Source organism: Rhinoraja longicauda, chromosome 13, assembly GCF_053455715.1.
Source record: "Rhinoraja longicauda isolate Sanriku21f chromosome 13, sRhiLon1.1, whole genome shotgun sequence".
Taxonomy (NCBI): Eukaryota; Metazoa; Chordata; class Chondrichthyes; order Rajiformes; family Arhynchobatidae; genus Rhinoraja; species Rhinoraja longicauda.
The window spans coordinates 2,918,616-3,034,288 of record NC_135965.1 but is presented as its reverse complement, the minus strand read 5'-3'; the positions used below and the strand labels follow the sequence as shown (position 1 = coordinate 3,034,288).

At 42.3% G+C, this 115,673-nt stretch overlaps 1 protein-coding gene across 3 annotated transcripts; it reads right to left on the bottom strand.

Moving 5' to 3' along the window:
- Nucleotides 1–408: 408 nt before the first annotated feature.
- Nucleotides 409–72,141, bottom strand: dcun1d1 (DCN1, defective in cullin neddylation 1, domain containing 1 (S. cerevisiae)). 3 transcript variants are annotated; one of them, XM_078410206.1, is made up of 7 exons: nucleotides 71,968–72,141; nucleotides 59,790–60,006; nucleotides 23,490–23,658; nucleotides 13,036–13,166; nucleotides 9,264–9,346; nucleotides 6,035–6,131; nucleotides 409–5,204 (listed from the first exon to the last, which is right to left on the bottom strand). In XM_078410206.1, the coding sequence occupies exons 1-7, from the start codon at nucleotides 71,968–71,970 to the stop codon at nucleotides 5,125–5,127; spliced, it is 780 nt and encodes a 259-aa protein (XP_078266332.1). In that variant the 5' UTR covers nucleotides 71,971–72,141; the 3' UTR covers nucleotides 409–5,124. The 3 variants fall into 3 exon arrangements, 2 of the variants coding, with proteins under 2 accessions (XP_078266332.1, XP_078266331.1); XM_078410205.1 differs by lacking the exon at nucleotides 71,968–72,141 and adding an exon at nucleotides 61,293–61,545; XR_013547992.1 differs by lacking the exons at nucleotides 409–5,204; nucleotides 71,968–72,141 and adding exons at nucleotides 11,719–11,858; nucleotides 61,293–61,559 and having other exon boundaries at nucleotides 6,093–6,131.
- Between the last annotated feature and the right edge of the window lie 43,532 nt (nucleotides 72,142–115,673).

Below are 115,673 nucleotides of genomic sequence, written 5' to 3'. Positions count from 1 at the left end.
TTTTTCACACAAACAATGGTGCGTGCCTGGAATGTGTTGCCAGAGCCCATGTTGGTGGTGGATATGATAGTGGTGTTTAAGAGTCTTTTAGATAGGCACATGGATATGCAGGGAATTGCAGGGATGTGTAGTAGACATAGACAGAGGAGATTAGTTTTACTTGGTTTTACATTCTGCAGAGACATTTCGCCGAAGGGCCTGTTTCTGTGCTGTAGCGTTCTATGTCCCATGTAGGTGACTCTCAGGCAAGGTAATTGGCCACACGTGCTTATTGGGGGGCATTTAGGTCAACGATTTCCATCTTCTGATCAACAGCATTTATGATACAATATTTCCAGAATGTTTCTAGATTCAGAGTAAACAGGCAACTGGATACTTATAAATTGATTTTTGTTTAAAACCCTTTTATTGGCATTTCTCAGTGGACCCTGTAGATTTTCATCTTGTTTAATTTACAATACATTTGCCCATAATGAGATAATTTTACATAATTTACATGACATCCATGACAAGCTCTTCCTAAACACGCCTCTCAATACGCTAAAATATGCTACCTACAAGTGTACAGAATTGCAATACGTACAAAGCACTATTTATTAGGCCTGAATTACAATACTGTTTGCCTGCCCCATAACCAAGGATGGAGATTTCACAGTTAACAATTGTTCAACTGGAACAAGTGTTTCATTCTCTATATTCCTTAAAATACTACAAAAGGAACAGATGAATCATTATCAGGCCTTAACATATTCAAGGATGTGGCCAAACAGGACAAAAATACACCAAACCATGTTGGTTCGTTCAATGCCAAGCAACGAAAGACAAATCGTTTTGGCACACTACATAAACACTGCAGTTGATTCTGTAATGGGTCAACAGGTACACGTTTTTCTTTAAATAAGATTGCCACTTATATTATTGGTGCACCTGTAGAGAGATAGTTTAATCATCCATTGACAGAATTAATGCAAAGATGTTTTGATTTTTTTTATATATGTCCTGTCTCTTCATCTCAAACAATACATTAAACTAATAACCAAATCAGTAGGAACATTAATTCCGTCATCCAATCAGAAACAGTTCTACGGTAGTTTAAAGTCGTCTTTAATACTACAATGTGCATATCAGTAACTTAAATGAAGCGCTATTTCAATTTACAGAAAGGAAGGCGTGATGTTTTTGGAAGATAAATCCAAAGTTTGTAGTACAAATTTTCTGCCAGTTAACAGTTTTGGTGCAATCTTAAATCACTACAAATAGCTCAGTGCAATAGTTACTTACACCATGTCTGTTTATGAATGCAGAAATAGTACTTGTGTACATGTTCAAACTGCCAGCTTAATGGATAACTGGGGGAACACAGCATATTAGAATGGAGTGGTGCGATACATGCTCTCACGCACTCTAACATTGTTCATATTGCGCAGAGTTGCTAAAGAATTTGTAGATGAGGAAGGATAAAACGGTTAAGCTATGTTAATCTGTTAATGGTAAGTATAACAACCTGAAGATCTAGGAGATCCACTGCCGACTGACTCTCTGCTGGGTATTGATGTTGCTTGTGAGAATGAAATAAAAGGTCAACCAAATAAAAAACTTATGACTTCCTAAGACTAGCAACTAATTTTAAAAAGTACAGTTATGCCGCAGTAATTTAAAAGGGTTCCATTCTATCGTTTCAAGGATCAAATTCAAATATGTTTATGTTTTTCTTAGAACACACCAAAAAGGCATAAGTGCATTTTCTCCATCAAACAAGGCCTGGCATGCAAGAATGCAATTATGTATGTACAAGTACCTTCTTCATTTATTTGAAAGATATTCCCAAAGATCTTGCACACAATTATTCCCACATGGCAAGCGAGAACCTTTAAACTACAAAAACGTTTCCATATTGAATTTGTAGCTGGAGAATCATTTAAAAAGGCATAACAAAGAAACGATCAGCCATGCATATGATTAGCATTTTTTTAGGGCAACCAGCTCTTCCTGAAAGCAGAACTAAATCCTGTTTAAAATTGCACAATTAGTTACTCACCGACATTTCACCAAGCTACGTGCTCAGCTCCATGCACTCTGCTTTGCTTTCAACTTTGGACCAAAATTAAAAGTAAAATTGATATTGCTCCCTCGTCAGTTTGGTATTTCTGAAGGACGCAACTTAACTCACCACCCGTCCCGGCTAATTTATATGTAAAAAATGCTCACAATCTATAAAAGGGAATTATTTGCATGTACTGCTAAATTAAATCCTCAACATAATCTTGACTATTAACTGCCATTGTGATGAAGACAGCCATCACTGCGATTATAATTTTATGAAGTCTCACAACCAAAACACTAATAATAGAATGTGGCCATTATTTATGATACTAGGACAATTTCCAGTCTTCTGCATATGCAAAACATTTGAGCGTTATTTGAATACTTATTTTATGTAAATCAATTATACCAGTAAAGTGAATTTCTCTAAAACTGAAAGCAGGCAAGTAGACTCCAATGGTGAGTAAGGAATCAAATCTACTACTTTAAATAGTGATTTATCTTTAATATCTTGATTTAAAAGACTATATTGGCATCAGAAGTACCTAAATTCGAGCCATAACCACAAAAAAAATCAATGCTTAACATTCAAAATGTACTTAGCTTACATTGTTTTTACAACCTCCTTTTAACTGCTTAGCCATTTTATGAATCATCTGATCTCGTGTGCAAATGACAGTGAAGTTCTAACTTCCTCCATAGTTTATACAGTACTAAAGTACAGCATGTACATCATGTACATCATGTACATTATAAACAGCAAATTAGAGAAACCTGCACAATAAATCTGCTTTTTCTATATTTCATGTCCATATTTTGATCAGGGTTGGTTCCATCGGTGTACTTAGTGTCACTACAATAAAAACAGTAGAACTGCACTTTAAAATGTACCATGCAACTTCAAAAGAAAATTATTGAAAATATAATTTTAAAATTAAAATGAAATGGAGTTTCTAAAGTGACCAGCTTTCAATAATCACTTACATGCCATTGCATTATGCTTCAGTGAAAGAAAAGTAAATGAGTGTGTGGAAATAACAATTCTCTGGTCTATCAGTACTGAGGTAAAGTAATGTTAAAGAAGCAGTTCAGTTTCAAAACACATCCCCAGAGATTTACTAAATGGACCATTAAGTTTTGTAACATACTGCTCAAATAAAAGCTGCATTCCAGGATTTGAAACAAAATGGACACAATAAATCCCACTATTTAAGCCTGTTTAGTCATCAAAACTGATAGATAAATCTAACGGATCAATAAAATGTTGATGGCAAACACTTAATTGGGAAGCAACACATTTGCATTGACTGTAATGTCATAAATGTAAGAAAGCCATGTAATATGAGGTATGTGAAAACTGAATTTATATCAACTGCATCAGATGGCAGTTCAACATCAGAAAACCTATAAATTAAAGGTTATTAAATAATTTTATAACTCTATTGAATTTGGCACAGGACATGTTTCTTTTCCTTTAAAGACCCTATTATGAAATTCAGATGAACGATATTTTATTAAAATATCGTGATAATAACTTCTGCAACTTGAAGCTTTTAATGTAGAGCCATTTACGAAAACCAAATTTTGATAACTACACAAATGGTCAATCCATATTTTAAGCACATGTGAAAAGATAATAAAAAGGCTCATCTTAGACCTGCATTGAATGTAGAAATTAGTTTTCCTTCATGATCCTCTATTTTACGGCTTAGTCGCGTGCAAGGAGGAAACAATTAACCTGGCAACCTGTGAACTTAAAGAAACTACTGGTAAAACAAGCTTAGCATGCAAGCATCAAAACCCATCTCACACAACTGATTTTAAATTCGCCTCTCTCCCTCTCTGAACAGTTGTCAAGTTAAATTGAACATGTTAAAAATTAATTTTGCATTCAAATGAAATGAGCTGGGATGCAGGATCAAAACAGGTGTAAAATAATTGTCTTTAATACATTCTTTAAAGTAGAGATCATTTTCAACTTGACCAAAAAAGTAAATGGCTCCAAACACCAACGAAAAGACGGAGGTATTTCTAGTCGCTTTTCCATTAATTTTATTGAATATAAAAAATAAGGTCAACCAGTCTTTTCTTTTAGACATTGTAATGGCCTGCCCAAGCTGGAAAGAGCAGAGCAATTTTTGTTTTTCTCAGTCAACAGCTTAGTCTTTTAATCATAACCTAATTCAGCATTCTTAGTTTGAGCATTTTGCAGCAGGAAAGGAAACCGGAAATACCTTTCAGGGCACTGTACAGGGCAAACATCTGAAGGCAAGATTCGAGATTGAAAATCCAGTATCAGAATGGTAACAATATTGTTTCTGGGATTAAACCCAACCTAAAGGTTTATGCAATGTGTCAAATGGAAGCAGTGAAGGGGGATGGAAGAGGAACTTTTTGATAAAAATAAGGAAAAACAAACAGTAATTACCACAGATCTCAGTTGTACAACTGCACCATTCTAAAGCCATGTTCATTATGGAGCAGGACCCAATTTGGTGCATAGGCATAGTAATGATCCAGTCTTCATAGAAAAATAAGACTTTATGACAAAGTATTCTGTCATAGAACACAAAATGGCTAAAAGATTAGCTAAAGCAAGTTTCTGTGATGGTCTAACTGCCTGTTTACATAATTTAAAAAGTACTAAGATCGAATCGATTCCATTTGAAATACAGATTTCCTGTGTCCATGAATGCTGTTCAGCTCCAACTGAAGGCAGCAATGTGCTTGATGTCACATAGCACAGTAAAATGATCCTTTCAGAAAAGTCCTCCAAACGGATACAAGATGAACGGTACAGGATCCCAAAGAGTATACAGACGGAACTCACACTCAGTGTTGATGAATTTACATAGAGGTCCTGACTAAGACAGAAGCCCAAACCACCATTAAATGAATACGATATGATTGAAGAAAAGTCCTTTTTGGTGTTAACAATCCTCCAGCTAGAATGAAAGGATTGATCTTCACTTCAATCCGTTGATCTGCATTTTATTAACTAATTGTGAAATGACTGTGCATTATTTGCTGTATTTTTCATTCTGTACACATCATGTACATTCTGCAACAAGGTTCCCAATGCTACACAGTTGTACTTCTGGTCCCAGTGATTTGTGGTCGTGCAAATTCCACAAAGTCATCAATAAGCACTGGCCATGCTCCTGAAATACATTTTAAAAAAATTACACGTAATTATTTTGTATACTTTGAAATAAACTTTTTAAAACTTAATTTAATATCGTTACTTAACAGAAACATCTACCAAAATACATATTCTAAGTATAATGATTTGTGCATTGATCAGGAGATAGGAGAATGCATCGAGAAAGTGGTGGTTTTACCAGTCTCTAAAAAAAGCACTCTCAATCAGATTCTGCACGAGTTAAATTCAGGGTACAACTTAACGCATTGCGCCCCAGTTAAACAGCCCTCCATCACTGCATAAAACAACAGTCTTGTTTTCCCAAGTTACTTTTCATCTCAAGATAAATGCAGGGCACTTTCAGGCGGCTCCGTTCAAAATTTGGTAGGAAAATATTCAGATAAACCAGTTTGGTTTCTCTTAAATGGAAGAGCAACAATCCCATTGAATCCAGTATGGCCTTGAAGGATTAAACTCATACAGAAAATGGATACATATTCAACTTGGTATCCAATGTAATGTAAAAGAATTCATTCATATGATGCACTTCTAAAATTCGACAACTTTATTAATAACATAAATTAAATTGAGCTTAAATTTGTGTCCTACAACTTGCTTGAACATCTATCCAGGATATTTAAATTCTGAGAATTCATCTTAATATGGGAAACGTCCACTCAAGCAATTCAGTGCAGAAATCACAAACCATGAAAATAATTTTTACTGGATTGAGTATCCCCTTAGCCCTGAACAGCTGACCTCCCCCCCCCCCCCCCCACCCACGCGAGTCGAAAGCACGAAGTTCAAAACATCTCTAGGAAATATTATGTGTGTTCTATATTAGCATACCTTCTTCATCATAATTGGACATGTCATCAGCAATCATACAGCTGAAATCTAACAGAAGGTTCCAGGTGTCTTTAGGTATTGACCTTTTATGATGTTCCTGCAGGCAAATAAAACATTTAAGATATAAGAAAAAGTGACTTAATGTAATGACAAACACAATCAGCTTAAAAGTACAAAAATAAAAAAGTCTGCAATTTATCAAACTAATGCAATCCAAATATCTCAAAATAAATAATAAAAGCATGGAGTATTTATAAATCCACCCAAAGTCAATGGATGCTCGGTGGTCGATGGGATACGATAGGAAAGAGGGCTTTAATTTTTAAAGTTTATTATGTGAGAAAGCTATCGCCCATTATTCAATCCAAAATCCAAAGATCCAAGATCAAGCATTGTAATTAAAATTTATAATGACATTTAAATCAGACTATATTTGATTTTGCAGTGATCTGCAATATATGATATTGCCATAGAGGGAGTACAGAGAAGGTTCACCAGATTGATTCCTGGGATGGCAGGACTTTCATATGAAGAAAGACTGGATGACTCGGCTTGTACTCGCTGGAATTTATAAGATTGAGGGGGAATCTTATAGAAAATTCTTAAGGGGTTGGACAGGCTAGATGCAGGAAGATTGTTCCCGATGTTGGGGAAGTCCAGAACAAGGGGTCACAGTTTAAGGATAAGGGGGAAGTCTTTTAGGACCGAGATGAGAAAGTTTTTTTTCACACAGTGGTGAATCTGTGGAATTCTCTGCCACAGAAGGTAGTTGAGGCCAGTTCATTGGCTATATTTAAGAGGGAGTTAGATGTGGCCCTTGTGGCTAAAGGGATCAGGGGGTATGGAGAGAAGGCAGGTACAGGATACCGAGTTGGATGATCAGCCATGATCATATTGAATGGCGGTGCAGGCTTGAAGGGCCGAATGGCCTACTCCTGCACCTATTTTCTATGTTTCTATGATTCTATCCAAAAAGTGTATTTGAAAAAGTTAATTCAATGAAAATAAACGAGTCAGCAATGAAGGCTACTTCACTAACTGGAATAAACAGTTCCCAGAGATATCTAGATATATCTATGGTGGGAAGCGACCTTTTCCAACATCTGCTGCTGTCAGACAAGTTCAAGAGATCCCTGAACTCAGTCAAGAAATCGGAAAGCTATTTGTAATTGAAGTCTGGAATATCATACATATACATACAGTGGCTGAAATAAACAATGATTAAAGATAAGTTTAAACCCATTTGAAAATAAGTAAAATCCAATATAGGTACAAAAATGTAACTATTGGCACCAGATTGCTTTAGTGGTTAATGCACCATTAAAAGTCACTTTAATCTCCTCTACGTGCATGGTTTTCCTGATATTAGAGTATTTAAACTGAATTTGCAGCAATGAATTTAGTTTGATTCTGCCGAGGAAACCCCACACAAGCCAATCTGTAAAGATATACTAAATCACTGACAGGATCGCAGGACTTTTTAGCTGTAAAACGTTACCTGTGAAAATCCTAAGACTGGTAGGATAATGCATCAGGGACATGGAGAAAATGCAGTGAACAGTGAATTTTCTGTTACAAAATGCAGACCACCATTTCTGCGACTATAAATATGATAGATACGAGTAAAGTTTCTCCATTTGCTAACCATTAACTCAATTATGTACATTTTTCAAAATGTTTGCTTAAAAACAGAATCATAATCGCATTGCAGGAAACCCAATCTCCACCAGGAAATCAGAACTTAACGTATGGTCAAGTCTTGAACAAGTCAAACTGCGTATACTAGAAGATAGACACAAAATGCTGGAGTAACTCAGCAGGACAGGTAGCATCTCTGGAGAGAAGGAATGGATGACGTTCTAGAATAAACTTTGAATAGATAAAAGGAGGCAAAAATAACTGGACAGCTCTTGAAAGGAAAACTAGTGCCGTGCACAAAGACAGAGTTTAATCAACTTAATGACAAGCAATTTTCTATTTAATTGATGTGAAGATATGGAAGTTGCGTCAGAGGACAGAATAATTGTAAAAATCTATACCCCCGAGAAAAGGGTAAAAAATAAATGGAATAAAACTGTCCTTACATGATGACATGCAATTTTCATCAAATGCAAGATATAAAGGAACTGCAACAGGATGGATATAGATGCGTTTAAGAATGCTAGCATTAATATAAAAATTGAGTGTGATAAATGTATAAATATTTGAGGAAGTTAAAAGTATACTAATTCGAAAAAGGTGAAAAATTCCATATGCAGTTCCTTACTACACATCCAAAACACAAAAACGTATTATCAGGTTCAATTGGTACGAAGGAACTGCAGATGCTGGTTTACTCTGAAGATGGACACAAAATGCTGGAGTAACTCAGCAGGACAGGCAGCATCTCTGGAGAGAAGGAGTGGGTGACGTTTTAGGTTGAGACCCTTCGTCAAACTAAGCGACAAATGTGTAGGGAAGAACAGCAGATGCTGGCTCACAAGATAGACACAAAAATGCTGGAGTAACTCAGCAGGTTAGGAAGCATCTCTGGGGAAAAGGAATAGGTGATGTTTTGGGTCGAGACCCTTCTTCAGACTCTACTGGTTGATGGGTAGGCAGGGGTTAAGAAATATAAATCGTAACTTTGGAAAAAGAACAATTGTAAGGAGAGAAGCAGAGCGATTTGAAAGCACCAAGATCCATAGGAAATTCACGAGCAAAGGGTGAGGATAGGCACTGGGCAGATTTAGGACATATAGAACAAAGAACCGCAGATGCAGGTTTACACAAAAAGACAGAGTGCTGGAATAACTCAAGCAATAGCTCCAGAGAATGTGGATATGTGATGTTTCAGGTCAGGTTCCTTCATCTGCCTGACCCGCTCAGTTACTCCAGCACTTTGTATCCTTTTAGGGCATTGAATAGCCTATTGAATCGATGGTGAAAACAAAATCTATAAATGCTTTCTAAGAGAAGTGAATAAATATTTTAAAAAGGAAGAATTTGAACACAATGCGCAAGGCAATTGTCAAGGGTAGATGGCTCTTAGACAGGCAGGAGAAGCATTAATGAGCCAAATGGCCTCTGGTATCTTGATTGTGGACTGTTGTGGTCTGGTATCTTGATTGTAATTGGTTGCATTGCATTTAACTACATTTAACTTCTTTAGTGTTTGCCCATAAGAAAAAGTAACTTTCAAAAACAAACAAATCTGAACCAGGTTAGAAGCATCAATTCTTACACTTACCAATAAAAACTTATTCCATAGATCTAAGAATTTGAATCGGCCAGCAAGTACTAAATTCCAGTAAGCAATTGCCATTTCTAAATCTGGAAAATAAAATATTAAGTATATCTTCAGTAGTTACTGGAAAATGTAAATACTCAGTGAAAATTGAAAGTAATACAGAGTTGTAGCATTTTTTTAAGATTTTTCTCCACTTTAGTATGTTTGTTGTACTTATAGTTTAATCAGAGGTGATTAAAACTATCTCAACATCTGATCAGCTGAAAATGCCTGCAGACATTAGTAAGTTTTAAACTAATTAAGGTGGTGAACTCCCAACAGGTATTTCTGACATTATAGTTGATTAAACCTATATATCTGGAGAAAAATTGTACGCAACGTAATGCCCCATTGATCTCAATGTTATAAAGGGAGATGTTTGTTTGTTTTTTTTTAAATGTTTTTTGCTTCAGTTAAAATTAAAACAATTCAGTGTAGATAACACTTTAATAGCTATACTACCCAAACTAAGCAGGCAAGGGTGAGTGAATATATACAAACCAAGTTTCAAAATACAAGTCATCATATAATTAAATGGAAATGGCAAAATATAATACACATTGACAATTAAACTGTACATTCGCAGGGCGAGGGAAAACAGTTCCAATTATAGTAAATGCAGAGACTTTAGATGCAATGTGTACCTGAAAATTCAATCAGTACTCAATCTCACTATTATGTGTTGCTTCATTAACAATTAAGAGAACCGATTTTGCTTTCCAAGTCATAACTGTACACTGTATATATATAATTTTTTGAGATGGAGGGGCCATAATGCAAGTGTTTTCAATCTTTTTCACTAATTGGTGGCTTCAAGCATTGACAGTTCAATTAAATGCAGGCACTTACAATTTATAAACCCTGCTAACTTTTCTACAACATATCTAAATCTTAAACTTAATAGGACATTTCAGGTAATCATTTTTATTTGTCCCAAGCACCAAATTGCAAATTGTTTTGCACTGAACCATTATGTAACCAGTCTAACTTAATTCTTCAATCATTTAAAACTATATATATAGTTTACCTTCACACTTTTCTGAAATATTGCAAGTTACCATTAATCAATTTGTTAACTAAAACTTTAACCATGTCATCATACTTTGGTAATAATAGGAAATACACCTTAAAATGAATTTAGATCTTGGGCTTCATGTAATATTCAGTCCTTCATAAAATACCAGCCACATTGTAAGTAGAATGTTTTGGCATCTCCAAGGATAGATTTCTTTTTCACTTTAAAATCATTGGAACCCGATCCTAATTTGGACAATGGATTTCCACAATTTACAAAAATTGAGGAAAGGATAGCCTAATAATTTACTTTAGTCACCTGAGAGGAGATTATGAAAGCACCATGAAAACATCTGCAGTTACTATCCTGCCCTTTTACTCAAAGGACACCTTTTCCCGTGCCATTTCGCCCAGTTGAATTTCATTAAAAAATGATTGCATTCTTTCAGTCTGGATGCATCAGAATATTAACATAGCACATTAGAGGTGGGTTTACAAAATCATGTTACGTAACCACTAGTATTATTGCTAATGTTAACTGATGCTTATTATAGAAGCATGCGATTTTACTGTGAAAATGATGGAGCATTTCAATTATGGAAACACCAGCCTCAAGATTCTACGGTGAAATTAAATTTCAGTTCTACTGGTGGTGAACCTTTCATCACGAGGTAAACAAAGACATATGCTACATTCACCACCCCAACAGAACAAAATTTGGGCATTGGCATATCAGTCATCTAACTATACAATCATAATATTACTTTTTTTGTGCTTCCGAAGTTATGTTCAGAATTTGAAATTAAAAGCAAGTGCAAGCCAACAAAATACTTAACACGGAGCATGGTAAATTGTGGTGTCAAAGCACATTGCTTCAGCAACCACTGAATGATGATTTCTGGTCCTATATAGACCAATCAATTCCTAATTGTCATGTATCAAGGACCTTTTACAAATTCAGACTACAGCAACATTTCAACTTTCCAATGGTGTCTCAAAAGCAATTTTTGATTTTATAAATCCAGAAATGATTTTAAAAATTGACCCTTACAGAAATCTTTGATGAATGATATGCAGACATTTAACAATACATTGGCATTTGGCAACGTCCAATGTTAATTGTGCAGCTGATGGAAGAACCAATGCATGAATCAAATCTAAAGACCTTTGCAATGCTCCTATACTCATCTGAACAGTTCTGGCACAAACAATCTCAACAAATTTCTAACCTGCCTTTTCTCCTTATCCAACATTTTCTCTTCCCTCTCAATTTTGTATGCAAAGATGACAAGGATTAGAATAAAAATCTGCAATTAATTTAATGTCACATGGCAATTCTGTAGAGCCATGAATTATAATCACTATTTTCAAACATTTGCTAAAGTTAAGCTATGATTTATACCTTTGAAAAATTAGTTCTGCCCCTCTTGAATTCTGCTGCATGTGAAGGTCCTGCAGGTCTGCCTCCACACTCCTCCCTATTCCTCGTTATCTGGCAGCCTAGGTCTTGTTCCCAAGCTTCCTTTAGATTTTCTGTGTTGTCTGCAGACATGGAGATAAATAGGGCGCAGATATATTTGGGGAGGTTTTGCAGAGTGCGGGCAATTAGTTCAGATGGGTCGATTTGCACTGGCGTTGAGTATCACATGACATCAGAAGTTGTGAAATAACTGAATAAGATATTGGAATATCACATTTGTGCTGTCTATTTCCAAACGTGCCTTATGACAGTTTCTGCGTTGACTCCATTACTACTTGTGAGTGCTTACCATTATGTCAGCATGGATAAAGGATAAAATGGTACTTCATTAAAAATGCTGTTGAAGTAACTCAAGGTATTTACAGTTTTTTGACAGCCTTCTTTTAGAAACCAGAAGTGAGTTCACCAGGGATTTCTATCCTAATCAATTTACTAGAAAGGTCATCTCCTAAATGTGTGTCCAAGACTAAAATCTGTATATTACTTCCTGCCTGCCAAACTGCTGTAATACTCAGTTAGGCAGTACCTGGTATTTCAATATGAATGCATATTTTTCAAGAACTATTTTCAAAGAACAAAGTCCTGCATAAAAATGATTGCGGGGGGGGGGGGGAGGTGGGGGCAGAAATGATTGTCGCAATGATTTGTATATAAATCCATGCTGCTTTAAACGTTGATCTTTACTCCTTAAAATGTACTGTAATCTTTGTAAAATTACATAAAAATCACATCTAAAGTGGCAACTAAACTGTTGTCAGTGTTTTGGAGAAATTTAAGCTTACATACAAGCATATATTACTTGTTCTACCATGGAACAAAATACCACAAAATTTGATTTTTAAAAATAACTGCTTGACCAAATTGTAAACCGTGCCCCAGACAATGGAAGAGAAACAAACGAAACAGGATCTTATCTCAATTTACCTTCCGATTCTGCTATGTAGGGTAATCATAATTACCAAAACACTGGTACCAATTTATGTGATTGCCACATGTAATCATGAGTGGTTAGATCACAGTACATCATGTTGTGTTAGTATCATGTTCCTGGTCATGGTCATTAAGCAGGCTCTGCTTAAATACAATACAGGTGAATGAATTATGTGACTCCAACATTGCATCAGGAATTGTGTATTCTTTTGCACAGCACTACGCGTTGTCTTTGCATTCTATCCCCAACAGGCTGCATTATGGAGAGTATTTTGTGGAAGGTCAGCAGTTCTTTTAGATTGCACTTACCTAAGCCCTTCTGGCCTGGGTTCTTTGCAAAGTTGAACGTGAACTGGTAAAAATCCTTGAACTTTGCTTGATCTTTTAATTCTAATTCCAATTTAGGCAGCAGAATCTTCAGTTTTTCTATGCTGTCACACCTTTATCAATAAGAGAAACTTCTCTTCAACATAATATATCATAACATTCAATGTTCTCCTTTCTCACTATCATATTAAAATTCTTCCATTCCCCCTTCATCACAGAAACTTAATATCTCATTAGGCTACGATAAAGACCTAATTGAATATATACTTTTAATTCATTAATGTAACATGAATAAAAAAACTCAAGAACTGTCAAAACATTTAGGCTTTTCATGTGTTAAAAGAACAAATAGCACCACTTATCCAAAATGTCACCATATTTGGGTGAAAGATGCATACAATTGAAATTCAAATTCGAGAGTAATGCAAGGTCCCAGGAACCTTTGTTCAGACTGTCAGAGTCCACTTTAACATTCCAATTGAATTATTGATTTCCCTTAGATAGACACAAAAAGCTGGAGTAACTCAGCGGGACAGGCAGCATCTCTGGAGAAAAGGAATGGATGACGTTTTGGGTCGAGACCCTTCTTTTGATTTTGTGTTTCCTGAAGTGACCGAGGTTTAAATTTAAACAATTTAAATTCCTTCCACCACTAAAGACAAAAAATGAGGCAGAGAGAGAAAAGACACCAGATAAAAGAGAAAGTAAAGTGCTACTCTGTTCTTTATCCTTAATTTAAAATGGTGCCTAATGTATCTGTTATGTATGCAGGCTTTAATAAAACAAATCTAGCATTTATCTATGTATATAGTCAGATATCTACAAATTATAGTTAATAATCTATCACCTGGATCAAAATCCATATTTTTGATTCAATCAATCAGAATTGTCTGCAAAACAATCTGAAGATCACATTTGGACCATACTTGCTTTTCCTGGTAGGTAATTCACTTGAAAAATTCTACAATACAGAAGTGAAGAACATAAACTGGTAAAATAGAAGATTTCGCAACATCTCAAACCTGCTCAACAATTCAATACAATCATGCCAGCTTCTCAGTCCTAAATGGCCATGCTTTTATCCTGAGACTACGTCTTTTTGTTTTAGATTTTCCACGAAGAGGATAGAGCCATTCACCCTCTATTCTGTTGTACATCAAGAATTTTGCACATCTTAATGAGATCACTTCTCGTACACACAGTTTACAGAACCAGGATTTTTGAGGGTGCTAATGGCACTGCACCTCCAAGGAACGCAAATTGAACAATGTTCCATCTAGTGTTTAAAGAGTTTACTTTATTGATGCTAAAGTCAATATATGAGAATATAACATTCATACACTTTAAGGAACCACAAAAGCTGTTTTCAATGTCCATTTTCAAATTGTGTTGGAAGGAACTGCAGATGCTGGTTTAAACCGAAGATAGACACAAAAAAAACTGGAGTAACTCAGCATGTCAGGCAGCATCTCTGGAGAGAAGGAATGGGTGATGTTTCGGGTCAAGACCCTTCTTCAGACTGGTTATGGATAAGGGAAACGAAAGATATAGACATTTTCACCCAACAACTGCTTGAACCTACCTGATCTCCCAGTTGCTAAACACTTTAATTCTCCTTCCCATTCCCAAACAGGTCTTTGTGTCCTAGGTCTCCTCCATTGTCAGAGTGAGGCTAAACGCAAATTGGAGGAACAGCATCTCATATTTCGCTGGGGCAGCTTACAGCCCAGTGGTATGAATATCAATTTCTCTAACTTCACATAACCCTAGCATTCCCTCTATCTCTATCCCACTCCCACCCGTCTCACCAGCTTCTCATTTTCACCTAACAAACAGCTAACAATGCTCTGTTTCCTTTATCATCGTTACATTTTTGCATATCTTTCATTCATTGTTCTTTATCTCTCTACATCTTCTATATCTCTCGTTTCTCTTATCCCTAACCAGTTTGAAAAAGGGTCTCGACCCGAAACATCACCCATTCCTTCTCTCCAGAGATGCTGCCTGTCCCGTTGAGTTACTTAGTTTTTGTGTCTATCTTCCATTTTCAAATTGTCAAGCATCAATCTCTCCATGAATCTTCCTTTGCTAAAGTTTCTACAAATCTTTACATGCATTCAGCAACAACAACAAAAATCAGTTATAAGTATCCATAATTTCTATTTTGTTAATGCAATAAACTTCCCCAGTGCAAACTGTTAGCTGGCGATCATTGCTGATTAACTGTCATTAAAACAAGACCAGCCCTGAGCATTTAAATTTTATTGGTGTTATTTCCATGGCCATATCAGTTAGAAACCACAGTCTCCAGTGTTACTCAACCTTTCCATTAGATAACGGATGGTTTGCACTTCATGCCCATTTTCCCACCTTCATTTAATTTCCCATCTTTAAATAACAAGAATCTCAGTCTTGAAAGTTCTACTTTTCCTTCCATCAATAGCTTTTAGAAAAAGTTTAAAGTTCTATTACCCTTTGTGCCTCCTTATTTTGCTTTTGAATGGCCTAGCTCTAACTTTAAGATACAACCGATTGCTCTGAATTACAAACCAGGGAAATTAGATTTTTAAACACTTTGATGAGATCATCTCTCAATCCTTTATATTGCTGGGAATATGGACAAATTTAAGACGTTTTTCCTTACACTTTTACACTCTTGGCTCCGATAACCATTCAGTAAATTTGCCATGACAAAACTAATATATCCTTCGAGGCAGAGTTCCCAAAACCCAGTGAAGTACTCAGATCGCATCTGATAAAGTTATTTGCAAATGAAAATGTCATACCTCTTGTATACCATTCCCCTTCAAATAAATAGCAATATTTGTTAATTTTTTTAAATATCCGTCTATAGATTCAAAATTTTCATCAAAACTGTCCAAATAGATTTGCTCCCCTACAAAGCCCTGTTTCTCGTAACTTAAGGAATAATCTTCATTTATCTTGGTAGTATCCAAAATGAGATGAATTTCTCCAGTTAAATTCTACTTAAAGTCAGTGCCAGACAGCTATACAGCATGCAAACAGTTCCTTTGGCCCACCTTGTCCAAGTTTGCATACTGGGCTGGTATGCAAAGGGATATGGGGAGAAGGCAGGCACAGGTTACTGATTGTGGATGATCAGCCATGATCACAATGAATGGCGGTGCTGGCTCGAAGGGCCAAATGGCCTCCTCCTGCACCTATTGTCTATGTTCCCATTTATCTGCATTTGGACTAAAGCCCTTCCTATTCATCTATCTGTCCAAATGTATTTGAAAAGTCAAAATTGCATCCTCTTCTACAGCTTCCTCTGGCAGCTCACTCCAAATACAGATGACTCTCGGAGAGAAATAGTTGTCTCTGAGGTCGCGTCTAAATCTCTCCTCTCTCACTTTAAGCCTGTGGCCTCTTGTTTTTGAGTTATTTATGCTGGGGAAAAAGACAGTGTGCTCTATGCTCATGTTCTTGTACACCTCGCGTAGGTCATCCCTCACCTCCTACTGTCCAAAGAAGAACTCCACCCTATCTAACCACTCTCGATAATTCCAGCTTGCAACTTCAGGTTACATCCTGGTGAATTGCTTTTGCGCCCTTTCCAAATTAATGGCATCCTTCTCATAGCTGGGAATCCAGATCTGCATGCCAACACCCCAAGTGTGGTCTTATCAATGACTTGCACAGCTGCATCGTAACGTTTGAACTTTTGTACTCAATACCCATCCCAATGAAGGTAAGTGTGCCAAGCATATTCTTGCCGTGCTGCCCACCTGACTCACCACCTTTAGGGAATCACGTAGCTGCACTCCCAGATATCTCTGGAGAGAAGGGTAGGGTGACGTTTTGGGTCGAGACCCTTCTTCAGACTGATATCTCTGTTCTGTTACCCCCCCCCAGAGCTCGACCATTTATTGTGCAAGTCCTGGCCTGGTTTGACAAACAAAATGTAACACCCCACGATTGTTAAGAGTTAAATTCCATTGTCCATTCCTTGGCTCATCTTCCCAATTGATCTAGATTGCAAAAAAACAACCCCCCTACTCCGCCCTCTAAGCCAATTCTGAATCGAGTTAGCCAGCTCACTTGGGATTCCATTTGATCTAATCTTTCAAACCAGCCTACCATGCAGGAATAAGAGTGCTGGAGTAATTCAGCAGGTCAGGCAGCATTTATGCAGGGAATGGGTAGGGCGCATTTCAGGTCTGGACGCTTCTTCAATCTTGACCTGAATCATTGGCTCCACAAATGCTGCCTGACCCCCTGAGTTATTTCAGCAATGTTTTGGTCAAGATACCAGCATCCGCAGTTCCCCATGTCTACCTTGTGGGCCCTTGTCAAAGGCCATGCTAAAGCCAATGCTCACAGGCCTGCCCTCGTCATTCCCCTTGGTGACCTCTTTAACAAAGATCGGATTTGCGAGACACTATTTCCCACACACAAAGCCATGCTGACTATCCTTGATCCGTCCGTGTCTATCCAAATGCTGGAATATCCTGCCCCCCCCCGAATCCCACCACTGACGTCACGCTCACCAGCCTGGATTTACCTACTTGGTTTTTTGCTGCCCGTCTTAAATAATGGCGCAATGTTAGCCACTCCCTATTCTTCTGGAATGAATTATTTACCATAATTTTGACCAAACTAATAATTTGAGTTTCCTTCCTTGCAATCTACTCTTCATTCAAGACACCAGAACAATAATACACAGTAACCTTTATGTTTCACTTCATCCCACAACAGAATGCTACCTCTTGTTAATTATGGAGGACAACATTTTATCAAAAATGACAGTAGGAACATGATCAGTTGGGCAAGTGGGCTGAGGAATGGTTAATGGAATTTAAGTGAAAGGTGTTACATTTCTGGTAGTCAATCCTAGGCAGGGCCTACACAGTGAATATAGGGCGCTGGAAAGTGGAGTTCCTTGAAAGTGGAGTCACAGATAAATATGCTGGCCGAGAAAGCTTTTGGCACTTTGCAGCTCATCAGTCAGAATATTCAGTATAGAAACCGAGATGTTATGTTACAGTTGTACAAGATGCTGGTGAGGCTGCATTTGGGATATTGTGTTCAGTTTTGGCCGCCCTAGCAAGGATGTTGTTAAGCTGGAAAAAGTGCAAAGATTTACGAGGATGTTGCCAGGGCTTAAGCACCTGAGCTATAAGGGTCAGAGAGGCTGGGCTGGCTAGGCCTTTATTCCTTCGAGGCTAGGCCTTTATTCCTTCGAGAACAGAAGGCTGAGGGGCAATCTTATAGAAGTGTATAAGCTCATGAGGGAAATAGAAGAGGTGAATGCACAGAGTCTTTTACGCAAAGTGGGAGAATCAAGAAGCAGGGAACATAGATCAGAGGGGAAAGATTTAATAGGAACCTGAGGGGCAACGTTTTTACACAGAGAGTGTTGGGTTTATGGAATGAGCTGCTAGAGGAGATAGTTGAGGCAGGTACTATTACAACATTTAAAAGATATTTGGACAGGTATAAGGATAGGAAAGGGTTAAAGGGGTGTGGGGCAAATGCGGGCAGGTGGGACGGATGTACACAGGGCATCTTGACAGCAAGAGAAAGTTGAGCTGAAGAGCCTGTTTCCGTGCTGTACGACTGTATATCAACTACAGTTTTCAGTAAACAAATGCCCAACTTTCACAACTACAAATTATTGAAAGGATTGCAAAACTCTTTTCTCTCATACGTGCCAACAAGTTGCACTTTCTCAGATCGGAGAAATCTTTGCATTAAAAAAAACTTTGATGAACACACATTGAATCGAAAACCTAGAACTTCTGTTCTCACCAGATTGATTTAAATTACACAGAACTACACAGAATTGTAAGCAAATGTTTTTATTATGAGATGCATAATGATCTGAACTTTCCTTAAATCTAAGGAAAGAAACAGCAGTAATTTGAATTGAATGTTAAAAGAAATTGAGCAAAATATATAAAACCGGTAGCTGATTGAATTTCACTATTTTTGTAAAAGAAAATAGTTGTCAATACTTCTGGGAATAAGGGGATTATTAAACGTATGACACCTTGACCAAAATCTCTATCAAAACCCCTTTCGCTGCAATTTGAGCACTGCAGGTATCATTAACTTGTTTGTTGGTCTACAAACGCACAATATCCTGCAAACTTCTCACCACCACCACATTCTATAGCGAGAGGAACAGACCAGGGTAGGCGCTATAACAAGGGAGGATATGGAGATTAATTTCAAAATGAATTTTGAGGAGACTGGAGCTGAGAAAAAGGATAGAAAATCTTTGGTTCCATCAGTATTGAAGCTAAACCAAATTAGATTTTTTTTTAGATTTAGAGATACAGCGCGGAAACAGGCCCTTCAGCCCACCGGGTCCACGCCGCCCAGCGATCCCCGCACACTAACACTATCCTACACACACTAGGGACAATTTTTACATTTGCCCAGCCAATTAACCTAAATACCTGTACATCTCTGGAGTGTGGGAGGAAACCGAAGATCTCGGAGAAAACCCACGCAGGTCACGGGGAGAACGTACAAACTCCGTACAGACGGCGCCCGTAGTCAGGATCGAACCTGAGTCTCCGGCGCTGCATTCGGTGTAAGGCAGCAACTACCGCTGCGCCACCGTGCCGCCACCGTGTGGTCATTAGGTTGCCTCACCAAGGCAAATACTGGTGGAAAACTATGGAGGATTATTCTGTAGTCATTTTTTGGAGATAAGAGGGAGGTAAGAATAGACTACAGTTAAGAAATCACCATGTGACTTTAACCGAGGACTATATAGAGTAATACTGAAGGAAGTAAAATGCTAGTATTAGATAATATTCTCTGAGCCTTTCTCAATCTGCCTTTTAAAATAACACAATGCAGTTCACTCTCATTTTAACGGACCCCTTTACAATGGGTTTCAGCTATAGCAGATGGACCTAACCTATCGATATATGCCGACACCAGCCTGGCGTGCAAAGTGATTCAGCGAACCATTCTTCACCAGCTGCCTGCACCGTGCGGCTGTTGTTGCTGCTCATGTTGTAGACCCTGGCTGCTTGCGATTTCTCCAGGCCGCTGTCACTGACACCACACCCTCAGTCATCATGGAGCTCCCTCCCCTCATCAGCTGCTGCTTTTTCCTATAAAACAACTGTCTGCTTGGCCTCTCCCAACCCCCTTCCCCCCCCCCCCTCCCTCACCCCACCTCTTTTGACCCAGTCGCCGATATACTCCACCTGGGAAGATGGCGGTGACTGCGGAGGAGAAAGCAGAGGAAGCAACGGCAGAGGAGGGAGCAGCAGAGTGGACAGAGCGATGGGAGGAGGTGGCAGCAGTGAAGGGGGTGGGAGGGGGTTGGCGAGGGGGGGGGGGGGGGTGGGGAGAAAGAGGCCAAGTGGACAAGGGAAAGGGAGAAGGGGGAGGCAGCGGCGGAGAGCAGACAAAGCGACAGCCGACAGGAAGAAGCAGTAGCTGGTAAGAGGGAAGGGCACCCCTCAGTGGCCAAACACGTCCTGTCAGTGGCAGCAGCCTGAAGAAAGCGCTGCCCAAGGGGGCTACAACGTGAGCCACAACTGGCGACAACGCTGCGCCGTAAGTGGCAGCCTTGCCAACACCTGTCTCGCCCCTTTCTTCTGTTGTTTTTAGTCTGTTTTAATTGCATGTTTTAGTTGTATCTTTAGTTTTGTATTATGTGGTGGGTTGGGGTGGGGTTTGGGAGAAACTTTTTTTATCTCTTCCCTCGACGGAAATGCGACTTTTTCCGTATTGTATCTCTGTCCGCACTGTGGCCTAACGTCGTGGAGCTGGCGGTCCCTTTGTTAGGGATCAACTTCAGGAGCTCCGACCACAGGAGCTTCAACCGCCCCAATCGCAGGAGCCTCGATCGCCCCATAGCAGGGGCTTCGATTGCCCTGACCGCGAATATTTCGATCGCCCCGACTGCGGGAGAAAAGGAGGAAGAAGGTAAAAGTTATTTGCCTTCCATCACAGGGGGGAATGTGAGGTCGTCGAAAAACAAGATGGCCGTGCTGCCTGCACTGGTGGGCACTCGTAGGGAGTGCCGTGAGTGCGGTGATCTCGGTGTTTGCGGGGACGTGGCTCCATGAGGATATCCCGAAGTCTGGTGCGAGTGTGGACAGCTTTCTGACTGTTCGGGCGGACAGGGACTGTAGAGAGTGACAGGGGTCGGTACAACTCTGGTCACATCACGGTGAAAAAGCGTGTGTGTGGCCCGGACATTGAACTGATGGCTGTGGATCTCCACTTATGCTGTGTGCCCCAGGGATCCTCACATGCCGCTGTGATAGCTGTTTATGTTTAAGCTTTATGTGGTTTTTGTATCTTGTTGCTTTTTTGGTATGACTGTATGGTAAATCAAATGTCACTGCGCCTCAATAAAGGACCACGGAACCATTGAACAACCGGACCGTGCAGAAGGGTGAAGAAGGGGTCGCTGCTGCAGGCCCGCAGCTCCTAGTTTGAAGGTGAAACTAGACCAAGTGGACCCGTTGGGCCCAAACCTCTCCTGCATTGGTGCAGCACCCTCTCCTCCCCCCCCTCCCCCTCCTCCCTCCCTCCCCTCCCTCCCCCCAACTCCCTCCTACCTTCCCCTCCCCCCCCACTCCATCCCCCTCAACAACCCTTATCCTCCCTCCTCCACCCCCTCCCTTCCTAGGAGATAGATTTAAACTTTAAAATGTGAATAACTTTTAAAATATAACACTGATTTCAATTAAACTACTTCCATTAGCACCAAAGGGACGACGGTCAGTAAGGTGGGCCTAAAATTGTCACGCTATCGGGTACCGTTTTGGCTGTAGTTGAGGAACAAACAAACAAACAAACGGGAGTTTTAGTGTATAGATGACACAAAGTGCTGGAGTAACTCAACAAACTGAATCAGTCTGAAGAAGGATCCTGACCTGAAACGTCACATATGTTCTCCAGAGATGCTGCCCGACTGGTTGGAGTTACTTCAGCACTTTGTGTCTTTTTGTGTATTAACCAGCATCTGCAGTTCTTTCTTTCTACCACATACAATGATAATACCTTGCTTGGTTATAGGGGACAATCTGCAATAACGGTCACCATTCTCCCACCATGGTCTGCTATAATGAGGGTTTACTGTATTCACAAAATAGCTATTAGGACAAAATCAGAGATACTGAATGAACACTAAGTTTTAAATGCACCCGCTCAGAAGGTTAATATCACAGCAACAGCTTTCGGTGATGTTAAAAATGTTTGTTTTGCATAGAAACAAATTCCACATAGTTGACCAAAACATTCATTAGAAGCAAAACAATTAAATGATTGTCTACAAGCTAATTTGATAATAACTGAGGTTCATGATTTAGGAATAGTTCTTTATTCCGTTTGCCATACACAAGCAAACAAATGTAAATGTGAATAATTTTATTACTGGAAATCAGCACTAAGATTTTTGCCAAATGGTTTGAACCATGGGTTCATTTTACACCAACATAATTTTTATTTTTTGTTGTATGGAAATGAAACCAATCTAACCCGAACTTATAAAAGTTTGCAAAAGCCCAAGGAATCAAACAAAATGTTTTAGAACACACTAATATTAATGAATAACTGTTCTATTTAGTTGTACATCCTGCTCCCAGTTTAATTATAAAAAACAGGATGTACACTATATATGGGAATGACATCTGACTTAAAAGATATAGTAGCTTTCCATTGAAGGAGGATACGAACTAGAGTCCTATCGAGATCATAAATAAAAACATTGTTTGTGTCAAAAGTCCAAACATAGACTCGCCGACCATTTCACCAAACACTGTGCTCAATCAGCTGAGGCTTGCTGGATCTCCCAGTTTAACTCTCCTTCCCATTCCCATACTGACCTTTTTGTCCTACGCCTCAATTGCTGAATATAGGCCACTGGCAAACCGGAATAAAACACCTCTCATATTGTGCTTGGGTAACTGACAACCCAACAAAATGAACAATGAATTAGGTAAGTAACCTACAAACACCCCCCACCTTCTGTCCTTACTCCTGTCTTTTCATCTCTGGCCTTTGTCCAGCCATCTGCCAATGATGATTATACAATTGGCAACCATCTACCTGTATCCACCCATCAGTAGCTTGCTTTCTCCTACTCCCATCTCCCTTGTAGCTTTCTCCCCCCACTACAATCAGTCTGAAGATGGGTCCCAACCCAAAACATTGCCCATTTGTTCTCCAGAGATGCTGCTTGTTCAGCTGAGTTACTCCAGCACTTTGTTTCTTTTGTAAACCAGCAACTGCAGTTCCTTGTCGTCTTGATGTTTCTGCGCTACTAAATACATACTGTAAAATTGATTTGAGAATAGGAAATTCAAAATCTTTTTGAAATTGCACTATAAAATTGTTATTAACCCCTATTTAAGTTCTGAATAAATCAATAGATAAATGAACTAAATTACCAATTATCAATGCTGATATTTATACAAATGTGTTATTTTACTTACCCCAAATCTGTCATACCATCTATGAATTCTTGTTTTGAGAATTCACACTGTGTGGCTGCTCGAAATTTCCATGCAATGACCAGTACACTGATGCTGGCTGGATCCAACCCTAAATCATCGCAGAACTGTTGAATGCCATCTATTCCTATTTTATTATCATCTTGCGGATCTGAAGGGAAATGAAAATACAATCTCACATTATGTTTATTTTTCCAGAAAGGATATCTAACTAACTTGACCCAGCCGATTGAGGACCCTGGTTTTAGTTGAGCACAATCTAGGCTCTCATTTCAGCGTACAAAAGTGGTGCTGCAGTTTTAGATCTCACTTCAGATAAGGTTAAATCTACCTGTCAAAAGATACCAATGCATTATTAAACGTAGACAGCCCCCCTGACACCTAGGATAACAGTCTTTCTAAACTAATGCCTTTAAAAAAAAGATGCATTTATATTATGTCTAAAAAGTTACTTTGTGAGAACACGTTTAAAAAGCAACGTCCTTTGCCGTGCAGCTTAAGGTAATAAAGGTTTGGCAAAAAAAAAAGTAGACTTTAACGATATTCTGTCAGGAATTGGAGCAAGGATGCAGAAAGCTTCAATGAGAGAATTCTCAGAGGCTCAGATCTGTACAGCAGAACACAAACCATCAATGGAAAAGCAATTAAAATCGGGATTGTGCATGGAACTAAAAATTGTCAAGGACAGGAATCTCAGGTCTTATTAATGAAGAAGGTTACTGCAATAAATAGCTAATCATCTTACTGGTACGCAAAACAGTTACAGCATTTGCAGAATATTAGTGAATGCATTTCAAAAAAATATTCCTTGTAACTTTAAAATGTTAGGCATACAATATTAGAGCAAGTTCTTTATTTCTGGTTGAGAGTTTTTTCACTAGAATCCATGAACTTTGATAAAATGATCACTAGATTAAAAAGAGAAGTGCATAATGATTATTCTAATTTTCACAACATACAATTATTTTCAATAGACAGTTGTCTTAATATATAGGAAGGCATATTTCACATTAAATTGAATTACATTGCCTGTTGTAAACTACTTTGAGAAACTACCTACCACAGCAATTAAATATAACAGACTTAATATATTAGTGATATTGTGCATAAAATTAATCTTATAGTATTCAAGTGCAATGTAGTAAAACTCAGGGAAACAATAATCCATTTTGTGAGATTGAAACCACTGTATTGATGCTCCAAAAAGTAAAGGGAGATCTTGACAGAATTTCTTATTTCAAATATTGTCCACACATTCCTGTATCTTTTTGAATCGTGTGAATATGATGGAGCCAAAACTGCTAAGATACTAGTCTCCATATCCAGCACATGTCAAGTAATAATGTATACATTGTCAGTTTGAACACATTGAAGTTGTTGTAGGAGCCATTTATGCTTAATTCAGTTATTGTCATTGTGTTATGGCTATGTTTTAATATTTCTAGTTTATGTCTTTTTTGCCTGCTTGTGGGTGTGACTTAATGCGTAATGGGGAGTGTCTAGAGGGGAGGAGGCTAGTGTGTCGACAGAGGTTGTGGGTCGGTTTAGACTCGGAGGATGGTGAGCATACAGTTCTTTACCACGCACTCGTACCATACGCTTGTACCATCTATATTTGTAAGAACCATACGGTAATAACTGCAAGAATTCTAAGATATTGTTTGAAGAAGAAACAGTTGATAAAGTACGGAAACTGATGAATTACTCTATGATTTGTGCTACTTTAATAAAACCAATGAATGAAGAAAAGAAGTTTGGAAGATTCGTTTGTCATATCAGGGTGCGACGTGTGCATAAGCCCAAGAAGTAATGGCTATCGAAGTGCGATTTCGAGATGGTATAGAAACTGCCATTACAGTTGTTTAATTGCTTTTACTGTGCAGCTATATACATCTGATTCCCTGTAGTACGTTTAACTATAATTCGGAATATATTCTCTCTTTCTTGCCATGTCTTCTGTGATAATCTATGTATTTCTATTGTTCAGTGTCACTTGCAATGCATGCATCTTTGCAAAAAATCTTCGACTTAAACATTTGAATATTATACTCATCAGTTCTTCACACTCTATGCCAGGGGTGGCCAAACCGCGGCTCGCGAGCTACATGCGGCTCTTTGACCTTTAATATGCGGCTTGTGGAAATATGTTGGCTGAGCTCCTTTTTTCATCACAGTTAATATAAAAGGTAAATAAGAAAAAATTTCAAGCTTTATAATTATTTACTGGGTATGAATTGAGACCCCATTGGAATAAAACGCAAGTTTAATGTTCATGGTTAGTAAAAATATTTAAGTTCATGTCTTGCGGCTCTTTTGTTCATGTCTTGCGGCTCTCAAAGATCTGAACTTTATCGTATGTGGCTCTTACATTAAGCAAGTTTGGCCACCCCTGCTCTATGCAATCCTTTCTAAACATTATAATAATAATAATATTAATTGTCGTTTCAACATTGATTCCAATTGCACAATGCATGCTTTCAACCACCATTTCCTATGAACGATATTCAAAACGCATAGAAAACTAAACCGAATAGAAAGCTGGTCTGAATCAACACTTGACAAGTTTCAATCTTAGACTGCATATCAAACTCTAAATGGTCCGTGGTTCTTCATCGTCATGTATGCACTGCACAGTGACATTCTTTTTGCATGGATTACACATGCACAAGTCGCCATATTTTGGCGACATTTACAAAAGAAATACTCCAAAGTCTGGTCCACATGTTAGACGTACTGGAGCTCCCCCCAATCCAGGCAAGCCCCAAGCTGCTGCAAGACTTCCTCCATGGCCCTGGACCGGCTCGGCATATTACAGAGGGAGGAGGCGTGTTTTTAATGGTGCTGTGTGGAGGAAGCGTCCATACAAAGCTTGCACATAATTAAAAAACTCCAAAACTCAGTAACATAAACTCTGTTATATAAACGTCTTGCAACAGGGATAATCAGAAATAATGGTAAAACTAAGTTTGATGCAAAACCAAACCGTTCATCCAGGCCATCAAGCCAACTTGTCAGATAATTACTTTCACTAAATATTTTGTAGTGCATATTGCTGAAAGTGTATTCTCACAATAGAGTATCTAAAACATAGATGAATGTAAAGGCCAAATGGCTATTTCATAGAAACATAGAAAACAGGTGCAGGAGTCAGCCCTTTGAGCCAGCACCACTATTCAATACGATCATGGCTGATCATCCAAAATCAGTACCCCATTCCTGCTTTTCCCCCATATTCCCTGATTCCTTTGGCCCGAAGAGCTAAATCTAATTCTCTCTTGAAAACATCCAGTGAATTGGCCTCCACTGCCTTCTGTGGCAGAAAATTCCACAGATTCACAAGTCTCTGGCTGAAAAAGTTTTTCCTTATCTCAGTCGTAAATGACCCACCCCTTATTCTTAAACTGTGACCCCTGTTTCTGGACTCCCCCAACATCGGGAACATTTTTTCTGCATTTAGCCTGTTCAATGCTTTAAGAATTTTATATGTTTCTGTTAGATCCCCTCTCATCCTACTAAATTCCAGTGAATACAAGCCCAGTCGACACATTCTTGATGAACCTACACTGCACTCCCTCAATAGCCATAATGTTCTTCCTCAAATTGGCAGGCCAAAACTGCACACAATACTCCAAGTGTGGTACCTCCAGGGCCCGGTACAACTGCAGTAGGACCTCCTTGCTCCTAGACTCAAATCCTCTCGCAATGAAGGCCGACATGCCATTAGCTTTCTTCACTGCCGGCTGTACAAGGTGACTGATGTACAAGGACGCCCAGGTCACGTTTCACCTCCCCTTTTCCTGATCTGGCACCATTCAGATAATATGACACAAAATGCTGCAGTAACTCAGTGGGACAGGCAGCATCTCTGGAGAGAAGGAATGGGTGACGTTTCGGGTCGAGACCCTTCTTCAGACTCGACCCAAAACGTCACCCATTCCTTCTCTCCAGTGATGCTGCCTGTGCCGCTGAGTTACTCTAGCATTTTGTCATACCTTCGATTTAAACCAGCATCTGTAGTTCTTTCCTACCATTCCGATAATAATCTGCCTTCCTGTTCTTGCCACCAAAGTGGATAACCTCACATTTATCCACATTATAGTGTGTCTGCCATGCATCTGCCCACTCACCCAACCTATCCAAATCACCCTGCAGCCTCATAGCATCTTCCTCGTGGCTCACACTGCCACCCAACTTTGTGTCATCCGAAAACTTGCAGATGTTACATTTATTTCCTTCGTCTAAATCGTTAATATATATTGTGATTAACTGGGGTCCCAGCACTGAGCCTTGCGGCAACCCACTGCTTTTACAGTGATGTGAAACAATGCAACAGGGATTACAGAAAAGGAAATTAGATACAGAAAAAGAAAAAAAATAATGCAAGATTAGTTTGAGAAAAAAGGAAAAGCAATTAAAACTCTAGAGCACCTGTAGATTCCAGAATCTGCGTTTGACCCTGTCAGACAGGTTGAGACATCCAAGTGTCATTGCAAAAAGTATAATGACGTTATTAAATATCAACCCTGACTTGGCGGCAAGTTTAATTTGTTCAAGTGTTAAATGTCAGTTTTTCAAGGTGGAAACGATAAAATATTTCACCAATAAAGTTAAACCATTTGTGCCTTTTTACCAAAGTCAAAAGGAAACATTGAGCTTTCAGGAAACCTTCCAAATTCAGACAGAAATACAACACATCTTTTAATGCACATGCAAAGGCTAATCCCAACATATAGAAACAAGTGAAAGTAAAGCACTGGTAAGTGACAAACAGGTTTGCATCAATGACCATATGTTGAAGATATCTGGTCATTATTAAATAGTTATTAATAAGCGATATCATATACAGGTCCACCACCGATTTTCCTGCAACTGATGATCCAGCATCTCCTTTAATCCAGAGAGCACATTTGAAACCCCCAATCCTCTTCCTGGAAGTACTCCTGGAAATCTGGTGCCAAGGCCAGGTGAGGCGGCCGATCGCAGAACTTCCACGACTGGTCTTCCGATCGGCGGGTTGAATTCGCCCCCTGGGGCTCTGGATCTCCGGCCCTGCCGGAGCTGGCGAATGTTCCCACAGCCGACTTCTGCAGCCGATCGGGCTTATTACACATGCAGGTGCGGCCATGTTTTGGCGCTATTATTCAAAGTCCGGTTGGCCCGCCCACACGATGTACTGGAGTAGTTCCCGCGTACCAACATCTCACCCGGCCATCTTTGTGTCCTGGGGACACCTGCTGCAGCCGACCATTAAGGCGCTGGAGGCATTACCCTGGTTCACCCTCCTACCGGCCCACTCTCCTCATATCCAACGTCTCCAGCTCCCTCACTGTTGTGCCTTTGAGCGAGTTACTGGCCCTGCTACCGAATTCCACTTGCTGCCTATCAGCCCAGGCCTGGACTGATAAGGCAGCAAGTAACAAGGTCCTGAAAATTACGGTATCCAACAAGGGAAAATCCAGTTATTGCCTCCTGACATTGTGGCATTACCATCACCGAATCCCCCACTATCAATATCCTGGGGATTCCCATTGACCAGAAACTGAACAGGTGCAGGCATTGCAAGAGCAAGCCAGAGGCCAAGAATTCACCTCTCAACTCACCAAAACCATCTACAAGCTCGTCAGGAGTGTAATGGAATACTCTCCATTTGCCTGGATGAGTGCAACATCTCTCAAGAATCTCAACAACATCCAGGGCATGGCTGCCCACTTGAAAGACACTCCATCTACAACCATTTACTCAGTCCAGCACCAACCCACAGTAATAGTTTGTACCATCTACAGGATTCACTGCAACAACTCAACATGACCCCTTAAATGCCAGTTCCCAAATCCACAACCTTTAATTGTTAGAAGGACAAGGGGAGCAAAAGCATGGGAAATACCATCACCTAGAAGATGACCTCCAACCAGAAAGGTCAGTGTGGGAATGGGAAGGGGAATTAAAGTGTTTGGCAACTGGGAGATCAGGTAGGTCCAAGTAGACGGAACATTTTCACACTGACCATTCCGTCCTAGGCATCCTCCATTGTCAAAGGGAAGCTAATGGCAAACTGGAGAAACAGCATCTCATATTTCGCTTGGGCAGCTTACACCCCAGTGGTATGACAACAGCCTGACCGCGGGAGAAGACAGCAGGGGAGGGGAAAGACATTCTGGCCTTCCATCACAGTGAGGAGGGGACTGGAGGAGACTCACTGTGATGGATGTTTCTTTTTTTTGTGTGTTGGTGGGGTTGTGTAATTTGCTTGTTTTATGGCTTCTATTATTGGACTGTCGGTGACTAAATTTAGTCCAAAAAACTTGTTTTTTGGATGACAAATAAAGATATCTTGAATCTTGAATATTGATTTCTCTAACTTCAAGTAACCCCTGCATTCCCCCTCTCTCCATCCCTCCCCATCCAAATCCAGCCTTGTTTCCTTTATCATCATTACTTTTTGCATGTTTCATTCATTTGTTCTACATCTCTCTACATCACTATCTATATCTCCCGTTTCCCTTTCCCCTGACTAGTCTGAAGGGTCTCAACCCGAAACGTCACCTATTCCTACTCTCGAGATGCTGCCTGTCCCACTGTTACTCCAGCATCGTGTCGAACTTCGATTTTAAACCAGCATCTACAGTTCATTCCTACACATTTCGTCTGCAGTTCTTTGTTTCTACATTGTTTTCCAAATTAGCTGGTATTTGCAAACTAGCCTTTTATAAATCATGTACTAGGATATCCAGATCCATGTATACATATATACATATGTATGCATATATATATATATATATATATATTATATATATTTAATTTTCCTGCCAGAATGAACAATTTCATACTTTGCTTGTTATACTCCAAATGCTAGTTCATTGTTCAATCGCTTATAAATAAGACCCATGAACAAATAAAGTAACTTCAATGAGTTGAGACTTTGGCAAATGAGATTGTTTAAGCACAGTGAGTGAAGCTCCCCCTCCTGTCCTCTTCAGCGGTAGTTTCATTATACTACATACATTTTGAGCAGAATTTGTTATGTGGTAGGTACTCACCTTTTCCGATTTGCTGTTTATGAACTTGCTCATAGAAGCTGTCTGATACAAATAGCACGGTTCTCTACAGAGGCACAATCTTGTACAATATAATGGCAACATATAAGCAGACCAGAACAAAGACATCCCAGGAAATGGCTGAAATATCCCCATGCCCCAGATTTATTCAAATGGCATACGTACCAAGGCAGCAAATGCTTCCGAATTACTCTGACATTTGGAAAAAATGGTTAAACTAAAAAACTTTATGAATCTTAAAAATTAAAATGCTAGAATTAAAATAATCTAACCACAGTACATTAAAGTTCAAATAATTTTCTTGCTTCATTGTGTGCTAATGAAAATGAATGCATTTGCAGTTCCTGGGCTTTATCTAAACAAGCACAGGCTCGGCTAGTGTACAAAACTGACAGGTACACGGATAGGACAGGTTTATAGATAATAGACAATAGGTGTAGGAGGTCGTCATTCGGCCCTTCGAGCCAGCACCGCCATTCAATGTGATCAAGGCTGATCATTCTCAATCAGTACCCCGTTCCTGCCTTCTCCCCATATCCCCTGACTCCGCTATCCTTAAGAGCTCTACCCAGCTTTCTCTTGAATGCATTCAGAGAATTGGCCTCCACTGCCTTCTGAGGCAGAGAATTCCACAGATTCGCAACTCTCTGACTGAAAAAGTTTTTCCTCATCTCAGTTCTAAATGGCCTACCCCTTATTCTTAAACTGTGGCCCCTTGTTCTGGACTCCCCCAACATTGGGAACATGTTTCCTGCCTCTAACGAGTCCAACCCCTTAATAATCTTATACGTTTCGATAAGATCTCCTCTCATCCTTCTAAATTCCAGTGTATACAACCCTAGTCGCTCCAGTCTTTCAACATATGAAAGTCCCGCCATTCCGGGAATTAACCTAGTAAACCTACGCTGCACGCCCTCAATAGCAAGAATATCCTTCCTCAAATTTGGAGACCAAAACTGCACACAGTATTCCAGGTGCGGTCTCACTAGGGCCCTGTACAACTGCAGAAGGACCTCTTTGCTCCTATACTCAACTCCTTATGAAGGCCAACATTCAATTGGCTTTCTTCACTGCCTGCTGTACCTGCATGCTTCCTTTCAGTGACTGATGCACTAGGACACCCAGATCTTGTTGTACGTCCCCTGTTCCTAACTTGACACCATTCAGATAATACTCTGCCTTCCTATTCTTACCACCAAAGTGGATAACCTCACACTTATCCACATTAAACTGCATCTGCCATGCATCCGCCCACTCACACAACATGTCCAAGTCACCCTGCAACCTCATAGCATCTTCCTCACATTTAACACTACCACCCAGCTTTGTATCATCTGCAAATTTGCTAATGGTACTTTTAATCCCTTCATCCAAGTCATTAATGTATATTGTAAATAGCTGCGGTCCCAGCACCGAGCCATGCGGTACCCCACTAGTTACTGCCTGCCATTCTGAAAGGGACCCATTTATCCCCACTCTTTGCTTTCTGTCTGTCAACCAATTTTCTATCCATGTCAGTACCCTACCTCCAATACCATGTGCTCTAATTTTGCCCACTAATCTCCAATGTGGAACCTTGTCAAAGGCTTTCTGAAAGTCAAGGTACACCACATCCACCGGCTCTCCCCTGTCAATTTTCCTGGTTGCATCCTCAAATAATTCCAGAAGATTAGTCAAGCATGATTTCCCCTTCGTAAATCCATGCTGACTCAGAACAACCCTGTTACTACTATCCAAATGCGCCGCAATTTTGTCTTTTATAATTGACTCCAGCATCTTCCCTACCACTGATGTCAGACTAACTGGTCTGTAATTTCCCGTTTTCTCTCTCCCTCCTTTCTTAAAAAGTGGGACAACATTAGCTACTCTCCAATCCACAGGAACTGATCCTGAATCTATAGAACATTGGAAAATGATCACCAATGCGTCCACAATTTCTAGCGCCACCTCCTTAAGTACTCTGGGATGCAGACCATCAGGCCCTGGGGATTTATGAGCCTTCAGTCCCATCAGTCTACCCAACACCATTTCCTGCCTAATGTGGATTTCCTTCAGTTCCTCCGTCACCCTAGGATCTCTGCCCACTAGAACATCTGGGAGATTGCTTGTATCTTCCTTAGTGAAGACAGATCCAAAGTACCGGTTCAACTCGTCTGCCATTTCCTTGTTTCCCATAATAAATTCCCCCGCTTGTCTTCAAGGGACCCACATTTGCCTTGACTATTTTTTTCCTCTTTACATACCTAAAAAAGCTTTTACTATCCTCCTTTATATTATTGGCTAGTTTACCCTCGTACCTCATCTTTTCTCCCCGTATTGCCTTCTTAGTCATCTTCTGTTGCTCTTTAAAAGAGTCCCAATCCTCTGGCTTCCCACTCTTCTTTGCTTTGTTGTACTTCTGCTCTTTTATTTTTATGCTGTCCTTGACTTCCCTTGTCAGCCACGGGTGTCTCTTACTCCCCTTGGAATCTTTCCTCCTCTTTGGGATAAATTGATCCTGCAACTTCTGCATTATTCCCAGGAATACCTGCCATTGCTGTTTCACCGTCTTCCCTGCGAGGGCCTCCTTCCAGTCAATTCTGGCCAGCTCCTGCCTCATGCCTCTGTAATCCCCTTTGCTATACTGTAATACTGACACTTCCGATTTACCCTTCTCCCTCTCAATTTGTAGAGTAAAACTTATCATATTGTGATCACTGCATCCTAATGGCTCTTTTACCTCGAGTCCCCTTTATCAGATCAGGTTTATTACACAACACTAAATCCAGAATTGCCTTCTCCCTAGTAGGCTCCTGTACAAGCTGTTCTAAGAATCCATCTCGGAGACACTCCACAAACTCTCTTTCCTGGGGTCCATTACCAACCTGATTTTCCCAGTCTACCTGCATGTTGAAATCTCCCATAACCACCGTAGCATTACATTTGCGACATGCCAATTTTAGCTCCTCGTTCAACTTGCACCCTATGTCGAGGCTACTGTTTGGGGGCCTGCAGATAACTCCCATTAGGGTCTTTTTACCCTTACAATTCCTCATTTCTACCCATACTGATTCTACATCTCCTGATTCTATGTCACCCCTTGCAAGTGAGTGAATATCATTCCTCACCAACAGAGCGACCCCACCCCCTCTGCCCACCTGTCTGTCTTTTCTATATGTTGTGTATCCCTGAATATTCAGTTCCCAGCCCTGGTCCTCTTGTAGCCATGTCTCAGTGATTCCCACAACATCATACTTGCCAATGTCTAACTGAGCCTCAAGCTCATCCACTTTATTTCTTATACTTCGCGCATTTAAATACAACACTTTTATTTCCGTATTCAGCTCCCCTCTCACATTGGTCACAATTGGCCCTGACCTTACTCTCTTATCCCTTCTAGAACTTCCCTCCCCATTCATTCGAGAGTCCTTTGCAATTTCTCCTGTATTTGCTTCCCCTTTAACTCCATGTCCATATTCCCAGTTTGTCAACCCCTCCCCCCCACTACTTAGTTTAAAGCCACACTTGTAGCACTAGCAAACCTACCCCTCTGCTTATCCCTCTGCTGTCCCTAAAGTTTAACTGCTTTGGACTGCTCTTTTGATGATGCTCTTATAGAAGAAGACATTGATACATTTGACCAATTAGCCATTCCTAAATTGATTATTCACCAGTCTAAATAATCTGTCGCTGTGAAGTCATTTTAAAGTTTCTTGGTAGTTTCCATTCAAATTTCTGTTACACTAACTTACTGATTCCCAACAATTAATTTTCAAACCAAAAGGATAGGAAGGACTCTCCTCGTGTCAGGATGTCAGGGTTCAGGTAATGCTCCAGAAACCCGAGCTCAAAATAGGTTGCTGCTGTTATGGTACTAAATGAGATGTTAAACTTCAACCTGCCAGTGTCTCAGATGGACATGAAAGGTCATGGCATAATTTTGATGGAACAGTTGACTGTCCTGCAAAATGTTCACCCCTGAACTAAAAGTCAATTTACCCAGCTATTTGGTGTTTTTTTCCGGTATGTAGATTGGCCATCTTGGTTCATGCCTTGTATCTGAATATAATTTAATTGTTTTAATTTGGTCTTAAAGTGTTTTTGGCTCTTCTGAGGACATGAATGGTACATAAATGCAAGTTTGTTTTTAATCACTGCCCACTTGCACCATCTTACCTGATGTCTGTGCTCTGGTCTGACAAAAGAATGACACTGACATCTACTGTAAGAATTGAAAGAAATAACATTTTTGTCATGAGGGCAATTCAGAAGCAGCCAACAACTGACTGACTGGAACTTTTTACATGCTTTTAAAAAAACAAATGCAAAAATGTGTGTTTTAACATAATTCAATTGTTATTCATACTTGTTATTCATAAACCCACTGACTCGGACAGCTATCTGGACTACACTTCTTCCCACCCTGTCTCCTGCAAAAGGTCTATCCCCTACTCCCAATTCCTCCGTCTACGCCGCATCTGCGCCCGGGGTGAGGTGTTTCACACTAGGGCATCAGAGATGTCCTCATTCTTCAGGAAACGGGGTTTTCCCTTCTTCCATTATAGATGAGGCTCTCACTAGGGTCTCTTGCTCCGCTCTTGCTCCCCCTCCCCCCACTCGTAACAAGGACAGAATCCCCCTCGTTCTCACCTTCCACCCCATCAACCAGCGAAGGGGGGAAACCGTTTCAGGGGGGAGCGAACGTGGACTACAGGAGACCCCGGTGGCTGTGCCTATTGCAAACAGGTACACCCTCTTGGGAGCTGTTGGGGCAGAAGACGCTTCCAGTCCGGGCAGCGGACAGGTCGGTGGCTCTAATCCAGGCAAGGAAACTCGACCGGGGAGACCGAAGTCTGGAAGAGCCATAGTAGTGGGTGACTCCATTGTCCGAGGTACGGACAGTAGATTCTGAGGCGACAGGCGGGACTCGAGGATGGTCTGTTGCCTCCCTGGTGCCAGGGTTCAAGGCGTCACGGGGCGGCTTCAGAACATCCTAGTGAGGGAAGGCGATCAACCGGAAGTAGTTGTGCATGTGGGCACTAACGACGTCGGGAGGAAGAGGAAGGAGATACTGCGGCGTGAGTTTAGAGAGTTAGGAAGAAGACTGAGAAGTAGGACGTCGAAGGTGGTTGTCTCTGGACTGCTACCTGTACCTCGTGCTAGTGAGGGCAGGAATAGAGAGATCGGGGATATGAATGTATGGCTGAGGGGCTGGTGCAGGGAGCAGGGGTTTAGATTTCTAGACAACTGGGATCTCTTCTGGGGTAGGGGTGACCTGTATAAAAGGGACGGGCTACACCTTAACAGCAGGGGGACCAACATTCTGGCAGGTAGGTAGGTTTGCTAGGTTTAATACTTTAAACGGGAGCAATTAGAGTGAGAAAACCTGTTGAGTACTGAAAATAAAGTGAGCATTAGAAATGCTCACCAGAGCAAGCGATGCCTATGAAGATAGATAAACTAAGGTAACATGCAGTTGGGTAACTTTACAGCTGAACTGGTCAGACAGGCGCCAGCTCTCAGACATCTCCTACTTATCCTTGGAACATGACCCCACAGATGAGCACCAGGCCATAATGTCTCAGACCTTTTCTGATTTTATCACTTCCGGCTGTCTGCCCTCCACAGCCACCAACCTTATGGCTCCCCAACCCCACAACCTCCACAAAATCCATAAACAGAACTGCCATGGCAGACCCATTGTTGTGGACTGCTCCTGTCCCACTGCAATCATTTCCACATACCTCAACTTCATCCCATCACCCCTGGTCCAATCCCTCTCTACCTATGTAGGCACGGTAGCGCAGCGGTAGAGTTGCTGCTTTACAGCGAATGCAGCGCCGGAGACTCAGGTTCGATCCTGACTACGGGTGCTGCACTGTAAGGAGTTTGTACGTTCTCCCCGTGACCTGCGTGGGTTTTCTCCGAGATCTTCGGTTTCCTCCCACACTCCAAAGACGTACAGGTATGTAGGTTAATTGGCTGGGTAAATGTAAAAATTGTCCCTAGTGGGTGTAGGATAGTGTTAATGTACGGGGATCGCTGGGCGGCACGGACTTGGAGGGCCGAAAAGGCCTGTTTCCGGCTGTATAGATATGATATGTCCAAGACACCTCACACATCCTCCGTCTCTTCAATTACTTCAGTTTTCCAGACCCCCACTCCCACATCTTTACTATTTAAAGAATCTGAACAAAGGTCTCAACCCAAAACATCACCCATTCCTTCTCTCCAGAGATGCTGACTGTCTTGCTGAGTTACTCCAGCATTTTGTGTCGATCTTCGGTGTAAACCAGCATCTGCAGTTCCTTCCTATACAGTTTTGATACACGAGAGAAATTATCTATCTGAAATTAAATTTGATACAAGGTTCTAAAAGTTCCAATGAATCAAAATGGGAGAAGAAATGCTGTTCTTTTATCTTCGTCTCTTCACACCATATAGGGATGCAGTCCATCCAAGTGAAACAGCAAATTACTTGTATTTTTTGCAGTCAAGAATATTATGTTCAGTGTGTACAAAAGAACTGCAGATGCTGGTTTAAATCGAAGGTAGGCACAAAAAGCTGGAGTAACTCAGCAGGGCAGGCAGCATCTCTGGAGAGAAGGAGTGGGTGACGTTTCGGGGCGAGACCCTTCTTCAGACTCACTTGCTCTCCTCCATACTTGAGAAATCAAATGCTGATTCAACGACTGCTTTTTGAGCACATCCCTTCAGTATGCAGGGGTAACATCAAGCTTCCAGTTAATTTAGTTTTGTTTATTATGGTCATATATAAAAAGATACTGTGAAAAGCTTTTGCTTGTGTGCTATCCAGTCAAAGACGTGACTATACATGATTACCATAAATGACCAGGTAAAGGATAAAGGGTACAACATTTAGTGCCAGTTAAAGTCAAATAAAAGGCCTCCCAAAAGTCTCCAATTAGGTAGATAGGTCAGAACTGCACTCTGGCTAATGCAAGAACCGTTCAATTTCCTAATAACAGCTGGGAAGAAACTATCCCTAAATCTTGACAAATGTGTTTTCAAACTTCTGTACCTCTTGCCTGATGGGAGATGGCAGATGAGGGAATGACTGGGGTGAGAGGGGAGAAGTTTAAGGATGTGCAGGGCAAGTTTTTGTTTACACAGAGGGTGACGAGTGGCTAGAGCGCACTGGTGGTTGAAGCAGATATGTTAGTGGCATTCAAAAGGCTTTTGGATAGGCATATGGATGTGCAGGAAATGGAGCAATAGAAATGGAGGGACGTGCAGGTAGAAAAGTGATAGTCTTGGCATCATGCTCGCACAGAGATGGTGGGCCGAAGGGCCTGTTCTTGTGCTGTACTGTTCAATGTTCTAACATGGAGAGATTAGGTTCCCACACTGCAGGAAAGATGCGATTGCTCTAGAGCAGGGATCTCCAAGCTATGGCCCGTGGGCCACATCCAGCCCGCCACGAGATTTTATCCGGCCCGCAGCAAGCTCTTAGGTGGCGGGGACTGGAGGCAGAAGCTGCCGGCAAAGGTTCACCGGAGAGCAGATCACCACCGACCCAGAGCCGGGACAAGGGGAGAGATCACAGCGCCCCCTCGCAAACAACAAGCCCAAGGAAATTTCCCTCCTCACCGCCACCGCCGCTCACCCCGGGGGGAGAGAGAGAGGAGGGGGGGGGAGTCAGGGTAAAGGGAGCAGCGGGTGAGAGCGGGAGCGCGGTGAGGGGAGAATGTAAGAGGGTCCAGTGAAGGAGCGCCGCCACTTGCGGGTGCTGCTCCCTCCCCCTCTCCCTCGGGAATAATTTTTTTAATTACTAATCAATGAATTAAAATGCAAGAACAGACATTTTTGAAGGGTTTTTTGTGATAAACTTTTCCTATCATCAGCAAGTAAATCTTTATATACTGAAAAACTTCTCACAACACCTGCTGAAACCAATGGCACAAAAGCAAAGATTAATTCATTTTTACAACATTTTAAAATGTTAAATTTTATAAAATAATTTAAATTTGGATTTCTGGGTAAAATTCTTGAACATTTTATACTATAATCATTATTTGGAAGAATTTGACATTCCACATTCAAGAATCTTTATTTGTTCTACAGTTGAGAAATTATTATTTTCTAATCTTGAAATTGCATCAACTACCGAACGATGTGCATAGATATCGTCCAGCTTTGTATTTAATCATCTTTTTCTATTAAGTTTTACATTTTAAAAAATTCTTTTGAACTTTCTGTTTCATAAATTTATCCGTGGCAAATTATTTTCCTTCATGAAGCAATCTAAAGTTTTAAATATGTCTTCACCTCTAGTTCTCATTGGAAGTTCTTGACAACAAAAGAATTGCTCAATAATTCTGTCATTATGAATGAAACGTATAAAAACCAGTAATTGTGCTAACCTACCTGTTGATTTGTCTAATTGCAATGTAAACATCATATTATCATCATGAAAAATATCCTTCATTTGCAGCTTAATGTCATCAGACATGTCTTTAATTCGTCTTCCAATCGTGTTATCTGCCAAAGGGATTTTATTAACTTCTATCTCAAATTTGGGCCCAAACATTGTTCGAACAATAGCACAGCAAAATTCCTTTATAGTGGTTTCGGCAATAGTGTGTGGCTCCTTGTTTTTGGCAATTATTTGAGCAACCAAGTAACTTGCCTCTTGAGCTTTCTCTGATGTCTTCATTCTCTTGGTGAATGTTGCAGACTGCTTCTTTATAGATTTTGAAAGCTCAATAAAGTATTCTACTGATTATTCTGACAAATGACTCTTTTGAGGTAAAATGACGCTTTAATTTGTTTGGTACCATACTTTCATTTGCAAGTATATCCCCACAAACAAAACACTGGGGACAAGGATTGTTTTCATTACCAGAAAATGGGAACCCCAGTTTCATATAATCTTTATTGTATAAACGAGGCTTGGAAATTTTTCCTGTACACTTCTTACCCACTAATGCAGACCGTTCAACAGTTGATTCTTGAGTAGTTTCCTCTATAGCCGCTACATTTTGTTCATTGTCAATGTCATCTTCACCAGCTTTTCTTTTCTTAATTAGAAACTTATCCATTTTATGGGTAATTCAAATGCAATTAATGAATAAAACTGCGAATTTATTATAAAGTTTTAAGAGTAACTAAACATAAAATTAACAGCGCCAGCATTCCATCAATGATAAAGTGAGAGAACAATCACGCTTTGCCCCACTTAGAACAGCCAGTCGAGACTGATGATACTTGCTAATGTCAAGTGTGATATAACTTTATAGTCAGATGTTTTCTTTAAGTTTCGGGGCAGGCGAAGACGCTGCCAAAGCTCCCGATGTCGGCCCCCACCCAGGGGCCTGCGAGCTTCCGATATCCACGCGGCCCGCGGCTGCAGGTGGTGAGTACAGTCCGGTCTGTGGGCTCTGCAAACCCGAGCCCAGGTGGTCCCAGCTGGAGGCCGCCAACTCCAGGTGTTTGGCCGATGGTAGGCCGCAGCGGGAATGGAGACACGGCCCAGAAGATAAAAGCTCGGGTCACGTTCCGAAGAGACAATTTTCCAGATCCCCCCCCACACATAACACACAACCACAAGAAACACTACATTACATCTAAACACTTCAATTAAGACAAAAAACAACACAAGAGACAAACGGTCTGCGACTTCACAGAGTTTCCCTTTACGTTCGTGACACACCTACTCACTACAGGCGACACACTAACGTGTCGCGACACAGTTTGGAAAGCTCTGGTATAGATTAATAAGAATAGAGTATAGAAAGGGTATAGAATTAGAGGAGATGAGGATTTTTTTCATTTAGATGGCAAGTAGTCTGAAATTCATTGTATGAAATGGAGAGGGACAAATACCTTCATTCCAATTAAAAAATACATAAATACATGAACTATGACCTTCAATATTTTGGATCTAATATGGAAGGTGAATATAGATAGTGTAGCTCCTTTTCCGACCGTCCTTAATACAATGTATTTCAGTAAAAGTTTTCTACGATTCTACGTTAGGGCTCAAAGGAGTCAGAGGAACGGATATATCAGAAAACTAAATTAGAGATATAACCACATTCAAAATAAAAGAATTTAGATAAACTAATCAAACTTTGGATAAATCGTCCACTCCAAGTGAAATCAAAATAGTGGTAGACCACATAGGCCCAAGATTTCTCTATCATTTAACATGATCATGACTGGTCGTGCCTCAAGTCCACTTTGACACCCAATCAACAAAATCTTCCATTTACGTTAATTTTCAAACATTCCAATTGATTTCAGCCTCGAACATACGCATTGAATTCCATTAGTTTACTTCATTAATCATTTTTCATCTCCTAAATGCCTAACTCTTCATCACGATTTCAAAATATAGTTTTGTTACAAAAGTGAATTTCCCCATATCCAGTTCAAATGGCTTATAACTGCACTTTTTTTTTAATGTGGGGATGCAATATGCAAGGCATGATACAACATATTTAGAGATGTATTAGCAATGGGTAGGAAGGAACTGCAGATGCTGCTTTACACCAGAGATAGACACAAAATACTGGAGTACCTCAGCGGGACAGGCAACGTCTCTGGAGAGAAGGAATGGGTGACGATTTGGGTCAAGACTCTTCTTCAGACTGAGAGTCAGGGGAGAGGGAAACTAGAGATATGGAAGGGTACAAAGTGAATTTACGATGTGAAAAGGACAGATCAAAAGTGTATTTGCCTGAGGAGTGGTGGATACCTGTCATAATACAAGTAGTTCTGCCATATTGCACTAAATGTGTTTCTAACATCTTCCGATTCCAAGCTCTGCAGCCAGAGAAAATAGGCCGTCAGTATCTATCTCGCAGTTTATCTTAGAAATGTACACAGCTCTATGAGATCACACCTCATTCTACTAAACTCTCGCAAGGAACGACCCACCATAACCATTCCCCAATCACAGGCATCACATTAGTAAATCATCATCGCAACGTCTCGGGGAAGCAGTCAAAATTACACGCAGTACATCATATACTCTAAACTTCATCTTCAATCTTTTCAACACTTACATATTTTGTTTCTAAATCCTTTAAATGTTTTTTTGACCTTTTTATTAATGTCTTAAATGCTTTCCTCCCTAATACAGCCAAGTTTATTTGTGTTCATTATGAAAAACCAGGCCAAGATCTAGCTCTGTCCAAATTTGATTGGAGTGTGGTATTGAGCATACCGACAGGTCGCATCACAACCAGCTTCAGCAACTTAAACGGTCAGGAATGAAGGAGCCTACAGAGAGTGGTACACATTGCCTGGTCCATTAGAGGTACTGAACTTCCCACCATCAATGGGATCTATGGGAGATATCAAAGACCCCTATTACACTATCATCAGGACAAGGGTACAGGAGACTGAAAACTGGCTCAAGACCAGCTTCTTCCCAGCAATCATCAGACTCTTGAACACTGCACAATGTTAACCACTACCTCATCAATTGTGATCTTCTATGCTCTACATCTTTTGTTGCACTACAGACTTGGAGTTTGCACTATGGACTTGGAGTTTGCACTATAATGGTTACCTCATATTATGAATATTAATTTATTATATTATTGATTATTATATATTTATGCGCATTATTAAGTTAATGGCTTAATACGCTGCAGCAAGCTAGAATTTCATTGTTCCGTTGCTGATACATTTGACAATTAAATACAGTTGACTCTCAACTTTGAAGATCCCAATTACCAATTCCTCACTATTTACAAAGATAGTTTTGTTACCCAAGTGATTTTCCCCCTATCCTGTTCAAATGGGTTTATAAATGCACATTTAAAAAAAAGTTGGGATGCAATAAGGAAGACATATTGGGTCTCGACCCGAAACGTCACCCATTCCTTCTCTCCTGAGATGCTGCCTGACCTGCTGAGTTACTCCAGCATTTTGTGAAATAAATACCTTCGATAAATACCTTTGATACTTAAAGGGTTGACGGTGGACATGCAATGGAAAGCATTTAAAGATTGCATGGATGAACTACAACAATTGTTCATCCCAGTTTGGCAAAAGAACAAACCAGGAAAGGTAGTGCATCCGTGGCTAACAAGGGAAATCATGGATAGTATTAAAACAAAAGATGAAGCATATAAATTAGCCAGAAAAAGTAGCATACCAGAGGGCTGGGAGAAATTCAGAGTCCAGCAGAGGAGGACAAAGGGCTTAATTAGGAAAGGGAAAATAGATTATGAGAGAAAACTGGCAGGGAACATAAAAACTGACTGCAAAAGCTTTCATAGATATGTGAAGAGAGAAAGGCTAGTTAAGACAAATGTAGGTCCCTTGCAGTTGGAAACAGGTGAATTGATCATAGGGAACAAGGAGATGGCAGACCAATTGAACAACTACTTTGGTTCTGTCTTCACTAAGGAAGACATAAACAATCTGCCGGAAATAGCAGGAGACCGGGGGTCTAATGAGATGGAGGAACTGAGGGAAATCCAGGTTAGTCGGGAAGTGGTGTTAGCTAATGTAACCCCACTTTTTAAAAAGGGAGGGAGAGAGAAAACGGGGAATTATAGACCAGTTAGCCTAACATCGGTAGTGGGGAAAATGCTAGAGTCAGTTATTAAAGATGTGATAGCATCACATTTGGAAAGTGGTAAAATCATCGGACAAAGTCAGCATGGATTTATGAAAGGCAAATCATGTCTGACAAATCTTATAGAATTTTTCGAGGATGTAACTAGTAGAGTGGATAAGGGAGAACCAGTCGATGCGTTATATCTGGACTTTCAGAAGGCCTTCGACAAGGTCCCACATAGGAGATTGGTGTACAAACTTAAAGCACACGGTATTGGGGGTTCAGTGTTGAGGTAGATAGAGAATTGGTTGGCGGACAGGAAGCAAAGAGTAGGAATAAACGGGTCCTTTTCAGAATGGCAGGCAGTGACTAGTGGGGTACTGCAAGGCTCAGTGCTGGGACCCCAGTTATTTACAATATATATTAATGATTTGGACGAGGGAATTGAATGCAACATCTCTAAGTTTGCGGATGACACGAAGCTGGGTGACAGTGTTAGCTGCGAGGAGGATGCTAGGAGGCTGCAGAGTGACTTGGATAGATTAGGCGAGTGGGCAAATGCATGGCAGATGCAATATAATGTGGATAAATGTGAGGTTATCCACTTTGGCGGCAAGAACAGGAAAGCAGAGTATTACCTGAATGGTGGCCAATTAGGAGAAGGGGAGATGCAACGTGACCTGGGTGTCGTGGTGCACCAGTCATTGAAAGCAAGCGTGCAGGTGCAGCAGGCAGTAAAGAAAGCGAATGGTATGTTGGCATTCATAGCAAGAGGATTTGAGTATAGGAGCAGGGAGGTTCTGCTGCAGTTGTACAGGGCCTTGGTGAGACCGCACCTGGAGTATTGTGCACAGTTTTGGTCTCCTAATCTGAGGAAATACATTCTAGCCTTAGAGGGAGTACAGAGAAGGTTCACCAGATTGATCCCTGGTATGGCAGGACTTTCATATGAAGAAAGACTGGATAGACTAGGCTTATACTCGCTGGAATTTAGAAGACTGAGGGGGGATCTTATAGAAACATATAAAATTCTTAAGGGGTTGGAGAGGCTAGATGCGGGAAGATTGTTGCCGATGTTGGGGAAATCCAGAACCAGGGGTCACAGCTTAAAGATAAGGGGGAAGTCTTTTAGGACCGAGATGAGAAAACATTTCTTCACACAGAGGTGGTGAATCTGTGGAATTCTCTGCCACAGAAGGTAGTTGAGGCCAGTTCATTGGCTATATTTAAGAGGGAGTTAGATGTGGCCCTTGTGGCTAAAGGGATCAGGGGGTATGGAGAGAAGGCAGGTACAGGTTACTGAGTTGGATGATCAGCCATGAATGGCGGTGCGGGCTCGAAGGGCCGAATGGCCTACTCCTGCACCTATTTTCTATGTTTCTATGATTTGTACCAGCATCTGCAGTTATTTTCTTACAAGACATATTTAGAGATTTATTAGGAAAGGGTGTTTGCCTGAGGAGTGGTGGATACCAGCCATGATACAGGTAGTCAAGGACAACATAAAAATAAAAGGGAAGAAGTATAACATAGCAAAGAAGAGTGGGAAGCCAGAGGATTGGGACTCTTTTAAAGAGCAACAGAAGATAACTAAAAGGGCAATACGGGGAGAAAAGATGAGGTACGAAGGTAAACTAGCCAATAATATAAAGGAGGATAGTAAAAGCTTTTTTAGGTATGTGAAGAGGAAAGAAATAGTCAAGGCAAATGTGGGTCCCTTGAAGACAGAAGCAGGGGAATTTATTATGGGGAACAAGGAAATGGCAGAAGAGTTGAACCGGTACTTTGGATCTGTCTTCACTGAGGAGGATACAAACAATCTCCCAGATGTTCTAGTGGCCAGGGATCCTAGGGTGACAGAGGAACTGGAGGAAATCCACATTAGGCAGGAAAAAGTTTTGGGTAGACTGATGGGACTCAAGGCTGATAAATCCCCAGGGCCTGATGGTCTGCATCCCAGGGTGCTTAAGGAGATGGCTCTAGAAATTGTGGACGCACTAGTAATTATTTTCCAATGTTCTATAGATTCCGGGTCAGTTCCTGTGGATTGGAGGGTAGCTAATGTTACCCCACTTTTCAAGAAAGGAGGGAGAGAGAAAACGGGAAATTATAGACCAGTTAGTCTGACATCAGTGGTGGGGAAGATGCTGGAGTCAATTATAAAAGACGAAATTGCGGAGCATTTGGATCGCAGTAACAGGATCGTTCCGAGTCAGCATGGATTTACGAAGGAGAAATCGTGCTTGACTAATCTACTGGAATTTATTGAGGATGTAACTAGGAAAATTGACAGGGGAGAGCCGGTGGATGTGGTGTACCTCGACTTTCAGAAAGCTTTCGACAAGGTCCCACATAGGAGATCGGTGGGCAAAATTAGAGCACATGGTATTGGAGGTAGGGTACTGACATGGATAGATAGTTGGTTGACAGACAGAAAGCAAAGAGTGGGGATAAATGGGTCCCTTTCAGAATGGCAGGCAGTGACTAGTGGGGTACTGCAAGGCTCGGTGTTGGGACCGCAGCTATTTACAATATACATCAATGACTTGGATGAAGGGATTAAAAGTACCATTAGCAAATTTGCCAATGATACAAAGCTAGGTGGCAGTGTGAACTGTGAGGAAGATGCTATGAGGTTGCAGGGTGACTTGGACAGGTTGTGTGAGTGGGCGGATGCATGGCAGATGCAGTTTAATGTGGATAAGTGTGAGGTTATCCACTTTGGTGGTAAGAATAGGAAGGCAGATTATTATTTGAATGGTGTCAAGTTAGGAAAAGGGGACGTACAACGTGATCTGGGTGTCTTAGTGCATCAGTCACTGAAAGGAAGCATGCAGGTACAGCAGGCAGTGAAGAAAGCCAATGGAATGTTGGCATTCCTAACAGCAAAGAGGTCCTTCTGCAGTTGTAAAGGGCCCTAGTGAGACTGCACCTGGAGTACTGTGTGCAGTTTTGGTCTCCAAATTTGAGGAAGGATATTCTTGCTATTGAGGACGTGCAGCGTAGGTTTACTAGGTTAATTCCCGGAATGGCGGGACTCTCATATGTTGAAAGACTGGAGCGACTAGGTTTGTATACACTGGAATTTAGAAGGATGAGAGGGGATCTTATCGAAACGTATAAGATTATTAAGGGGTTGGACATGTTAGAGGCAGGAAACATGTTCCCAATGTTGGGGGAGTCCAGAACCAGGGGCCACAGTTTAAGAATAAGGGGTAGGCCATTTAGAACAGAGATGAGGAAAAACTTTTTTAGTCAGAGAGTTGTGAATCTGTGGAATTCTCTGCCTCAGAGGGCAGTGGGGGCCAATTCTCTGAATACATTCAAGAGAGAGCTAGATAGAGCTCTTAAGGATAGCAGAGTCAGGGGGTATGGGGAGAAAGCAGGAACGGGGTACTGATTGAGAATGATCAGCCATGATCACATTGAATGGCGGTGCTGGCTCGAAAGGCCGAATGGCCTACTCCTGCACCTATTGTCTATTGTCTATTTCTGCTGTACTGCGATAAATGTGTTTCTCAGAAAGCCTGCATAATTTTTTTTAAATGCCTTATAAATATAAACGGGTCAATGGGGCAAAGGACTGGGGTTAGGGACTGGAGAGTTTCACACTTACAATTACTAAACTGCCCCCCCCCCCCCCCCCCCCCCCCACCAAACAGGAATGTCAAACAACAAACTCTCTTTTAATACCTATAACTTTTTTTTATTACAATACCAAAGCCTGTAGACCTTTGTGTACCAGCTTTTTCATGCATTAGTGTCAATAAAGTCAATTTCAAAGGCCACCCAGGATGAAACGGTAGACTGCATGCTGAAGAGACAATGGTGTCTGATTATTGCAGGGAGGTTACATGCAAACAGTTTTATTCCTTAAACTATCCCCTCTCCCAAGACTGTTTTTTTGAAAAAAACTGCTTGGCATTTTTGAAATGGCTCTCTTCTTCCTGATCTAAATGGCATTATAAGCAATTTACCCCACCTAATACAAATAGTCTTTCCCAATTCATCATGTAGATTATATCCAATTAGTGTAATGGGAACACACATTACAGAACTACCTCTACCTCCACTTAATCGAGATAGAATAGTCAGGAATTACAGTCCGCTGACATCTATAGCCCAAAATATAATTAATTCTTTACTTGGTGAACAGAGCATCTAGAAACCAAAATTAATGAACCAACAGCTTAGACTTCAAAAAGCATAGCATTTCTTGATCAACAACTCTGAATTCTTTAAAGACTGTAAATAGAAAAAGTAGACAGCGGGATTGCTATAGACATAATTGAGATTTCCAAAGAGCTTTCCATAGGTTGCTACATAATAGGTTAACAACTGCCAGAACATATGAAGAGAAAAAAGATAGCTCAAAGCCTTCTAGATAGACAGCTGACAGTAGTGGTAACTTTAGCAAGTGGAAAGCGAGGTTGCACAGGTTGCCCTGAAATCAGCTGTTGGCAGTATTAAAAATGTAAATTCTAGAATCAAAATCACTTTGAAAATTTTAGGACGACGTAAGAATGAATAATAAGTAATGCAAAAAGTAAACAGATTGTATCTGTATATAGTAAAATAATTTAATCACCGAGATGTTACGTACTGAAGTGCACATCATAATCAGCAATGAAGACATGCACACAGACAAGAGCGCACACACACACACATGCGCGCACAACAAAATGAGCCAAATCTCTTGAAAAATAAAAACAAAATGGGTAACAGAATTAGGCGGATCCGAGTGTATAACTTCACAAATCTATGTATCACATACAGTTTCTGTAATCACAGTACACCAGGGAGATATAGATTTGAGGGAATGAAATACACGCAAGGAAAGGAATGAAAAGGCTGGTGCTTTTGTAAAAGACTGAGGAACCTGTCGGATATCCTTGAAAACATGCAAGTTTGTATTAAATGTAGATGCACAGACATTTCCACTTCTGAGGGAAGAGCAGAGCTCTTAAAGGCCAGCAAGAAGACATTCATAAAAGGGTGCCGAAAACATGGTATTTGATAGCAAAGGGAGTGGTTGCAACAAATAGTATAGAACTACTCGCAAACAAGCTAGATAAGCTTGAAGCAGAGAGAGTAAGCTGATAAGAGTCAAATATCATATGATGGGAAGAGGCTTCAGTGGAGCATGAAAAGATGTCATGGGCTGATGAGGCCAAATGTCCCCAAAACATCCTGCAGATTTTTTTTTGTCATACTGGTATGGCATGGAAACCGGCCCTTTGGCCCAACTCATTCATGCTGACCAAAATGTCTTTTTCAGGTAGTCCCATTTGTCTGTATTTGGCCCATTCACTCCAAAACTTTTTCAGTCAGAGAGTTGTAAATCTAAGGAATTCTCTGCCTCAGAAGGCAGAGTAGGCCAATTCTCTGGATGCTTTCAAGAGAGAGCTAGATAGAGCTCTTAATGATAGCGGAGTCAGGGGGTATGGGGAGAAGGCAGGAACGGGGTACTAATTGTGAATGATCAGCCATGATCACATTGACTGGTGGTGCTGGCTCGAAGGGCCGAATGGCCTACTCCTGCACCTGTTGTCTATTGTCTAAAACTCGCCTATGCACACCTGTCCTAATGTATTTTAAATATTATAATAGTGCTGGCTCAACAGCTTGCTTCATACACCCACCACCCTCTATGTGAAAGATTCTCTTTAAATCTTACCTCTTCTGAAAGCCTGCACTTTACAAGGTGTGCGACTCCCAGAATTGTTCTTTCAGATAAGACAGGGGACTGCAAAAGCCTTGTCTCTAAGTCTACTACAAAGACATTTCGACAATTAGCTGGCTGCACTGCAATTTAACCTGCGGCTCTCATCCTGGATCGCTGTATTCAAGCGATCAATCACCCTATGTAGATAAAGAAGCCTGTTTATCAGCAGTGCGTTCTGCGTTGTTGTGTAAAAGTGTTAGTCCACTGTCTTTTACCTCTCATCATGTTCGGTCTTCAGTCCTTTAGTTACAGTTCCATAGTTTCTTTGTTTTGTTAGTTATGATGTAGATATTTTAATGCTTTGCTCTGATGCCGTATAAACCATTGTGCTTGAATAAAAGTTTCAAAACGCTATAGACACGGTAAATCATTGAGAATTCAGTGGATTCTACACCTCTCTGCCTTAAACCTCTGCTCTCTTGTTTTAGACTGCACAACCTTGAGAAAATGACGGCAACTATCCATCTTATCCATGCCCCTCATGAATGCATATAGCCCTATGAAGGACCATGCCCTGATCCTACCATCAAGCCAATTTTGTATCCAGCTGGCTGGCTCACTCACCCTGTATCCCATGTGTTCTAACCTTCCAGACAAACCTGCCTCATCAAAGGCCTTTCAAAAGTCCATGTAGACAATGTTCTCTGCCCTGTCCTCCTCAATGCCCTTGGTCATCTCTTCAAAAATACTCAAACTGCTACCCCAGCACACGGCAGCGTAGAAGATGGCACCAGCCACCACCGATCGATAGAACATCTGCAGCATCTTACTGCCAGGAGCCCAAGTTGTATCTGAAGGCCGAGGTGTAGATGGTGAACAGGATGGGAGAGAGGACCGTCCCCAGTGTTGTTCATTACCATGTCCAAGACACAATTCTGTAGCCTGACATACTGTGGCCGTTCAGTCAGGTAGTTGGTGATCCAGGACACCAGTGGAGCATCCACCAGCATCTTCATCAGTTTGCTCCCTAGCAGTGCAGGCCGGATGCTGTTAAAAGCACCAGAGAAGTCAAAAAACATGACTCTCACATGAATTGGAAGAATAGCATCTCATATTTCGCTTTGGCAGCTTACAACCCAGTATTAGGAAATATTGATTTCTCTAACTTCAAGTAACCCCTGCATTCCCTCCCTCTCCATCCCTTCCCCGCCCAAGTCACACCAGCTTCTCGTTCTCACCCAACAAACAGCTGTCAATGGCCTATTTCCTTTATCATCATTACTTTTTTGCATATCTTTCATTCATTGTTCTATATCTCTCTACATCATCGTCTATATCTCTCGTTTCCCTTCCCTGTGACTTTCAGTCTGAAGAAGGGTCTCGACCCAACACATCACCCACCCCTTCTCTCCAGAGACGTTGCCTGTTACTCCAGCTTTTTGTGTCTATCTTCGACAGAAATAGATCTTTTAGGCCAACTCTCCTATACTCCAGACCCAGTAACATTCTCAGAAATCTTTTTTGCACTCTTTCCCGTTTTGGTCACCTCTCCAAAGGATTTCATGAAGCCGGAAAGAGTGCAGAAAATATTCACAAGAACGTTACTGGAACTGGAGGGCTTCAGTTATAAGAAGATATTGAATAGGCCGGAACTCATTTCCCTGGAGTGCAAGAAGCTGAGGGGGTTACCTTAAAATCACGAGGGGCATAGATAAAATAAAAGGTTTTTTACCTCCGCGCCCCCCCCCCCCCCCCCCCTCCCAGTGTTGGCGAGTCTAAAATTATAGGGCATAGACTTAAGGTGAGAGGGAAAAGATTGAAGGGGGATGCAAGTGGCAACTTTTTTCTCTATGGTGAAACAAGCTGCCAAAGGAAGTGATAAGGTCAAGTACAATTAAGCATTTAAAAGACATTTCGACAGGTACGAGGTTGGAAAAGATTTATAGAGGGATATGGGCCAATTACACGCAAATTGGACAAGCTCAGGTAAGCAACTTGATCAGCATAGACAAACTGAAGCAAGGAGGCTATTTCCATGCGAGATAACTATGACTCCATGATATTTGTTCATTTGCTACCAACGAAATCCAGGTCCCACTGAGTTACTCCAGCATTTTGTGTTTACCTTCAATTTAAACCAGCATCTGCAGTTCTTTCCTCTACATCCTCTTCATGCATTGAAGGCATAAAAGCCATGTATAATTTGAGCATACATCACATTAAACTCATGCATTTCTCATCAGTCATATGTGGAGAATTAAAATGGAAAGTAATGTCCATTACTTTCATCAACTAGAAGCATTTGGAAAAGAAAATAAAACATTGAAATTTAAGAGATAAAACTACTTCAAATTCTTCAATAAATGATAACAAAAAAGGCCTAACATTCATCCCTCATTCACACTCCAAAGACGGACAGGTTTGAAGTGTAATTGACTTGGTAAATGTAAAAATTGTCCCTAGTGTGGGTAGGATGGTGTTAATGTGCAGAGATCACTGGTCGGCGCGGACCCGGTGCGCCGAAGGGCCTGTTTCCGCGCTGTATCTCTAAACTAAACTAAAATTACATCCTTTGCCTGTATTTTTATAGCAGAGCATTTTAGAACTCCGAGAATAAAGTCAAATACCAGAATAATTAGGTTTGCATCCCATCTGAGAAAAACATTTCTTAGTGTTTAGGCAAGTTTTGGAGTTACAGTTGTTTATTTTTCTCCACAATGGATTTCACTGGATTACTTAATGGAAGAAAGTTTGCATTAGCAATGACCTGGTAATCAATGTAAGAGTTTCTACATCTCTATTCCTGCCACACTCTCCAGAGCACAAAAAAGGTTCTGCTCAAGAGAAGCAAAACTTTGCTGCGATTCTCACTCCATTTGATGAAACGATATACAAACTTGAAAATTTAAATGCAGAAAACTTTGATCTAACAAACTGAATGTTTCACCTTAGTGAGGTTTATATTAGGAAATCTATGGTCTGAAAACAATGAAGGTGGGAAATTAATATTTTTCATATGTCCTTGTCATGAAAGGTGTGATCTTTTAGTAAAGTGCAAGTTGTAGTGGGATAGCCCACTCTCTACAGCATGTGTCCGGGAAGATTGTGCATGGGTGTCAACTAACAATTTCAAGTTAATTATTGTTTTAAATAGTCTTGCCAAATTACAAATCAACAAGTGTGTTTGTATTTTCTCAACTTAACAGTGAAGCTCAAAAAATATTAAAAGCTTGTCAATGTCCAAACGTGCTCAGCTATACTTTGCTATGAATAAGTTGAATTTATATATATAAATTTTGTCCTTAAATCCATTCATGGACTCGTGAATCACTGTCACTAATGCCCTCTGTCGCAAACTTACCCCTCAAAAAAAACGTTCCCTTTCTCTTACTAGAAAACTGAAGAGTAAGCAAAGCCTTTGAAAGCATGAGCAAAGAGTACAAAACCTAACATTTCCAAGAGATCTATCCTATTAATTGCTGAATCAGTTTGCAATGCAGCATTCCAGGAAATAATAAAAATGTTCCTTCCACGGAAATTTATATTACTCCATAATTTAATAAGGTTCTATATACATCCATCCCCCTCATGAAAATACCTGCACAGCTTATTACTACATTCGCTCCATATTAAAACCAATCACAGAATTCATTTTCCCGAATTTGTTGACATTGGGCTCAATCCATCTTCTAGATTGTTGCATCTCCGCAGAGAAGGAATGGGTGATCTTTCAGGTTGAGACCCTTCTTCTCGACTCAAAACATCACCCATTCCTTCTCTCCTGAGATGCTGCCTGTCCCGCTGAGTTACTCCAGCATTTTGTGTCTATCTTCGGTGTAAACCAGCATCTGCAGTTCCTTCCTGCACGTTTAGATTGCTGCAGTCAGGAATTATAAATGGAATTCATTAATATTGGTGCTGAATTACATCATAGAAAAATGAGAAACAATATAAATGCTATATTTTAAAGGCAAGGTAGAAACAGGTCAGAGGTATTCCCATATATGAATACCTGCTGATTGTAGATCAAATGATCAAAGAGCATACAGAAAATGCTGTTGTATAAAGCAGAGAACACAAATACAAGGAAGTATTAATGACTATTTGGGCCCAGAGTATTATGATATTATGGGTGCCGAACTTTAGGATGGCTATCGAGGTTTTAAGGGAGTGCAATGGACATTTAATAGAATTAGAGTGATTGTGTTTAATTTACGATGGTGACACAAGAAATTGCAGATGTTGGAATCTTGAGGAAAAAGAACAAAGTGTTAGAGGAACTCAGCAGGTCAGGCAGCATCTGTGCATGTGACGTTTTGGGTCGAGACCCTTCTTCAGACTGATGGAAGAGAAATTAGCATACCGAAGTGGGGAAAGGAAATGGGTGACTAGGATGGTGGGAGAGGAGGGGGCAAATGGGAATTGCGAGGTGTTGCATTTTGGGAAGGCAAGCCAGGGCAGGATGTTCACAGAGAATGGCAGGGCCCTAGGAGTATTGTAGAGTAGAGGGAGCTAGGAGTGCAGGTACATAGTTCTTTGAAAGGGCATCACAAGTAGATAGGGTGGTCGAGAAGGCTTTTGGCACATTGACCTTCATCAATCAAAGTATTGAGTATAGAAATTGGGAGGTCATGGTAAAGTTGTGCAAGACATTGGCGAGGCCATATTTAGAACTTTGTGTTTAGTTTTGGTCACCCTGTTGTATGATATATATTGTTAAGCTGGAAAGGATGCAAAAAAAAATTACTAGAATGTTGCCAGGGCTCAAGGGCCTGAGCTATAGGGAGAGGTTGAGCAGACTAGGACTTTATTCCTTGGAGTGCAGGAGGATGAGGGGTGATCTTATAGAAGTGTACAACATCATGAGAGGAATAGATAAGGTAAATGCACAGTCTTTCACCCAGAGTAGGGGAATTGAGAACCAGAGGACATGGGTATAACGTGAAGGGGAAGATTTAATATGAACCCAAGGGACAACTTTTTTTATACAAAGGGTGGTAGGTATATGGAACGAGCTGCCAGAGAAGGTAGCTGAAGCAGGTACTATCACAACGTATAAGAAACATTTAGATAGGTACATGGATAGGATAGATTTAGATAGGCGATAGACACAAAATGCTGGAGTAACTCAGCGGGACAGGCAATATCTCTGGAGAGAAGGAATGGGTGACGTTTCGGGTCGAGACCCTTCTTCAGACTGCCAGTTTAAACCAGCCTCTGCAGTTCACTATAGATTACACTATAGATCTGCACAATAGATTTAGATGGCTATCTGTCAATGCATAGAAACATAGAAAATAGGTGCAGGAGTAGGCCATTCGGCCCTTCGAGCCTGCACCGCCATTCAATATGATCATGGCTGATCATCCAACTCAGTATCCCGTACCTGCCTTCTCTCCATACCCCCTGATCCCTTTAGCCACAAGGGCCACATCTAACTCCCTCTTAAATATAGCCAATGAACTGGCCTCAACTACCTTCTGTGGCAGAGAATTCCACAGATTCACCACTCTCTGTGTGAAAAAAAACTTTCTCATCTCGGTCCTAAAAGACTTCCCCCTTATCCTTAAACTGTGACCCCTTGTTCTGGACTTCCCCAACATCGGGAACAATCTTCCTGCATCTAGCCTGTCCAACCATAAGAATTTTGTAAGTTTCTATAAGATCCCCCCTCAATCTTCTAAATTCCAGTGAGGGCAGGTAGGACTAATGTCGATAGGGCATGTTGGGCTGAAGAGCCTGTTTCCACGCTGCATGACTCTATGACTTGATGAAAATATACAATTCCAATCCAATGTGCTGGCTTATGACAGCCGTGCCTTTATGACTGGTGCTTCCTTGCAAGTGATTCCTTGATATGCATGGACTGCTACAAGTCCACATGGAGTCCAACACCAGTGGTGTGTTTTGAGAAACCCACCAATATTACACTGGAGAAATCGACATAATAATCCTATAGCAGTCAGAGGATGTGTTTGAATTGGGCTTTCAGGCTAGGATATTTGGATGAAAATGTTCTAATTTAATTGATTCAACTGTTTTAGTGATTCCGCATTGTTGTAATTAATCATGTGTGTTTAAAAGTAATATTTTAAATCAATGTAAAATTGACAGCGGCACAGATGCTCATCTGGTAGAGCCGCTGTCTCACAGCACCAGGGACCCGGGTTCAATCCTGACCTCGGGTGCTGTCTGTGTGGCGTTTGCACATTTTCCCTGTGATTGCGTGGGTCTCCTCCAGGTGCTTTGGTTTCCTCCCACATCCCAAAGATATGCGGATTTGTATGTCAATTGGCCTCTGCAAATTGCCCTGAGTGCGTAGATGTTGGATGTGGAAATGGCAGAACATAGAACTAGTGTGAACGGGTGATCGATGGTCGGTGTAGACTCGGTAGGCTGAAGGGGTTGTTTCCATGTTGTATCTGGGTGTTTCCGTAAATACAGCACTCAGTAGTGAAACTGAAGGTCTCCATACTTCCAGGTTATTTTCCTATTTTTTTATGTAATATTCCCATTGTTTCATATTCTGTATTTTAAGTAGTATAGACCATGATGTATAGCCAAAATAATGAGATGAAGCAAAAATAAATAAATCTGGTTTTACAAAGAAAAATATCAGATATGTTCCTGTGTTTTCTTGCTTTTTTTGTGACATTTTTCAAGCAGGATTTCATCAAATCCTTAGGCTAATTTATACCAGAAAGATCACAATAATTTTGCAATTAAATAACTGTATATAAGCCAAATTCAGATTATGCTTACGATTTTTATCATTTATGACCCGATTAGATGGTTTTCTGATGTCCCAAGTTTTTGCAGCAGAACGTGACCCCTTTGGTCACGCGTGAAATGTGTCATGCGTGAACCGTTTTTATATTTATTGTTTCTTGTTTTTATTGTTTATATTTTGTGTTTAAGCTTTCCATTGAAATACTTAATAATGAATAGAACTTAAAATCATGAAATAAAAATCTAGTTTGCTCACCTATTTTAGCGATGTCTCATTCTGTAGTCCATCCTGTTGTCAACACTATTTATAGCGCTATAACGGGTTATTTTGCACTCTTTGCGTTTAAAAAAAAAAAATTTAAACAACGTGATTATAATGTCCCTGGCGCAAACTACGGGCCATGTGGTGGATTAGGTGCCGACATTTAGTAAGGGAGTTTCAAAATCTGTAAGTGTCCCATATGTCTTATATGTTCTATAAATATTTGTTTCTCTTGTTTTTTTTCAAATTTTGAAAGTATTAAATTTTGGTCCAATTTGGTTGATTTTGATCACAAATTAGCTCAAAAGGATCATAGGTAGGCCCATTTTTAATCCAGCTGTATTTCATTATGATTTAATAACTTTCTGGTTGGTACCCTTATTTACGGAAACACCCATCTCCAAAACTAATTATAACTACCCAATAAGTTAAATGTCTCTGAACGTAGGATTTATTGCGACAGCTTTGCTGCCCAAATATTGATAGTCAATGCATTTCAGGGCCATGTCCTCAACAACATTCAGCCATTCATCATTGATACCTCATTTCCCATTCTACTGGGCAGTTCAATTGTGTCCAGGATTTGACCCTTGGAAAAATATAAATCAAAAATAACACAGGAAATGCTAGAAATACCCAGCAAAATAGTGTAGGGAGAATCAGAATTAATGCTTCAGGTTATTATCCATTCTGGTGAAAGGTCACTGACTTGAAAAATTAATTCAATTTTTCTTTACACAGATGTTGTCTCAGCTGCTACATATTTCTTGCATTTTGTGTTTTATTTCAGATTTCCAATATGTGCAATATTTCCAGTATTGCTTCTGGATAAATAGTCAGGATTGTGGTAACAAGTTACCTTTGATAAAATATAAATACGCAATTCAGGTAAAAGCAGGAATCTATCCTGCCATGATCATTTTCACAAATGAACTGCTTGCCATAATTTATAATGCAGAAAAGTCATTTGAATTAGGTGCATCAGTCAGGGAAAAGCTGGAAATTAGGATGGCAACTGGGGCTGTGAAATGTCCTTGGCAAGTCGAATTAAGAGGGTAGAACCACACAAGAATAAAAAGGGAACATTATGCATGGAATTAGAGGTTGAATACAAGGTACAAAACTAGTACTTTGCAATGGTATTCACCAAGGAGAAAAATATGAAGAACAGTAGATCATTATGGGGTATGCTGGGGCACTTTGCGAACTTGAAGGAAGCAGCATTGGGTCCCTTGAAGGTGGATAAGTCCATGGGATCTGATGGCAACTGTTTCAGGGAGAGGCAAGAGGGGAAATTGCTGGGGACTTGACAAAGATCTTTGAATCCTCTCTAGTCACATACAAGGTCCCAGAGGACTACAGCCAATATTGTTCCTTTGTGTAAGAGAAATGGGGATAATTCTCAGGGAATCTATAATCTAACACTCTACAGAGGCTGGGTGGAGCCTGATAAATGTTTATAATAATTATGGGAGGCATAGGTAGTAGACAGTCAGAATCTTCGTCCCAGGGTGGAAATGACAAATACTAGAGGGCATAGTTAAAGTTGAACTGAGATGTACAGGGCAGGTTTTATCGGAAGCCAGGACTTTTAGCAGACGGGGAGATGGCGTGAGCTGGGGGTGGGTCGGCAGGTCTGTGCTCTATAACTGAAATCCGTAATAAAAGAGCCCTTTAAAATAAGGGTTACTGTACTCCACATGCCCTTATGTCTATTTGTAGAAAGAAGTTAAAATAAAATTGTTAAAGAACATTTAGATCCATTCATTTTTTGGAGAAAAAAATCTTCAAAACTAAGTCATGCACGGGATAATGAGATTATGGTCCATGTTTCCTCAACTAATGATATACTCAAAAAGTAGATTGATTAGTTTCACTTAATACTATGGACAATTCTGAATTTTTTTTTGACTTCCCTCGGTTGCTATATATGTGGGCTACAAAATATTGCAGATCCTATGGGCAAAATGAATGTCTATTCGGTATCTCGGTAAACGCAAGGAACCGTGGGATTCGTCAACGGTCATTCGAGATAAATAAAGAACGTTGCCAGTGAACTTAATGGCTAATGTACAACGAAACAATGGTTGAGAAAATGATTAAATGGAATGAAAGAAATTAAGAGTTGTATGAATGTCTGTACATTTACTGATTGAGTACTGCATTTCAGTTCATATCAAATCTGGTTGAACATAATGTGGAACTTCTGATCAAAATGATCTGCAAGTGCAACAACATCTCATTTACACACCAATGGAGGCAGTAAATTACATAATTCTGCTCAGACGGTGAAAATATCATCAATATGCAGAACTAAAGTAATGGGTAAAGTGTTTCTCAGGTCGTTCAACCACTTTAGACGACCTTCAACATGAATGCGGACATTGGCAACCTTCTTGGTTTTGTGTACTTTTTCTCTGGTCATTTGCTGAAAACCACCGCTGGGAGGAGGAATCTCTAAATAGGCTTGGCGAAACATCAAGTCTTCTTGAATGGGAAATCCTCTATCTGCCATTATGCAACCCCCTGGATCAACTAAGTTCAAAAATCCACTCTTCCTAACAATGTGCGCATCAGATGATCGCCCACCCCAAGCTTTTGATAAGAATGTGATCATGCCCTTTGGGGCAATTCCAACCAATAGTTTCACAGTGTTGTGTTTCTTGTTCACAAAATGCTGGAGTAACTCAGCAAGTCAGGCAGCATCTCAGGAGAGAAGGAATGGGTGACGTTTCGGGTCGGGACCCTTCTTCAGACTGATCTCGACCCTAAACGTCGCCCATTCCTTCTCTCCTGAGATGCTGCCTGACCTGCTGAGTTACTCCAGCATTTTGTGAATAAATACCTTCGATTTGTACCAGCATCTGCAGTTATTTTCTTATACTACGTTGTGTTTCTTGTAGTAGGCATGTCCATTACAAGCCGGTACAAGTTACAATGCAAAAGAAAATGGTGCAAGTATATTGAACTAATTTATACCATCACAAGATTATAACTGAAAATTAGAATGTCAAATACTGATTTAAATTATCCAATGTAATGGGAATCAGAGGAGACAGGAGACTCGTTTTGTACCTCACAACTTTACTTACACATGTACATGCAGAACTCATTCAGAAGTCAACAAACGTGCATACAGCCCATGGCCCTGGACTAGTATAGTAAGAGGTGAAAACTCCACAAATACTTTTCATATTATCTATTCATAGTTATAGAAATCATACATTTCATTCTCCCCCCCCCCCCACAAAACAAAAACAATTAAAAATGGTTGTTATTAATTCTCACGATCTCACTCACTCACCGAAGCAACCAAGGAAAAGCCAATTAAACCATCAAAATCATCGCAGTTTTGTACAAATGAATTGTAAATACACCTAGTTAATAGTTTTGAAAGCTGTACTTTCTTACCTCGAAGAAGCAAAACTGGAAAATTCGTATGAAACGCAGGTCTGTATACACACAGTAGCTCAGCTGGCGAGAATGTTTATCCCGAGTGACCCATGACTTGGGCATGCGGAGTTGTAATACCGATCTCGCTTATCGTACTTCTATTATCACTGCTCTGAAGCAGTTAGCTCCTCAAGGCGCGTATAAATTAACATTTTAACAAATTGTTTTTTTACAAGGCAAGACTCCACCTATTTTAAAAGATTATACATTTTGTAATCTATGATCCATACTAGTGAAATCAACCCAACGTATTGGGAAAGACATGGAATTCATAGACAGCTGATAAGGTATCTCAGTTGTGTAAAGTATAGTCATAGATGAGAAAACTTAAAGTGTACATTTACTTCCCTTAACCGTGTGTACATGGTTTAAGTCACATTATTAAACAGAAGTGTCCATACAGCGAGGTCATCTTTTGGCAAAATAATATCCATATTAGGGTTTATAAAGAGGGGCATAACATTCATTTTTAATAGATTCATAAAGATCTTAAAGAATAAGCATAAAATACAAAGATGTTTAGTGAGGCTTTGAAATCATTCAAGCTATGCATTTTCATAAATTCAATAAAAGTTGACAATACAAATAAAAGTTTACTTACCTCTGTATCTATGGTATAGCTGTTCTAATCTTTTTCTATCCAATGAGCCTTTCAGACTTTCACGAACATAAAGTTCTGGATTTTGAAAAAAATTGTCTGTAGCAACATCTAATTTCCAATCGTTCTGTGACAAACAACATACTGCGGTTTTCTCACTGGACTGTGTGAAGACCATAAACTGCCGCACTTTATCCTTCTGTGAGGACTTCAGCTTGTTCTGCAAAAAGATAAACACTTTGTAGTGCCCAGCTTATAAATGAATACGTTTTCCAACCTTCACAATATATTTACATACACAAGCACAATCAAGTCTCGTAACACAACACAGCCAAAAACACACTGGTCCATCCGAGTGTTTTATTCTATGCAAAATCTCAATTATTTTCCTTCAAATTAGCCATCCATGGGATGCAGATATTGCTAGTGGGCCAGCATTATCTAGCTAGTGGGCCAGCTAGTGGGCCGGATCTCCGACAACGATGAGAAGGCCTACCGGGACGAGGTGGCTGATCTGGCACTCTGGTGTCAGGAAAACAGCCTCCTCTTGAATGTCAAAAAAACTAAGGAGCTGATTGTGGACTTTAGAAGGGCTCAACATTCAAGGACGTACACGCCACTGGAGATAAATGGATCTACTGTGGATAGGGTGTGCAGTTTTAAATACTTGGGAGTCCACATCAAAGAGGATCTGACATGGGCAACGCACATTGCCACACTGGTGGGTAAGGCAAAGCAGTGCCTTTACCACCTTAGGCAGCTGAGGAAATTCAGAGTGTCTCTGAGGATCCTTCATTGCTTCTACTCTGGGGCTGTAGAGCGCATCCTGTCCGGCAACATTACAGTCTGGTTTGGGAACAGCTCTGCCCAGGACTGCAGAGAGTAGTGCGTTCGGCAGAACGCACCATGGGAACTACACTCGCCCCCCTGCAGGACCTATACATCAGGAGGTGCAGATCCAGAGCAAGCAAGATTATGAGGGACCCCTGCCACCCCAGCAACAGACTGTTCCAGCTGCTACAGTCAGGCAAGCGCCTCCGCTGTCACGCTGTGAAAATGGAGAGGATGAGACGGAGTTTCTTCCCACAGGCCATCAGGACTGTTAACTTTTATAACTCCAGGGACTAAATTTTGTCTTCTCTGTATTAACTTTTATTTATATGCTGTAACTGTAATTCTTTTTTGTGCACAATCCGCAGGCATTGCCACTTTCATTTCACTGCACATCGTGTGTGTGCATGTGACAAATAAACTTGACTTGATTTGATTTATTAGCTATCCCCTAAATGTCCTCAAGCCAACAGCGATTAGCAACCTTCATGAAAATTTACAGCAATTATTTGTTGTGGTCACAAATGCAAGGATATTTCAAAAAGCTGCTAAAAGTAATTTACAAAGCTATGGCTCTGTTCAAAATTCCTTCTCTAAATGGGCATTAGTAAATCAGATGGGTAACAAAACTTCAGGAATTTCATTATCATCATTACTCATTTTAGCTTTTCATACCAGATTTATTGACCAATGCATTTGAATTCCCAAGTGGAAGACTCGTGTCTCTGTATTATTCGGCCAAGCAGCTGAAGTGCAAATTCAGCAGCATAACTGCTATATCTTCATAAAAGTGCCACTACAAGTACCCTACGGAATTAAGCCATGAAGGTTTAACTTTATTAGTTTCGGTCTTCATTAAATTTAGCATCTAGTGTAACTCATTTACATCACATCTGTCAACTGTAAGTATTCAGAACTGCAATCATTAAAATTATACAAACAGTGCCTGGAGATAAACAGAGAATAGAAAGGCAGCCATAGTTCAGAGGTTACATTAACTTTCCTCATCCATGTTTCCTTGGTGTGAGCCGCATCATTAAAAGGCGCCTTGAGAGGTCGGACGACTCAAATTCTCACAGTTCAAATCACACTCATCAGATAATAAATGAACCCTGGTAATACCAGGTAATACTCCTCCAACCTCATCTATTGTATCCGCTGCTCTAGATGCCAACTTCTTTACATCGGCGAAACCAAACGCTCAGCGATCGTTTTGCTCAACACCTTCGCTCAGTCCGCCTTAACCAACCTGATCTCCCGGTGTCTGAGCACTTCAACTCCCCCTCCCACTCCCAGTCTGACCTTTCTGTCATGGGCCTCCTCCAGTGCCATAGTGAGGCCCACCGCAAATAGGAGGAACAGCACCTCATATTTCGATTGGGCAGCTTGCAGCCCAGCGGTATAAACATTGACTTCTCCAACTTTAGATAGTTCCTCTGTCCCTCTCTTCCCCTCCCCTTCCCAGTTCTCCCTCTATCTTCCTGTCTCCACCTATATCCTTCCTTTGTCCCCCCCCCTTACATCAGTCTGAAGAAGGGTCTCGACCCAAAACGTCACCCATTCCTTCTCTCCTGAGATGCTGCCTGACCTGCTGAGTTACTCCAGCCTTTTGTGAATAAATACCGATTTGTTACAGCATTGGCAGTTATTTTCTTACACTACCTGGTAATACCAGGAGCTTTTCACTGTACCTCGGTACATGTGATTATAAACTAAACTATCTACCACAAATCAACCAACCTAGAGAGTTGAATAAGGAAAATAAACAGATGAGTGACAAGAAACTGCAGATGCTGGAATCTGGACCAAAATAATAACCTGCTGCAATAACTCGGTAAGTAACAAGCAGTATCTATGGAGGCAAAGGGATAGTTAGTACACATTTCAGGTCGAAATTCCACAACAGAATGATGCAGGGTCTCGAGCTGAAATAGAGCATCCTTCTGCCTCACTTGACCTGTCAAGTTTTTTTTCGCTAGTAGTAGGGGAAAAAAAATCATTTAGTCCTATTTATGCAGAAACAATCAATGTGTTTCCATCATCTCATTTCACGGGTGTCAACAAGAAAAGCAAACGTTGACATGAAACCTTCAACACCAGATGTCATGTAGTAAGTGCATTGCTGGAGAAATTGTAACAGCAGTAAGTGAATAACAAAAGGCAACTGTTAAAAACTCAACTCATCTGCTACAATCAGGAGTAGATATCAATTAATCCAGATTAAGTAAATAACCCGTACTGTCCAGCACCAGAGACACGTGCAAACATGCTAAAGAGGGCGGCACAGTGGCAGAGTTGCTGCCTCACAGCGCCGGAGACCTGGGTTCGATCCTGACCTCGGGTGCTGCCTGTACGGAGTTTGTACGTTCTCCCAGTGACCTACTTGGGTTTTCTCCGGGTGCTCCGATTTCCTCCCACACTCCAAAGACGTACAGATTTGTAGGTTAATCGGTTTGGTAAAAATTGTCCTGAGTGTGTAGGATAGTATTAACGTGCAGAGATCGCTGGTCGGCGAGGACTTGGTGGGTCAAAGGGCCTGTTTCCGCAGTGTATCTCTGAACTAAACTAAATCCATTAGATTAATATAAATATCAAATGAATTACTGTTAAGATAATGAAAAAAATCTAAACACACCTTTCACCAGTACACCAACTACATTATCTTCACCGATCAAATGTGTAGGAAAGAACTGCAGATGCTGGTTTAAATCATAGACACACACAAAATGCTGGAGTAACTCAGCGGGACAGGCAGCATCTCTGGAGAGAAGGAATGGGTGACATTTCAGGTCGAGATCCTTATTCAGACTGATCTTTAGTCTGAAGAATGCAACTTCAGATGAAATGTAGGAAAATAACTGCAGATGCCGGTACAAATCAAAGGTATTTATTCACAAAATGCTGGAGTAACTCAGCAGGTCAGGCAGCATCTCTGGAGAGAAGGAATGGGTGACGTTTCGGGTCAAGCCCCTTCTTCAGACTGAAGAAGGGTCTCGACCCGAAACGTCACCCGTTCCTTCTCTGCTGAGATGCTGCCTGACCTGCTGAGTAACTTCAGATGAAAGTTCAGTCTGTTGAAGGGTCGCGACCCGAACCATCACCCATTCCTTCTGTCCAGAGATGCTGCCTGTCCTGCTGAATTACTCCAGCATTGTGTGTATCTTCACAGATCAGTTTAACTCTGACATCCATGTCTCTGCACTGCAACATACAAGTCAGAAATGAGTTGATGCTGACACGTGTGCCCACCTGCTTCACTACTGAACTCAGCACTCAGAATTCCACAAACAACATTTGCTTTATAACAAAGATGGTTGATGTTAGTCACTGGCCCCATTCATTTGTAAGCAACACCTCATCTAACCTCATCTATTGTGGCCTCCCGTTCATTGGCGAGACCAAGCATAGACTCGGCGGCCATTTCACCAAACATTTACTCATGGTCGACCAAGGTCTGCAGGATCTCCTGGTCGCTAACCATTTTAACTCTTCCCATACTGACCTTTTTGTCCTGGGGCTCCTCCATTGCCAGAGTGAGGCCACACACAAACTGGAGGAATAGCACCTCGTATTCCGTTTGTGTAGCTTTCAACCCTACGTTATGAACATTGGATTCGCCAATTTTAGCTAACTACAACAAAACCTCCCCTTCTCCCCCTTTATAATCCCCCTCCCCCCTTCTTTTCTCTCCCTCTCTCTCTCCTGTGCCCCATCTGGACTTGCACTTATTTCTCCCCTCCACCTCCCCCTCGCCTTCCACCTACACTCCTTCCTCTAGCTTCGCAATTCACAATTCTTCAATTATTTTTGTCTCACACTTTCTGCCATTCTCCAAAGATGCTGCCTGACCCGCTGTGCATCTGCAGTTCCTCGTTTCCATAATTCATTTGTTTCTGGCTGCAGAGGTTAAATATGAGTTTCTTTTTATTTTAACTAATTTCTGGTTCAGTAAATTTGTTTTGTTTTTTTAATTATCTTATTTTGAACTGTTTTCAAGCTCTCTGATTAAGAGTTCAAAGGCCTTTTGACAGCTGGTCCTCCAGCTTAATGAGTCCCATTGTTACCACAAAAGGCAGGTCTGACCTGAGGGCAGCGATTTCAATGCAGCAAGATATTCCAATACACTTCTCAGGAGAATTACACAACTAAATTGATTTTAATCCATGAGAAGTGGCGACAAAAATGTAGTCAAAGACACAAGTTATACGAAGCATCTAGGAGGAAAAGGCAAATTCAGAATTTAAGATTTTTAGCAGCCACAAATGGCACAAATAATAATCTTGGTAATACTCAAGAAGCCAGAACTAAAAAGCGTGTTTCCTAGAATTAAAGGCACGGAGAGGTTTATGGAGATACAGCTTCACATTTGAAAACAAAGATGAAAGCGGAAAATTCTTCATTTTCCACACAGATAGCACAGTCATGTGTGCTCTAGTTTCCTCTCACATCCCAAAGATGTGCAGATTGGCAAGTACATTGGCCAATGTAAATTGTCCGTAGTATGGAGAAGAAAGGCAGAATCTAAGGGAACTTTAGAAACAACTGCAAAAAAAAGACACAAAATGCTGGAGTAAGCCAGGCAGCATCTCTGGAGAACATAGACAGGCGATGTTTCAGACCAGGACTTTTCTCCAGGCTAATGGAAGTGGAGGGTGGGTATGGGAGGAGAAAGCAGAAAGGGTAGGACAAAGTCTTGCAAGAGATAAGTGGGTACAGTGGTGTTTTTTATTGGGTAGAAAGAAGGTTGGATAAAGACCAGTGACGAAAAAACTAAAGGTGTGAGATAATGATATCATATCATATCATATCCTATCTATACAGCCGGAAACAGGCCTTTTCGGCCCTCCAAGTCCGTGCCGCCCAGCGATCCCCGTACATTAACACTATCCTACACCCACTAGGGACAATTTTTACATTTACCCAGCCAATTAACCTACACACCTGTACGTCTTTGGAGTGTGGGAGGAAACCGAAGATCTCGGAGAAAACCCACGCAGGTCACGGGGAGAACGTACAAACTCCTTACAGTGCAGCACCCGTAGTCAGGATCGAACCTGAGTCTCCGGCGCTGCATTCGCTGTAAAGCAGCAACTCTACCGCTGCGCTACCGTGCCGCCCATGATGGAAGAGGTAAAACAAGTGAAAGCAGAGGAAGGGATGTAAGTGGAAGGGGAGGGGGAGGAAAAGAATGAGTGTGGATCTAAGTGGGCAACAGGAAAGGGAGGAGGTGAAAAGGGAAAGTTTGATATAAGTTACCTAAAATTGGAGAATTGAATGTTCTACGCTACCCAAGCAGAACACAAGGTGCTGTTCCTCTAGTTTTCAGGTGGCCTTACCCTGGCAGAGGGGGTGGTTCAGGAGAGTGTGGGAATGGGAAGAGCAGTTAAAATAGTTAGCAAATTGGAGATCCGGTAAGTCTTGGCTAACCAAGCACCAATATTCAGTGAAACGGTCTCCTAGTCTATGCTTGGTCTCGCTGATATAAAGAAGGACACTTCATGAACGAAGTGCAGGTGAAAGGCCGTCTCACCTGGAAGAACTGCTGAGGTCCCTAGATGGATGAGGGGGAGGAGGTATAGGGACAGGTGTTACATCTCCTGCAGTTGCAGGGGAAATTACCTGTGGAGGGGTGCTTTGAGTAGGTAGGGATGAATGAACCAAGGAAGACGGAAAGGGGTGGGGGTGGGAAGATGTGACTAGTGGTGGGATCACATCGGAGGTGGCGGAAATGTCGGAGGATAATGTGTTGGATGCGGAGGCTGGTGGAGTGAAAGGCAAGGTCCAAGGGAACTGTGATGAATGCCGAGCGATCAAGAAAGGGAGAAGTATCAGAGATAGTCCGTGAATTTGAGATCAGGGTGGAAGTTAGTTGTAAAGTAAATGAAATCAACGTGTTCTGCATGGGTGCAGGATGCAGCCCCAGTGCAATCGCCAACGTAGCAGAGAAAGAGTTGGGCAATGGTGCCAGTATATATTGGGAACAAAGACTGTTCAACGTAACTAACAAAAAGTCAGGCATAGCTGGGCCCATGCGAATACCCATGGTTACACCTTTAACACGCAGAAAGAGAAGGGAGTCAAAAGAGAAATTGTTGAGAGCGAGGACAAGCTTCGTCAGATGGAGAAGAGTATTAGTAGAGGGAAACTGATTGGGTTTCTGATCAAGGAAGAACCGGAAGGCCTTCAGACCATCCTAGTGTGGGATGGAGGTGTAAAGAGACCCAGGTAAGGTAAAGAAGTGTTGGATATTTAGTTTAGTTTACAACATAGAAACAGGCCCTTTGGCACCGCGTCCACGCACACCATCAATTTCCTCTTCACACTAATTCTCTGTTATCCCCCTTTTCCCATCCACATCTTACACATTAAGGGCAATTTTACACAAGCCAATTAACCCAAAGGGAGTTTTTGGGAAGTGGAAGGAATCCAGAGCACAACGTGGGATTAGTATGGATGGGTGTTTTGTCAGTTGGCGTGGAGTGGGTAGGCCCTAGTGCCTGGTCCTGTGCTGCATCTCTCCAAACGAGAATGTTAACATCAAGCCCATTAAGTAGGGTGACAACAGCAAAGCAAAAGACTCAAGGAAATAGAGGGCACATAAAATGGTGCGGTAGCTTAAGATATCTGTTACCTCTGGTCCAACAAGAAGTGACGACTAACAGCCTAACAAATAAAAGAGAAACAGCAATTACAGAAACAAACATATGTGAAATAACTCAGGATCGGGGAAGCAACATCCCAATTCAAATAACAAGCCGGACAGAGTAAGAGGTCTCAGTAGAGAAGATGCAAAGATTGTAATCAAAACAGGTGGACAAATAAAGATAATTTAGCAAAGGACATTGTAGCCACAGAGTTTCAAGTCAATAAGCCGCACACAAGTGAACAGATATAGCATTAAGTTTGGAAGAATATCGCTGCCATGTTGGACAAGACAAGCCTGAAAAGCCATGGCTTTATTAAGCCCCAGTTAGTTGAACATTCCTTTCTAAACAGATAAAAATATGCTAAATTTAAAGTTTGTGAGTTATCTTTGCCAAGCTTAACATGTTACTTCAGTGAAGACAAACAAAGTATTTCTTTAAATTATGATGATCCAGGTCAACTAATACATGAAGTTAAACAAATCAAATTAGCACCATGCTAACATCTTGCAACAGGCATTTCTTCATTAGTTTGTGTCCTCTCCATTAGAAGCTAAAAATAGTATCCTGATGCCAAAAACAGAATTGATCCTGCATATCCCAGTGACCACTATATTTATTTCTGTACTGAAACCCAAGATGCAATATAACTAGCAAATGCATCTAGATCATTTCAAAGATCTAGAATTCACATTTTCTATAATGCAAAATCTTTAACTAAATATTGTAATTTATCACGTATTACATATTCAGATGGCAAGAAACTATAAAAGTGACTTCAGGGGTCAAACAATCAATGACTTAAAACTTGATTACATGAACTGAACTAGCTAGTCAAGCAATATTATGCTTCAATTAGATTTTCTCTACACTGCTCAAGTCAGTTTTAACATTTTTGGCCCGATATTTACCATTCAGCAAATCAACCTTGGAAGACATTTCTTCAGATACAGAGATATATCTAGATATAGAGATAGACTAATCTTCAGATATAAATAGAAGTTGCCCTCAGCATTTAAAAAAACTTCAGCCCCACTCATAACTCCTTTATTCAAATTATTTCCCCCATGACAATTTAATTCCCTGATGAACTAATTGCTGTTGCTGGATGTCACACATGCAATGTTCACCAATATCATTTCCAAATAGCCATATGAATCACCTGATAGCATCTGTCAGCATTCTGTGCAATCACTCGGTACACTATAACCGATTCCCATCTAGGTATCCTGACCCAATGACCTTCCAACTTAGATAGCTGAGCAACACTCCGAAGCATATACCCGGACATCTTTGCCCTCTCTAACACCAAAGCTCAAACCAACTGAAGGATCCCAAACTGCAACCTGGCTGAGATCAGGTAACTCAGACCAGGATAAAAACTAGGCCCATCCTGGGAAAGAGAAGAACACTAAAAAACAGAGTTAAAGATCAATACTTTCTACAAATATAAAAAGATCTGGATTTGAATCATCTGCCAAGCAGGGAATAACTGCTCCATAAGCAAATCACAAACATTTCCTTTATAGGAAAGATATTATCAAGCTTGAAAGGGTTCAGAAAAGATTTACGAGGATGTTGCCAGGACTAGAGGGTGCGAGCTCCCGGGAGAGGTTGAGTAGGCTGGGTCTCTATTCCTTCGAGCGCAGGAGAATGAGGGGTGATCTTATACAAAATCATGAGAGGAATAGATTGGGTAGATGCACAGTCTCTTGCCCAGAGTAGGGGAATCGAGGTCCAGAGGACATAGGTTCAAGGTGAAAGGGAAAAGATTTAATACAAATCCGAGGGGTAACCTTTTCCACACAAAGGGTGGTGGGTGTATGGAACAAGCTGCCAGAGGAGGTGGTTGAGGTTGGGACTAGCCCATCGTTTAAGAAACAGTTAAACAGATACGATAGGACAAGTTTGGAGGGATATGGACCAAGCCCAGGCAAGTGGGACTAGTGTAGCTGGGACATTGTTGGCCGGTGTGGGCAAGTTGGGCCGAAGATCGTTTCCACACTGTATCACTATGACTCTATGACATTTGACATATGTTAAAGTTCCAAGATCAGAGGTTAAAAGTTGAGGAACAAATTAGAAATGTTCCAGTTTGTTTCAGTCAGAGAGTGGTGAAGGTGTGGAATTCTCTGCCTCAGAAGGCAGTGGAGGCCAGTTCGTTGGATGCTTTCAAGAGAGAGCTGGATAGAGCTCTTAAGGATAGCGGAGTGAGGGGGTATGGGGAGAAGGCAGGAACGGGGTACTGATTGAGAGTGATCAGCCATGATCGCATTGAATGGCGGTGCTGGCTCGAAGGGCTGAATGGCCTACTCCTGCACCTATTGTCTATTGTCTATTAAATATTAAATCATTCCTAATTTCTAAAAGCCAAAAGCGGGAAACTTAACAAACCAATGTCAAACTGGTAGATTCAAGGGAACAACAAATCCCTTTAACAAGACAACGCGAGGCAACAATACAATCAGGAAATGTGTTGAAAAACATGTGTGTATTTTGCAACAAGAAAATCTAAATGACTTTATATCATATACATAGGCAAATCTCACTTTTGGGAAGTTTCAATACCGCAATATTACATTTTAAACCTAATGGTCATCTTTACCTTAAGTGGTTGCAGGCTGCTGCACTCTTAGTAGCACAGGCATTCTGAATATACTGTTAACTAAGGACTTCCATAATTTTCACCCCATGCAGAGGAATGTCCACCTAAATCAAATTAGCAAGCAAGAGAGAGGCAGTTGGAGGTTACAGTACTCCAACCCACTGTCTCTCTCATTTTGGATGATGGCTTGATTCATATTGTTAGAGAAGTGAGAATACTGGTTTTATGGGCAAAAGTTTGGCATGAACACGGTAGGCCTAAGGCCTCTTTCTATGCTGTACAGCTAAAATATGACGTTAAGGTCTTGACAAGTTGCTGCAGTGCATCTGCGGACAGGATACAATACCGGCGGGTGCATACATGAAGACCAAACATATTAATCGCCAAAGTACGTGTCAGTCAAGTTGTCTTTTTTATTCTTAAGAACGTCCCAAAGGGTGTTTCCCAGCAGCCCGGTAGCAATGGCTATTATCATATTCCATGTGTAGGAAGAAACAGCAGGTGTGGTTTAAACTGAAGATAGTCCCAAAAAGCTGGCAGGTTTGACAGCATCCCTGGAAAGAAGGAATAGGTGATGTATTCACAAAATGCTGGAGTAACTCAGCAGGTCAGGCAGCATCTCGGGAGAGAAGGAATGGGTGACGTTTCGGGTCGAGACCCTTCTTCAGACGGGTCGAGACCCTACTTCAGTCTGAAGGTCTCGACCCGATACGTCACCTATTCCTTTTCCCCAGAGATGCTGTCTGACCCGCTGAGTTATCATATTCTATGTTGTGGAATAAGGTAATTCTAATATGGAATATGTCATATTCCATATTACAACATCTTTAACATAGTGTCTCAGTAACTAGGTACGAACTCTGAAGTGAGAGCACCTAAATTCAAGGTACAGTATTTTAATATGCCAACAAGATGAACAGGTGAACACTGTACTTTCAAACCACATTAACATAGCAATACACTAACACTCAGGAAAGTCATATGTTAAAGAACTAGCAGAAAGATTTTCGACAAACTACAAGAAAAGTTCAAATCTTGCTCAATCTCTTACTATTTTTCAGGAATGGGAGTCGTTGAGGTCAAGTGATTTTAAAACTTTACATTTGATCCTCACGACTCCACGGAATCTGAAAACTTTAAACACAAAACAGTTTGATTTATGTAGTTTTTTCTTTTAAGGAGAAACAAATTGGCACATATATAAACACAAAAGCTCAAGTAAAAGTAGCTACTCTCCTCTCTATGTTTCAACAAAAAAAAGGTTGTCATTGAAAACATTCCTTCACCATCATCAGGCTTGCCATAATATTAACAAGGTCCACATAACCCTCCATAATATAACCCTGTCTGATGAATCGCAGAATATAAACGATGGAACAAGAAGAACAAGTAAGCAGTTTTCATTACAATGTGAAAGCGTTGAATACAGTCCCTTCAACTCAAAGTAAAATCAAAAATGAGCGCTTCTACTACACGTTTGCTGAAGCTAAAGCATCACCAAGAACTATATTTCCCAGCGATTGTTGCAAACGTTGACATGAACGACAAGGTTATGTGTGTGTATACATATATATATATTAAAACACTAGCTGGTTATGATCAGAGTGGAGCCCAAGAAACCCTCTGCAGTGACGCAGTTGAGACGAGCAAGGCGACAAAAAGGGGACAGATCGATGAAAAGGTGTCTGAAACACTGGTGGTGCTTCAGCTGGGGAGGGGAGCAGGGGAGCAGGGGTAGTCCACGCTCGGCCGGGCCGGAGAGGCCGGGCCATGGAGTTTAACAAGCAATGATGGAGACTCAGGCAGGGTAGGCCTGGGGGAAGCCGCGGCCTCGAGTGCGCCCGGCGCCGGCCGCTCCGCTCCGCAGCGCCGCCCGAGTCACGGCCTCCCCCCCCTTCCCCTCCCCGCCCCGCCCCGCAGCACTCCGGGCCTGTCACTGCCAACGGGGCCACCACAGCCCGGGGCCAGGGGCCCGGCCTCGGCCTCTCCACCAGGGGGGCGGCAAATGGAGGCCGAGGCTCCGCCCGGGCCTAGGCCCCGAGTGAGTGAGCGGTCAGAGCCACCAGCTTCCCCCCTCCCTCCCCGGCCAAGAGACACTCACCATCTTCAAGCGCTCGGGCCTCGCATTAAAAATTATATATTAAAAAAAAGAAAAAAAAACCCCGGGCAATTATCAGTGGCGGTGGGCGAGACTCATGCGCAGTGCAGCGCACTCCCCCCGCACGGCACAGCGCGGCACAGCACAGCAGAGCACAGCACAGCACACGGTGAAAGTTGTGGAGCCGCTGCTTCCCTCCCTCCCTCACTCCCTCCCTCACGCTGCTCCCTCGCCGCCCGCCTGCCTGCCTGCCTGCCCTGCCCTGCCCTGCCCCGCCAGCCAGCCAGCCTGCAGCCCGGGCGGTGCGGCCACAGCCAGGGCGGGGGCTCAGCCTGACTTCACCTCCACACCAAACTCCTCCTCAACTCCACTCCACTCCACCGTTACACCAACATGCACCATTCACACAATGCTGGAGTAACTCAGCAGGTCAGGCAGCATCTCAGGAGAGAAGGAATGGGTGTCACCAGCATTTTGTGATCATTCCTTCTCTCCAGAGATGCTGCCTGACCTGCCGAGTTACTCCAGCATTTTGTGATCATCCCTTGTCTCCAGAGGTGCTGCCTGACCTGCTGAGTTACTCCAGCATTGTGTGAATATTCCTTCTCTCCAGAGGTGCTGCCTGGTCTGCTGAGTTACTCCAGCATTTTGTGATCATCCCTTGTCTCCAGAGATGCTGCCTGACCTGCTGAGTTACTCCAGCATTGTGTGAATATTCCTTCTCTCCAGAGATGCTGCCTGACCTGCTGAGTTACTCCAGCATTTTGTGATCATCCCTTGTCTCCAGAGATGCTGCCTGACCTGCTGAGTTACTCCAGCATTGTGTGAATATTCCTTCTCTCCAGAGATGCTGCCTGACCTGCTGAGTTACTCCAGCATTTTGTGAATAAACGCCTTCGATTTATACCAGCATCTGCAGTTATTTTCTTACACCAGGCATTTACCATTACAGTTCACCCTGCACTAATGTTCCACCTGTGCTGCTGCAAGTAACAATGTCATTGTTCCACCTGACAGCCAAACTCTCTTGACTCTCTACACATTGTTTAACGCACACACTTCTGAGTGGAAGAGTGCATTTGTCTGTTTTACTTTTTTTGGAGGAGGGTTGGGTGAAAGTTTATTTTGTTACGTGCACCACGGCTTCGGACAACAAAACGCAAAAAAGGAAGATAAAATTCTCCAGCGTTCTCCATGCGTCAGAGAATCGCGGGAGGGACTTTCTACGTCGACGATTGGCACAGCACGGGAAATTTAAAATATTCGAATAAATCTCCAATTTTAGAAAATATAATCTTGTTTGATGAGTTCCACTTGCGTTCCTGCTTGGTCCCTCGTCACTGCATTACATCTGTAATAGATCTGCTACTAAATCTCCAATCATTCACTCGACTTTTTGAATGAGAAGATGGATGAGATGCTACCTGACCCTCAGTCTGAAGAAGGGTTGCGACCCGAAACGTCACCCATTCCTTCTCTCCCGAGATTCTGGCTGACCTGCTGAGTTACTCCAGCATTTTGTGAATAAATACCTTCGATTTGTACCAGCATCATCCCGCAGTTACTTTCTTACACACGCTGAGTTACTCTAGCACTTTGTATGTTTGGTATTTACCAGCACCTGCAGTTCCTTTCTACACATGGAATGTAACTACTCAGTCTATGTTAAAAGTGTGGCTTTTGTTAAAATCGTGATATTTTGGATGATTTTCTTGCTCTTTTCATAATTAGGCTGCATAGTGTTTCTGTAGATCATGACCTCTTCTTCCTTTTATCATAAAACTTTATAGTTATTGTAAATCTCAAATTATATGTAAGAGCTACATCATTTGTGCACGTACGTTATCATTATATATTATGATGATGAGGTTTGGAAAATGTTCTTTCCCAGTCTTTGTCTGGGGATAAGATGCAATCATTTTTCTCGTGAAAGTAGTTGTTGAAGCCTGTAATTTGAGAATTGTGTAAAAATCACGTTTATTTGTTGGGCGGTTATTCATGAAGTTGGGTCTGTTATCAACAGAATAATTAATTCAGAGGACCACAGTTACATGTTGCAAAACGCGGTCCAGGTAGAACAGATTTAGAACATACACCTGTTGTTAAGAATCATTACTTCCAAGGCGTTATCTTCGCCAATTAGCACTGCCTTGGCGAACGAACGCTTTCAAAACAACAGCTGCATTTCTCAAAGAAGCAACCCAAGGCTTCACTGCACAGACCCGAAACGTCGCCTATCATTCTCCTACACGAATGCTGCCTTACACCGTTGAGTTACTCCACTGGACTCGGAAATAGCAATTATGTGAGAGTCAGCTGATGTAATTCCAATTGCGTCTCCGAAATTTTGTCTAAATATTGCGAAATATTATGAAAATTCCTAATGTCTTCCATGACCTCCAAATGTCTTCCATGACCTCAGATAATCTCACCGAGTTTTGGCGTCATCTATTTAAATTAAAATTTGCTCCTGTCTCACACCAATTAATATTCACATTGTTTCGTTTACAAAGAGAGAAAGGTCGTTTGGCTTTTACAATCAAATTCATGGAACTCTCGGGAGAAATGAAACAGATTATAATCTCCCAAGTGAATTGTAATATGATTTTTTTTAAATGTTTCCTTGGCACTACGTATTTTCAAACTGAATGAACGCATTTATGGCAAATGTATCGCTATATGATTTCACAAGACGCAAAATTGTTGAAATTATATTTGTGTAGGAAGGAAATATTTGTGTACACCGAAAATAGACACAAAATACTGGAGTAACTCAGCGGGACAGGCAGCATTTCTGGGGAGAAGGAATGGGTGACGTTTCTGGGGAAAGGTCTCGACCCGAAACGTCACCCATTTCTTCTCTCCAGAGATGCTGTAAATGGACATTTGCAGTTCCTCGTTTCTATCCTTATTGGTTTACTCGAATCCGTCTGTATTTTCAATAAAAGCATTAAAAGTTCTGTAATGTACCGGAATTCATCGGACAAAATCAGGTTTGACATTTCAGACAATTGTAGCAAAACCATAAATGATCGCAATATTTTCCAAGTGGTGTTATCTGCGGTGAAAATCCGACCCGCAAATGCTCGCTACAGGAGTATTCACCGGAGTATGTGTAATAATTATGACTAAACTGGAATATCCTACGGATGACTTTCACACACCGCTAACAACAACCGGGTGGCTAAGTATTTCCCTTGCAACATTTGGGGAAACCTGGGTCTGAAGATATAGGCAAAGGCAAATCATAAAAAGTAATCTAACAGATTTACCATGGCGCGCATCCGTCATGTGCTCGGAGACTATTGAACATTGGAATGTTAACTGCCGATAGCGTTGGAACTAATTGTTCGGTGCGAGTTGATTAAGTTGATTAAAAAGTGTTTGGAAATTTCAAACTTCAAATCAAAGATTAATGCCTTCTTGTGCCATTTGAAGTTTGCAGAAGTAGTTATTAATGGATAATGTGTCCGAGAACATTATCCATTAATCCACTTAGACCCTGCTCTGGTGTCGCGTAGTAACATTGTAAATTGCCACAGAGTTGGACAGGGTAGAAATATGCTCTTCCGCTCATCGCGTCCATTTAGCCCATTTCCCCACATATCCTCCTGTGCATTGCCTATTTAAGTGTTCTGTGCCTTGCCTATTTGTATTCTGTGCCTTGCCTATTTAAGTATTTTGTGCCTTGCCCATTTAAGTGTTCTTCTGTGCCTTGCCTAAGTTTTTTTGTCTAAATGACTCTCAAACCTGCTGATTGTATCTGATTCCACTTTTCGACACAAAATGCTGGAGTAACCCAGGCAGGCAGCATCTCTGGAGAACATGGATAGGTGACGTTTCGGTTCCAGCTGGCAGGATAAAGCGTGGCAGGTAATAGGTGCAGGAATGAACTGCAGATGTTGGTTTACACAAGATAGACACAAAATGCTGGAGTAACTCGGCGGGACAGGCAGCATCTCTGGAGAGATTGAATGGGTTTCCCAAACGTCACCCATCCCTTCCCTCCAGAGATGCTGCCTGTCCCGCTGAGTTACTCCAGCATTTTGTGTCTATCCTCGGGTAATAAATAGGTGGACGCAGGCGAGGGGACAGATGGTTGGAACAAAGACTAGAGATTAAAGCAGGGGCTGTGTGATAGGATTGTGAAGTCAGGGGAAGTAATGTAGGGGGAGAGGGGAGGCGAGGCGAGGGGAGGGGTGAAATAGGTGCGAGTTTAGATGGGGCACAGTGGAAGGGGGAGGGGCGAGAAAGGGGAAGGGAAAGAAAGGGGTTGTTAGAGGTAGACACAAAATGCTGGAGTAACTCAGCGGGTCAGCAGCATCTCGGGAGCGAAGGAATGGGTGACATTTTGGGTCGGGACCCTTCTTCAGACTGATGTCAGGGGAGGGGTCCATCTATTTTCCATCTACCATCCATCTATGAGAGATGATGGTGTGGCTTTGATGGTCCCTTACTTGGAGAGGGTAATGTTCCATCTGTGGTTGCATTTCTTGCGGTGACTGACTATGGTATCAATAACTCCGTGTACAAACATTTGCCTTCAGATCCCCTTAAATGCATTCTTCTCACCTTAAACCCATGCCCTCTTTTTCGATACCCTGCCCTATCTGCGCTCCTATTAATCTATGTACTAAAACTCTCGTTTGTTTGTTTGTTTGTTTGTTCCTGAACTACAGCCAAAACGGTACACGATCGTGCAACAACTTTAGGTCCGACTTACTCACCGTCGTCCCTTTGGTGCTAATGGAAGAAGTTTCATTGAAATCGGTGTCATATTTTTTAAGTTATTCACATTTTAAAGTTTAAATCTATCTCCTAGGGAGAGAGGATGAGGGGGGTTGAGAGGGATGGAGTGGGGGGGAGAGGAAGGGGGGGATGGGATGGGAGGGGGAGAGTGGAAGGAGAGGGTGCTGCATCAATGCAGGAGAGGTTTGGGCCCCACTTGGTCTAGTTGAATATATAATTGCTTTCTTACATCCTCATGTCTTTGCTTATTGCTTCAAACTATATAATTGTACAACGTTTTCATCCCTTCTTTCAAAGTGAAGGCCAAATATTAAAATAGATAGCAAAAGCCACAAATTCATCGAAATGTACATATTCTGTGAAACCGCAAAGATGAATGATGTCGTTCAGAAAACTATCCCGCAGTTTTATTAATTCTGTATTGAATTGAAACCAAGTTCGTGGCAATAATAATAATAATAATAATAATAATAATGATAATCCTTTATTCGTCCCACAACGGGGAAATTTGCAGGAATACAGCAGCAAAGTGGATAGCAAAAATAAATAAGCATTGATTATAAATAAAACAAAGATAATGATCTTTATTTGCTGGTCTGCTGGGAGCAGTGCTGATTGTGCAGTCTGACGGCAGCAGGAAGGAAGAACTTGCGACATCTCTCCTTCACACACTTGGGGTGAAGGAGTCTATCACTGAAGGAGCTGCTCAATGCAGTGACAGTGTCCTGCATGGGATAGATCACATGTTTTAATACCTAAAACATGCGATCTACACCAGATTTCAAAGTTGCTGGCGAACAATTCTATTATATAGAAAAGAATCATGGGATCTAGGAATGAACCTTAATCTGGAATTTCGCAAGAAATTATCGCATTGTCTTATCAGCAGTCTGTCATTTGAAATGTGTAGGAAAGAACTGCAGGTGCTGGTTTAAATCAAAGGTAGACATGCTGGAGTAACTCAGCGGGACAGGCAGCATCTCTGGAGAGAGGCTGAAGACGGGTTCAGAGATGCTGCCTGTCCCGCTGAGTTACTCCAGCATTTTGTGTCTATCTATCATATGAATTTACACTCAAAGCTGGCCAGGCAGCGTCTTAAACTCATGGTCCAGTTTTGTTGCACAGCGCATTATGCAACTTCTAAACATAACACCAGTGTATTGCGAGTTGTACGATCCGTGGCTAACATAACACAATCAACGACGATCATATTCGGGGCATTGTATTGAAGTAATAATGATCGGTATGAAGCAGAGATATTTCCCTTCCCCATATTTTAAAAGAGGCACAAAAATAATGATTGTAAAATACATTATCATCGATAAGACAAATAGCGACACCGCTACTGGCCAAGTCTCCGTCGTTTCTTGTTACAAAATAACTCAATTAAAATCTATTTTGCAATTATTAAAGTAAGACTGTGACGACGTCGAAACAAATAGCAGAAGCTGGTCCTTTATTTGACGACGTGCTGTTCAGGCTGAGGACATCATCTGAAGAAATAAGGAGGATCAAAGTGTCTCGACCCGAAATGCCACCCATCCCTTCTCTCCAGAGATGCTGCCTGTCCCGCTGAGTCACTCCAGCTTTATTTGTGTGTCTATCTTCCACAGATTGGGTTTGCTGATTGACGAATGGCGGTTTAATAAGATCCTGAATCTTGATAAGGTTGACATTTTAGAAGCACAAGGTACTGCTGGTTTGTAAAAAAAACAAACCCCAACAAAATGCTGTAGTGTCTGAGCGGCTCAGGCAGCATCTCTGGAGAACGATGGGGAGATCGATCCACGCCCTCCAGAGATGCAGTCTGACCCACTCTGAGTTACTCCAGCACTTCTTGTCTTCTCACCGTGTGGCTTCCCACTTTCACGCTTGCAATACGAACAGTGGCGTCTTTTTACAACCCGGTCGTAAGTTTCAGAACTCTTTTGAAGTTGCGAACAGAATCAGGGTTAGGAGCAGCAAGTTTTTATTGAATTTTACTCAGAGATAAAATTCAATAAAAAACTTCCTGCTCCCAATCCTAGTGTAAAGTTCAGATTGAACCAGATGTTTCTCTCTCACTCTGTTAGGGTGAGCTTGACTTGAGTGTTATCCGTTACAATGCCATTCTTCAACCCAGTTCACAGCCTTTATTTGTGTTCGCCGATTCCCCGGTGGGTAACTGGAGACTTTGTTTTTGTGTATTAATCTGCAGACTACTTGACCTGATCAGGTCGCAGAAGGACAATGTAAGCTGGAGTAACTCAGCGGGCCAAGCAGCAGCTCTGGAGAGAAGGGACGGGTGATGTTCTGGGTCCGAGACCCTCCTTGTCCTTCTCTCCAGACAGAGATGCTGTCTGTCCCGCTGGGCTACTTGCTGTCCCTGCAGTTTCCTTCCTGCACGTTTCAAGGGTGGGGATCGTACCTCGTGTGGGAGTAGAGCCGAGCAGAGCCGAGGCGGGACTACAGGAGAGCCCAGTGAGGAGAGGACTCGACCTCTGTGCTTCGTGCTTCACAGGGACCGGTACAATGGAGAGGTACGAGGCTGCCATGGTCCTTGGAGCACTCGGGAATGTCATGGGCTATCACAACAGGTGCAACCGAGCCGCGTTCAAACTGACCGAGCCTGACTTATCAGCAGAGATGGACAGAATGGTTTCAACGCCATCGCAGTGGGGGGCTCCATTGGACACGCTGATGCACATGGCGACCGCAGACGCTTTGCTTTGCGGTGAGTTTTCTATTCTTGAGTCATATTGTTTGTTGGTTCTGTATGATTCCAGTTTGTCCCGGGTGAATGGTACTGTTAAATGAAAGTTTCGGGTATCCCTGCTCCAGTACTACCCGCCTCTTGCCTCGGACCACTTTTTTTCTAGCAAGCTGCAGTTTTTAAACATGCGACTTTATCCATCATCAGCACGTCGCCTTTCCCGTTTAGTTTCACAAGCTCAACACATTCATCAAAGCGCCACTGCAAAAACGAACCATGTCCCTTTACATCCAGAACTCCAATCTTCGGATTGCTTCACAATACTGACCTTAGTTTCGATGTTCATGGTGACAGTTAACGTACTGACTGGCACACTTTGCAAAGTAGACCCGAGGTCATAGAAAATAGGTGCAGATGGAGGCCATTTGATCCTTCGAGCCAGCACCGCAAAGCACGTCCTTTTTTCTTGTTCCCCTCCCAGTTACTTTTCCAACGATGCCATCATTTAGAACGAAACTGTAAAGGTCGATTTCTGCACCATGTGATGAAAATGTTGAACATATATTTGCAGTTCCGTTAGCACCAGGACGAGAAATGAACCTTTGGAGATAGACACAAAATGCTGGAGTAACTCAGCGGGACAGGCGGCATCTCCGGAGAGAAAGAATATTTGTTCTAATAGTTGTGATGTTTTCTGTCCCGCTGAGTTCCTCCCGCATTCTCTGACTATCTTCGGTGTAAACCAGTATGTGCTGTGACTTCCCAAACCTCTGGAACATGGATTCATGGTTAGAACTCTAATGCAATGGATAGATATATTTCCAGGACATTCAGATCGTTTTTGTTATATCCTTCTCAAAGTTGAACGATGTGCATGCACATTGAATGTAAATGCTCCGTGTGCTTGATTGAATATATTATATTTCGTCTCAAGACCACAAGCATGTTCATAGGAATGTAAATCTGTTGTCTTTCAGGGTGGGATTCCATGCAAGAATTTTGCAATCAAGCTGCAAAGAGATATCTTCTGGCGCTGCATACCTATCAGAAATGTTATTTCCAACCAGTAGCAGATGGAGTCCAAGTCCGAACAAAAACCTATTCCTCCAAAAGATACACATCGTTAAATAGAAAAGGTGAAGACCATGTCATATAATGTTAAGTATGTAATTCAGTCTGTAAATTGCGCGGCTAGACTCGTGAGGAAAAATGTAGGTACTTGAGTGTCGCGAATGGATTAGGGCAATTAAGGAATGATTTAAGAACAAGAATCAGTAAAGGCCTGTAATATTCATACACTCAGATGTAAATCGCACAGTTTCGTCATTAATCCAACTCCAAGAGAGTAATTTTGAAGCTATGTTATTGCTTCTTCCATAATGTTTGTTTTTAAAAATTCTATGCAGTTTCCAGGATAGACAAGAATAGTCAGGGCACTTCTCTAGCAAGCTTGTGTGTGACACATTCGCAATGAAGAATAAGCGAATGACTGCAGGAGTATCAATACACAATCAATTGGTCATCATTGAAGCACCATTGCCATCTGATAGACAGTGGAAGCTTTATTGCAATACAAAGTTGACCCTGCTCAAAATAAAAGGACAACTGAATACTTTCAGGAACAAGAGAGAACAATAGAGCTCTTAAGGATAGCGGAGTCAGGGGGTATGGGGAGAAGGCAGGAACGGGGTACTGATTGAGAATGATCAGCCATGATCAATAGTCAATAGTCAATAGTCAATAGTCGTTTATTTGTTACATACACATAAATGTGTAGTAAAATGAAACATTACCCGCAGTTGAACAATAAGACCAATAAGATTAATCAATAAAAATGCAATGACACATACAATCACAACTAACACCAAACAAAAAGAAACACCCATCACAGTGAGTCTCCTCCAGTCCCTCCTCACTGTGATGGAAGGCCAGAATGTCTTTTTCTCTTCCCTTCCGTCTTGTCCCGCGGTCAGGCTGTTGGATTTGCCTCGTCGGGGCGGTCGGGGCTCCCGATATTGAAGCCGCCGCTGGACGGTGAAAGGTCAACGGCCTATTTCAGGCCGCGCCGGACGGTGAAAGGTCCGTGGCGGGCCGACCCAAGCCCCGCGATTCAGATGTTGCCTGACCTGCAGAATTACTCTAACACTTTGTGTCCTTTACTGAGAAGTACCATGGCCATGGAAAATATCATGAATTATAGAAAATATTTCTTGCCTTTGATCAAAAGTTTAGTTAAGTTTAGTTTATTGTCACGTTTACCGAGGTACAGTGAAAGGCTTTTGTTGTGTGCTAACTAGTGGAAAGACAACACATGATTACAATCGAGTTATTTGCAGTGTACAGATACATGATGAAGGAAAAACGTTTAGTGCAAGATAGTTCCAGAAAAAGTCCGATCAAAGATAGCCCGAGGGTCTCCAAATGAGGTGGGTAGAAGTTCAGGACAGCTCCCTAGTTGTGGTAGGATGGTTCAGTTGCCTGATAACAGCTGGGAAGAAACTGTTCCTGAATCTGGAGGTGTGCCTTTTCACACTTCTGTACCTTTTGCCCGATGGGAGAGGGGAGAAGAGGGAGTGGCCAGGGTGTGACTCATCCTTGACTATGCTGCTGGCCTTGCCGAGGCAGCGTGAGGTATAAATGGAGTCAATGGAAGGGAGGTTGGTTTGTGTGATGGTCTGGGCTGCGTCCACAATTTGCTGCAATTTCTCGCGGTCTTGGATGGAGCTGTTCCCAAACCAAGCTGTGATGCATCCCGATAAAATGCTTTCTACAGCGCCTCTGGACAAGTTGGGAACATGCCAAACTTCCTAAGCCTTCTATGGAAGCAGAGGCGTTGATGTGTTTTCTTGGCCTTTGCTTCAATATGGGTGGTCCAGGAGAAGTTGTTGGTGATATTTACTGCTGGGGATTTGAAATTTTCAACCATCTCTACTTCAGCGCCATGAATGCAAACTGGAGTACGTGTACCACTTCACTCCGCTTGGCTTTGGTATTGACAGTGGGCGATTAATCTGTTCAGAGATTAATAGAAAAGGTGAACAATGAGTTGGGAGACGGCAATGTGCCTACGCTCTTAATGTGGAACAGTAGATTAAGGATTCAATGCTGATCGGTGAGATAAAGGTGGCTTGGGATGCTTTTTGAAGGGCAGGTGATGGCAATTCCAGGTAGGTTGGTATGTTGCAGACGGAGCAACCCATTTACAATACCAGTAGCAATGAACTTAGAAACAAAAACTGATCAAGTGCTGACGGCAGACAACTGGAGAAGCAGAAGATGGTTTTCATGAAAATGTTGAATCAAAAGAGGGAACTAGGAATGATGGGGTGAAAGTATAGAGATATAATGAGTTAAAAGGAAGAAGCCAGAAGACAGCCCACTACTTGTGTCAGCACTCAGTGGGAGCTTTCCTGTCTCACTCGCCTGTCTTTGGCCCATATTCCTCTAAACATTGCCTGTCCGCGTACCTGCCCAAGTGTATGTCTGAAGAAGGGTGTCCACCCTGAAACATCACCCATTTCTCACTAGAGATGCTGCCTGTCCTACTGAGTCACTCCAGCATTTTGTACCTATCTTTAAGTGTATTTTAAATTTTGTTATTAGACAATAGACAATAGACAATAGGTGCAGGAGGAGGCCATTCGGCCCTTCGAGCCAGCTCCGCCATTCAATGTGATCATGGTTGATTATTCTCCATCAGTACCCCGTTCCTGCCTTCTCCCCATACCCCCTGACTCCACTATCCTCCCCATACCCCCTGACTCCGCTATCCATTGAATCCTTAATCTACTGTTGCACATTGTACCCGCCTCAACTGCTTCCTCTGGCAGCTCACTCCATATACTGTACGTCCATAGACCCCACTGCTCTACAACACTGCCCAGTACCCTACCGTTCACTATGAAGGTCCTACCCTCTTTGACACCTTACACTTACCTGAATGAAACTGTTTGCTCTTCCTCAGCCTCCCTGTCCAGCTGATCAAGACCCTGCTGTAATCATTGATAACCGTCTACACCGTCCACAATACCACCTGTTTTTGTGTCATGTGCAAAATTACAAATCAGGCCAACTACATTCTCATTCAAATCATTGATAGATGACTAACAATAATGGTCCCAGAACTGTAAGAAAATAACTGCAGATGCTGGTACAAATCGAAGGTATTTATTCACAAAATGCTGGAGTAACTCAGCAGGTCAGGCAGCATCTCAGGAGAGAAGGAATGGGTGACGTTTCAGGCCCAGAACTGATTGCTGAGACACACCACCAATACAGGCCTCCAGTCTGAAAAATAACCTTCCACTCTCATCTTCTGCTTCCTAAGGTGAAGCCAATTCTGAATCCAGTTCGCTACCTCTCCCTGGATTTCACATGATCTGATTTTCCAGACTGGCCTTCTGAGTGGAACCTTTATCAAAGGTCCTGCTGAAGCCTATGTAGGCTGTGTCTACGATCAACCTTCTTGGTTATTTAAAAAAAAAACTGTGCCACGTCAGTGAGATGATTATCCTTACACAAAACCATGCTGACCATCCCTAAACAACCTCTCTATTTCCAAATGCATGTACATCTTATCACTCAGAGTCCTTTCCAGTAAGTTTCCAACCACAGTTGTTAGGCATTCTGGTCTGTAGTCCCCAATGACAACATGGGATTGTTACAAAAAATCTAACAGTGGAAATGTGGATCAGTGATCCAACAGTTGCACATGAGTCTTTTAGTTTAGAGATAGAGCGCGGAAACAGCCCCTTTCGGCCTACTGGGTCCGCGCCGACCAGCGATCCCCGCACATTAACACGATCCTACACCCATTAGGGACAATTTGTACACTTTCCAAGCCAATTAACCTACATTAACCTGTACGTCTTTGAAGTGTGGGAGGAAACCGAAGATCTCGGAGAAAACCCACGCAGATCACGGGGAGAACGTACAAACTCCGTACAGACAGCACCCGTAGTCGGGATTGAACTCGGGTCTCCGGCGCTGCATTTGTTGTAAGGCAGCAACTCTACCGCTGCACCAAGTCCATGATCCATAACTGCAATGACCGTTGTTACATAAAGAAGATGGCACATGTGTGCATTAAAAGTACTCCACAATGGAAAGATGAGTAATGTGGTTGAAAACGAAAATATTAAATGTTATTTAACATGGTGGGCTATATGCCAAAGCCAAATGAAATATATTTAGGAACCGACAAATGCTAAGGACTGCATGGATGAGTGCTAGATGTTAAATTCTATGGAGTTGACTGAGCAGATTGGACAGCACCATAGTGCCATCAATACTTTTTAAAGGAAACCATTGTTAATGTCAATGTAAAGTGATTACAAATTAATTATCTTAATATCTATGAAATGCAAAGACTAATAAAGAATGAAATGACTACATATCGAGATAAGATGTAAAAATAGGCAGCTGGAAAAAGCTTGTCAATCATGGAGAGAATTTAGAGTGAATGCACTTCAACAAACGTTCTCACAAATTGAAATGATAATTGTTATTATCACGCAACATTGAAGGAGCATTTTATTATTATTGGAGAGATTTGAGGAGTCTGGAATGGGCGGGAGAACAACAAATAAGATTGGACATTTTTGGGAGAGTGGGATTTGCAGAGTTATTGGATGTGGGCACTGGTAATCCTCGCGATGCAGTTCATGGTCAAATCTGGTCACCGCATCTATAATATAGGTACAGTAGACCTTCAGTTTAACCCGCCACTTTATAACAGATTTTGGTTATAACGCATGGACCTACCAATGGCTGCCGACACTAACCCCGGCTCGAGCCACCTCCCCCCCCCTAGCTCACCCCCCCCCACCGGCTCACCCCCCCCCCCCCCCCCCGGCTCACACACTCCCCCCCCGGCTCACACCCCCATCCCCGGCTCACACCCCCCCCGGCTCACCCCCCCCCCCGGCTCACCCCCCCCCCCCCCGGCTCACACCACTAACCCCGGCTCATACCCCCCCCCAGCTCACACGCCCCCCCCCCGGCTCACACCCCCCCCTCGGCTAACACCACTAACTCCGGCTCACACCCCCCCAGCTCACCCCCCTCCCTGGCTCAAACCACTAACCGCGGCTCACACCCCCCACAGCTCACACCGCCACCCCCGGCCCCCACCCCCAGCTCACACCCCCACCCCCAGCTTACACCCCCCCCCCCCCCGGCTCATACCACTAACCCCGGCTCACACCACTAACCCCGGCTCACACCCCCCCCAGCTCACACAGCCACCCCCAGCTCACACCCCCACCTCAAGCTCACACCCGGCTCACACCGCCACCCCCGCCACTAGCTATGCCTGCCATCACCACCAACAACACTTACCAGCACTCCGGACACATGCGGACTGCAACTCCACTGATCCTCACCTCTCTCCCAGCCACTAGCAGATAGGGCCGCCAACTGACCGGGATTCCAGGTCCTGTTCCTGAAGTCTGTACCAAGAGTCTGAAGAAGGGTCTTGACCCGAAACGTCATCTATCCATGTCCTCCAGAGATGTTGCCTGACCTGCTGAGTTATTCCAGCACTCTGTGTCATTCTGTGTATTAACCAGCAACTGCAGTTCTTCGTTTCTACTACTTATACGATAAGATTAACTTACTCGGTTACAGCGGACAATCAGCAATAACGGACATCATTCTCCTCCCCCACCCACACCGTGGTCTCTTATAACAAGGGTTTACTGTACATGATTTGGATAATAACCAAAGTGGGGTGTTAGTGATGTTAACAGATGATACCAAAATAGGAAGTGTAATTAAATAGAACAAAATAAATCATAAGGGGAAATAGTTAAGATCAGGGAATGGGCTAAATTCTGACTTCAAAATGTTAAGTGCAAAATTGATGTATTCTGAATGGAAATTGATTTAATAACGTGAAGAGGGAATCTTGAGGTACTGGTCACAGGTCAAGCTGTGAAATAGCGTGAATATATTTCTCTTAAGAGGAATACATTGGAATTGGCACAGATCAACATAAATTGTTATGGGGACGATTAGAGATCAGATTTCATTATTAAAGTTTATTTTATGATCTATTGGTAAATTCAAACCTCTTGTTAATGAATAGTCTCTGCACACTGGACTCCATATGTTAGAAAAGGCTTTAGAGTGGTATAACATAGTTTGCTCAGGAAGCTAACTCGTATGACTAACGTATGAAGAAATGTATATAAAAAGTATTTTTTGTTAACAACAATGGATTACAAGGCAATATAATGGCTTTAAAATTATGGAAGCATACACCTATCAGCCAAAACATTATGACCACTGACAGGCGAAGTGAATAACATTGATTATCGTGTTACAATGGCACCTGTCAAGGGGTGGGATATATTAGGCAGCAAGTGAACAGTCAGTTCTTGAACTTGATGTGTTGGATGCAGGAGAAATGGGCAGGAGTAAAGACCTGAGCGACTTTGACAAGGGCCAAATTGTTATGGCCAGACGACTGGGTCAGAGCATCTCTGAAACGGCCAGGCTTGTGGGGTGCTCCTGGTCAGCAGTGGTGAGTACCTACCAACAGTGGTCCGAGGAGGGACAAACCACAAACCGGCGACAGGGTGTTGGGCGCCCAAGGCTCATCGATGTGCGAGGGCAACGAAGGCTATCCCGTCTGGTCCGAACCGACAGAAGGTCGACTATGGCACAAGTCACAGAAAATGTTAATGGTGGTCACGGGAGGAATGTGTCACAATACACAGTGCATCGCACCCTGCTGCGTATGGGGCTGCACACGGAGGACCAACAGCATATTAGGCAGGTGGTCATAATGTTTTGGCTCAGCAGGTCATAATGTTTTGGCTCATCAGGTCATAATGTTTTGGCTGATTGGTGTCTAATAATTGAATTAAAGTACTGAAGATAAAGGACAAGTGTAGGTTCAAAAATAAATGAAAGAAAAGTTAGTACGCAAGGCAAAGGAAACATTTCCACTCAAGAGGTGTTATGGGTAGATAATGATGTTGGTTAAATGGCTTCTGTCCGTCATGTATGTATTTCATGTGTAAGTTGGCTTAGGTTGAGGAGGGGGAGGGGAGCATATTTAAATGTTGGAGCTCAATATAATAATTCCAAATTCTGATTTGATCTTTATTCTACAACATGTAAATCATGGCATGGGCTTATATTTGCTTTACTAATGTGAACAGATATATTTTAAATACTTTGTTGTTTTTGGAGCAGTAAAGTAAACTATTTCTCTCGTACAATATCTCTAGTTTCCCTTAGCCCTCTCAATCTGAAGAAGGGTGTCGACCCGAAACGTCGCCCATTCCTTCTCTCCAGAGATGCTGCCTGACCCGCTGAGTTACTCCAGCATTTTGTGCCTCTCTTTGGTTTAAATCGACATCTGCAGTTCCTTCCTACACAAACTATTTACTTTCATTGGTTTCCTATAGGCAAAAACTCAGTCTCGAAATTGTGAAAAAATGACATATCAAACATATTCAGAATTATCTGGGACTGTCGTATTGGTAACAGTGAATGCTTTGTGGATTTGGAATGATTCACTGGAAATAATCTGGTGCATTCTGTAATTTTGTAATGTGACAAGTCGACATTCCTTGTGAAAGCTGAAACTGCAAATTGAAAAGTTTACAGTTCCACATTTGGACATTATGCAACTGTCTTAGAAATTGACCAGCACATTCTAAGAATAAAGGGGAGGCCATTTAAAACTCAGGTGAGAAGAAACCTTTTTCACCCAGAGAGTTGTGAATTTGTGGAATTCTCTGCCACAGAAGGCAGTGGAGGCCAATTCTCTGGATGAATTTAAAAGAGAGTTAGATAGAGCTTTAGGGGCTAGTGGAATCAAGGGATATGGGGAGAAGGCAGGCACGGGTTACTGATTGTGGATGATCAGCCATGATCACAATGAATGGCGGTGCTGGCTCGAAGGGCCGAATGGCCTCCTCCTGCACCTATTTTCTATGTTTCTATGTTTCTATTTGGAAAGTAGTGGATATTCACTAACATTCAGTTTGCATTTGCCATTTATGGTGAATAGCGAGGAAGGGATCTGCAAGCTGCAGGAAGATATAGATGAGATGGTCAGATGGGCGGAGCAGTGGCAGATGGAATTTAATCCTGAAAAGTGCGAGGTGATGCACTTTGGCAGGAATAACTTGTAGAGGGAGTACACCATGAACGGAAGGGAAGACAGGGGTACAGAGGGACCTTAGAGTACAGGTACACAAGTCCTTGAAGGCAGCAAGACAGGTGGATAGGGTGGTCAAAAAGGCATATGGGTTACTGGCCTTCATTAGCCGGGGCATCGAATATAAAAGTAGGGGGGTAATGATGGAATTGTACAGAACACTGGTGAGGCCGCAGCTGGAGTATTGTGTACAGTTCTGGTCACCACATTATAGAAAGGATGTGATATCTTTGGAGAGGGTGCAGAGGAGATTCACCAGAATGCTGCCAGGGATGAACGGCCTCGGCTATGAGGAGAGACTGAGCAGACTGGGGTTGTTTTCCCTGGAGCAGAGAAGGCTGAGAGGGGACATGATCGAGGTGTACAAGATCATGAGGGGCATAGATAAGGTAGATGGCGGGGAACTTCTTCCACTGGTGGAAGGTTCAACAACGAGGGGACATAGATACAGGGTAAGGGGAGGGAGGTTTCGGGGGGATGTGAGAAAGAACTTTTTCACCCAGAGGGTGGTTGGAGTCTGGAACTCACTGCCTGGGGTGGTGGTGGAGGCGGGAACACTCACAACGTTTAAGAGGCATTTGGATGGGCACTTGAAATGCTACAACATTCAGGGCTACGGCCCAAATGCGGGAAAATTGGATTAAAATTAGACTGTGTTTGGTAACGGGCGGCGCGGACAGGATGGGCCGAAGGGCCTCTTTCTGTGCTGTAGGACTCTATGACTCTATGACTCCATGACTTATCATAAAATAATCTTTCTTCATTTAATATCTAAATAGGTGAAAATATTCAAATGAAAACTGAGTTAACTATTGTGATGGCAGTTGTAAGCAAGAAAACAGAAGAAACAAGTCAATTACCATCCAAACATTTGGAAAATAGAAGTAAAGTATTCATTTTAGTTGTGTGGGAAGGAACTGCAGATGCTAGTTTAAACCGAAGATAGAGACAAAAAGCTGGAGTAACTCAGCGGGTCAGACAGCATCTCTGGAGAGAAGGAATGGGTGACGTTTTGGGTCGAGACCCTTCTTCAGTTGCTTGTTGCATTAGTTGCTTTGACGTGTACTGGATGTGTGGAATTTGAAGTGCTCTGTTCTTAATTTCTGTCACATGTCAATTCACAGAACCTAAATTTGGAGCTGCAGCGAGAACAATGTGCATCGGAATGTGCTATTCAAGGGCAGAGCAACTGAGTGACCTTCTCCAAGCCAGCATTGAATGTGGTCAAATGACACACAGTTATCCAGCAGGTAAAGTGCATGTGGAGGAAGGTCAAGTGCATGGATTACTTTCCTTGCTGGCAATTTCCAAACTGTACCCCGATGACCATCAAGTGTATTGTTCCATGGCAGACAACATTACAGAAGATTTTCCCCTTCTAGCTTTCACAGTACAATGAATGGCAGCCAGACCACAGTTCTCATGTTACTCACTAAAACATTACATTGTAGCATAGAGCCCTTATTGGTTGTGCTTTCAGCAGGTGTGCAATGCCATAAAACGTAGAACGTTTAAGCAGCAGTACATTATATATGTAAATCATCTGCATTCTTAAAGGAAACAATTAGGAACAATAAAGTAAATAAAATATTAACACTTTTGACCAGACCAATGTATCACTGAGTCAGTCCCACTTTAAGTCTCTCTGATCTAAATTTTTATATACGTTAAGTAGAATTAACATACTTTAATACATACTGTATTAACATGCTGGAAGGGAACAAGGGCAGCACAATGGTGAGGTGGTAGAGTTGTTGTCTAACAACGCCAGACACCCAGTTTCATGACTACAGGTGCTGTCTGTATGGAGTTTGTACGTTCCCCCTGTGACCCCGTGGGGTTTCCTCCCACATCCCAAAGACTTGAAGGATAACTGGCTCCTGTAAATTGCTCCCAGTTTGTAGGATGCAAAAGTGCAGCGTAGAACTGGTGTACGGGTGATCGATGGGCTCGGTGGGCCGAAGGACCTGTTTCCACGCTGTATCTCTAAACTAAACTAAGTCATTTGCTCCTATTTCTCATCGCAATGCTTATGGTTTACTTAAACATTTAACCTGTTTGTTCCTCAACTCAGTCAAGATAACACTGTATTTCCCCCTCCCTTTCCTACCCATCTTGCTTTTTTCTTCTCACTCTTATTTTTAGACAAATAATCTATAAATCCTTCCTCCAACACGTTTATGCTGTCGATAAAGATCCTTCAAAACACCCGAGTTGAATGCTGATGTGGTCATGGCCTCTAGCTATGCTCTTTTGTTGAAATGGAAACAATCCTCATATCTATTAGTTAAAAGCTTTCATCATTTCCCCAATCTCTTAATCCTCACACTGCTTGTACTTGTCAAGAGAAAATACTGAGCCTGTTTATTCCTCCTTGATAAATATAAAGGCACTTTTCCAATATCATTCTGATAGATCTTTTTTATGTAACTTCTGTGTTTGTATATCTTTATTATAGGTCGAATATCAGAGCTATTCATAGTTTAATATACATTGTTTCATTTTAATCTATTCTATTTAAAGATACTGCACATTGCGTAACCAGAATGTGATTCCACAATCTGGCATAAGAGATGGATGTAGATCTTGCTTCCTAACCCTGCACCCATTTAAGTTTTGAGGACCAATTGTTATTAAATCGAATATCAGAAACTAAGGTTCTTGGTGCAAAGCACAAAGTGTTGGAGGAACTCAATGGACCAGGCAGCATCCGTGAAGGAAACGGATAGACTGGGTTTCAGTTCAGGCCTGATGAAGGATCCTAATGTTCATTTGTTTGTTCTGTTCCCTTTCATTTAATTCCCTTCCCTTCCCTCCCCCCCCCCCTCCCCCCCCACACACACACAATCCCTCCACAGATGATGCCTGATCTGTTCAATTCATCCAGCACTTCATGATATGCTCAAGATTCCAGCATCTGCAGTTTCTGGTGTGTGCAGGATTTTAGGTTGTGTCTCCTTGTTAGGTGCAGATATTGGTGGATGGTTCAAATAAGACATTTGGAAGTGGCAAGAAAGTGAAAATGTCTTGATAGACAATAGGTGCAGGAGGAGGCCATTCGGCCCTTCGAGCCAGCACCGCCATTCAATGTGATCATGGCTGATCATTCTCAATCAATACCCCGTTCCTGCCTTCTCCCCATACCCCCTGACTCCGCTATCCTTAAGAGCTCTATCCAGCTCTCTCTTGAATGCATTCAGAGAATTGGCCTCCACTGCTTTCTGAGGCAGAGAATTCCACAGATTCACAACTCTCTGACTGAAAAAGTTTTTCCTCATCTCAGTTCTAAATGGCCTACCCCTTATTCTTAAACTGTGGCCCCTTGTTCTGGACTCCCCCAACATTGGGAACATGTTTCCTGCCTCTAACGTGTCCAACCCCTTAATAATCTTATACGTTTCGATAAGATCCCCTCTCATCCTTCTAAATTCCAGTGTATACAAGCCTAGTCGCTCCAGATAGAGGCAATAAAATATCTTCAACTAAATGAAATATCTAATGAAATATGGGTTCAATATTGTCATCTATATTATCTGTATAAGATTTCGATGAGAAAGTACAAGGCATGATTAGAAGTTTGCAGATGACGCTACAATAGGCGGCATTGTAGACGGTGAAGATGATTGTCAAGAATTACAGCGGGATATTGATCAGCTGGAGAACTGGGGCAAGGAATGGCAAATGGAGTTTAATTCAGATAAATGTAATGTGTTGCATTTTGTGAAGTCAAACCAGGCCCTGGGTAGTGTTTGTAGAGAAGAGGGATTAGGAGTACAAGTACATGATTCCCTGAAGAAGGCTTTCATCAGTCAGGTAACTATAAAGAATCGGTAATGTTATGTTACAGTTCCTCAAGACATTGGTGAGACTGCATTTCGGGAGTATTGTGTTCTGTTTTGGTCATTCTGCCATTTTAAAGATGCCCGTTAAGTCTGAAAGTGTGCAGACGAGATTTAAGAGGATGTTGCCATGAATTGAAGACCTGAGCTGTAGCTGGAGGCCGGGCAGGCTAAGATATCGACAATAAAATATCTATAATAAAATAAGATATCTATAAGGTGGATGCCGAGAGTATTTTACCCAGAGTAGTTCAATGGTGCTTTATTGGTCATGTATGTGTTAGATAGAGCAGTAGACATGGTCTTCTCCCTTCGCCAGCTCCAGGAGAAGTGCAGAGAACAGCGGATGCCCCTGTATATTGCTTTCATTGATCTCACCAAGGCGTTTGACTTTGTCAGCAGAGATGGCCTATTCAAGGCTCCTCAAAGATCGGCTGCCCACCAAAACTGCAGAGCATGATAGAATCCTTCCACATCAACACGAAGGGGACAGTGCAGTTCAATGGCGTTTTCTCAGAGCCCTTCAACATCCACAGTGGCGCCAAACAAGGCTGCGTCCTCGCTCCCACACTCTTTGGGATTTTCTTCGCTCTGCTCCTGAAACATGCCTTCGGCACCGCCACAGAGGGGATCTACGTGCATACCAGATCAGACGGCAAGCTCTTCAACCTCACCCGCCTCAGAGCCAAGACAAAAGTACGTGAAGCTCTCATCAGAGACATGTTGTTCGCCGATGACGCAGCAGTTGTGTCCCACACCCAGCAGGAACTACAGTCACTGACGGACCGCTTCTATCGGGCTTGCAAGGACTTTGGGCTGACCATCAGCCTGAAGAAGATGAACGTCCTGGGACAGGATACAGATATATGTCCACCGCATGGAAGATGGCCGTATTCCAAAAGACATCCTCTATGGAGAGCTGACATCTGGGAGGAGAACTATCGGCCGCCCCCAGCTACGTTACAAGGATGTCTGCCAGAGAGATTTGAAGGCGCTCAACATCGATGTGGAGTCCTGGGAGAGCCTTGCAGCTGGAGGTAGAGAGGTACCCTGAACCAACATCTCAAAACGGGGGAAGGGACACTGATGAACGCAGCGGCAGACAAGCGGGCACACAGAAAGGAGCGCAGCAACTTCAACAGACCAGAGACCACAAACAAATGTGACCTTTGCCACAGAGACTGTCACTCCCACATTGGTCTCTTCAGCCACAAGCGACGCTGCTCTAGCCGAGGTGTGGAGCAAGCAGCCAACTAGGATGCATCACCCATGGTCAGCCATGACCGAGGGGGCCTAAGAATGTGTTAGATAGAGCTCTAGGGGCTGGTGGAATCAAGGGATATGGGGAGAAGGCAGGTTTGTGGATGATCAGCCATGATCACAATGAATGGTGGTGCTGGCTCGAAGGGGCCAAATGGCCTCCTCCTGCACCTATTTTTCTATGTTTCTATGTTTCTATGTGTGCAGCTGCACAGTGAAATTAATTTTGCACATATTACACATGCGGGTGCTGCCATTTTTGGCACCATTATTCAAAGTCCAAAGTCCGGTCGGCCGCGTGCTCGATGTACTGGAGCAGTTACCGCGAACGAACGTCCTTCTCCTCTCCTCGCCCGGCCATCTTTGTGTCTTGGGGGCGCCTCCTGCTGCCGACCTTGAAGGCGCTGGAAGCATTACTCCGGTTCCGCGTCCTACCGGCCCACTCTCCTCATAGGCACTGTCTCCAGCTCCCTCACGCTCACGCCATCGATGAGCCTTCCGCCGGGTGGGTTACCAAGTCAAGTCAAGTCAAGTCGTTTATTTGTCACATGCACATACACAATGTGCAGTGAAATGAAATTGGCAATGCCTGTGGATTGTGCACAAAAAAGAATTACAGTTACAGCATATAAATAAAGTTAATACAGAGTAGACAAAATTTAGTCCCTGGAGTTATAAAAGTTAACAGTCCTGATGGCCTGTGGGAAGAAACTCCGTCTCATCCTCTCCGTTTTCACAGCGTGACAGCGGAGGCGTTTGCCTGACCGTAGCAGCTGGAACAGTCCGTTGCTGGGGTGGCAGGGATCCCTCATGATCTTGCTTGCTCTGGATCTGCACCTCCTGATGTATAGGTCATGCAGGGGGGCGAGTGTAGTTCCCATGGTGCGTTCTGCCGAACGCACTACTCTCTGCAGGGCCATCCTGTCCCATAATCAAGAACCAGAGGACATAGGTATAACGTGAGAGGGGAAAGATTTCATAGGGACCTGAGGGGCACCATTTTTCACAGAGTGTGGTGGGTAAATGGATCAAGCTGCCCAAGGAAAGAACAATATTTGAAAGACATTTGGACAGATATACGCACTGGAAAGGTTTAGAAGGATATGCGCCAGCATGTTCGAGTTGGGCTGAAGGGCCTGTATGACTTTTAGACTCTTAGTGGTTCAAGTATTTTCCTTGTTTTCACTGTGGGAAAAAATAATAGTAGACAAAAAAATGAGGGTGCATCATGTGGGCGAAGGGCCGGTTGCCATTTCCGTGCTGTGAGACTTCACGCATGGTTGTGTTTGTTTCTGCCCTCAACACTATTTGCTACATTTTTGTATTTGTTATTTTGTACATTTACTTGACTGGTATGATCCATGCATCAAAGGAAGCCGGGTGAATATCTGAGCTTGGTGGCACCCATTGTGATATACTGTAATGAAACAGAGTTGTGTGGTAATGTACACTTCACTCTGCGGCTGAACGTACTTTGTTGTTGAAACGAGTTCAAGGAATAATCCGTTTCTAATTTCAACTGCGGCCTGCGGACTCCAACATCGCGGAGCTCGCAGCCTCGGGCTGCGACCAATGTCGGGAAGCTCCAAAGCCGCACGAGGTTCGATAGCCCCGGCCCGGGGTCAGATCGCCCGGCGCAGGGGAGTGGAGATTCCCCCCGATGCAGGAGCTTGATCGCCCCGACGAGGAAGGCTCGCCGCCGGCTACGGGAGTCAAGATCATCCCGTCAACGGAAGATTAGAGGCCCCCGACCGCTGGAGGACAAAGAAGGGAGAGATTGAACTCTTTTTCACATTCCATCACAGTGAGGAATGTGGAGGAGTCACTGCGGTGGATGTTCATGTTAAAATATATTTTGTGTGTCCTGTTGCTTTTTATTGGTATGACTGTATGGCAAATGAAATTCCTCGTATGTTGCAAAACATACTTGGCTAATAAAGTATGATTATGATTATGATGATTATGATGATAATTTCACCTATTGAAGGAATTTAGTCTACTGCACTGTCCAAAACATTAACATTAAATGACGAACTGTACACTGACGAACTGTACACTGCAAGGGCCAGGAAGTGAGCGGGCAAGATCATCTCTGACCCCTCTCACCCTGGCCACAAACTCTTTGAAGCACTTCCCTCTGGAAGGCGACTCCGGACTGTCAAAGTAGCCACAGCCAGACATAAAAACAGCTTTTTTTCCGCAAGTAGTAGCTCTATTCAATAATCAAAAGTATGTGGTCTCTTTTTGCTCTGGTTTATTTCACTCACATGTTTAAACTGTAATGTTGTATTCTTAACGTTTTAATGTTTTACTAGACCAAGTGGGGCCCAAACCTCTCCTGCATTGGTGCAGCACCCCCCCCTCCCCCCCTCCTCGACCCCCACTCCCCTCTCCCCCACTCCCCCTTCCCCCCTCCCTCCCTCCCCCCCCTCCCCTCCCCCCCCCCTTCCTTTTAAACTTTAAAATGTGAATAACTTTGAAAATATAACACCGATTTCAATAAAACTACTTGCATTATCACTAAAATGACAATGGTGAGTAAGGTGGGCCTAAAATTGTCGCGCTATCGTGTACCGTTTTGGCTGAAGTTCAGTCACAAACAAGATAACAAACGCAAGTTTTAGTATATAGATGCTTTATTCTTAATTGTTTACTGTATGTTCGTGTTGTTACTTGTGAGCAGAGCACCAAGGCACATTCCTTGTGTGTGCACATACTTGGCCAATAAACCTATTCATTCATTCATTCAATTGTAGGGTTTCTAGGTACCTTCTCTACAGCACTTTTTACATCATTCGCTATTCAAGGGAAGCCCATTGCTGAGTGGGGACGGAGGATGATGGAACTGATGCCAAGTGCAGAACAATACTGTGAAAGGAAGATGAAACACTTCTCAGGTAGAATCCAGCTTGATTTCTATACATTTCAAATTACATACATTTCTACTGTATATTTTAGTTTCTGACTGAAATAAAACAAAATCATTGCAGAAAATATAACTTGCGAAAACATTTTGCTACGTATTTGCGTTTGAGAATATTGTGTTAACTAATGGCTCTCTGTCTTAAAATCTCAACATTTCTCATTTACTTCTGTTTTAGTGAATAAAGAAATAGATATGTATATAATATGACTGAAATTAAAACAAAATCTCTACATAAAATATACATGGCAAAATATTTGACTACATATTTGTGTTTGAGAATATTGTGTTAACTAATAGCTCTCTATCTTAAAATCTCAATTGTTCTCATTTATTTGTTTTAGTGAATAAAGAAATAGATCTGTATTTAACACATTATAATATTATCATGCGTATATTATATAGATATATACATAATTGAGTTACACACTCTTCATGCCAATAGGTGATCTCTGTATCATATGGTAAAAGTGTTTATACTCTGCCTAATAGTGAATTGATTCACAGGAATGAGCTTCAGATATGCTTTCTATATATTTTCTATTCATGCTCTCCTGTGACTTGAAAGTGGACTATTCAGCCCATCAATTAGGCCATTTCCTTCAGTCCCACCCCCCCCCCCCCCCTCCCCATCAATTCCCCTGTGAATTAATTTCTCTTCTGTGCCCCTCAATTGTCCACAAATTCCATGCCACCCATCTACACCAGTGGCAATTTACAAATGCCAATTAACCTACCTGAACACTTGTGGGACGTGGGAGGAAATTGGAGCATCTGGAGGAAGCACACACGGCGACAGTGAGTGCGTGCAAATCCACACAGATAACCCCCGAGGACACGATTAACTCCGAGTTGCTGGAGCACCAGTAATTGGGCCCCTGTGCCACCCGGTTGACAACATTTTTCTTCTTCTGATGCATGTGGCTTTAATAATGTGACGTTGGCACAAGCACAGGTTTTGTTTTTGACAGCATCAAAAGATGACAGCGGCTGTTGATAAACACGATGTAATATTGAACAGACTAAAGATTTTCATTTGGATGTAAAGCCAGTAATCACAAATTCTCCTTGAACCATCAGACTTGTGTCTTTCCTTCCACCTGCAACTGACTAAACGGCATCTCTAAAAATAAACACAAAATGCTGGAGTAACTCAGCACCTCTGGAGAGGAGGAATGGGTGACGTTTCGGGTCGAGACCCTTCTTATGACCTAAAACGACACCCATTCCTTCTCTCCAGAGATGCTGCCTGTCCCGCTGCGTTACTCCAGCATTTGGTGCCTGTCGTTGGTGTAAACCTTCACCTGCAGTTCCTCCCTACACGATTCCAGCATGAGGAACTGCTTGCTTCATTTTCCAGAGTTAATGGCGGTGTTGGTGCAGGGGAACTAAGTCAGCCATATGATGGTTAAAACATAGGATGGTTCCTACACATCTCTAAATATAAACATTTTAATCCAAATTCACAAATGGAATCATACTATTTTGTGTCTAACAGTCAACTAATCGACTACCCTTCCCTTTACTGCCTGCGATTTGTGACCTTTTGTATTTATTACTGGTCCTGGACAGTGCTACCTCTAGAATCAGACACATAGAGTACAAGAACAAGGAATTCACAATGGACCTTTGTGAAATTTCGTCTCTCTGATAATTGGACTATTATACTGACCTTTCTGTCCTGGGCCTCCTCTGCTGTCAGAGTGAGGCCCAGCTCAAATTGGAGGAACAGCACCTCATATTTTGTTTGGGCAGCTTACACCCCAATGGTATGAATATTGACTTCTCTAACGTCAAGTAACCCTTACATCCCCTCTCACTCCATCCCTCCCCACTTTCTAGTTCTCCAGCCACTGACTGTCCCCCTGATTACATTTTATCTCTGTGTGCTTCTTGTCACCTTCTCTATTGCTGGACTGTGGGTGACCTTTCATTTCACTGCGCATCTTGTATGTGTGTGTGACAAATAAACTTGACTTGACTTGACTTGACTTTGAGCCAACAATGATCTATTCTACATTTCCCTTGAGCCCCATCGCCTTTGATGTCTCATTTTCACACATTATACTTCCCTATCTCTGTGTCTCCCTCTCCCCTGACTCTCAGTCTGAAGAAGGGTCTCGGCCTGAAATGTCACCCATCCTTTCTCTCCAGAGATGCTGCCTGCCTCGCTGAGTTACTCCAGCATTTTGTGTCTATCTTCGGTGTAAACCAACATCTATCTGTAGTTCCTTCCTACACGCTAGGATTATTGTGTCCAGTTCCAGGTGGTATAGAAACATAGAAACATAGAAAATAGGTGCAGGAATAGGCCATTCGGCCCTTCGAGCCTGCACCGCCATTCAATATGATCATGGCTGATCGTCCAGCTCAGTATCCCGTACCTGCCTTCTCTCCATACCCCCTGATCCCTTTAGCAAAAAGGGCCACATCTAACTCCCTCTTAAATATAGCCAATGAACTGGTCTCAACTACCTTCTGTGGCAGAGAATTCCACAGACTCACCACTCTCTGTGTGAAGAAATGTTTTCTCATCTCGGTCCTAAAAGACCCCCCTTATCCTTAAGCTGTGACCCCTAGTTCTGGACTCCCCCAACATCGGGAACAATCTTCCCGCATCTAGCCTCTCCAACCCCTTAAGAATTTTATATGTTTCTATAAGATCGCCCCTCAGTCTTCTAAATTCCAGCGAGTACAAGCCCAGTCTATCCAGTCTTTCTTCATATGAAAGTCCCGCCATCCCAGGGATCAATCTGGTGAACCTTCTTTGTACTCCCTCTAAGGCAAGAACGTCTTTCCTCAGATTAAGAGACCAAAACTGCACACAATACTCCAGGTGCGGTCTCACCAAGGCCCTGTACAACTGCAGTAGAACCTCCCTGCTCCTAAACTCAAATCCTCTTGCTATGAATGCCAACATACCATTCGCTTTCTTTACTGCCTGCTGCACCTGCACGCTTGCTTTCAATGACTGGTGCACCACGACACCCAGGTCACGTTGCATCTCCCCTTCTCCTAATTGGCCACCATTCAGGTAATACTCTGCTTTCCTGTTCTTGCCACCAAAGTGGATAACCTCACATTTATCCACATTATATTGCATCTGCCATGCATTTGCCCACTCGCCTAATCTATCCAAGTCACTCTGCAGCCTCCTAGCATCCTCCTCGCAGCTAACACTGCCACCCAGCTTCGTGTCATCCGCAAACTTAAAGATATTGCATTCAATTCCCTCGTCCAAATCATTAATATATATTGTAAATAACTGGGGTCCCAGCACTGAGCCTTGCGTTACCCCACTAGTCACTGCCTGCCATTCCGAAAAGGACCCGTTTATTCCTACTCTTTGCTTCCTGTCCGCCAACCAATTCTCTATCCACCTCAACACTGAACCCCCAATACCGTGTGCTTTAAGTTTGTACCCCAATCTCCTATGTGGGACCTTGTCGAAGGCCTTCTGAAAGTCCAGATATAACACATCGACTGGTTCTCCCTTATCCACTCTACTAGTTACATCCTCGAAAAATTCTATAAGATTCGTCAGGCATGATTTGCCTTTCATAAATCCATGCTGACTTTGTCCGATGATTTCACCACTTTCCAAATGTGATGCTATCACATCTTTAATAACTGACTCTAGCATTTTCCCCACTACCGATGTTAGGCTAACTGGTCTATAATTCCCCGTTTTCTCTCTCCCTCCCTTTTTAAAAAGTGGGGTTACATTAGCTACCCTCCAATCCTCAGGAACTACTCCAGAATCTCAAGAGTTTTGAAAAATTATCACTAATGCATCCACTATTTCTGAGGCTACTTCCTTAAGCACTCTGAGATGCAGCCTATCTGGCCCTGGGGATTTATCGGCCTTTAATCTATTTAATTTACCTAACACCACTTCCCGACTAACCTGGATTACCCTCAGTTCCTCCATCTCGTTAGACCCCCGGTCCCCTGCTATTTCCGGCAGATTGTTTATGTCTTCCCTAGTGAAGACAGAACCAAAGTAGTTGTTCAATTGGTCTGCCATCTCCTTGTACCCTATGATCAATTCACCTGTTTCCGACTGCAAGGGACCTACATTTGTCTTAACTAGTCTTTTTCTCTTCACGTATCTATAAAAGCTTTTGCAGTCAGTTTTTATGTTCCCTGCCAGTTTTCTCTCATAATCTATTTTCCCTTTCCTAATTAAGCCCTTTGTCCTCCTCTGCTGGACTCTGAATTTCTCCCAGTCCTCAGGTATGTTACTTTTTCTGGCTAATTTATATGCTTCATCTTTTGTTTTAATACTATCCTTGATTTCCCTTGTTAGCCACGGATGCACTACCTTTCCTGGTTTGTTCTTTTGCCAAACTGGGATGAACAATTGTTGTAGTTCATCCATGCAACTTTTAAATGCCTTCCATTGCATGTCCACCGTCAACCCTTTAAGTATAAATTGCCAGTCTATCTTGGACAATTCACGTCTCATACCCTCAAAGTTACCTTTCTTTAAGTTCAGAACACTTGTTTCCGAATTGACTTTGTCACTCTCCATCCTAATGAAGAACTCCACCATATTATGATCACTCTTGCCCAAGGGGCCTCGCACAACAAGACTGCTAACTAACCCTTCCTCATTACTCAATACCCAGTCTAGAATGGCCTGCTCTCTCGTTGGTTCCTCGACATGTTGGTTTAGAAAACCATCTCGCAATGATTCCAAGAAATCCTCTTCCTCAGCACCCCTGCCAGTTTGGTTCACCCAATCTATATGTAGATTGAAGTCACCCATTATAACTGCTGCACCTTTAGTGCACGCATTTCTAATTTCCTGTTTGATGCCATCCCCAACCTCACTACTGCTGTTAGGTAGCCTGTACACAACTCCCACTAGCGTTTTCTGCCCCTTAGTGTTTCGTAGCTCTACCCATATCGATTCCACTTCCTCCAAGCTAATGTCCTTCCTTTCCACTGCTTTAATCTCCTCTCTAACCAGTAACGCTACCCCACCTCCTTTTCCTTTCTGTCTATCCCGCCTGAATATAGAATATCCCTGGATGTTGAGCTCCCAGCCTTGGTCACCCTGGAGCCATGTCTCCGTAATCCCAACTATATCATAATCATTAATAACTATCTCCACATTTAATTCATCCACCTTATTACGTATACTCCTTGCATTGAGACACAAAGCCTTCAGGCTTGTTTTTACAACTCTCTTACCCCTTCTACAATTATGTTGAAAAGTGGCCCTTTTTGACTTTTGCCCTGGAATTAGTACAGATGTAAAAGCCTTGTGAAATGCACAGTGCATATTTTTAACAGTGATTCCAGTGATGAAAGGCTAATGGATGTATTTTAGAATCATGAAGAATATTGACAGAAGAGGGAGAGGGAATCTGCTCATTCACAAAGGGGTGAGAAGAACAATCAGATGCAGGGCACTGGGAAAGGAACCAAAGGTGACTGAATGTAGGAGAGTACCTGGAGGAGACATATAAGTATAAGAAAATAACTGCAGATGCTGGTACAAATCGAAGGTATTAATTCACAAAATGCTGGAGTAACTCAGCAGGTCAGGCAGCATCTCGGGAGAGAAGGAATGGGTGACGTTTCGGGTCGAGACCCTTCTTCAGACTGAAGGAGGAGACATCTCTTTTGCACTGTAAATGGTGGTACTCACGAAGAAGGCAGGCCAGCTCCTCAACCTTCTGGGAGGTTTAAAGAGAATTAGCATGCCAAGGAACACCATGGCATTTTGCAGCAGGACTGTGGAAAGTATCGTGACTGGTGGCATCATGGCCTGATCTGGCAATTCCAATGCACAGGCAAGCAAGTGGATGAAAAGAGAGGCGGACTCAGCCCGGTCCATCACAGGTACAGCCATCCCCTCCATCAGAAGCATCTACATAAGGGGCTACCTCAACGAGGCGGTGTCTATCTTCAAAGATACCCACCTTCCAGGTCATCATCATCGGCGGTCACTGGAAGCGAGTGTGACTGTCCTCACCATAGTGGACCGCCTGTTGTGCGTGACTTTGTTTAACGTGGGGAGACTAGTGCACAGACAGCCACCACACGGTCCTTGACAGATCTGGGTCAGGATCCAGTGGCATGGAGTCCAAGACGACCGGGGACCCTTTTCTGCTGCAGTCTTCATCCATCCGCCTCCCCAGCCGTTGTGACGCTCCACTAAAGTCAGCCGTCATCCTCCGCCTGTTCCACCGTTGAGGTCTTGGTTGGATTGCTCTTTGTCAGGGACCTCCCCCTCGACCTTACCGCCATGGGTGACCCTACCAGGAGCGTAGCTCCAGACAGCATCGCTCTCAGGATCTCAGGACCACACAAGCTTCTCCACCACGACAAGGTGACAATCCACGGCCACGGCCTTTTCTCACTGCCCCTTCGAGCAGGTGGTACACAACCTGGTACAGGAACAGCTTCTTTTCTTCAAGAAACAACCTGCATAACCGTAATCTTATCTCGACAGCAGAACACCACTGATCACCACTCACACTACCATGGACTTCTCTAATTGTATTTTGCACTCAAGGTTTATCTTTTTGCTGAGTTTTGTGTTCAATTGTAGTGTAGTGTGGAATAGCGTAATGTATGGGTGGGAGGAATAGATTTGTAGAGCTTTGGTCAGAGGGTGGTGTAGCAGTATTGCTTTTACTTAGAATGGGTGCAAACATGATGGGCTGAATGGCCACCCTCCATCATGTGACCATTCCGCGATTCATTATTTCATTGCAGTTTTACTTTTCATTGTATAATCCAATTTTCGAAAGCCATTGTGATTCCAAAGTTTTTTTTAACTCAATGGTAATAATGCTACTACATAGCTAAGGTACCTGCTGTTCTGAATGATAATCTATGACATAAGAAAACTAATGCCTGTAAAGATTGTAGATAGACACCAAAGCAGGAGTAACTCAGTGGGTCAGACAGCATCTCTGGAGAATAGGAATAGGTGACGTTTCTGGTCGAGACCCTTCTTCAGATTGAAGAATGCAGCATCACTGAAGAATGTGGATAGGCGACGTTTCCAGTTGCAACCCTTCTTCAGTCTTAAGGGCCTGTCCCAGTTACCCGGTTTTTAAGACGACTCCTGGCGACTGTCAAAATCGTAGCAGATCGCCGAGATTTTCTTTTACCCGACGACAATGACCATGACAATGCCGAGTCAGGTCGATACAAGTTACTTTTTTTTGTTGTGAAACTAGCACCTGGCTAAGAGATTACACCGTCTTCGGAAACATCGCGAAATTCCCACGCTTACCTGACCGTCAAACTGTCGCCTCCAATCTACCCGTCAAATGTCCTGACGGTAAATAAATTGGTTAAACAAAACTATCTTCTGGTGTCTTCAAATGCCTTTTCTTAATTTAATATTACGTGCCTCTAAATGCATCTGCGACAACCCAGCAAACCTGGGGACAGCGCGCGACAGACAGCGCCCGCAATAAGCTACGATACCTGGCGACAAGCCAGCTGTCACCCAGAAATGTCTATCTGGAAAAAATTTCCGAGACGCGCCGAGATCCGCTACGATTAATTGAAGACTCCTCATGATCATGCCCGCGACACCCCGGCAAACGTTCGGCGATAGCCTAGTCGCTGGCAGTCGCCTTAAAATCGCCTAAGTGGGACAGGCCCTTGATTCATGTTCTCCAGGAATGCTGTCTGATTCAGCGTTACTCCAGCGTTTTGTGTCTATCTTTGGTATAAACCAGCATCCACAGTTCCAAGTTATAACATTTCGGCTGTGCTAATGATGATGTGATAAGTGGAGGGGACATGAAGAAAGTAGGCTTGGAGGGTCATCCAAAAATCTCAAGTCAGGTAATAATTTCCAGGTTGAACTTATGTGGAGATTCTAAATGTATTTGCTGTATTCTGCATCTGTAAATTTGTCCATGTTCACAGATTTCCGGGAGAACTTTTTTTCTTTTGAAACCAAATGGCAATTTTACCTTCAACAAAGAGGGATTGAGAAGGATGGAAGTGAGAAGGCAACTTTCCCCAAAACCTACAATATAGAAGAACAACACAAGGTAATGACTGGGCAAAAAGGTGGCTGGTAATAAGAAAGTATCCATCCTTGATATACATAGAAACACAGACAATAGGTGCAGGAGGAGGCCATTCGGCCCTTCAAGCCAGCACCGCCATTCAATGTGATCATGGCTGATCATTCTCAATCAGTACCCCGTTCCTGCCTTCTCCCTATACCCCCTGACTCCGCTAGCCTTAAGAGCAAAGATAGAGTAGAGCAAGAAGGACTACTCGACCCTAAAATCCGTAGTAAGTCATGGCGCCATTTTAGCAGGCAGAAACTTGCAGGAACATTTAAAAAGAAAAATAACAAAAATCTGTGAATTGATAAATTAGATATATTCTGCATTTTAATGGTATCATCACACATACTGTTCCCCCAAAACACTGATTACACTGCGGGAGGCATAACGGACAGCGGGTTTTGCTTACTAAAATGGCTCCTTTGCGTACTACACTTCAGTATAGGTGATTTCGACAGAGTGGTCTATCTTGCTCTGCTCTATTATCTTTGCTTAAGAGCTCTATCTAACTCTCTTTTGATTGCATCCAGTGAATCGGCCTCCACAGCCTTCTGAGGCAGAGAACTCCACAAATTCACAACTCTCTGGGTGAAAATGTTTTTCCTCATCTCAGTTCTAAATGGCCTACCCCTTATTCTTAAACTATAGCCCCTGGTTCTGGACTCCCCACATCAGGAACATGTTTTCTGCATCTAGCCTATCCATTCCCTTAATAATGTTAGATGTTTCTATAAGATCCCCTCTCATCCTTCTAAATTCCAGTGAATATCAAAATTAATTTAATACACCCTGCATACCTACATATAAATTTGAGAATGTAATTTGATAATTACAAACTACCCTTTTACATCACTCTATTTCACATTATCTTAGCTCAAAGTATCCTCCCTAATCATCATAATATTAATTTCTGTAGCTAGTTTTTATTTTATTTTGAATGTAAATTCTTACAGTGCTACTATAGTATTAAAACTCATCAAATCTAGTATATTATTACAATTATGTAAAGCATCCACAGGTATCTCCCATTGATATAAAATACACAATTGTGGCGGCTCCCGAGGGTCGGGCCATACCACTCACGACCCCTCGGCACGGGAATGGGTCGAGCCAAGGAGGCGGACTTCGGCCGGGAGTAGATCAGAAGGCTGCGTGTTCGAATCACGTCGGGGTCACCAGTGTAGTGGGCCAAGTAGGCCAAAAGAACGACAAATAGGCAAGGTTAACAAAAGCGTGTTTACTGTATCTCTGGAACTCCAAAAGGGAATGAGAGTCATGCGGTCCTTGACCTTTATACTCCCGGCCGAAGTCCGCCTCCTTGGCTCGACCCATTCCCGTGCCGAGGGGTCGTGAGTGGTATGGCCCGACCCTCGGGAGCCGCCACACAATGATATTTTTTTGTTTTCTATCTTACTACGTGAATGTCATATTATTGAATCTTGCCAGGGATAGGTGAAAACAAGTATTCATTTGTGACTGTTGTAAACTGAATCTGTTCACCAAGCAGAAGGCTTGTAAAAGGATTTATAGAATATCAAGGGCAGCCCGGGTCTGTAGCGGTTGAGTTGCGGTAGTCTTGCAGTGCCAGAGACCTGGGTTCGATCCTGACTACGCATGTACGGAGTTAGTACATTCTCCCTGTGACTGCGTGGGTTTTCTCCAGGTGCTCCAGTTTCCTCCTACATTCCAAAGACGCACAGGTTTGTAGGTTAATTGGCTCCGGTAAGAATTGTAAATTGTCCCTAGTGTGTGTAGGATAGTGTTAGTGTACGGGGATCGCTGGTCGTTGCCTGTTTCTGCGCTGTATCTCGAAACTAAACAATATAAGAAGTCTTTTAGGACCGGAATGAGAACATTTTTTTTCACACAGAGAGTGGTGAATCTGTGGAATTCTTTGCCACAGAAGGTAGTTGAGGCCAGTTCATTGGCTATATTTAAGAGGGAGTTAGATGTGGCCCTTGTGGCTAAAGGGATCAGGGGGTATGGAGAGAAGGCAGGTACGGGATACTGAGTTGGATGATCAGCCATGATCATATTGAATGGCGGTGCAGGCTCGAAGGGCCGAATGGCCTACTCCTGCACCTATTTTCTATGTTTCTATAAAAAAAACTAAAAATCTTTATAAAATGGTAAATGCTCTTATTGTGTATTGTAAGTGAGCTGAAAGGAGACAGCAAGGATGTAGGCATACAGCACTACTTATAAAGTGATTATATTCCAGTGTAGGCATAAGATGAAAATACATTTAAAAAATCTGCAGGATCAAGGTTGGAAATATTGTATATAACATATAAAAAAGATTCATTTGTGGGAAAGTAGTAGCAACATTAATAACCATTACAGTTCAATGTTATATTTCAAAAGCTGTTTGATAAGTAGATGACTTATGGCTTTGTCAAAAAATCAGCGCTTTTTATTAATGGGTTCCATGTGGATAAAATGAACAGTGTAACTATAAGCCCCAGTTAAACCTATTTAAAATAGAAGCGATGAAACCTAAAACCCCCAAAGTATATAATTATAAAATTAATTTGTAATATCATAACATAGGTTTGCAAACAAATTTGTGATAATTATCTCAGAATAACGCCAAGTGAATATTTGACGTTTCAAATATCTAAAGTCTCATTGCCGGAGTGAAATATGATACTTACAAAGGAATCTTAATCCTCTGAATTATTATTTTTATCAATCTTTCCTTTTCTCTTAAGCGAAGCACTCTTTGGACTTGCAATTCAGGAAACTAAATCTGTTTGTTTCACCTGAGGCGTTTCTGAGGCAATTCTTAGGGAGCTGGTGTAGTCATCGTGTAATATTATCTTTATTGTTGTCCACTACGCCAGAACTACAAAATGTCTCAAAATGTCACAAGAACATGAACACTTATAACGTAACAAGACGTTGGATAAATAAGATGACAGATAAATTATTTGACATAATTATGCTTGGTCATTTGCATTGTGTCTAGGGTTGCCAACTGTCCCATATTAGCCTGGACATCCCGTATTTTGGGCTAAATTGGTTTGTCCTGTATGGGACCGTCCTTGGGCCCGGACACTGTAGGCCCGGACACTGTAGGCCCAGACACTGTAGGCCCGGACACAGTAGGCCCGGACACTGTAGGCCCGGACACTGTAGGCCCGGACACTGTAGGCCCGGACACTGTAGGTCTGGACAATGTAGCCCGGACACTGTAGCCCGGGGGCCACAGCAGTCCCGGACACTGTAGGGCTGGGCGCCACTAGGTTAATTCCCGGAATGGCGGGACTGTCATATGTTGAAAGACTGGAATGGCTAGGCTTGTATACACTGGAATTTAGAAGGATGAGAGGGGATCTTATCGAAACGTATAAGATTATTAAGGGGTTGGACACGTTAGAGGCAGGAAACATGTTCCCAATGTTGGGGGAGTCCAGAACCAGGGGCCACAGTTTAAGATTAAGGGGTAGGCCATTTAGAACGGAGATGAGGAAAATCTTTTTCAGTCAGAGAGTTGTAAATCTGTGGAATTCTCTGCCCCAGAAGGCAGTGGAGACCAATTATCTGAATGCATTTAAGAGGGAGCTAGATAGAGCTCTTAAGGTTAGCGGAGTCAGGGGGTATGGGGAGAAGGCAGGAACGGGGTACTGATTGAGAATGATCAGCCTTGATCACATTGAATGGCGGTGCTGGCTCGAAGGGCCAAATGGCCTCCTCCTGCACCTATTGTCTATTGCCACCTAACGGAGGTTGCGTAGCAACCCGCCTCCCGGCCGCCATTGGTGGATCGGGAGCACGTGGCCGCTGGCTGGGTGAGGTCTCGTGGGGCGCAGGACGGTCACCTTGTCCCTTATTTGGGAGTGAGGAAGTTGGCAACCCTAACTGTGTCTGAGATCCCTTTACAGAACACGTTCTGGTGTGTTTCAATAGTTAGTACCTGCTAGGTGCCATTGCCATCAATATAAATCTCAGCATTTACAAACACAACACTAATTTCCTTTCATAAAACGTTGTTCCTGTCTGTGATTTACTCTATTTAATGGAATGTAAAATTAAAATACAACACCTTTAAATAAAAGATCTAAAAATACATTTTCAATTAAAAAATGCAGAATCTTTTAATATAGTAAACATCACAAGGCATTATATTAGATTGGAGGAAAACATAAAGGCTGTGGAAGTATCTAGAGAGTACGTTTTTGGTCAATTCTTCAAACGGAGTCAAAGTGAAATGAGAAGGTATTAGTGAACCACACATGAGTGCCTTGTACAATATCAGCAAACCAAGACCATCAGGAGGGATGGATACACAGAGACAACATTGAGGGAACAGCATGCAACCAAACTGCACCACAGTCACTTGTTCAAGCTATTCTGGTAATATCTCACAAACCTACAACCTTAGCTTAGTTTATTATTGTCACATGTACCAGGCTACAAGAAAGCTTTTTTGCTGTGTGCTAACCAGTCAACGAAAAGACTGGATCGCAATCAAGTTGTCCATGGTGTACAGATACGGGATTAGTGAGTAAAGGTCAAGACTGCTCTCTAGTTGGTGAGAGGACGGTTCAGTTGCCTGATAACAGCCAGGAAGAAACTGTCCCTGAATCTGGAGGTGTGCGTTTTCACACTTTCATACTTCTTGCCTGATGGGAGAGGGGAGACGAGGGAGTGGTGACTGGGGTGAGACTGGTCCTGGATTATGCTGCTGGCCTTGTCTCAAACATGGAAACATTCCATGAGGTCTTTCCTCATTGTTGAAACTCCCTCCCCATCAGCAGTTTGAGAAGACTTTCACCACGGCTGCAGTAGTTCAGGAAGGCTGCCCAGCACTACTTTTTCAAGAGTAATACGCTGATGAGCCAAAACATTATGACCACCTGCCTAATATTCTGTTGGTCCTCCGTGTGCCGCCAAAACAGTGCCGACCCGCCGAGGCATGGACTCTACAAGACCCCTAAAGGTGTCCTGTGGCATCTGGCACCAAAATATTAGCAGCAGATCCTTCAAGTCCTGTAAGTTGTGAGGTGGAGCCGCCATGGATCGGACTTGTCGATCCAGCACATCCCAATCGGATTGAGATCTGGAGAATTTGGAGGCCAGGGCAACACCGTGAACACTTCATCATGTTCCTCAAACCATTCCCGAACAATGTGTGCAGTGTGCATTGTGTGCTGTGCTCTTATCCTGCTGAAAGAGGCCACTGCCATCAGGGAATACCATTGCCACGAAGTGGTGTACCAGGTCTGCAACAATGTTTAGGTAGGTGACACGTGTCAAATTGATGTCCACATGAATGGCTGGACCTAGGGTTTCCCGGCAGAACACTGCCCAGAGCATCACACTCCCTCCACCGGCTTGTCGCCTTCCCACAGTCGGTTCGGACCAGACGGGATAGCCTTCGTTGCCCTCGCGCATCGATGAGCCTTGGGCGCCCAACACCCTGTCGCCCGTTTGTGGTTTGTCCCTCCTCGGACCACTGTCGGTAGGTACTCACCACTGCTGACCTGGAGCACCCCACAAGCCTTGCCGTTTCAGAGATGCTCTGACCCAGTCGTCTGGCCATAACAATTTGGCCCTTGTCAAAGTCACTCAGGTCTTTACTCCTGCCCATTTCTCCTGCATCCAGCACATCAACTTCAAGAACTGACTGTTCACTTGCTGCCTGATATATCCCACCCCTTGACAGGTGCCATTGTAACAAGATAATCAATGTTATTCACTTTGCCTGTCAGTGGTCATCATGTTTTGGCTCATCGGTGTAAATGCCAGCTTTCCCAGTAACACAAAGATCCCAAAAAGGAATTGAACTAAAATGTGGGTCTCATTAGCCGCAAATTCTGCGATATTTAAAAATGTTTGAACAAGGGACAATTTCAAAATAGTGATGCAGCATGTATTCTAGTGACTGTAGCATGGATTATTGTACTCTATTTTAATTCTTTAGTTTGAAAAATTCTTGCAGTTGATCATTGATAACATGGGACAAAGGTAATCCTGGCTGCCTTGTTCCCAAACTCTCAAATATACCGGACAAGAGACCCTTTAAAATGACAAGCTTCTCTTGACAAATTCTAACTTTCATGAAAAAGGAAACAAAAAAATCAACATTAACTTAAAAGTGATTTTGTCTCCGACTTATGTTTTCAGAAATATTTTTGTTTACAAAAGACGAGAGTCTCAAGCACTTACATAGCTTGGAAGTGCCTGGAAGAAAATATTGAGATACATGATTAACTGTCCACCTTCATGATCATTCATCTGCTTTGCACATAAATGGAACCGTGCACAGAAGGGCGCAGCGTTAGAGTTGCTGCCTTACAGCGCCAGAGACCCGGGTTTGAACCTGACTACGGGTGCCGTCTGTACGGAGTTTGTACGTTCTCCCCGTGACCACGTGGGTTTTCTCCAGATGCTCCGGTTTCCTCCCACACTCCAAAGACGTACAGGCTTGCCGTTTTATTGGCTTCTGGAAATTGAAAATTGTGTGTAGGATAGTGTTAATATACGGAGTGATTATTGGTCGGCGGGGATACAGTGGGCCAAAGCGCGGTGAGCTAAAAGTCCATTGTCTCCATAGATTTTCTCATATATTCTGATGAATGAAGCTATTGACTACCCCTTATTTAATTTAAATAATTCCGTAAGATTAAGACAACATTTGTGGTGGTTATTTTTCCCAAAGGGGAACACTGGTAAGATTTTCATTTCAAAATAAAGCTGTGTTGAGGGCCAGTGGCAATATAACAGGCCAAACCCCAGGCTGCTTCTGAAAGGGTAAAATTAGAGCATTGCTGTTAGCTTTTGTGTTGCTGCGATATTGATACAGGATTTCAGCTACCTGGTAGAAAGAAAGCAGACATGGTTACCTAGCAGAGATAATACTGGGCTCAGCTGCTTTGCTAAGCAACTTGTTAGTAAGCAACTTGTTAGTAGGGTTGCCAACTTCCTCACTCCCAAATAAGGCGACAATAAGGCCGCCCAGGTGGCCGTCATTGGTGGAGTGGGAGCACGTGGCCGCTGGCTGGGTGAGGTCACGTGGGGCGCGGGATGGTGACGTCACCCTTTGTCCCGTATTTGGGAATGAGGAAGTTGGCCACCCTACTAATACGGGACAAGGGCGGTCCCATACGGGACAAACTAATTTAGTCCAAAATACGGGATGTCCCAGCTAATACGGGACAGTTGGCAACCCTACCTGGCAGAGATAATACTGGGCTCAGCTGCTTTGCTAAGCAACTTGTTAGTGTTAAGAATAATCCCACTGGTGCCCTAGAATATGTATCCATCATACACTTGTGCTGTCAGGAATAAAAAAAACTAAGAGGAAATAAAAAACACTAAATCTAATTTGGAGATAAGTTACAAGTCCTAGATAGGGTTTGCACGAGTATTGATACCCCTGCAGTTTCATTCATAATTGAAAAGATACATTTGAGCCATCCTACAGCCTTTACATTTTTGTATTGCTGATGGGTATTTATCTTTGTCCCATTAAAAATGAAGTAGTTTTGGGCTCCTCTCATGTTTCTGGTACCAAATACTAAATGTAGAAATGTCGTGGACTTAACAACCCCCCAAAATGATTGCTCACCTCAGTTATAGCAATTTTGCTGCAAAATCAAGTAATGGCTTTAATGTATCAGTAAATTTAAAACTTTGCTGGACTTCACAGAAGTCAACCTGCAGGAGATAAGATGTTAAACCAAGGCCCCGACGGACTTTATTACTGGCTGCGAATAATCTATCACGAGGCACGATTCAGTTGCAGTGAGTTAGCCCCGAATCTTCGCTAACGTTTCTCCCTCCAACAAAACACTGATTTCCCACCGGCCTGGATCTTGCAGTCAGCAGTGAAATGTTAGCTCTTCCCTCTGAGCTCAAAGATAGCTGTTCTAAAGATAGTGATCACCAAGGCAGGGATTTTCTGATGTACATTTTATTCTGGTGTTACAGTATGTAGTGGTTGGGTGTGTGGTATGCAGCACAGTGATGTGGTGAAATAGACTGAGCCACTGGAAGAATTTTCGTGCAGCATGTTATTACTGACAGTAGCCTCTGCATTTCTACATTTATCTACACAATTGCAGTCTTCAAAGGTTGCTGTTAGTGCCACTGTGTATTAATATGAACTGTAATAGTTCCATCATCGAGGCAATGACAAAATCAGTAATATTGCGTATACTTGCAAGATTGGAGTCAGAAATAACCTTATAATTAAGTAGTAGGAAAATGTAAATTATTAAATACTTTCAAAGCATCTCACTAAAAATCATTGTGTCTTGGAAAAAAGTTGATTTGCAAGATGAACCATAATTTCTTTTACATCACAAACAAAAATAATATTTGTAAAAATTCCACAAACATATTATGTTAGTCTGAAGAAGGGTCCTGATCTAAAACATCATCTATACATATTCTCCAGGGATGCTGCCTGACCCCTGAGATACTCCAGTACTTTATTTTTTGTAAGCCAACATCTGCAGTTCCTTGTGCAGGAAAAAAACTGCAGATGCTGGTTTAAATCGAAGGTAGACATAAAATGCTGGAGTAACTCAGTGGGTCAGGCAACATCTCAGTATGTTTTTTTTAATATCAGTATTTGTTGTGGGCGTGAGTTTGTTCACATTATTCATTCATTGCAATAGTTTTATCAACATTTCCTCATTGATTAGTTAGATTTAAGAAATCCAACTAATGGGCTGGATTTTCCTCAGAAATGTCAGTTGTGATGTGTGGAATAACGATCCTTTTGCCCCACGCCTTCATATGTTTCATGAGTTCAGGATTTCTCTCCTGCATACACAAACAAGAACATCTCAAACATCCTGAAAATTGGGCCTCAATGTCCTTGCTCAGAGTTTAGTTTAGACGTACAGCGTGCAACCAGGCCCTTTGGCCGCGCCGACCAGCGATCCCCGCACATGAACACGATCCTACACACACTAGGGACAATTGCTCTTACACTTTATACCAAGCCAATTAACCTACAAACATTTTTGGAGTGTGGGGGGAAACCGAAGATCTCAGAAAACCCACGTGGTCACGGGGAGAACGTACAAACTCCGCACAGAGAGCACCCCTAGTCGGGATCGAACCCGGGTCTCCGGCGCTGTAAACGCTGTAAGGCAGCAACTCTACTGCTGCGCCACCGTGGCGCCCCGGTTCGGCTTCCTTGGAATCCAGTAAAAGAGTGCAAAACTCCTGCATTGCCTCAGCATTTAGGTGGGGGTTCTCTCACGTAGCGCCTTCGTGGATTTTATGAAGAGAATGAACTTTTCAAAGGGGAGCCAAGTATTAGTCATTTACGATTTATTTAGCCATTAAATTTAGCAGTGAAATGATTCATGATATTTTTTAACGTTCAACTTTTTGGTACTGTAGTGGGGAAGATTCCAACAAGGGGACATAACTTCAGAATTAAGGGACAAAGGTTTAGGGGTAACATGAGGGGTAACTTCTTTACTCAGAGGGTGGTGGCTGTATGGAATGGGCTTCCGGTGGAAGTGGTGGAGGCAGGCTCGATTTTATTATTTAAGAGTAAATTGGATAGGTATATGGATGGGAGGGGGTTGGAGGGTTATGGTCTGAGAGCAGGTAGATGAGACTAGGTCAGAGAAAGTGGTCGGCGTGGACTGGTAGGGCCGAACGGGCCTGTTTCCGTGCTGTAATTGTTATATGGTTATATGGTTATATGGATTGCTTTAAGACTTTTGACTGTTTCTGAACATCAGCTGTCAAAATATTTCCCATTATTGTTCTGAACAGAGGAAGGATTTTACACACGCAGGTCTGGACTTCCTTGTCAGTAGGAAACACAGCCACTGGCAGGAGAATCTGGGCCAATGTACTTTACAAGAAATAAGGTTCTCAGTATCTCTATTTAAGTTGTTGACATTGACATTTCAAGCCACGCATGCCGACATCAGTAGAGAAAACCGACAGAATAATCTGAGACCTTCTGCACTTTATCAACATAACGCTGTGACTTGGCTAAGATGAACGTTAGCACTTTTCTAAAAAAAACTCAGATGGGAGGGGGAGGGGGGGTGGGGTGGTGGTAGGGAAGGGTGATTAGGCTACTGGAGAGATGTTCTTGCTTCCCCGTAGAAGTAGATTTAAAAGAGATTTAAAGTTACCATTGAGGTAGCATCTTACAGTGGTCTGTTTAAAGGCCATAGGGTTGACTGTTCAGTGCAAGCAGAAACCGATATGCTGCATGCAGTCTGTAACGTTGCCAACTGTCCCGTATTAGCTGGGACATCCCGTATTTTGCCTAAATTAGGATGTCCCGTTACGGGACCGCCTTTGTCCCGTATTAGTAGGGTTGCCAACTTCCTCACTCCCAAATAAGGGACAAAGGGTGATGTCACCGCCCCGCGCGCCCCACGTGACCTCACCCAGCCAGCGGCCACGTGGGGCTGTGACGTCACCTCGTCCCGTATTTGGGAGTGAGGAAGTTGGCAACCCTTGCATTCTGTGAATGACATTTTCAGAAAGGGTTTAATATCATTTGCATTTAGAAAGGGCCTTCAGAAATAGCCGGGGGGGGGGGGGGGAATATATCGAAATGGATATCGCAGGTGGCAAATTTCTGGTGTAGTGTCACTGTGCTTTTGCCACCCAACATATTGGGCTTGTGCTTGTTTGCATCAACTTCCCAACACAAAGCAACGCGATCCAATTTCTAAGGCCGACATTGTGAAACTACATTACCATTTATAAACCTCTTGCATCTGTAACAGATTTGATACCCGGACATGTACTTTATCACCTTCTAAAAAAACAGAAGATAAAAGAAGTTTTCACTGCAGGAGGTATCATTGCGTCATGTTAGGTTACTATGAATAGGGGGGGTGACAATTTTGAAATGAGCTCCTGATTGACAATGACAGCAGGATTTTTTTTTAACTGTGACAGCTGTTCAGACACTGGTGTTCGGAATCAACAGGGAAGGACAAGGGCTTGGAGACAACATTGATTGCTTATGATGCACTCCTGTTTGCTGGCGGTGACTGGAAGAAGATGTGCTCCT

Bases quoted from the DNA above. Each gene is read 5' to 3' on its own strand.
- dcun1d1 (XM_078410205.1), bottom strand. From the start codon at position 61,313: ATGCATTGGTCAATAAATCTG. The intron at 23,659-59,789 runs GTAAGTAAACTT...ATTTCCCTTCAG, and splicing joins GCTATACCATAGATACAGAG to ATCCGCAAGATGATAATAAA. The intron at 6,132-9,263 runs GTAAGTGTAAGA...ATTTGCCTGCAG, and splicing joins TATGGAATAAGTTTTTATTG to GAACATCATAAAAGGTCAAT.